At 37.2% G+C, this 144,179-nt stretch overlaps 5 protein-coding genes across 6 annotated transcripts in view; 3 read left to right on the forward strand and 2 right to left on the reverse strand.

Moving 5' to 3' along the window:
* The first annotated feature begins 7,525 nt into the window (after positions 1–7,525).
* On the forward strand, positions 7,526–34,099 carry LOC139734254 (retinol dehydrogenase 8-like). Of its 2 annotated transcripts, XM_071645049.1 has the most exons (7): positions 7,526–7,627; positions 10,320–10,502; positions 11,061–11,335; positions 16,217–16,396; positions 18,453–18,546; positions 19,615–19,740; positions 33,286–34,099. In XM_071645049.1, the coding sequence occupies exons 2-7, from the start codon at positions 10,420–10,422 to the stop codon at positions 33,581–33,583; spliced, it is 1,056 nt and encodes a 351-aa protein (XP_071501150.1). In that variant the 5' UTR covers positions 7,526–7,627; positions 10,320–10,419; the 3' UTR covers positions 33,584–34,099. The 2 variants fall into 2 exon arrangements, with proteins under 2 accessions (XP_071501150.1, XP_071501151.1); XM_071645050.1 differs by lacking the exon at positions 7,526–7,627 and having other exon boundaries at positions 10,404–10,502; positions 11,065–11,335.
* Positions 34,100–38,764: 4,665 nt separating this feature from the next.
* LOC139734256 (CD151 antigen-like) lies at positions 38,765–59,214 on the forward strand. Its single transcript, XM_071645051.1, has 9 exons — positions 38,765–38,835; positions 47,296–47,389; positions 49,871–50,062; positions 51,270–51,344; positions 52,034–52,132; positions 53,081–53,245; positions 54,109–54,192; positions 56,063–56,140; positions 57,348–59,214. Exons 2-8 carry the CDS (start codon positions 47,324–47,326, stop codon positions 56,123–56,125), a joined length of 744 nt encoding a protein of 247 aa, XP_071501152.1. The 5' UTR covers positions 38,765–38,835; positions 47,296–47,323; the 3' UTR covers positions 56,126–56,140; positions 57,348–59,214.
* Positions 59,215–64,231: 5,017 nt separating this feature from the next.
* Positions 64,232–83,862, forward strand: LOC139734257 (uncharacterized protein KIAA0930 homolog). The gene is made up of 9 exons (XM_071645052.1): positions 64,232–64,408; positions 67,187–67,335; positions 68,685–68,792; positions 70,110–70,286; positions 77,319–77,459; positions 79,979–80,188; positions 80,863–81,001; positions 82,115–82,261; positions 82,554–83,862. The coding sequence occupies exons 1-9, from the start codon at positions 64,291–64,293 to the stop codon at positions 82,589–82,591; spliced, it is 1,227 nt and encodes a 408-aa protein (XP_071501153.1). The 5' UTR covers positions 64,232–64,290; the 3' UTR covers positions 82,592–83,862.
* A 32,807-nt stretch (positions 83,863–116,669) lies between these two features.
* LOC139734258 (protein arginine N-methyltransferase 1-like) lies at positions 116,670–128,734 on the reverse strand. Its single transcript, XM_071645054.1, has 10 exons — positions 128,648–128,734; positions 126,461–126,598; positions 125,336–125,491; positions 124,286–124,349; positions 122,282–122,427; positions 121,734–121,821; positions 120,848–120,963; positions 119,674–119,824; positions 118,860–118,981; positions 116,670–117,099 (listed from the first exon to the last, which is right to left on the reverse strand). The coding sequence occupies exons 1-10, from the start codon at positions 128,663–128,665 to the stop codon at positions 117,016–117,018; spliced, it is 1,083 nt and encodes a 360-aa protein (XP_071501155.1). The 5' UTR covers positions 128,666–128,734; the 3' UTR covers positions 116,670–117,015.
* A 7,197-nt stretch (positions 128,735–135,931) lies between these two features.
* The window catches only part of LOC139734264 (uncharacterized), a 9,852-nt gene continuing 1,604 nt past the window's right edge, over positions 135,932–144,179 (reverse strand). The window contains exons 3-5 of the mRNA XM_071645061.1: positions 140,151–140,286; positions 136,664–136,836; positions 135,932–136,153 (exon numbers count right to left, since the gene is read on the reverse strand). Of these exons, the coding sequence (XP_071501162.1) occupies positions 135,932–136,153; positions 136,664–136,836; positions 140,151–140,286 (531 nt within the window). The remainder of the gene's footprint in view (positions 136,154–136,663; positions 136,837–140,150; positions 140,287–144,179) is intronic.

The following is a 144,179-nucleotide window of genomic DNA, read 5'->3' on the forward strand; positions in this document are numbered from 1 at the left end:
GATGATTTCACACCCATTCACTAAGTTGAAACATGCTCAGTCATGCATGAGAGTTACATAACCTACGTGGTATCATTGGACAGAAGACTTATTGGACTATCTAACCATTAACAAATAATGTGTAAATATGTTATAGTTTTCTGAAAATTTGCCGTTGAAGTTGGGGTTACTTTTTTAGAGACACACTGTATAGTGCAGGGAAAGGAATCTAAAGAATTGGAAGTCCTTTTTCTTCTCTCCTTCCTTTGATTGACTGATTGCTTTGATTGTTTTTCTTTTTCGTACAAGACTATAGCAGAAAGCCAATTGAGCAAAGGTCCTCAATGATATCAAAATTTTCAACAGTGAATTACATGGATCGGTTGAAGGTTAAGATAAACGAATGACACTGTTTATCTTCATGATACAAAATGATTTCATGCATGTGTCTTTACGCATTAAATGAAAATAAGACTTCACGTACCAGCTGTTCAAAAGACAAATTAAACAAATCTAGGAGTCACAGGAATGCAGGAGACCATTATCATAAGCACATGCTTGACGAGGACAACGGCCTCACATTACACACATAATTATCACACTGGCTGTGACAGTCTATCGGGAAACGTCGGTAGTTCGCTCTATGCTGATGATTGTAATATGAATGTCCGCAAAAATATCATATTATTATTATTATATTAATAGATCTTAACCATGTTTTCATGATTATTACTCACGTTGCATTCATACCCGAATTCTATGACGCTGAGTCTACTGAAAGCGAGGGAGAGAGAGAGAGAGAGAGAGAGGTGCTATTCAGGCGTTTGTTTATCAACGATTGTCGGGGAAGTTATGGGCTGAACTAAATTCATGTTTCAACAACGTAATACAATTTTTTTTTTCACGTTTATATCAAATACCTTGTCACTAAAGATTGTAATCGGCTCTGACTCATTGCCGTGACAAGGTAAAGGGAAACAAAGCCGAGAGGAAGACTGGCTGTTACCACGTTCTCATCCCCAAAATAATCACCGTTTGAAAAGATATTCAAGATGTCTTTAATTTCGTTGAAATTTTCTCATGCCGTTTGGACTATAAAATGCGTTAAAAAATACTTCCTCCGATAGCTTGTATACATGAACTTACAGATTATATCCGTACCCTCTGGACGTGTTTGGGGAAGAGTAAGCTGAAGACTTTCTTTCAAAGAAGGAAAGCAATCTGAATAAATGTACGTTGCATTTTTGAAACCGTCATTTCTCTATTTAAGAGAGTAAGCCCTCCCAAATCTGCCATATAGCGGCCATCTGCCGTACATGGCCACAGAAAAATTGGCTATTAAAGATAGGGGCCACTAGGGTTGACGGTACACTCTTCTTTTGTACAACTTCTTGTGCACACACACACACACACACACACATGTACACAACACATACACACACACACATAAGCGAACGGACGAACGGTTCCAAGCTCTTGTATTTTGCCTTATTATAGAGTAGGAATTAAGAAAGATTTGATATCACTTAAAGATTTAATGAAGACTTTATAGCATAAACAGAAAAAAAAAATGATTGTAAACTATACGGTGACGAAAACGAACAGATACTACGTGCAAGCGCGCAGACTTCAAAAAAAAAAAAAAAAAAAAAAAGGACGCATCAGCCCGACCAAAAAAAGTCAAAGATAAACCATCAAAAGAGAAGAAGCACTTTTGGAAATTTCAGATATAAAGAAAAAGCACTGTAACTAGACGGTGAACCCAAATAAAGCAATTGACGTGGTAATTTTTCTTTGCCTCTAAGACGGACTTTGGGGTATAGGCCTACAATAATTCATTGTGCAATGCTTAGAACGTTAGAGCACGCCAACAAAGTGAAGTTCAGACAATTTGATTAGTTCACACATGAAATGAAAGGTACACAAGCTGCAGACAACTCGGCAAATATTAGCATTGCACCTTACGAGGCAAAGTTTTAGACGTATCGAACTTTAATCAAGCGAATCAGAAGATGTTTTTATTTTACGTCGATATAGGGCAATTTGTCGATCAATTGCAGAAGATGTTTGCATACTACTCCTGATGCTTTGCTGGAGAACAAAACGTATCAATGTCACCGTTTGCTAAACACATAAGAATCAAACCTTAGGGGTAGTTATCACAGTGAATTTATTGTATAAAATTTTTGAATGCAATAAACAAGCCTTTCACAGAAGATTAATATTTGCTCAGCCTTTTGTTTTCATAATATGTTATTGAGTTGTAACTGTTCTGTTACACGACTATTCATTATATCCTTGTGTTATTTCTTTGTTGTTGTTGTTGTTAAAATACATATGCTGATACATGTATGTCTTTATTAACATTGTGTTTGTATAACGTCGAAGCTAAATATCTCATGCAGTGGGACGGGATAAAGTGAGAAACTTTTAATTTAATTGTACGTTTTACCCTCCTTTAACTTTATAGTGTACTTGACTTTTCATGCATTCATTTTTTTTCCATCTCCAGTAGAACTTGTAAATAATTTTTTTTCGCATAAAGTATAAAAACATAATTATATGTGTCAATATTACAAAATATGATAACTGATACATATGGATAAACAAATGATAAGGTAAATAAAAAAGCATCCCCCCCCCAAAAAAAAAAAAAAATGAAAATAAAAATAAAATAAAAATAACGTTCTGAAGTTTGAAAAAATGCAAGAGATGGGGAGGAATACTGAAGAAGCAATGCTTATAGGACTGGATTGTAAGAGAAGGGTCTATAGCTATTACCATTGTTCGCAAAAACTGATAAGTCCATATTTGCCACATGGAGATATTTGCGATTAAAGGTCAAGAAAAATAAAGAAAATAATAAGAAAAATGTTGCTTCTTTTTACTATAACTTCACAAAAATTCCTTTATATGTAGTGACCAATATATTGATTAAAAGGTATCATTTTCAAATTCTTCAAAATTCTTCAAATTCTTCAAATTCTTCAAATTCTTCAAAAATAGACTTATCAGTTTTTGCGAACAAACTCTTCATATACATGCATATATACATGCATATATATCTATATATATATATACATAGCAATAATAATGTCACAACAGAGGAATGCATTAAATGTGACATTATTATTGCTAGTGCTGCCAATACGCGGAGCAACTACAATATATATATATATATATATATATATATATATATATATATATATATATACATATAAACATAGACACATGTATATAAAGTTTGAGGGCGAAACTGGTTCAGCACCTTTTTCATACATCTTTAAAGAATGGTAAAGCTTCAGTTGAGACCTGGCTTCAGGTTTCTAACTACATTGTATCTTTTTTAAGACTCGATGAGAAACCTTTAATGAGATATAGAAGAGCATAATATAATATGAAATTCGAATAGGAATTCAACGTCTATTCCATGATAATTGGTTTTGAAATGACTGAGATATCCAGAACAAAGCGTTCCTATTAAAAAAGTAGGACCCACCTTTTATAAGGGTCGCTTGGGTTTACTCTCTTTTTTGATATCTCAGTCATTTCCAATTCGATTTTCATCAAATGAATTTTGAATTCCTCTTAGATTACAAATGTAGTATGCTCTGTATAATTTCATAACTTGTTTCGTATAGTACATGTATCTCGCAAAAGGTTGAGTTACCTCAATACATGTATTATAAGAAAGGCATCTTCTTGAAGTTGTGGCTTAAAATTCCTATATTTTCCCATTTTCTTGTCTTTTTTTTAACAACTTTAAACGTAAATACACGTATGTATCTCAAGCTGACAAGAATTGAGCTCACTCGCTTTTCGATCCAACTCTTCAAAATAATGATGATAATGATAGTGATAATCATGATGATAATAATAATAATGATAGATATACATATTTTTGGGGTAAATTACTAGATTGAGTTGTTTATTTTGATTTTGAGTTGAAATGGCGACAGGTTGGTGGCATTCCCTTCAGCTTTGAATGAAGATCGACCTATAAAGATAAGTGCTAAATTGACGCTGTACTTATGCTTCTTATGAATCTGATAAGAATTTACGGATAATGATCAATAATCATTTGTGGGTTGTTTTTTTTTTTTGGTAAGAAATTACGTGAAATGCTTATTTGGCATATGTGGCAGTTTATTTTTTACTTCTTGTATCAAACTTCCGCTGTGTCACCAGTCACGAAATCACCACAATCAAGAAAGTTATGCAAATGCTTCTCCAGTTGATATTGATGAGGTAAAATGCTATTTGCGAAACTCATTTTAAGGTATAATTATATTGGATATGTCCCATGTAAAACAGAACAAGACGATTAATTTACGAGACCTACAACGCAAATATCTCAATTGTCCGATGCGACCACTACTCACAAGACTACTTTGTAAACAACTTATATTCTGTATGACTTGCTCTATTCCTTCCTTCTCTTCTTGTCTGCTTTCAGTAATTCTTAAGCAAATGTTCACGATCATGTCAGGGTTCATGTGTTGTTCTTGTTTTAAGTATGGATAAAAGGAAAAATTTCAGCATATTACACGTTAATGCTCGCAGTCTTCAAAGAAATTATGAAAATATGCAAATATTGTTGTCTGCGATAAATATGAAGTTTTGAGTTATTAGTTTTACAGAAACATGGCTTAACAACAAATCTCCCCCTTTATATAACATTGATGGATATTCTGTTGTCCGTTCTGATAGAAAATGCGGACGAGGGGGCGGAGTTGCCCTGCTCTTATCACACTCGTGATCCTTTAAAGTAAGACCTGACTTGATGTATAACGGAAATGAGTTTGATTGCATGTGTGTTGAAATTGATATGTATAATAGAAGAAACATAATATTTTGTTTTGTATATACTGTAGGCCCCCTCATACAGGTAGTAATTCATTTTTTGGAAAATTTTGAAGTTTTATAAGAACTGATCAATCAAGAAAACAAAGATGTATACTTAAGGGGCGATTTCAATATTGATCTTTTGAATCAAGAAAATAATGTTAAGAATAAGTTTTGCAATATTTTGCAAGCAAATTTCTGTAATATCACTGTTGATAAGCCCTCGAGAATTACGGTTAACTCATCAACATTGACTGATAAGATTTTTACTAATATTGATACTGATCATTCGAAATCTGGTCTTTTGTATAGTGATATATCTAATCATTTACCTATATTTTTCATCTGTGACGACACACAACACGAGTAAGTCCAGTTGACTAGATTTAATGATATACTTCATGATTGTTTTTTTTTTTATTAAAACAAAGGTACTGTTTACCATTTGGAGCAGTGATTTAAAAAAATATATAAATGTTCACGTTATCATATTTGGTGCATATGTGTGGGTCAGTAGTATCACAAAACATCCTTCTATTGTAAAAAAAAAAATTGCAATACAGCCTGAAATATAATGAGATATCACTAAAAAAATATATAAATGTTCACGTTATCATATTTGGTGCATATGTGTGGGTCAGTAGTATCACAAAACATCCTTCTATTGTAAAAAAAAAAATTGCAATACAGCCTGAAATATAATGAGATATCACTATTTTTCTCACTAAACCATAACTGTACAGCTGGTTTAGTCTAGAAGCATTCTTTTTATAACTGTTGTTTCCATTTTGTATATTTAACAAATCTTAACATTGATTATACAAATTCAAATTTTTACATTGGTTATTTCTATCCCTATAACTCACATCTTAGAACTATTTCCAAGGAATGAAGCTGGATTTTTGTTTCATCTGCAAATAGTAAATAATGCCTTTAAGGTAATTCCTGAACCACTCCTTACCAAAGCCTTTATGAGGAAGCCCGGAAACGCAGATATGCCGTGAAACAGACCTTGGAGACAGTCCGGGAAAATGCCGCGTAAAAGTAGGAGTGATTATCTCTTGCATGCATGCGCCACTTTATCATAGTAATAAACTACCTAGGGTATAGCCTCGTGAAAAGCTTTAAAGACCGTGAATTGTGCTATGTTCCTGTAAAAACCCAAACTGCGAGTTTGTGAAAGCACAATTATTGGAAAGTATTGGAAACTGCGAGTTTGTGAAAGCACTTTTAGAAAATATTGGAAACTGCGAGTTTGTGAAAGCACTACTGGAATGTAATTGGAAAATTAATTGTTCTTTTGAAATTAATTTTACAATAATTGTAGGGAATGGAAAGTAAGGAAATCAGGCAGTAATTACTAGGATCAAATTTGTACTCTTTTTAAACAGAAAATGAAATCATCAATATTCATTTGCTCAGTAAAACTACCACTTAATATAAATTTATCACACACACACACACACACAAATGTTCTAGGAGATCGGCAGTATGCCATAAAATCATATCGTTTAAATGAAATTACTAACGTAATCATGACCCGCACTTTGCTCTTCATATCAGGGAATATAGCTGTTATCTCATATAGGCCCTAACTGTTCTTAGGAGAGAGAGAAAGAGATAAAGAGAGCTCTAATTAATGGATATGCCTGCGAACTTAGAAAAATGTTTATCAGTAAGCAGTGCAAGGGAAAGTTCTGTGCAAAATATATCGAAAAGTAAAGTTTAGAAACATGAGAAATATCGCCTATCTTCTCACAAGGAATTTCAAAATCCTGGTTTTTAAATCGCATTTCATTGATAGCTGATGTCTCTTTATATCATATTCATAGCTTCATCCAAATCCTTCTGTATTGTATCTTTAATATCGTGCTTTAAAAATTGTGCTTTGATTCATACTTCATCTACTATAGGCGTATTAAAGTCTAGGTTAAAGCATGGACCTACTTAACAGGAACATTGCTCGTTGATGAATTCGTACACCTGTGTGTGCCAAAGGTGTCATAATAAGATTTTGAATAATAAATGCTTTCCTGCTTTGATCTCATCAAAACGTCGGCAGTCAGCCTAAATGAAAACAAGACGGCGCTTTGAGAAATATAAAAACTACATGCGCAGAAAAGTAGATTAAAAAATGCATTGAAAGTACATTTGCAGGATATATTTGGAAATCATCGCTAAGGCATTTTCATTCGCGACATGTACGTACTTTACACTTTACTTTGATTGCGATTCATAATCTATCTGACGTGCTTTGCGTGATTCAAATTTGTCTTTTCTCTCTCTCTCTCTCTCTCTCTCTGTGTAAAATTTATGATGTCTTTGCTGTTGATTGAACGTGAGAAGGATTGAGAAATCCAGAGTAGTCTTGGGAATGTTTTATGATTAACACAATTATTTTTCTGTCGGGGAATATGAACATTTAAGTTCTCATTACAGGCATTCCAGAAGTTTTCCAATGACAGATTAACAAATTGCAATCATAATCCCAATACCTGTCAGCACTATATCTATCTGCCTATCTATCTTTATATCCATATCAGAGCTATATATAGGATCTTCAGCTAAAAATATGGCAGATAACAATAAGTACGTCTCGAAATGTTTACACTATCTCCAGACATCCCCAGCTCATGTATTATTAACGCGACCCGGCACGTCCTCATGTTTGCCGAGGGAACAGAACGCGAAGCGACGGCGACGATATTTAAACGGCGGTCATGCTCCTTGGTCACCATATTCAGCAAGACAGGTTGCTCTTTTGTCTCTATTCAGACGAGGAACAAACGTCACATTTTTTCAGGTATATGTTCTTTGATTGGGTACATGTCTCACTAAAGGAAAGGAGATATTAGATACTAATAAGTATTTATCGCCTTTTTCTTCGATGGCATCGGAGGGATGCGCTGTAAAAGTAACAGCCTATGCCTTTTTGTGTGTTTGTTTGTGTGTGCTTGAAAGTGTATTTGGCATGTGTAATGTAAATTGCACATACGGATTTAGTTAGATGCTTCCTTTCAGTATATAGACAATTTAGTTTATCCAGACGTTTGGTAATCTCATTTTGAAGTTTTATAAGAACTGATCAATCAAGAAAACAAAGATGTATACTTAAGGGGCGATTTCAATATTGATCTTCTGAATCAAGAAAATGATGTTAAGAATAAGTTTTGCAATATTTTGCAAGCAAATTTCTGTAATATCACTGTTGATAAGCCCTCGAGAATTACGGTTAACTCATCAACATTGACTGATAAGATTTTTACTAATATTGATACTGATCATTCGAAATCTGGTCTTTTGTATAGTGATATATCTAATCATTTACCTATATTTTTCATCTGTGACGACACACAACACGAGTAAGTCCAGTTGACTAGATTTAATGATATACTTCATGATTGTTTTTTTTTTAAATTAAAACAAAGGTACTGTTTACCATTTGGAGCAGTGATTTAAAAAAAAATATATAAATGTTCACGTTATCATATTTGGTGCATATGTGTGGGTCAGTAGTATCACAAAACATCCTTCTATTGTAAAAAAAAATTGCAATACAGCCTGAAATATAATGAGATATCACTATTTTTCTCACTAAACCATAACTGTACAGCTGGTTTAGTCTAGAAGCATTTTTTTTTTATAACTGTTGTTTCCATTTTGTATATTTAACAAATCTTAACATTGATTATACAAATTCAAATTTTTACATTGGTTATTTCTATCCCTATAACTCACATCTTAGAACTATTTCCAAGGACTGAAGCTGGATTTTTGTTTCATCTGCAAATAGTAAATAATGCCTTTAAGGTAATTCCTGAACCACTCCTTACCAAAGCCTTTATGAGGAAGCCCGGAAACGCAGATATGCCGTGAAACAGACCTTGGAGACAGTCCGGGAAAATGCCGCGTAAAAGTAGGAGTGATTATCTCTTGCATGCATGCGCCACTTTATCATAGTAATAAACTACCTAGGGTAGCCTCGTGAAAAGCTTTAAAGACCGTGAATTGTGCTATGTTCCTGTAAAAACCCAAACTGCGAGTTTGTGAAAGCACAATTATTGGAAAGTATTGGAAACTGCGAGTTTGTGAAAGCACTTTTAGAAAGTATTGGAAACTGCGAGTTTGTGAAAGCACTACTGGAATGTAATTGGAAAATTTATTGTTCTTTTGAAATTAATTTTACAATAATTGTAGGGAATGGAAAGTAAGGAAATCAGGCAGTAATTACTAGGATCAAATTTGTACTCTTTTTAAACAGAAAATGAAATCATCAATATTCATTTGCTCAGTAAAACTACCACTTAATATAAATTTATCACACACACACACACACACAAATGTTCTAGGAGATCGGCAGTATGCCATAAAATCATATCGTTTAAATGAAATTACTAACGTAATCATGACCCGCACTTTGCTCTTCATATCAGGGAATATAGCTGTTATCTCATATAGGCCCTAACTGTTCTTAGGAGAGAGAGAAAGAGATAAAGAGAGCTCTAATTAATGGATATGCCTGCGAACTTAGAAAAATGTTTATCAGTAAGCAGTGCAAGGGAAAGTTCTGTGCAAAATATATCGAAAAGTAAAGTTTAGAAACATGAGAAATATCGCCTATCTTCTCACAAGGAATTTCAAAATCCTGGTTTTTAAATCGCATTTCATTGATAGCTGATGTCTCTTTATATCATACTCATAGCTTCATCCAAATCCTTCTGTATTGTATCTTTAATATCGTGCTTTAAAAATTGTGCTTTGATTCATACTTCATCTACTATAGGCGTATTAAAGTCTAGGTTAAAGCATGGACCTACTTAACAGGAACATTGCTCGTTGATGAATTCGTACACCTGTGTGTGCCAAAGGTGTCATAATAAGATTTTGAATAATAAATGCTTTCCTGCTTTGATCTCATCAAAACGTCGGCAGTCAGCCTAAATGAAAACAAGACGGCGCTTTGAGAAATATAAAAACTACATGCGCAGAAAAGTAGATTAAAAAATGCATTGAAAGTACATTTGCAGGATATATTTGGAAATCATCGCTAAGGCATTTTCATTCGCGACATGTACGTACTTTACACTTTACTTTGATTGCGATTCATAATCTATCTGACGTGCTTTGCGTGATTCAAATTTGTCTTTTTTTTTCTCTCTCTCTCTCTCTCTCTCTCTCTGTAAAATTTATGATGTCTTTGCTGTTGATTGAACGTGAGAAGGATTGAGAAATCCAGAGTAGTCTTGGGAATGTTTTATGATTAACACAATTATTTTTCTGTCGGGGAATATGAACATTTAAGTTCTCATTACAGGCATTCCAGAAGTTTTCCAATGACAAATTAACAAATTGCAATCATAATTCCAATACCTGTCAGCACTATATCTATCTGCCTATCTATCTTTATATCCATATCAGAGCTATATATAGGATCTTCAGCTAAAAATATGGCAGATAACAATAAGTACGTCTCGAAATGTTTACACTATCTCCAGACATCCCCAGCTCATGTATTATTAACGCGACCCGGCACGTCCTCATGTTTGCCGAGGGAACAGAACGCGAAGCGACGGCGACGATATTTAAACGGCGGTCATGCTCCTTGGTCACCATATTCAGCAAGACAGGTTGCTCTTTTGTCTCTATTCAGACGAGGAACAAACGTCACATTTTTTCAGGTATATGTTCTTTGATTGGGTACATGTCTCACTAAAGGAAAGGAGATATTAGATACTAATAAGTATTTATCGCCTTTTTCTTCGATGGCATCGGAGGGATGCGCTGTAAAAGTAACAGCCTATGCCTTTTTGTGTGTTTGTTTGTGTGTGCTTGAAAGTGCATTTGGCATGTGTAATGTAAATTGCACATACGGATTTAGTTAGATGCTTCCTTTCAGTATATAGACAATTTAGTTTATCCAGACGTTTGGTAATCTCAGTGTAAATAGAGGATTCACTGTGAGCCCGATATCATATAAACTATAATGTGTCTTTCTCTCTATTCAAAAGAAATATTATATGAATCTCATTGCTCAGAATACCTCGGAATGTTTTGACAAAATTACAAGATTCGAAAAGTAGACTCCGCCTCTGGAGCATATTGAGAGAATACTCATTAGAACTACTCCTCAGACAGTAACTATAAGTCGAGGAGTCCTAAAGCCGTGAGAAAACACCATTTTTGTTTTTGTTTTTTTGTTTGTTTTTTAGTGTCATATAGTATTCACATTTATCCAGACAGGTTGAAATGGCGGCGAAGGTTACACTGGTCACCGGCTGCTCTACCGGCATTGGGCTGTCGATTGCCGCCAGACTTGCACGGGACCCTGCGAAAGGCTACCTCGTTTACGCCAGCATGCGGAACCTGAAAAAGAAGGACGAGTTGTTGGAGGCAGCTGGTGACAGCCTGAACAAGACGCTTTTCCTTCAAGAGCTCGATGTTAAGAACCTTGATTCTGTAAAAGGAGCAGTGAAGCGAGTCATTGCAGACCAGGGTCGAATAGACGCTTTGGGTAAATAAGCTAGTTTAAGGCATCCTCTCTTTTATGCATGTTGCAGAATGATATCGACTACCCAATATTCACGTTGATATTCGCTGCCAGTTTTGCAAAGGTCTGATACTCGTGTTGGGGACGTGAATTCGTAGAAAATATCCCTTTATGACGCCATTTCAATGCTTCTATGAGGTCGTTTTATGACACCGCAATTCAACAATCAAATCAAATTCAGTTCAATTCAAATATTTCGTTGTCATTTTTCTTCCAACAAAACATAACAGAAACTACAGATCAGGAATTCTTTCGTAAGCATATACATTACAAAGTACGAAAAATAAACGATAGTCAAAAAACTAATAAAGATACATTATGTATACATACCGGAAAATACAAATAAGTGTCGCATGGCCTATTTCTAAGTCGTAACGAAATAGGCCATGCAACACTTGGTGCCCCATATAAAACTACGGTCTTTGTCCATGGTTTAAACCATGGACAAGATTGTACCACCTTCGTGAATTCGGGCCATAGTTTACAGCAGTGAGAATGGCAACCTAAAAAGGGATGAGAGTAAACCATTTTAAGTGTAACACCCCATCGCGTTTATCATGACGCAAAATTCAAACACAAATCAGAAGAGGAGTCTGAAATCAGGGTATCAAAGTACCATTCAGTGTCTGGTCGACAACTAGGTCTGTCGGCTATTCTATATAACGGGAAAATGAATAAAATCTCAATATCCTATTTTCAACTGAAAATGGAACACAGGATAATGGATTTGCTCTGAAATTCTGTTTTCCGTGTTTCATTATGATGACATGTCGACAAATGACTCAAAATCCTATCTTCTTAACATTTCAAAAAATAGGAAATGGAAAACAGGATATTGGTTCGATATTCGTTTTTCCATTTTCCATTTGCAACGAGCGACGGGATATTGAAGACCGCCCCCAACGGCCATTTTATTTCGACACATAAATCAGTGGTAGCGGTTCGGTATTATTCGGCGTCTAGAAGAAGAAGACTATACCTTGGCTACGCTCATGCTATACGCACCTCATCAAACTATCCAGTAGGCACTGGGGTGTAGCTCTTTGTAGCGACGTGCTCTGCTACGAAACGACAAGTTTGTAGAGACTTCCGACCGTAATTGTGTGATATTTTCATGTACTGAAGACCTTTTTCTTTTCCGACCTAAACTGACATGAACTAAGAAAATAATTTCAGATGAAATCCTCAAATTTCAACAAATTCATCAACCACAATGTCGAGAAAACCGTGAGAAAGGAGTTGCGTTTCCCTTTTCAATGTGCTTGGACCAGGATTGTGACTTTGTTTTTGCTGTTACTCTTCATATGACTGCTCTTGGTTGCTATGACACACAGAATATTGAAGGGGGGGGGGGGGGCAGAGCACCATTCACCACAGTAATATTTTCAATTTGCATGTACAATTGAATGGAATTTTAGATTGTTTTATTGTTATTTCATGTCAGATAACCACATGTAGAATGCTCTGTATTCATTTATTACTATCTTTATTAGTCCATATTCGGTCATTACTACGGCAAAGGCAACTGAACAACTGAACGACTCATTATTATCATTACTATTATTGTAAAGTAGTTGGAGTGGTACACATACACTCTGTAATGTTCCCTTTCCCCCTACCCTTCCCTCTCTCTATCCCTCACTCTTATTTCTGCCGAGTCAAAATTTCAACTCTGAATCCGAGTCAAAAATGTTTCACTCCGATCCGTGTAAATTTAACACCAACCGTGTATTTCTGACTCAAATCCGAGTTATCATTTTGGTTAACGGACTTTTTACACCTGCGCAGAGTCACATCAGAAATACCCAGCGCGGTGTAAATGACATACGCGTGCTACAATTGGTCAAAACATGTCATGTGTCCTATGTGACGTAGTACCCCCGCGAAAAAAAAAAGCGTCATTTCTCGACGATCCACCGCGGCCGCGAGATGTCTTGCAATTTTTTGTCTTTAAGATGGACAGTTTTGTGTGCACTTTTCTAGAGGAATGCGGAATGGAGAATACATAGGAGTCTTCATCGGTTAGTACCCACCTCACTCATATAAATGATTGCCTAAAACATGGTCTAAACAGTCAGTTTTATTTAGGGCAAAATGAACTTTCGACACGGTCACATTGACTGAATGGCGTAGCCGTAGGCGGCCGTACTGTAGCTCGTATACCTTTTGTACGTAGCCCTGGGCTATATGCTATACGTTTGAACCAATCTACAACAGACGCGAAACTACCTAGCTATACCTCCACTGTATATGCATAGAATACAAATACGATCTTGATTGCTAATTCGAGCTACCGTACGGCCGCCTATACGTCTACGCCATTACCAGTCCATGTGTCCGTGTCGAAAGTTCAATTTGTCCCAAATAAGATTGACTGTTTAGACCGTTTCAGGCAATAATTTATGAGTGTTGTGAATGAGGTGGGTACTCACCGATGAAAACTCCTATGTATCCCTCCATTCCGCATTCCTCTAGAAAAATGCACACCAAATCCGAGTCATACTACACCAAAATGGGTTACTTACAATGCGGGAAACGACACCGTATCAGAGTGAAATTGTGATCTTTCCGAGTCTAATTTGACACTTTCCGAGTTAATTTGACGCCACAGAAATGACTCGGAAAGTGACTCGGAATCCGAGTGAAATCAATTGACTCGAAAGTCCGAGTAGCTTTCACTCGGAAGGAGTTGACTCCCAGCTGGCGCCATTTCCGAGTCACATTTCACACTTTCCGAGTTATTTTTGACGCCGCAGAAATAAGAGTGCTTATTCTATCCATAGCAGCTAGTTTGATGAGGTGCGTAGCATGAGCGTAGCCAAGGTATAGTCTTCTTCTTCTTCTAGACGCCGAATAATACCGAACCGCTATCACTGATTTATGTGTCGAAAAAAAAAATGGCCGTTGGGGGCGGTCTTCAATATCCCGTCGCTCGTTGCAAATGGAAAATGGAAAAACGAATATCGAACCAATATCCTGTTTTCCGTTTCCTATTTTTTGAAATGTTAAGAAAATAGGAGTCATATTTCGACATTTCATAATAATGAAACACGGAAAACAGAATTTCAGAGCAAATCCATTATCCTGTGTTCCATTTTCAGTTGAAAATAGGATAATGAGATTTTATTCATTTTCCCGTTAGAATAGCCGACGGGCGACGGGATTTCCACGCAATATTCGATTTTCCGTCACCAGTTGTCGACCGGTCACTGAATGGTATTTTAATACCCTGATTGTCTGCTGAAGTCTGCACCTCGCAACTCTGAAAACGTGTTCACTTTGCTACCGCGTCAGAAACAAAGATAATTATTGAGACTCCTGTATAGGCCTACAGGTCAAAGGAAACCTTGTGATGTGATGATATCATCTCCGACTCCATTGAGTATGTGTTTACTACAATACATGCTTGCATCACTGTTATGATACGATATGATATCATGATATGAGTATTGATTGTCTGCTCATTCATTGAGATAAGAATTTTGATTTTCACTGGTGACATAAAAAACAACAAAAATATATCTTATTAGAATACAATCATACAACATACAATTATACGTATAAACATAATATACATTATGTATTTGATGGTAACAATTATATTCATACATATAATTACAACTATCGTCATTATTATTATCAAATTTCAAAGACATACTATTCAGACCTATAAGTACTTATATTACACTGGTGATAATACTTATCACCAGTGTAATACTATAACACATAAATAACCACAATTTAATTGAAATATTATGATATACACACTTTATAGGCATATGTATGTTTTCTATTTCTTTAATCCAACATTCTAATCTCTCGACACACGCAAACACACACACACACACACACACATACACACACACAAATAAAATTCCCCCTCCAAAAAACCCGTTAATAATGTTCTACTAAACTTTTATTATATTAAACTAAACCTCAAAATCGAATACACTCCTAGCATTCTATTTAACAAATAACAGTTATTTTCTTATCATTATGAAAAAAAGGCAGACCTTAGAACAAATGAAGAGTGTGGTCGCAAAACAGACCAATTGTCATATTTAAACGTGTTTCATTTTAAGTCTATCATTCCAAAGAGCAAAGTAAATCCCTTCTGCTTGTTACATAATAAGGAATAATTATGCTTATGGTGAGGAACATTCTTATCTATTAAAGAAATATCCAATGTTTTCTTATCATTTCTTTATTTTCTGCAGCTTTAATTGCAAATATCTAGAATCCGCAAGAGTGGAAATAACTCGTTTTGCGCTCAATCTATTTAAATGCAAAATTCAATTGTCTTATTTGAGTCTTTCTTTTTTATTAAACCTCTATTCTTCTATTTCCTTTTCATTCTAAACTATAAAAGCCAAATTGAACATGGTTTGCTATAGCAATTTCATTTTAAATCCCAATTTTTGCAAATGCGCTTAGCGCTTATCAAAATGGCAACTTAGTATCGCTTAATGAGTTCCAGATTAAAGTAATTCCAGCATAGCTATATGTTTCTAATTTCACACCCCACCCCCTCTTTCTGAGTGCTGAAGATACAAATGTATGTCATGGCTTCTCATGGAATACATTTACAGAAATGAAGTCTTTGATCACAGTTTAGGACTGGGAATTTCGTAAAAACCTGCCAAGATAATGAATTAACGTTCTTGATCATTTTTCCCGAGAAGAGGAAACTAATGCTATATTTACAAAAAAGTGTTTGTGATAGTATACGATGGGATATAAAAACGTTAAAAATTAATGGAATGAAATTTACATATGTATGATAGGGAATATCAAATATTCAGGACTTGATTCTTTCTCTCCTTTTTGTGTTTTCTTCGAGCATAGTCAACAACGCCGGCATCGCCGGATTCAACGCCCTTGAGTACATGGAGTACGACGAGATCCAGGACATTATGGACACCAATTTCATGGGCAGCTTGCGGATGATGAAAGAGATAGTCCCCCATATGAAGAAGCGAAGGGCGGGTCGCATTATCAACGTGTCTTCAATTGTGGGTCTAATGGGTGAGACCTGCAATCCCTACTGGAAAGAACACAGTGTCACACAGTGTGTTCACAGTGTGATCACATAGTCGACCATGTGAAAACGCTCGAATATAACAGCGTGGAGGTGATTTCAGACTGTCGTTTGGTTTTCACAGATTGTTCACATGGTAACGTTCTGTGTCACACTGTGAATTGATGATTCACAATGTGTTCACACTTTTAAAACGCTCGAATTTAATAGTGTGAAGAGATTCACACTGTGCTCACAATGTGTTCATAATTATTGTGTTCGCATTGTGTTCACACTGTGTTTCTCACACTGTGGGACACTGTGTTCTTTCCAGCAGGAATTCTTGAGTATCTTGCCTGTTGTCGTTTCTTATATTTTGTTGAGGTAGAAGATCACTGTGTTTATGTCATGACTCTTATTAAGTCCAGCTTTCCTTTATATCACTGTACCTTTTTAACCCATCATTTCCTCCGTGAATTTTGTTGCAAACCATGTCATTTTTCGTCATTGACATTTATCAACGTCACTGCACATTTAGTAAATATTGGAGAAAATGAATAACATAAGTTTACCTTCACCAACCAATTACCAACCAGAAAGAAGTGTAACAATGCTCGTTTTATGGAATAGATGAATATTTGATTTTCGTTGATATGCTACCAATTAGAAATTGAGGCTTAAAAAAAAAGAAGAATGTATTACAGAAGCACATCGATGTAATGATACTTGGTTTAAAATACGACAAAGAATTTTGTTTTAGCTTAAAAAAACAGAATTGCAAAAATAAGCATAAACCCAGAGAACTGCTGTTTTTCTGGGACATGATGGCTTTCAAAGTCCTACGTATTGTATGTGTGTGTTTGTTTGTGTGTGAGCGTGTGTGCGTTGGTGTGTGTATTTGTACTGCCCAATAACCGTCTGTGTCATTGCAGGTTTTTCCCCTTATCTGCCTTTAAAATTCAAACTCAATTTTGGAGAAAAACATAAGTCTAGTTAATACTAATTCATTTGTGGGTCTCTCCATTTCTAGAGAAAATTGTGCTTCTTTTTGAAGAAATTGGGAAATTGTATTTAACATAGGTAATAAACTCATTTATATAACTTACCATGTGAAATTATGATTCAGTGTTGTAGTCTCATTAAATGAGAATCAATTTTATTTTGCGGAAAAATGAAGAAAGCGGTGAACTGCATTGGGCTGAATTACCATGCCAAAACACAATGTCATACTGTTTAATCTAACCAAGAACTTCTTAGTCATTCCTGAGAGGTCATATAAAGAATCCTTATATTAATAATTATTGAAGAAATTTAGGAAAAGAGCAGAGATATTTATTTTACTGTGGATTTCTTTTTGAATTATCCCTGAGCAAAAATGAGGTAACTATCAAAACATTGCAAAGACTAGATGATTTACACAGCATTACTCCCCAACTCCACAAATAAAGACGAAAAAAAAAAGATATTACGAGTGCTTTGTAGGATTCCTTATCATTGGTTTTGATTAGCTATGATAGTTTTAGTGTCCCGAAGAAATCGCGAACTACCAAAATGTATTAAACAAGGATGGGAATGGAAATGGAGGGTCCCACTAAAAGCAAAGCTTGGACGACATGGGACCCTCAGAAAATAATAATGAACAATGAATTAATGAATCTATAAACAGATATAAAACAAAATCAAACGAGCCAACGTCAAGTGACATGAGATGAAATTAGGAAGGAAAAAAAAGAGGAAAAAAAAAGGAAACTACAACACGTGACATCGTGAACACAAGCAAACTGGATTCCATGATCAATGATGTAAGAGTAATGATAAAATGCAACCTGGATTGAATATGTTTCAAGGAATTGTGTACATGATACTGGTAAGCATGTGGTAAGAATGCAATGTGGTAAGAATGGTCATAAAAGAAAGAGAGAATAGACACAATGCTATACAGTACAGTAACAGGAAAACCTGAAGAGGACTTGTGTATCTTTCTCTAATAAAAAAACCCAAACTTATAGTTGTTTAATGTTTAAACTTTATTTTTCCTAACTCTCTCTGTCTGTTTATATGCAGCATATCCATTTTACGAGATTTACACCGCCTCCAAACACGCCATAGAGGGCTTGAATGACGCACTAGCCAGCCGTTTGTATGAGTTTGATATCAGGTGCGAATAGCAGAATACCAGGTTGTACCTAAAAATCGGTTTTTCTGATTTACATGTATTTTTTACCTTTATCACGTAATCATTCAATGGGGATCGTCCACAGCATAGGGCAGTGCTCACCATCAGCCGTCTTATACACGTAAAACATGTAAAAAAAAAATAAAACTTGTTTTTCAAGTGCCCAATCCATGAGTTGGTAACTCCTTCTCAAAAAATGAATAAACTTCAAAAGAAAGAGAAAAATATCTCCTACAGAACGATATAAAAGTGACAAAAATGGGATAAGAAATAAGGAAGAAATGACATTTTGAAATTTCACATTTTTTTCGTAAAACATTTCTTTACCAGTCCTTATGAATATTCAAATCAGCAAGTTGAAGATATCATACTCCCACAAATTCTTGTTCATTTCATAATACAGAATGTAAAAAAAAAATCTCATATTTCAGCTGTATGAGTATGAAAATTGTCTTAAGCCACCAAAAAAAAAATATCAAACAACTCTGATATATCTTAGCATGGTAACATGAATTTTACTTGTAATAGCTAAAAATGATTTTGTTTTTCTGAAGTCCTATTGATTTTTTCTTTTAGGTCGATCACCTGGTATCACATGTACACAGTTTTCATTCTACCGGAAGACTTTCGAAAAAAAAAGAATTATTCTTTGTGATACTTCACATGCAATTGCATATATATATATATATATATATATATATATATATATATATATATATATATTTATTTTGAATATGCATTGCAACAATCTGAATCTTGCAATTTAAGGCTACAAAAGAATGAGGCTTTCTATACATTGATATTGTGTACTCACCGTCCCATAGACATCATTGTTCATAAATGCCTCGGATGCCATGACGAGTTGCTATCATTTCAACTTTTTGATGAAATGGGGCCCTGAACGTGTAATTTACAAAATGTCAATAGAACTTATTAGTGTTTGCTTTGGATTGCTTCAAAACATTATCATTCTAATGTTCTAACACAACGTTGTAAACGTAGTGAAATTTACATATCATGAACATCTTATCCACCATATAATCGTTACAGAACGACTTCGCTGATACTTGGTCCGGTGACAACAATGATAAACGAGAACATCAAAGATCTAGGTCGCCTACCCTCAAAGGAACATATCGACGACGTCACAAACCGACAACTAAAATTGCTGTCAAAGTAAGTACGGCGTGATGTGCTTTTTTATGCCCATTCCCTACTAACACTTTTGCGATCAGGTATTAAAGGTGATGCGGAAATACGAAAATAAAAGGAAACTGAGCAATCCATTTTCACTCTCAAGTGCCCAATCGGAACCCCATATATATACATATATACAGCATTGGGTACTTTTCGAAACCATAATATTCCCGACGGATATACGTATATATATATATATATTGAGATATATATATGTATATATATATATATATATATATATATATATATATATATACATGTATATAAAACGAAGAATCAAGAAATAAACGAGTAATGCATTATTTCGCCAACAAAGAATGAGTCTATTGTACTCAAATTTTCGGTGGTCTCCACCTTCTTCAGGAGTCTCGACGGGGAATGACGATACCAAAACACAAATTGAACATGAAGAGCGCGAACTCATTATACAGACTTGGTTGCTATGAGAGTGCGCACCCTTTACAATCAGCGTGTTTCTACAGAACCCCAAATTCCTGATCTATCGGATTGTATCCGATAGAGGAGCCTGTGGAAACATGCCAGTATCCATTTCTTTCCGATTCCGATTCCGATCCCGATTATCTTAACCGTCTCCTGAGGCAGTTCTTTCCAGGTCAGTTCCCCGTTTCAGCGCTATAGAAACAAGCCGGGTTCAATAACCCGATACAGCTAGCTGATGTGAGGTCGCGGTATGACCTGGATGTATTATATGAAGTCACCATTGGCGTCATAGTGCTTCATTAGACACAGTGCTAAACTAAACTGAAAAAAAAAAACCACCCTCCATCGGCATTCACACCAGCCGTCATGACGAATGGTTATTTACCCATTATGCACTAACAGCGTTTTTCTACAGAGAATCCGATAGACCTAAAATTTGCAAACGCATAGTGAAATACTGCGCTAACGCAGACCCGGGTTGTTTCTACAGAAAGCGTATAATCGGTTAGAATCCGATTCTACGCCTGTATGCAGTTGTGACCGGATGTCTGGAAAGTTGACTTAGTGCATTGTGGGTAAATAAACATTCACGATGACTGCTGGTACGATTGCCGAGCGAGGGTATTTTTGCAGTGTAGTTTAGCACTGTATCTGATGAAGTACAATGACGCCAATTAGTCTAGCAGCCAGGAAGGGTCCCCTTGCACCCCCCCCCAAAAAAAAAAAAAGAGAAAAATTCTACGATATGTTCGAAGATCGTCAGAACCTATATTTTCCGAATCCGGTTGTCGCCAGCGGAAAAAAAAAAAGGTTGCGCGCGCGTCTAATTTGCATATTTCTAAGATGGCCGCCGCCCGTTGTTAGGAGACGGATTATTTTTAATAACTTTAGTTAGGAATAACAAATTACCATAAAAATTGCGTAATTTTGAAGAAAATTAGATTTCCTACAGGTTGATACCCCATTTGATGGGATAAATAGTTGTTGTCATGAAATATTAAGGAAGAAGTTCTGTTTTTTAACATTTTTCTAAAAAAAATACGGAATTTGGTTATAATGTTCTTTTCCATACAATTAATATGCATTTACAAATAACATTTGAATTTTCCTAAAATTATCCCCCAAACATAGCCATTATCATGTGAAAACGGCTTTCCAGTACACCAATTCCTTTAAAAGTTACACGACATTAAAAGGGATATGGTTCAATAGGTTTTACAGCAATATTTAAGGGTTATAATGTCTCCGTGCGCAATTGCAAAGGTTCTGTATGTGGGGTTTGTTGTAGATCACTGCTATCTATTGATCGAATCTCATCGAAATCGGCGAAGAAAGAAAGACAAATTACACTTTGTATTCCTTATATGAAATAAAAATGTTTCTTCTATTCTGTGTTACCAAACTCAATCCATTCAGCTTCCCATATCAACAGTTTCTTGTCTTTCTGGATTCCTCCAAGAACGTGGAATTAATCACAACTTATCTGATATTGAAAAAGTATAAGAAAAAATTAGATATGACAGTTTCCTCATATTGGAAGATTAAAGTGAAAAAAGAAGAATCTTATGCTAAAATCGCTAAGAAATAAAGAACTTGTTGAATGGCCTTTCAGAGTTTAAAATGAAACATGGCTATCTTATTTTTTTCATAACGAAATGAAGGGAAGTATCTGTGTAGTTCATGTCGGCCCATACTGGATTACATCATAAATTCTTCAGAAATGGTCCCCGTGCACCCCCCCCCCCCAAAAAAAAAAAAAAAAAAATCTACGATATGTTCGAAGATCGTCAGAACCTGTATTGTGCGAATGTAGTTGTCGCCAGCGGAAAAAAAAAAAAGGTTGCGCGTGCGTCAATTTGCATTCCTCTAAGATGGCTGCCGCCCGTTGGTATATAGGAGACGGATCATTTTTGAATAACTTTTAATAGTTAAGAATATCAAATTACCATAAAATGGTATCACATTATAAAGAGAATTAAATTTCCTACAAGTTAGTACCCCGTTTTATGTAATAAATAGTTGTTGTCATGAAATACTAAGGAAGGATTTTTTTTTTACATTTCTCCCAAGAAATACGGATTTCAGTAATGTTTTTTCCATACATTTAATTTCTGTTTACAAATAACATTGGAATTTTCCTTAAGTTAAACCCCATAAATAAGTATTATTATGTGAAAGCGGCTATTCAATACACCAATTTCTTTAAACGTTACTCGACATTAAAGGGAAAAGGTTCAATACGGTTATACAGAAATCTAAGGGTAATGTCGACGGCCGCACTTGCGTAACGCGTGTAATACTATAATAATTATTGCAAGTATGAGACCCTATCACTTCTTACATCCAAATTATTGATCAAATATAATTAAATCTTGTGGAATATGAAAGAAAGTGAAATTTTCTATTCGCTATCACCTTTGATCTACTCAGCTTCTACTTTTAGTTTACGTCTTTTTTCATCAAATAAAGTGAAGGCCTTACGAGAGGTGTAATTATTCATAACGGCCGAAACGGGCTTACCTGGATAGGGGTTTTCAACATTGATATTATTCAAACTTCTCTTCATCAACTCTTATTCTTCTGATCATCTTCACACACATACTCACACCTCCAGTATCACACACAGGCATTCATGCAGGAGAAATGAGCTCAGTCTTTAATTTCGTGAAGTTATTGAATGCGCCATTAATGCATTCATGGAACATCAAACTCGAATGCTTTATTTAGATGTCGAAATAAGAGATACCGCACAAGCGAAATAATTCTCACCATGCTCTTGCATGAAATCAATTTATTTTTATATGATAAGATCGCACATACGTGTTCTCATTCTTTGGTGGTTCGCCTGATGGTTTGTAAACATATTGCTCATACGTTTATTATTGCCAAGAAACTAATAGACAGATTACAAATACCAAGGAATGGCATTGATAAAAACGAATATTTGCAAGTCAACTCCAGTCGCTTTCAAATTCTGGTGTTGTTTTTTTTTTAATAAAAATATGATTTCATGCACTTAACTTTATTACATGGGTTGATTTAAATGCAATACAATGTAAACTTGGTTGTTAAATCCGTTAGGAGTTGTTAAATCCGTTAGGAGTGACTAATAATCAATATTATACAAAAATGAGAGAGAGAGAGAAAAAAAAAATGTTCTGGTTAAGTAGACCTTAATGCATGGATCTTATACACTGCAAAAAGTCCGGTGTTAAATAAGAAACACCGAGCTGATGTTAAATTTCCGGTGCTCATTCATGGTGTTAGATTAACACCTCCGGGTGTCATTTCAAAATATAAAATTGTTTTTTTTTTAATACTAGTAGTTTCTTAGGGACTTATTTCCGATAAAGTACTTGATTTTTGAAAAAAAAAGTGTAAACACATTTACACTCCAGTAACACGAGTTGGTGTGGTCTCCTATTGAAGCTGGACGGGTGTTATACCATTGAAATCAACACCACCAATATCAAATCAACACCATTCGGTGTCATTAATGAATTAACTCTAGCGTTAACTCTAGGTTTAAGTGGAGATAAGGAGTGGATATAATAAGTGAGATAAGGAGAAACCTCTTATGAAATATGAAAGAGCATGTAATTTTAAGAAGGATTTGACGTTTATTTGATGAAAATTGGTTTTCAAATGGCTGAGATATCCAAAAAAAGTAATAATAATAAAAGACGACAGGCCACGCCTTTTGTTAGGATCTCTTTGTTTCACCTTGTTTTTTGGATATCTCGGCCATTTCAAAACCGATTTTCATCAAGTAAATTTTTGATACCCCTTAGAAATGCATGCTCTTTGACATCATTCTCATAGAGTGGTTTATGAATATCTCGCAAAACATGAAGAGCTAAATCCTCACCTCAACCAGAACTGCACACACCCTTTGAATGTATGGAAAAGAACATTATAAGCAAATTCCATATCTTTTTAGAAAAATGTTAAAACACATTATTCCTTCCTTAATATTTCATGACAACAACTATTTATCCCATCAAATGGGGTATCAACTTGTAGGAAATTTAATTTTCTTCAAAATGATACCATTTTTTTTTTTGGTAATTTGTTATTCCTAACTAAAGTTATTCAAAAATAATCCGTCTCCTAGCAACGGGCGGCGGCCATCTTAGAAATATCGACTTCAGATGATACAGCCAGGTCGAACTAGGTCATACCGCGACCTCATCACATCAGCTAGCTTTATCGGGTTATTGAATCCGGCTTGTCTCTACAGCGTTGTAAGTGAAACTGTTATCAATTAGAAAGATATTTTGAAAAATATCTTAGAATCCTCGTCATGACTTATTCCTCTCTTTAACGGAAGAATGAGTAACCGTTTAGAATGGATAAATCCCTGTTCAACCCTTCGCCATGAAAACTCTTACAATGTCTTACTCTTCACGATTACTCGTAACTCGGCGACTTTTCTTTCCTCTGCTGATTTGTAACCTCCCCGAAAATACACACTCTGACATCCGTCAGTGAGTGGCCGGGGAGGTTGAAGTGTTTTGGCAACGGGGAGGTCGTTCCGATTTTTCATGATGGACGATTTGTGATTATTATCATGACGAGGATTCTAAGGTGTTTTTTTTCCATAATATCTTTCTAATTGATAACAGTTTCACTTATACACTGGTGTTGAGAAAAATTAGTGGGTTATTCTATCTGAGATTATGACAGATTATAGCGAGTATTATGATTTAATGTCTCCATCTTTATAATCAATTTCTTTTGTTTTGTTTTATTTTCTACAGATGGATTCACACTGTGATCCTATTACTCATTTGTACTATACAATCAATTTTACACTTGCATGTTCAAATCTGTTTAGAGACACTGAATTGTGGCTTTGGTAATTGATGACTTTATATGTTTCTTAACAGGATTTATTATACCGACTTCATCCTACCGATGATTATTGTATTTTAAGTCACGAAACAACTCAATTGTTGGAGCGCTCTTTAAACCTATTCCTGAATTTGTCTATTATATTTGTAACGTATGGTACGTTGATGAGTACAGATGTCGGTATCATAGCATGTGATGATACAAAGTAATTGAACGCCATTGTTACAATTGTGTACGTAATAAACATGCCAATGCTCTCCTCATGTGTGCCTTGACTACAATGCGTCTACATGGCAACATCATTGTAAAGGCCCCGTCACACTACAGCGTATAAATCAGCGAATGCCTAGCGGATGGGCAAAATTTGACAAAGTCCAGATACGCTAAAACCCGCTCGAATTCGCAAGCAAAATGTGGTTTTCGAACGTTGGCCTAACGAATGATGAGCATATGCTAACCGTGTTAAGAGCGGATAAAGTAACGAATGAAAGCGAATGCGTACAGTCCTTCCTACGGATGCTGAGCGGACAAAGCGAATGAGCTGCGAATGCCCAACATATGCAGAACGATACTACGGCAATCACGTGACGGATCTCGGCTGACGCACACTTCGCCAAATCATTTTGAGCAGTGACAGTGTCAAGTAATGTTGTGACTGTGAAAATGGCCTCCAAAAGAAGGAAGCAGAAGTCACCACCAAGTACTCGTGATGTCAATACCCTCGACAGTCCTCAAGATTCCCCTATTAAAGTGCATTTCCTTCTAATGATCACGTTGACGCATGATGTTGATAGTCCAACATCCTCCATTGCGTCTGGTGCCTTCAACTGGTGTCGAACTTTCACAATTCCAAATTTCCATGCAGAGATTCCCATTTACTACATGCAGGTTGACTTTCATAGCAGCGATTTAGAATAATGTTCTCGATATAAGCACTGCAAGTGCGGTTATTACCTACCAATTATTGCTTAAAGGGTGTGTACAGTTCTGGTCGAGGTGAGGATTTAGCTTTTAACGTTTTGCGAGATATTCAGAAACCACTCTATGAGATCTAAAAGAGTATGTAATTCTAAGGGGTATCAAAAGTTTTTGATGAAAATCGGTTTGCAAATGGCTGAGATATCCACAAACAAGGTGAAACAAAGAGATCCTAATAAAAGGCGTGGCCTGTTGCCTTTTATCATTATCGCTTTTTTTGGGTATCTCAGCTATTTGAAAACCAATTTTCATCAAATAAACGTTGAATCCTTCTTAAAATTACATGCTCTTTCATATTTCATAAGAGGTTTCTCATTATATCACTGAGGAATGTTCAAAACATGAATCCCCACCACAACCAGTACTCTACAGTCCCTTTAATGCCAGAATACGTATAATAAAATGTCATGTAGGGGGCTGTGGCATAGTGGATAAGACTCCCGACTCCCGACTCCCGAACCGAGGACTCGGGTTCGAATACCGCCCAGTGCTTACATCCTTGGACAAGATTTTTTACCCACGATATCCTTCTCGACCAAGGTGTATAAATGGGTACCTGGCAACGCTATAGGGTAAAAATAATAGCAGGGCCCTCTGGTAGAGCAGTGGCAACACTGAAGAGGCTACCCTGGGTTATTAAGACCTTTTTCTTCTTATTATTGTTATCATTATCATTATCATTATGTGTGCTATGAATATCTATTTTTTCCCTTCTACGTTGAATCAACGGGTGTTGCTGTGTAGATTTGCTGGGCGAATTTGGACGAACGGAGGACGAACAAGAAACGAACGCAGAGCGATCAAAACTTTCGATCAGCGGATGCTAAGCGAACGCAGAGCGGATTGTCATTCCGTTCGTCATCCGCTCAAAATTTTGGACATGTCCAAAATCAAAATTTGGCTTCGCGGATCTCTGCGAATCTCTGCGAATAGCTAGCGGATACAGCGAACGTCAAGCGGGTGACGAACGACGAGCAACGGATGTGAGCGTATCTCCAAATTTTCAGATCCGCTGGGCATTCGTTGGCTCGATCCGCTCTAGTGTGACGGGGGCTTAAAGGGTGTGCACTCTCATAGCAACCAAGTCTGTATAATGAGTGCGCGCTCTTCATGTTCAATTTGTGTTTTGGTACCGTCATTCTCCGTCGAGACTCCTGAAGAAGATGAAGGCTGCCGAAAATTTTAGTACAATAAACTCATTCTTTATTGGCGAAATAATGCATTACTAGTTTATTTCTTGATTCTTCGTTATATTGGAGCCAATAAGTGAATTCGCAACATGTTTGGACCTCGACTTTATATGTATGTATATATACATATGCATATATATATATATACATATATATATATATATATATATATATATATATATATATAATGGTATTATTATCCGCGTGTTGGAATAAGAGCATGAAGACGATGAAGACAAACAAGTTGACATAATGCATTAGATTCCAACTTCATTTATTTGTAAACCAAATTTTCGACCCTTGCACGGATCTTCCTGTTACCCTGAGGAAGATCCGTGCAAGGGTCGAAAATTTGGTTTACTAATAAATGAAGTTGGAATCTAATGCATTATGTCAACTTGTTTGTCTTCATCGTCTATATATATATATATATATATATATATATATATATGTGACCGTGCACCTCAAAACGAACATAAAGTCGCACACACGGATTTTGCGTGACGACTGAAAATAAGTGAAATGGGTCAACCTAGCCGAATTTGACGTTTTCATATTTTCTTAAAGAGCGGGTCTTCTTTCACATTATGCTAAAATTTGGTATCATAAAATGGGCAGGAAAGTGTGGTTTTTTTTAGCAGTTTATCTTGAACATTTTTGATAGAAAAGTGTGATTAGGTGTGTCTTTAGAATCCCTCTTTCATTTCTGAAAAACCTTGTCCACACTCTTCACTTTCAACTTTAATAACTTTTGAAACGATAGTGCTACTGCTTTGAAAGTTGGCATTGATTATGGACAGAATGTGTTAATGAGGCATGCTTAATTTCAGTTTAATCTGATAATCCCTTCATTGTTGTTACTCTGGTGGTTTACTTCCTGTTTTTTGTCCCATTCATCACACAGCAAGCACGGTTTGGTAAAGATTAAGCGCTTGAATAGACACTGTACTTCAGAGCCTCTTTTCTCAGTTCACACTTTTCCTGAGTTTGTGCTTTCTTTCCAATATTTAGATAGGTTAGGAGAGTCCATTTGATTTGAGTTATATATCATTTTAAAGCTTAAAGTCTGCTCTTTCAGAATTTGGTCTTAACTAAAAATTCATGTCTGGCGACTTTTTGTTTGTTTTGAGGTGCAGGGTCACATATATATATATATATATATATATATATATATATAGAGAGAGAGAGAGAGAGAGAGAGAGAGATAGATAGATAGATAGATAGATAGATATATATCACATAGTTTTGGAAAGCAGGTGGCTCGATGTCAATCTTAGTGGATACAGCAGGCTACTGGGCCACCGCATGCAGAGGAAGTTATGTCGAGCCCTGCTTTTATGTTCATGTAATCGGAACCTACAAGATAATTATTCCTGTGTATATATTACACAACAGGGAGCACATGCAGAACGTGTGACTTAAAGGGGATGGCTAGTAACCGATCAGTGGGAATCAGTGGGAATGCTGAGGGATGATTGTTCCAATCCTTGTGGGATTCATTTAAGAGTACATTATATATCTACTGTTGTGTGAAAATTATTTGCGTCAGAATGGTCTTATATTCAAGTAATGTGCAGATTACTGCCCCGTCACTGACCAGGGACGCTAACCTGGAAACATTAAACTGCCCATTACTTGAATATGAGACCATTCTGGAGCAAATAATTTTCACACAACAATAGATATATGATGTACTCTTAAATGAATCCCACAGGGATTGGAACAATCATCCTCCGGCATTCCCACTGATTCCCACTGATCAGTTACTAGCCATCCCCTTTAAAACACCAAATGGATATCAAAACCACTCGTGCTTATCCCCCATTATTTAAAAAGAAAAGTCCACCCATAACATGAAGATAGAAAAAAAAACTTGCATAAGATAATAAAAATATCATGTGAAGCATGCTATGCTATTTTTCAGGTATCTTTATAATCAATAAATGTATTGAGATAATCACTCTTTGCTCGTAATGGCCTATTCGTGCGGGTTTTTTTCACTTTTTTTCCCCCAAATCATGTAGTCCTTCATGACAGGTGAACCAGGAGAAATTGAATAAAATCAATGTTGATTAGATTCCTCCTGTTGAGTGAAGTATTGCTGACACACTACTGTAGATCTACTGTATCGTGCTATTACGGTATATTGTAAAACCAGAAATGTTTTCGTATATATTAATTTCTCTAAATTCGAGAGAACCAAGATTTGCGAAATTAAAATGCACGCCAAATGTCTTGTCTTCACTATATGCATTGAATGCTAGTGACAATCGGCGGAAATTTCATGCCTCTCTCTACAGTATATTGTTGATTGTGTCTAAAATTTACTACTCTTCAAGCATGTCCGAAAGCATCATCCGCACAGACATCTTCATACGATTTGTCGTGGAAGCATACGAGTCCTGTTAACCCTATCAAGCCCAAAGGGGGAATATTAGAGTGTATGAAATGGGCATTTCTTGGCCGAAATTCGCTGAAGAAGCAAAATGTGAAGTAATCTTTTTTTTTTTTTTTGGTTTTAATGCGACAAAAACATAAAACGATAGATACATTGGTTGTATAATAGAGATGATTGAAAACAACAATATTTGCCAAAGATTGCCCTTCTATTTGTGTTATTTTGATTCCTTCACCAAATTTATGCTTATAATATCATTTGTTTATCATATTATCAATCTGCAAACTTCAAATTCTAATATTATGGAAGTATGAAATGTGATAATTATACATGTACCTATCCTAATCAATGCATCACAGGTCTCATAATGTATTTCTATGTGTTGTTATGAATAGCGCCCCCATGTGGTGACCTTAAGAAATTTCAACCATAACAAATAATAAGATCGATTTACATATCATTATATATGACATATCATTTATAATACGACATATTGTTTGGGATAAAGAAAATATACAGAAAAATCATGTTTTTAGCATATTTCCAATGTATTTCTTTATATTTTGGTAAATAGCACCCTCTTTGGGTGACCTTGAGAAAATCTAAATGTGTCGTCATGTAGAGTATGAGTTGCTCTACGCATGTGCCAAATATCACGATAGTACATCAAACAATAACAAAGTTATATATAGGCCTGGGAAGGGTCAAAATAGCTTGGGCTTTATAGGGTTAAGGTCGCCGCACGACTGACAGACTTTGGATCCGAAATAAATTTCATTATCGTCAGAATATAAATGCACGCTTGTTTTGGCCCGCTCCGCATGGTCCGAGCTAAATTAGCCCGCGCCAAGCAGTAAAAAATTGCGTTCAATAACTATAGCAGAGCCGCGCTACTTTTACAATGACCCATTCATAAACTCGGTAACGTAAGGGATAACTGCCATGGTAATTGAACACGTCATGGACAGAGCGGAAGTGCATTATCGCGCGATATTTGATGTGCGTGCCGCGCGCTTTATGAGCTGAGCAGCGGAAGCTGTGACCTTTGACCGTGAAAGGAGTTTTGGCCCGCGCCTGGCGCTGCTATCGTTCATAAACTCTTCGATCAGCGCCAGGCCCGCGCCTGGTCCGCACCTGGTGCTAGCTGCAGCAGCGCCAAAATAGTCCGCACCTGGCGCGGTCCACTTTGGCCCCCACCCATTCATAAACTCAAAATTTTTGACTTGGTCCGCTCCTGGTCTGAGCCAAGAGTGTTACTGAAAGGGGTATTAGTCGTGCGATCGAAAGTCGTATAAAAGTACTGTATAGTCAGTATAGTCCATGTTTTCTGATGGTTACAGGTTTGGTTTAGATGGGGCTGTATGTTTCCAATTTTGTGTGTGTGCGTGTTTGTGAGATAATGAGAAACCTCGTTTGTTTTATATGAAATATGAAAGGACATGTAATTCTTAGAGGAAGTCATATTTTATGTGATCAAAATTATTGGTCTTGAAATGGCTGAGAATTAAAAATAAAAACATCACTCATAATAAATTGCAGGTCATAACTTTTATTGGAGTCTCTTTGGTTTACCGTGTTTTTGGATATCTCAGTCATTTCAAAACTGATTGTCATCAAATAAACTTTCAACTCCCATTAAAATTATATGCTCCTTAACATTTCATAGGGTAGTTTCAAAATATCTCACAAAACGTTAAAGGAAAAATCCAGTCCAAATATAAGTTAGTTTGATAAGAAAGAGTAAAATATTACGAGTTCAACTGTAAAATTTTGATCGAAATCGGGTGGAAAAACAAGGAAGTTATGACATTTTGAAGTTTCCCTGATTTTTAAGGAAACAGTTCTAGAACGGTCAATATGAATATGCAAATGGAAAAGTAAGCACGTCATACCCTCACAACTTACCATATAGTTTGTACATAAATTTGTGAAATTTCCCGTTTTCCATTCAAACGCAATTATGCCTGAGGTTCAAATCCTGATATAATTATCTATAATTGATCACTATTCTGAGGTTATTCAGCCAGGAGTCACATCATGTTTCAGACTTCAATGACAGAAAGATTAATTTTTCGTCATTTTTCTTACATGATCACTGGAAAATTGTGAGGTTATGACATGGCCAGCTCACTCATTTTCATAACTTCCTTATTTTTTATCCGATTTCAGTCAAATTTTTACCATTGAACAACTGTTGAACTCGCAAGATTTTACTCTTTTTTTTATCAGACGAACTTATTTTCGGACTGGATATCCCCTCGTTAACAGCTGATTCCTCACCTGAACCAATACTATACCATCCCTTTGATTGAATATTATTCGCATTATTCAGGAAGTGTGAGAATTTTGATCAATTACTTATTACATTTCTGTACTGTTTGCAAAACTATGGAACGTCGTATAAAAATAGTTTTAACCACTTGGAAGTTTGACTTTGGAGATATATGGCCTACACATCACAAAATCTCTTATTGAAAATGGATGATTTGCTTATAATCTGTCCTTCCCATAGGGAGACAAAAGGAAACGAGTATTAAATACACTGTCTCAAGGGTTTTGTGTTGTCATGATATTATGATATAGTGTAACATAATTATATATGTTATATCAAGTATTAAGTATGAAGTATTTATTAAACTGTTAAAGTATTGCACATAACTTGTATGTTGTTAAAGGAATTAATGTAGACATTTCCTTTCTTCCAATCATGTAAATTGTAATATGTATATTGGTGTTTTCTGTAATAGTTGTTACTGAAAAGAATTTTGGTTTATGTGGGACATTATATTGACAAAAATGAAATGAACTGCATTCTACAAGCTTGGCTTTTTAGCAGTCCCCTCCATTTCCGACCTTTTCTTTCTTATGATTCAGTCACATTTTGACCATGTATTTTTTCAACTAGTATGTTTATTGAGTCATGTAAACTAATGACGTGTATCTAAATTTCATTTGGAAATGTAACAGTTACATTCTTATTACATACCAAGAATAGAAAGAAAGAAAATTATTCTCTGGAGAAAATGAAAAAAAAAAGGTACTTTTTGTGATCAAACGGACTGGAGAGCTGCTCAACCTCTTTATTTTACACAGAGTTGCCAATTTGTCTTGCTCTCTAAATTTCATCAGTTCGTAACTTTGTGTGTGTGTGTCTGTCTGTGGGTGTGTGTGTGTGTGTGTACAACTTATCAACATCAGGATGAAAACCCCCTTTAAAGGTCCTGTTTCCCTTTGGGAACGGTGATTTAAAACTCTTTCAAGATATGGCTTTTAATGCATTGTGTAGGTCTGTTGTGCCACAAAACATCCTACCATTAAAAAAAAAGAAATTCGCGATAAAGCCTGAAATATCAGGAGATATCTGTATTTTTCTAAATAAACAGCAACTGTAGACGATTTAATCTGCAAACATTTTTATTATAAATACTATTCACATTTTGTGTATTTAACAATGCTTAACATCGATTATATGGATTCAAATTTTTGCAGTGGTTGTTTCAATCCCTACCTCACATTTTAGAAGTATTTCAAAGCACTAATGCTGGGTTTTTGTTTCCTCTGCAAATGGTAAATTATGCCTGTAAGTATGATCTGATGAAAGACAAGTAAACAAACAAAGAAACTAATTTCCTGTCGAACCTCTCTTTGTCGCGTGCGGTGCAGGTACCAAAAGTATCAATTTGAAGATGGCGTCGCCCAAAGTCCGGAGGAAATGGCGCTCTACGTGCAAGAGTGTCTCGAGACGGACGACCCGCCGCTGTGGACCATGACTAGCAAATTCTCCAACGACAGAGTGGGCTATCGGTACGCCGACCCAACGGGGATGAAATGGGTCCACCGCCAGCGGCGGCTGGTGGAACCGCCCGGGTTTGATATCGATGAACTTAGGCGCCAAGCAGTAGCAGCGGCACTGGAACAGAAACGGCAGGAGAGACGTCGTAATAATGATGTTCCGAAATAAAGTTGATTTGGCATAATCACATACATAAACATCAAAAAGATATAAGATCCTGGAGGTTGATAGTATAAATAAGATCTCTACGATGCACATGCATGTCCCACAGAAAGGTCCACTGGCAATACACTCTGCGAATACTACATACCGCAATCGATCAAATAGTGAACAGAAGAATGTAAGTGGAGAAACTCGCGGTTGTAATTAACAATATGGTCTACATTTAAAATGAATTCCCATCGTGACATAATGCTGCTTTGTATGAAAGCTCTAAAAAATAGAGAGCAAGACAAAAAAAAAAATAGCAACTCTATGTGACATAAATCTTGATATGTTGAACAACTCTGTATTCCATTTCTACACAAAAAAGTCACAAATTCTGTCTTTCACGAGATTACTTTTCTTGAGATCAGATTTTGGAATACATGATTGATGTTCTTGCATGTCCTCCTTAGCGGATAAGTGCTGTCTGTGCCAGATTGTGAGAAAAATAAACATTGGGAATTTTGTGTGCAAAACAAATCGAAGCTTTATCGTGGTCTTCCTAGCTACATACCGCTGTCCTTCATTGCTATGTTTTGATTGGACGTTGCCTGTATATAATGTACAGCCATTCCTTAATAAATTTCCACACTTTGATTCGTTAGGAAGTGTATATAATTAAGTGGGATTATGAGCAAAAAAAAAAGTAATGATACATTGTGTAATGTAATAATAAATGAATGCAAAATGCGCCATTGGAATGTTGACCTGAAAAACATTCATTGCATTGTCAAATCATCATGCTGTCGCTTGACACCAAGATAATAATTTATCGTGGTATAAAGCTAGGAATAGGAAAGAAATAAAATAGAAGTATATGCGTGAGAAGAGTATTAATGTGTATACTTTTAGATCGACTTTGATTGCCTTCAACGTGGTAACTCGTGGTAACGATGAATTAAAAGACAAGTCTACTTTCACATACATGGGGATTGAGTGAATGCAACAATATTAGTAGAACACATCAGTGAAAGTTTGGGGAAAATCCGACAATCCATTCCAAAGTTATGAAATTTTAACGTATCTGCGCAGTCATTGCTGGAAAAGAAGACTACTTCGGTGTATGATGTCACATGCGTATAACGATGTAAGGAAAATAGAAGGAGAATTTCACAAAACTGTACTTTTTGGATAAAGTGCACATTTCTTCGACTTGTCACTGACGTACGTTAAAGGTAATCCCCCTGCCTTCTGGTAAGAGAAGTCAAATGTTCTCTTGTTATGAGAAAAGTGCAAATATGTTGAATTTTCTTTATTCTTTCTTTATATCGTTGTACACATGTGATATCACAAGCTATAGTAGTCTTCTCATCCAGCCGTGATTGAGCGGGAACTTCGAAAATTCATAACTTTTGAATGGATTGTCCGATTTTCCTCAAACTCTCACTGATGTGTTTTACTAATATTGCTGCATTCACTCAACCCACATGTCTATGAAGGTGTCCTTTAAGCAGCTGACCCTCAATCTCGAGCCTTGCGGTTCGAGTCCTTTTTCAAAAGTTATGCCTCTTGTCATGAATATGCATTTGTACAAAGTGGCACACGATGGGAAAAGATGGATCGAGACTGGGACGATGCCGTTTAAGGCGAGGGAAGAATAAAGTTTTTTGTTAATTTAAGTTTGATATCATTGATGGTGGTGATTTCTTTCGATGTCAGAATGTGTGACATGTTGTGCCACCATTACTTCCCTCCAATCCGTAATACTCTCTAGTGTCTGGTATCAAAATAAAATGACTGACAAACAAAACGGAAATGGTCTGCTTGATCACCGGATGAATTTTGCATCTAGTCCATAAATCGAGAAGGCGACCCTGAAAAACATACATTCTTTGTCTGTTGTATTGCCGGCAAGGTCAACTCCAGAGGCCTACTTGCAGAAGTCTTGAAATCGCACTGGCACCTTTGTACATTGTAGCTAGAGTATATGAGTCCTGATGTTCCAGGTGTGTTGCGGTCTGGATTTTTATAAAACACATAGCGCATAGTCATAACGGCAAGCATTATAAATCTACAAAAAGCGACAAAGATGCCTATCATAATACATTTCACTTTGATTTTATTCCTTTGGCAATTTCTTCACCATTTACATCGATAGACAATATCAATGCATTTGATTCCTTCACTAAAAATACAAACAAATTGAAGGTGAGAAACCGGACTTGTAACAATACGTGCGCTGGGACGTCGTTTCGATATTACCCCTCCCCCCCCCCCCCCCATTTAATCCAAGTGGATCTTGTAAGTTTAATTTTGAATTGTTTTATCGTTGCCTGGTGTGCTCACAAGTTTATCAATTTGCTATAATGCATGGTTTGAAATGTAGATAAGATCAATAGAAACCAATATATTTTAATGTTAGAAAGGAACAAATGCCCGCGTTGTTACATTTATTCACAAAAAGCTTGAAGTAATACAACCTATTGTTTCAAAGTTTTCTTATGTTTTTTCAATTTTTCAGCTTTATCCTGTCTTCAATATGTTTTCTTGTGGCTATATCTGTATATATTATGCGAATTAATTCCTAATTCTATTTAATTGCATTCCTTTCGCCGTGTTCGTGACTCGCACTTTACACGCAATGCTTTTTAGTTGGCCCCTCCATTTTCCCTGAACATGTCTTTAACTTAATACTTTGCATTGTTTGGGCTATACCGTATTTGCTTTATAAGAACGATATTGGACGATATTGACTACTTTGCATCGTTACCTCATCTATGTACTTGCAGTATTACATTGATTTGTGTTCTGTTGAAAAAATAATTAATTTTGAATTGGAATATATTGATTTCCAATCTCCGACGGATTTTTTTCTTTATTTGTGTGTGCGTGCGTGCGCGCGCGCGCGCGCGCGCGCGCGTGTGTGTGTGTGTGTGTGTGCATCAGCGTGACCCCTCCCAGCGGGGTATGGACTGGGAGGGGAATATTTTCAAATTGTTTAAAGGGTTCAAGAGTTTGGTTCGACGTCTGTATTATCAGCCATGAAAAAAGTCCCATCATGTGAATTCTTTTTATCCGCATAACCCTTTATAATGTGCTTTACTGAAATGAAATAAATCATTCTTAATAAAGCCCATCTCTAAAATTCTTTAACATTATATTCCATGTGATGCAATATTTCTCAATCTAGATAAATTCAAAGCATATGTTGTGTATTTCTGAGAAAAACCATTTTCGAACGATTTATATAAAGATATTTAGATAGTAATTCAACGTTGAAAGTGCAACAGTTTTAAGTAAACGCACTTTTCCATTTACACTTAAATCTCTCTGCAAACTGATACAAAGTGTGTGTGTGTGTATGTGTGTGTGTGTGTGTGTGTGTGTGTAACTATACTTATACGAGACTTTAGCTTACTGCAGGCTTTTGTGTAATGCTGTCATTGTGTTGTAGTCTTTAAAGACCTTAGCAAGGCATTTGATGCGATCCACCACCCCTTTTTGATCCATCAACTCATACACCGTCATACGGAGTATACGAGGCACATCTTTGGCATGGTTTGAAGAATACCTGACATATAATAAACAATACGGATTAGACCAATGTTTATATTCACATAAAGATATTGATGTTTTTACCACAACGATCAATTCTATACATTCAAAGCAAAAGTCGGTTATGGCTTGAATCTAATAAGCTTTCATTTAACATAAATGATTTCACGAATGTTCAACATTCTTATGCTTCAATCATAAATCGCAACATTATGAAAATGGTACATCCCTTAATCGGAAATTTTCATTTGAATTTTTCGGCTTGACTGTAAACGCCAATATGACTTAGCATGATCATGTCGACGATGTATCTAATTCAATAACTAAATTGGTATATAATTATAGTAGGCTTACAAATTGAAAGATTTGATATCGATGTCTCTCTTTTATGTTATGTAACACCTTTATTCCCCTTATCTGATCTAGTGCAAAATATTGATTGTGGGATCTGCTGCAAAACAAAGATCGAAGCACTCTTGTAACTATACTACGAAAGAAAGCAATTAAAAGCATTATTTACTATTTGCAGAAGAAAAAACTGCTTTGTTTCTTCAAAATAGTTTTAAAATGTGAGTTAGGGATAGTAACAACCAATGTCAAAAGTGAATCTGTAATGGTATCTACTTTAAGTATTGTTAGATATACAAAAAGTGAACAAAAGTTATAATGAAGATATTTCTGGACTAAACCATCTACAGTTATGATTTAGCGGAGAAAATATTGATATCTTTGACTTTAATACAAGATTATACATGTAGTAGGATGTTTTATGATACAACTGACCTTGGTATATGCAACATACCTCGAATATTTTAGATCACTGCTCCCAATAGTAAGCAGTACCTTTAAGAATGCTCACAGTCCAACAACTTAGATAACAACACTCCCATTTTCAAACTTAGAAAACACACAAACTTGAAGATGTTCACATACATGTGTATTTCAAACAACATTTTTTACATTCACTTCCATCTTTATCAGGAGCATGTTTTGACTTGAATGAAAGCATACATTCCTACACTCCACGCGACGATTATCCAACGTCCATCTGGTTGTTTTTCTTCACGTAAATAAGATTGCTTACCTTGATGTCTAAGCTTTATTTCATCAAATAGTTGATCATTCCTAAGATTAGGGAAGAGAAGGTGTGTGTGTGTGTGTGTGTGTGTGTGTGTGTTTGTTTGTTTAAATTGTTTTTTACCAATAGAATATGGTTATCATTGTATTCTGCTAAAGGACTTTAGGATTACATTCTCTGTGAACATATCTGATTCATTTTTTATGCTGGACAATACAAGTAGAAAAAAAAATCTCGTTTTCACAAATGCAAAGTATAAGAGCGATCAAGATTTTTATCCCCTGGTCAGATCTCTATGTCCTGTAAGGATACTCATTAGTCGGCTTACTCCTCCCATGGGCAAGAAATTTTTTCGACATTTATCATTATTACGTAAGTCTACATTGACAAACACCCACATCATACCTGCACGATGGAAAATACTTTAGTTCACACTGCGCATGCACCGATACCGTAACAGTGTTTTTGCGTATTTGGCGCTATTCTTACGAGCCAGCATTGTATCTCCATGGCGTTAATCGGTCGTATATAAGAAAACTCCGTTTCTATTTTGGCACCATTACCGACGCTGGAGGGTACACGCACCACACAGTTTGACTCAGTATCTTCTCCCTGAATCAACCGTCTTCCTATCCTATTCAAGGTAACATCATTGCCTTCTTTCTAGGGGTAGCATTCTCGCTCCGACAATTATTGTCCATTGTATATCGACGTTTTATAGGGAATTCAGATACGAATAATACTTTTTACGTTATACATGTAGGTATAAAGCTTTAGGTAGTGCTACTGCTTCATTGAAAGCTTTAGTTTAATCTCTGCATATTTTCATGCCGAATCGACTGCCCTAATAGACATTATTGATGACATTTATTAGTCATGATCGTATAATGAGTGTTGCTGTTGTTATGGTAGCTATTTATCCGATCTATACCTATCAAATCTGAGATTTTGAAACAAAATTTCCCGAGGTCAGCTGTTCTCTTTCAGTAGAATTTACCTTTTACCTTGTTGCGAATATTGACAGATCACATTTATTGCGACAGTCCAATGCCAACATAATTAGGAATGTTGGCACATAGTTTATTGGGATGGATTGTGCTCGAATGGTCACTATTCGGCTTCAATAGCATGCAGTATAGAGTCTAATGCGGCAATACAATTAAGAACGCACGATATTCCCGCAATCTTTAAAGAAAATCAACTTGATATTCTACTATCCAACAGAATAAGAAAACTGATATTATGGTCAGAAGAATTTGATAAATTCTCAACAATCAATTACTTCAAACTGAGTTGATATCTTTCGGGAAATGGAGAGACCATCACAAGTGATTTCTAATAATGTATTCCTCTAATAAGCCAGTGTGAATATGAATGTCAGATACTCTTACACAGAGTAACAAAATAAGGGACAATAAAAGGAAGAATTATTAGTATGTCCTACGACACAGACACGACGACAAGAAAAAATTAAATTTGGGTACATTAACGGATGCTCATGCATTGTCGGCTCAGTACACAACTATTGTTACATAAACAACTGTCGGTATCATAGAACACATTCATTTCTAATAATTTTATTGCTAGGAGTGGTTATCAGAGTCAGTTGGTGTGGTCATAGGGCGTTGTTTCTATGCCGTGCAAACAGTGTCCAAATTGACAAAGAGGGGCCGTTCCTAATCAAACTGTTTGGTTTCCACTATATAGGTTCCAGATGTACACCTTGGTTACTGCCAAATAAAATTTGAAATATTATCAAGAGCGTTTTCAAATCTACAGTGAATCATATTCATCATCGTCATCTGTACCATCGTTTTATATACGTATTCAAGACTATGTATGTACATAAAATGAATTTTATACCAAATCATTATATTACATACATTGTACATACAAACAAAAGGAGCCTACATACATTATTTTGTGTGGATATTTGAATATGATGCTGTCCGTATCAGCATAAACACTGTCGTCATGGCGACCAAATTGTACTGTCAACCGTGTACCATTATGTGATGACAGAGTGCAAATAGCGCGTGGCAAGTGTGATTGCATTATCAGATTACTTTAGGAAAACTCTCCCTCTACATGCTTTGCGCTGTAAGGGCGAGTATTGCTGTATATCGCGTTTCAGTGGCTACAGTTTGCGGGTAATACGGCAGTGCATCGTTGGCGCTGTCAGTGTATTAAACCTGTGCCATGACAGGCGTTGAAAAACCCTGCCATCATGACTGCGTTGCCGATTTGAGAGAAATACGAGTCCATTTTCAAAATTACTTAAATAAAGAGTGAGATGGAGCAGACGGCGAAAGGCCAAAACCTCATTTGACATTCGTAAAGAAAAATTGAATTGTCAAAGTATTTATATTTGCATGAGACAGTACATGTCATGAGTTGCAATACAATGTGCATATTTTTAAATGATAATGATCATGATAATATCCTTCACAAGACTCCAATTACCGTTTTTGCAAGTCTTGTTTTTGAAATAGGAATAAAACCCAACTGCCTTTATCAATAACGGAGTTGTATGTATGTATGGTATATATATGAACATATACATTAGATTATATAATTAGAGCCTAATACATATGCATTTTTAAAGAAACATTTCACCAGTATAGAATAAAAGAGGTGTGAAGGAGAAAACAATTATTAAAAGAACGTTTCATAACAGTGTAAGCCACAAGCACACACATCTGGATAAATCATAAAGCGCCGTCAGCATCATGGTCAGATCTTTACTTAATATTTCATTAGGTGCAATATTTTTTCCCCATGGAAGTTAGATAATCAAGTCTTCATATCCATCGCAGAGTTTTCCATATACTTTCCAAAACAAGCCTAGATAAGAACCTTATATTGTAAACTGTTTTCTGTAAGGATTCTTCACAACTTTCAATGGTATTATGTAGTAAGTTTTAGATCTATCTGTCACCAATGCAGCCGTGTTAAATATTAACCAGATGAAAGCAGCAAACAAATATTGACTGATGACTCAATATATATTTTTGTTGTATACGTCACAGGCCTGTTGATTCATCCATTTTGAAGCAAGAGTTCTTAAATTTTGCTACAGGATCAAGTTGGCGAATTAATACATTGCTCAGCAAACGTAACTTTGGTGTAAACGAAAAACTCCTACTTGATCTCTATTAGTTCCTATACTATATTTATGATTTGGACATTGTGTTGTTTGGATTTCAATAAACTCTACCAATTATGATCTTATTTAAACGAATCTTTGCCACTTCAGAAAGGGCAAAGGTACTACACACAAAAAGGCCCTGTCTCTAAATTTTAAGACTGTGATCTCATTTGGTGCTCATGCCGGGCTGAGGTAGGCCTACTTCATCAACGGTCATGGGGCAATCTAATCAATTACGTATGTAAATGACATATTGTCATGTGTATCATCCATCAAAATGTTACTCATAATTGCTGTAGGCATGATACTTTAACAAACGTATTGAAATGTAGTTTGTAACTAATCGACAACAGTAGGAAAAGTGCAGATCTACAGTACAAAGAGAAGAAATGTTGCAACTGATTGACAAATTGCCCTACATCGACGTAAATAAGCACTGAATTGATCAGTGTTTTAGTAGTGGCCATGATAAAAAATCATGGGCGTACATACTCGAGCAGGATTCGAACCTACGACCTCCTGACCACCGGACAGGCGTCATCTCCACTAGACCACCGAGCTTTCGCCCGAAAGCAAGTGTTGGTTCTAATCCTTATAGCATGCAGCGGGTACTGCTTTGTTATTCAAATTCAAGAATTTCTTCCGTCGAGATGTTTTCATTGCAACTGATTGACAAATTCAGTTGATTGATCAATTCAGTGCTTATTTACGTCGATGTAGGGCAATTTGTCAATCAGTTGCAATGAAAACATCTCGACGGAAGAAATTCTTGAATTTGAATAACAAAGCAGTACCCGCTGCATGCTATAAGGATTAGAACCAACACTTGCTTTCGGGCGAAAGCTCGGTGGTCTAGTGGAGATGACGCCTGTCCGGTGGTCAGGAGGTCGTAGGTTCGAATCCTGCTCGAGTATGTACGCCCATGATTTTTTATCATGGCCACTACTAAAACACTGATCAATTCAGTGTTTATTTACGTCGATGTAGGGCAATTTGTCAATCAGTTGCAATGAAAACATCTCGACGGAAGAAATTCTTGAATTTGAAGAAGAAATGTTGTTGTAAGGAAGGCGCACCCATATAAATATGTGCATATACATACATACATACATGCATATACATATTATATACATGTTTGTATTATACAGTATTTGAAATTTACAGTCACAGTGTTGTCTTTGTTAAAAACTCCATTTGTGGAGTTCTACTAAAAAAATAACAATATGAAGTTATCAAGTTTTGCGCGTATTGTCCCTGTACTTCACATTTAATAGTATATAGCATTGCATGCTCCTTGTTCCGATAGATTGCGTCGCTGTAGAGTAGTGCTGGAGATGCATCTTTGTATATCATTGCGTTGGACAGCAGTAAAGTTATGGTTGAACGTATCGATGTACATTCCGAAAAGCTGGTTATTAATTAACGTGCAATGTTAATTGGCCTACGTCGATAATCCATTAGGAAAACAGGATCCAGATGACTGCTATGATCGTTATCTCGCGATTACGTAATCACGAAGGGTGTGGACCTGTGATGATTACTACGAACGAAAATTTTAAGTTCATGGATCACTGCGCACTTTTGGCAACGAAATTGGGAAGGGCATCCATAGCGCTGTGTACATGTAGATCTCATATTATGTGGGTAACTTAACCCTTTAAACACAAAGTTTAGCACTGGTGTTGGTTCATTTAATAAACCTTTACCAACAGCAAATGAACAAACTAGCAACGTTAGCTGACTGAGCATGATAGAAATGCTCATAATCATTTTGGATAAATCAACATCCAAGCATTTAACATTTTGAATATGATCCTATAACACGTTTTGAAGATACCTCTGAACAAAATGTCTTCATATTGATGGTAAACCTTTTTTTACAAAATACATTGTAGTTCATGCTGATAATGCTGTCGCGATATGGGGAACATTGACTATGGTATACATTGATCAGATATTCAGTTGTTGTTTTTTCATTCAGTTCTAATCGCAAATCTAAGATCTTCATTAGCATACAATGCAGTATATGTTTTTGTTTCATTTTTAACCTTAAAGATGAAAAAAATCAAAACGAAGCCTGAAAACAATACTATCCAATCAGTATTTCAAGTTCCATTCATGATGCAGCATTTCTGCACAATGAATTGGTGAAATTGATGTAAACGAAGGGCTGCGTTCGCTTCATTTGTTGACAGAATTTAGTTACTAAAATATTATACTATTATATATATATATATATATATATATATATATATATATTATATATATACATACATGCTCAGCTAAAAAAAGAAAGTGAACACTTTTTCAAGTTTATATTTCTCATAGAATATTTGAGTAAGAATTGAAGCATTGATTACCATTTGAAAGGTAATTTAATTGGCTATTAACCTGGTAGGTCAATAAAAAGTGAAACTTTGAGTGAACACCATTTTTTCTATTCCAAGGCACAAAACTAAAAATTGCAAAAATTAACAAGTTGTCATTCATGCGTAAGTGCTCTTCCATTTAACAATAAGAACAAAAGACAAATTTAACACAACAAGGAACATGAATTAAGTTGCAAAAATAAATCAGTGATCTTTATCTTTGAAGCCCAAAAGACCAATAAAGGCTAAGAACAATGGAAGATAATGTAATAATAAAGTAATAGTAGGAAAAAGCAATATTAATAAATATAAAAAGGAAAATTGCAGATAATATTTCGTTCTTGAATTTGCCTCATGAATTCTTAAATTACTGTCAAAATCAAAAGAATCAAATAAAGATATTCTGTTTATTTAATCATCTTTGTGACATTACTCTCTATGTCATGTTTGAGTTGATATAAAATTTAGTTTCCCACTTTTGACAAAGAGAACGGAAACTTACTTTTGCTGTTTCACTCATGTCTCTCATTGTGTTAAATTGGTCTTTTGTTATCATTGCTATCTTGAAGGGCATTTTCAAACGTAAGAGAACATGTAAATTTTTGCAATTTTTACATTTGTGTCTTACAGGACAAAAATGAATGTGTTCACTCATGCGTGAAAATTTCCCTTGATATTGACAAACTAGGTTGATAGCCAATTAAATAATCTTCAATATGATATATGATACAGTTATTTTTGTTTTCAGAATTTGTTACAAAAAAAAATATGAACTCGAAAAAGTGTTTATTTTCTTTTTCTTTTTTGCTGAGTGTGTATGACATTTGCTGACAAAATAAGTATACAAATTTACATTAAATTGACTATACAGGACACACTGTTGATATCTTAAGGGCACATGGCAAGGTATTATCTTGAACCCAAATGTATTTCCTACTGATATGAGTACATGTTCATGAAAGAAAAAGGTTTGTGTACAAAACATATTACGTAATTTCGATTACTGAAATGTATTCACTTTGATTGCTTACTGACTAATTGTCTTTAAAACAATTAAGCATGAATACCATTAGGGTAGGTTTGAAAAATTATCTCGTTTTGATTTCTGTTTGTTGTCATTGTTGTTTCAAGTGAATTCTGGATGTTTAATATGTGGTAATTTGATATATCCGACGAACACGCGAATGTTTTCTCAGTGTTCAAAAGAGTTTCGTTTAGACAACTGCCTGTTTGAAATTTCGATCATATTAAGACAAATAATTCATTTTGTCAGAACATGACCACACGTTTTCGAAACTATGCTCTCTGCGCAGTCGATGTGAACAATAGAGTCTAAAGGCATAATTTACCATTTGCAGATGAAATTAAAAAAAAAAAATCCAACATTAATGCTTCAAAACAGTTCCGGAATGTGATTTAGGGACAGAAACAACCAATGAAAAAAACTGAACAGTATAATCAATGTTAAGCATTGTTGAATGTACAAAATGCGAATAATGGTTATAATAACAATGTTTCCAGATTAAACCGTCTACAGTTACGTTTATTGAGAGAAATAGGGATATCCCCTTATTTTTAGGTTCTATTGCAAAATTCTGAGATGGCAGGACGTTTTGAGATACAACTGACCTACTCATATGATTCAAACTTAATGTGATATCTTGAACATTTTTTTTTTTTAAATCACTGCTGCCAAAGGTAACAAGACCTTTAAATGCGCAACTGTATACCGAATAAAGATTGCAGAAAAGATCCCTACATTCAAATATGCAACATAATATACTACCATTATGTTCACCTTTTCTGATATAAAAAAGAGCATTTTGTATAATGATACGAGTTCGGGAAAGATATCAAAGAGAACATTGCTGAAAATGTGGAATGGATTACTATAGATTCTATAGACGGACTGAAAATATCCATCATGTTTATCGCCTGTTGGTATAAGATCAATATTATCTGATTATGATTACATATATCGATGTCACCCACTTAGATTTATTTTATTTTGTTATTTTGTTGTTGTTGTTGTTGTTGTTTTTTGCTATTTGAGGTGGATTTGCATGTACTGTACGACAATTCAAAATTTGCCGCTAAGAGGGCAGGCGTTGCCTGGGTGTATAGTGAGATAAAACTTGCGAAAAGTCCGAGCATTTTCCCCCTCCACCCAAGCTTATCTGATAGGTGATTAGTAATGTGCATCACTCTTGGAGTTAGAATCAAAGCCTTGAATCGCTGTTAATGATTAACAGTGCGATGACCCCAAAATTTAGGTTCTGGCAGAGCGTTTATTATGACGTAATGCGACAGAAATGTCCCTAACAGAGGGCAGGGCATCATTGGTCTCTTGTGTTACATAATATCGCCACGGACACACACACTGCTGTCCTATCTGCAAGAGGTAGTCAAGCATAGTTTTATCACGTGCGCATCATCATTAGAGTATAAATAGTTATATAATTATATATATATCATATATATATATATATATATATATATATATATCTACTGTATATATATATATATGACAGTGTGTGTGTGTGTGTGTGTGTGTGCATACAAACTTGATTTGCTAGATATACATACGTAGACCTACCTGAAGCACAGACAATTCGGCTCTCTTTGTTAGTTCTTGGATGATATTCTAATAACAATAATAATAGTAATAATAATTGCATTTATATGGCGCTTTACTGGTGTTTCTAAGCGCACTGGTGGTATTCATACAAAAAGACTAGAAAACGCAATAACATTAGGACAATGCAAAACCAAAATTACAGTCACAAAAGAAGAAGAAGATGAAGAAACAATGTGATACAGTGATACAGTAATTGATAACGGACTGTGTGCGCCTCCAGAAAAAAAAAAATTGTATGAAATTTGATGTAATTTCAGGAAGGCACTATACAATTATATAAATGTATATGTGAATGTATGTGTATATAATTCTTGTATATTTGTACATAATATATACTTATATGTATATATGTATACATGTATCTATATGTATATATATATATATATATATATATATACATATATACAGATTGTATAGATTTACTTATACTCTGTAAGTGGTAACCTTATACATCTTTATTAGTGCGTATCACTTATTTTCTGAAGTCATTCAAGTAACTATTGAGGGACAATAAACTTGCTGTTATATACTGATCCACATTCTTCAGTAATAAAAAGTATTCATTCAAAATGTTTGATGTGAGTTTCTTGGCAACATAAAAGTCAAGACAATATACTCAAATCAAATGCGTAAATCAAACGTCGTCTTCCTTGTGGCCAAATTCGTGAATGGCATACTAGTATCACATGACGGAAACTTCTCGTATGAGCGTAGTAATATGTCGATTAGAATTTACTTAGGAATGATGACGTAACAATTATGGAGGGTGCGGTTGTCATGATGATATTGACAACTATCTAAATATAAACATTGAAAGACTGTGTGATCGTAAGAGGATTAGACACTGTAGATAGCAGGTGTGACGTAAAGCTAGTAGCATTGCTCAAGATTCGTGAATGCTCTCTTGGCCCTACAAAATCATTATTATCTTCGTGGCTTCTTTTGCAGACCAGCACCTTGGAACAACAAAATCAAAATGGTAGCCGGCTGTGGACCAAAGATCGCCAAGCTCATTCTATTTATTCTAAACTTTTGTGTGTGGGTAAGTCTTATACTTTGCTTATCAAAGTCATTTTCGAGATATTAACTTTTCATGGGTTATTACGGTATTTCTGCAAGTAGATAATGACATCATAAAATACTGACAATGACAACTTACTGAGATGCAACTTGAACTAACACAATTAAAGGGGCCCTGAAATCCAAATGCATGTTGATTTGTGTTGATTTATGATACCGTCAACATTACTTTTGCGGAGAAACGAATATCTAGAAACATTCCATATATTTTTAACGATTTTGTCTTCCATTTTTCTTCAGATTACTTGAGAACGCCCACAAAAAAAAAAATAATAATCCTTCCAAACCAATGTTCTTGAGATTGCCTCATCTGTCAATCATTGCTAAAGTACTGAAATGTTTAACAAAAGACATTGGAATGCACCTTCCTCTCGACTCAGCATAACTTGCATGTTTTTGTGATATTAATGTGACTAACAAAAGACATGGCATGGGAACATGCTAGTTATCCTGAGTCGAGGGGAAGGTGCATTCAAATGTCTTTTGTTTCAGTATGTATATAAATATAGATATATTTCAGTATTTTAGCAACGATTGACAGATGAGGTCATCTCAAGAATATCGGTTTGAACAGATTTTTTGACGGCGTTCCCAAGTAATCTTAAGAGAAATAGAAGAAAAAAATCGTTAAAAATATATGAATTCTTTCTAGATTCGTTTCACCGCAAAAGTGATGCTGAGGTATCATAAATCAACACAAATCAACATGCATTTGGATTTCAGGGCCCCTTTAATGTTATATCGCGAGGTTAGATAGCTTGTCTGCATCGGTATACACCGACTCAAACCAATAAAAGAAAGAGTGAAAAACCCTGAAGATTATTTCAAAAACCTAATGGAAACACAAGGCAAAACAGAATCATATAACTGCATTTACAGGGATAGCTTTTTCAATTCTGCTATCAAAGGCAGAATGGAAATAGCACAAGCTTAGGTTCAAATTTATTGTTTACTGTTGAACAGGCACCATTAGCCCTAGAAGACTTAGAAAAGAAATAGTGTACAAATGATACTGCAACTGCTAACTTTTTCTAATCACCCCTATACAATTTGTCCTCGTACTGCCAAGTTTGATTTCGAACCACAAGTCTTATTTTACAAGTGTGTTCTTTGTTCTGCAGCTTGTCACATCCTGATAAGCAAACTTTTTTCATAACATTAAGGAAGAGCATTAGGGTGCAAAAAAAAAAACCTTAAAAAATGGATATGAAGAGATTTGAAAATCATGCATAAAGTGACAATGTGCCCAGTTTTCTCTCTGCTTTAAATACTGACGGCGTCCACAAACATTCCTTGTCAACAATTCGATGAATATGAATACGAGCTGGCTTTATGTGCTAACATGCTATACAGCCTGATTACAAACATAGTCCGGGACCATGTTTTATCAAGAGATATAATTGATTATAATATAGTTGATTTGTATGGTAAGTTTATGGCAGCCTGTGTGGTATAAGGGAATTTGTAATCGATTATATCTTTTGATGCAAATGGCCCAACTCGAGTCAATATACGACGAACGAAATGTTCATGTCCCGGCAATCACTGAGACTTTCATAGCTGTGCCATTGTAAATTAGGATTCCATGTCAATTCCTTTGTATCACAGTTGGTGTTTCCTAGGCCTACTTATACATCACAAAAGGAAATAATCATTATCATGCATAACAAAAAAAAAAAAAAAAAACCAACAACAACAACCGCAAACTAGACATAAGTGAACGTAAGGTGAACATGGTGAAAGGATAACACGTTCATGGAGCACTGAAATTAGGTATCTTGTTTTTACTCGATTTCTAATGATAAACAGAAATTACTTAAATTCGTCTTACTAGTGAGAAATCCCTTAATATATGCAACCGAAAGCACCGTTTAATATAAATCCAACTTGTCAAAGGCCAATCAAAAAAATAAATAAATTGGTCCAAGACCATAGTGACATTAGAAACCTATGGATAAGAAAGTATGGACTATTCTTGTTGTTATTGTTGTTATGTGTTCTTTTGAATATAAGTACCACCAACTGATCTTAATTTTTTGTTGTAGTGAATTTCCTTATCTTATCCAGGGCTCGGCATTAGCGGACTGAGGCCCGCTGGCCCAGGACCGCTAATACTGATGTTGGGCCACCACATTTCAAAAAAGTGGTGGCCTGATCTTGAAACTGAGATCCTAATGGATTGTTACGTTCCCATTTTTCAGGGACAATGTTTTGTTTGTTTGTTTGTTTGTTTGTTTTTTTTTTGCCGCCATCAAAATTTCAAATTTACATATTTTGGTGTCTCGAATGGGTCACCAGAGAAAAGTTACAGTGTGCAGCCTTGTCTTTTTCAGAAATTTTTATCGAGAATCTCCCTTCACATATCACCGAAAAAAGAAGAAAAAGTATCTATAATTTATGATATATCAAAAATTTTATCAACGCAACGACTTTATTATAACAGGCGGCGGGAATTATCCTGATCTCCATTGGGTCGTGGATCACCGCAAAGCAACAGGACTACACGGATCTCTTTTCGGAGGACACCATCCTTATAGTCACGGGTACGACGATAGGTGTAGGGTGCTTTATCTTCATCATCGGCTTCTGTGGCTGCTGCGGCGCCGTCAAAGAAGGAACATGTCTGCTGAAAACGGTACGTTGGCGCCGCGAATGCGGCATCGTTGTTGTTGTTGTTGTTGTTGTTGTGTGTGTGTGTGTGTGTGTGTGTGTTGTATGTGTGCGTACGTTTTATCAAACATTCAACACGTTATTATAAAACGTACACGAATTAAACGTGTGTGTGTGTGTGTGTGTGCGTGCTTGTGTGTGTGTGTGTTTCATTAAACATTAAGAAAAAAGTTAGATTTATAGATATTCTTTCAGGAATACACATTTCTGGTCAATAATATATTATGTTAAAATCCGTTAATTTTCCGATAAAACATGGCCAAAGCAGCTCCCATTAGCAATGAAGAAAACAGAAGTAGGTCTCTCATTAACACGAATAACTGTAAAACATCACACGGACGGAGTCATGTATACAAATCTACAACATCTACAACTTGATTCTAACAGGTATAATTCATGGTCCTTCTGCAAACAAGAACTAGACATATTCACACTTATTTTTGTATTGTAATTGAATAAAATATATATTGAAAATGCTTATGATAGTCATGTTAGAGTGTAATAGAAATCAAAAATAATAAGGATTGGATAGATAAGACACCCGAAATTCAGTTCGAATTAAGTTTTTTTGAATCTTTCATAATAATGATTAAATATAATGTAATCAGTTTAGAAATCACACCAGAATCGCTATTATTCACCCAGCAGACGGGATTGATCAGTCCATATCTACCGATGTGCCTGTTTGTGTGTGTATGTGTGTGTGTGTGTGTGTGTGTGTATGAATATGTAAGTATGCATTATGCGGGTCTCCTTTCTTTTCCGGCATGACAGCGACTTAGTGTAGGGATTCGTTCAGGGTTTTTGTTTCGGATAAGTTAGGTCATAGGTCTTTTTGTCTTAGTTTCTTTGTTTCATCCATTTTCAATGCTTATCAGTCTATCGATCATCTGATTTCTTGTATTACGTGTGGGGGGAATGCAGCCTACAAGCTCAGCTTTTTAGCATTCCTCCCCATTTCCAACATTTTCCTACACCTACAAGTTTTCTGTAAATTTATCCTTTACTTTGTATGATGAAATTTATGCACTGTATTCAATTTTTGTAATATATTTATATGTTTTTGTTGGAAATGAAAAATGAATGAATGAATGAATGAATGTTTGGACGCGTATTGTTTCTTTATTGAATGTTTGACTACAGTTTTTTTTTTCTTTTTGCTTTAATTACAGTATTTCTTCTTCATGATCCTGATCATCTGCATGGAAATCACCGCTGGAGTTCTCGCGTTTGTCTACGATGATGAGGTAAAATCCCCCATCCAGTCATTTTGTAAAGAATTGTCTACATCGGAACTGCTTTGGGCAAATATACATTATATGGCTAAAGGTGGTTCTTCATGACTAATATTCACTATCATACTTGATTCATTGCTGGTAGTGCATGGTATCGGGCAATATTCTGAAATAATCATGATATAGTTATTTCTCTCTGATTTCAGTATATGTATCAAAGGATTTTAAAGAAGTTAGATTATGGTTTTCAATAAACTTCATTCTGTATTTGTTTACCATCGCTTGATCCAATTATTTCAGAATAGTTACCATCAACATCAAAATGACTCTGAGCATTTAGATTGGACTTTGATACGTATGCTTGAATGACCATCTTTAAAACGAAATCGGGAAGAGCGAACATATCGTTGTGTACATGGTACCGTTGTTTTACAGGAAGTTCTAGTTTTCATTGCTAGCAAATTATTTGGATACATAATGATGACATATTATTTTAAAAAGAGAGAAAAGCAAATCAAGGCCTGCTTTAGCTATTGTGATGCAGTATCCATCGCTTAACTTCTTCTTTTTTTTTGCATTGTCTTTGTACCCACAAGATTGTGTTCACGTGATTATTTTCTTATGCTGAGTCATTTTGTTATGTCTTACGATGAAACAGAAAGCAATCAATAAAAGCAAATCAAATCAAATTTTTCTCCTAGTTGGAACAAAGCATGTTGGAAGGTATGACCTACACCATCAATAACACTTACGGCGAGACTGATGCTGCCACAGAGTCCGTGGATGGAGTGCAAGAACTGGTAAGCGAATGACGTCATAAAACGTTGCGCACTGCATGCTGGGACTGATAAACAGAGGGCTTACATCAAAGATTTTTCTCCTCCCCACTGGGGAAAATCTCTTTGGTTTACATTAACCCGTCATGCTGAATTCGAAGAGAAACTGTTGTTTACTACAGCAAACTACAAACACGACAAAGCCCTGCTGTTATTTCCATGAACCCCGAAGGAAATCTGTGGAAGTGGTTGAAGACATTTGTCTGATATGCTACTTGGTCAATATTAGTGAGTCAGCAAATGTAATATGTGATATATTATGATCTGATTGACTAACCAAAAATAGACTGAACCACACATTTTGACGAAAAACCATGCACTCTGAAAGTTGCTGGTACTGGTGACGTTATAGGCCAAGTGCACCGTCATTTACGACACTTTCAGTCATAATGACATTCTATTTTGGAATTAGTGAGTAATCGATACCTGTTGACCTTGTTTGCCGTCTCGAGTATAATCATGACAATTATGTTTAGAATAGGCCTATACCTTACACACCACTGAAATATAGGTGATTTGTGATGATGGTAGCCATTTTACCATTGTCTGGTCTGTTAATGAACAATATATATTGTTGAATAACTGTTATTTCCTTTACAGATCTTGCATGTGACTCATCAGAGGTATCAGTACGTGATGCCAACGTTTAGAAGATAAATGCGCTTAAAATATTGATAACTATCAATTGAAATATCAACTATATGTATTTATCTTAGGCAGCTGTGCCATTCTGTATTTATATGATTTCAACATTGTTGCATCTAACTGTTATTTTCAGAGTGAATGTAGAATTCACAGGCATGGTGCCCCACTCTTAAAAAAGAAGAAAAAAAAAGTACACAAAAATTATGCCATAAATCGTTGAGAATACCTCTTGCAATAGTTGATGCATAAACATTTCTCTTACGAAAGTTTGATTGCTGTGGAGCTACTAGCTACGAAGATTACAAGTACGCGACGAACTTCGCTTCGAACCTGGCCGTACCGACGTCGTGTTGCGTCGACCAAAACAACATAGCAGCCTGCCAAAGTGGCACCAAAGGTGTACCCGACAATCCATCTCAGGTCTATCAAGAGGTACGTAACCATTGTTAGGCAGCATCATGCAGACTGAAGAATTGAAAAAAGAGCATGTGATTAGGAGAGTGTGGAACTATTAATCATTATGGAAATGAGTCATACATAGATGTGCACACATTGAAGAAACATGGACACTTTAGAAAAAGAGTTGCAAAAGTCATTTTCTGTTTCTGGTGAATGTTGAACAGCCATTGTTTAATGATCTCATTGTTCACCCCCCCCCCCCCCCAAACCATAATTGAGCAGTACATTTTCGCACTTCTTGCTCCATCTTTAGGGAGCTTTCTCAACTACAACGACTCCCTCTATGTTCACACAACTTGTGGTGTTAAAATGTTGCGTGGAAACAAAATGTATATGATGCCATTTGTTCTTTCAATAAACTGTATAGGTTTTGAAGTAGCTGTTATCTGATGGTTGAACGGAGATAGTCATTTCACCCTGAAATTGTGCTTACTTACTTGTTAAAAAATGAAAAATGTCACGATAGGTTTAAGGGGGTCAAAAAGTGGATGACAAAACAACAGCAACATTCAAACATACACCAGACACAAAATGTCTCAGTTTTCCCAAAATGACTCTTGTGAATTTGGATTTGTTTTTCTTCCTTTTTTTTTCTTTTTTTTTTTGGGGGGGGGGGGGGGGTTATGCGTATATACCATGTACCATACAATGTTTATTATATTTAAACAGACATATAATGTATCTAGTGGATGAAACTAAAGCTTGTAGATAATACATGTACAAAATAAAGTGTATTCATATCGGCATGAATATGTCAAGTTAAATAATTACTTATTGCAATCTAATCTGATTTCTTCTTTTTCCTTGTCGTTGCTATCCTTACGATTCTCACTTAGGGTTGCGTCGCAGCCTCCGTAGACACTATCCAGGATAACTATCTGATCATTGGAGCGGTTTGTCTGGCTCTTCTTGTGTTTGAGGTAAGCATGATACCAGCCAAAGTGGTTTTAGTTACACCAGCTCAAGAGGAGGGGGAGGGGAAGGGGAAGGAGGGTGGGGAAGTGGAGGTGGAGATATTCAAGTTTTCAAACTTTTGACATGTAGAATGTCTGTTAACGCCGTCGCAGCTCATTGGCTACTTTACGTAAATCAACAGCATAACATGACGGCGCCATTCCTTTTTTTCAACACACAAATTGAACAAAGATGTGATTTCTATATAATTTGTATTGATATGTTTTCTTTGACATCAGATAGTGTGAAAGAATATGAAAAACGTTGACATTATCTTATCTTGTTATATTATTGTCATTTAACTTCTACCATTTTACCTATTGCTTTCAAGTATCTATATAGGGAAATCTTCCCTTCCGAGAATTACATACAAAGTTTCTGCAAAAAGGCACAAATCGAAAGCATTAGTAACATCACCCTGCTTCCGTGTTTCTGTACATTTCTTTAACTTTGATATCCAAAAATAGTCGATCGATTCCTGTGGGATTCTATTGATAGGAACTTTCTCACAATTTTGGTTGATTATTGTTGTTGCTTTTTTCTTCATCTGCAGGAGAAAACCATACATTTGAAGGGTTTGTTCGCAAAAACCGATGAGTCCATTTTTGAAGATTTTGAAGTACGGTCCCTGTCATAAAGTACAAAATAATACCTTTTAAATGATATATTGGTCACTACATATTATAAAGGTACATTTTTGAAGTTATCATGGTCAAAAGAAGCAAATTTTTTTTTATTATTCTCTTTATTTTTCTTGACCTTTAATCGCAAATATCTCCATTTGGCAAATATGGACTTATCGGCTTTTGCGAACAATTTCTTCATTTATTTCTGCATGACGCTTAATGTTAAACAGTACTCATATTGCTCCTCATTATCGATTCTCATTCTTAAACACATGACTTCCACGATAATTCAGGTTCTTTATGTTTACATGCAATATATATTTTGCAGTGTTACATTTCATGTGTATTTCTGAGGATACTCCTTTTAACTCCAGCACTTACCTGTATACACTGAGGCGCAATCCCCCACCCCCCCCTTGCTATTTAAGACATCGGACCCAAGTTTTTCCCCATAGCTGATTTTCATTATGATCATGTTTGCTTCACCTTTCTCACATGAACCCTGTCTTTATTATTATATCCAACTTCCCCCTATTTTCTCTAATTTGCATCGTTAATATGTTAATATTAAATTGTTCTGATCCTATTTCTGTGAATAACACCAATCATTTTAGAATATTACTTTTCCTATAACCAATATTATGGATGATGACTGTGACAATATATTGTGTCATTACTTTTTTGTTCTGTTGTTAGTCGTATACAGCACGTAACTTGAAATCATCAACTTTGTCATTTTTTCATTGTTATTATTTAAAAAAAAGAAACAATTGATATTAAGATATTTCTAATGTTAAAGGTTCAGTTAAACAAGATTGAAAAGCGTTTGTGCCGACAGACCTGAGCAATGTAAGTCTACAGTGACAGACAAAATTTGTAAAAATAAATGTATACTCTCACCAAAATCTAACACGAGCTTTGTTGAATTTATCAGTCAGCTGTAAGTCATCTTCTTTCAGTTTAAAGGCGTCTGTAGGTCTTGATGTGGATGGTGTATACGAAACACTGACATGATGGAAAGAAAAAGTAATAGAATCTTGAGAGTATAGAAAAATATTATAAATCTCTTATTTTCTTATTAACCCGTAGACAATACATTCCGCACCCTTGGCATTTTCTTGCACTGCAACATTTGGATTCATTTTAGTCCATTCTTTTCCATTTTCTTTCGCCTCGTCTTTCTCTCTCTCTCTCTCTTTCTCATACGCAGATTCTTACGATGGTGTTTACATGCTGTGTTATTAGTGGAATTGAGAAGGGCGAATACGCATAAACGTGGAGCAATAAGGCATGTTACACGTCGTGATTTTACCCGTGCATGTCCTTGATGTTTTGTAAACGTGTGATATGGAAAGCGCTCTCAGTGCTTTAAAGGCTTGTCATCGGTAAGCCTTGTGCGCCACTGCACGTGCACGGGACGTTCATATCTACTGTAGCTAAGCTGTTTTCGTTACCCTGAGCACTACAACTATTTGTCTTCTATAGATATATCTTTTTAAATCATTATTTGCTTCATCCTACAAGCCACTGCAAAAACCAAAATTTTTCATGTTTTCCCTTTTTTTTGAAAATGCAAAATTGTCTCAAAACGGTTATGAAGCCATTAATGTGACTGTTGGCAAGTAAATGCATACTCTCGTCAAATAAGAGGCAATTAAATGAGGATGAGGGATACTTCGAAGACAACAGAATTTTGGACAAGCATGCGTCAGTAACCTTTTGATTTCTTATTAAACTGTGAAGATTTCAACAAAAATAATTACTATTTATGTGCTCTATAACGAACATTACGTCTTAATAAAATGTTGGTTTTTTCAATGAATATATGTATGGGTATAGTATGTGTTCTGTATACAATAATGTAACATGTATAGCGTGTTTATACATATACGCATACTTACATAAAATGTGTATGTATACAAGTATACGTACATACATGCATATTGATAGCGCAGGATATTCATCTACTTTGTCCCCCTAAAAAAATTACAATCGGATTTTTGCTTTGGTAACACCCAATATGATTAAACCGTCTAAATTCAATTCAATTCAATTCAAATTAAATGCTACTTCAGGGTCTGAAAATATAACACCTTAGCTCTATTTTTGCAGAAAACCCCATTCAGTTTGGTTAAGCGGTCACAGAAAAATGTGGGTTGTTGTAAAGCATGTCATGAGTCTGATTCTTCCAAGTTTAGCACTGGGATGCTCTTGGAACTGCATATTAATGTGTGAACACAATGGACAGAACTTGGAGGGAAGGGATTCCTGACATGCTGTACAAAAATCCTCATTACTCTTTGACCACTGAAGCAAATTGAATGGGGTTTTCTGTAAGATGTGGGCAATGAGTTATAGTTTCATACCCTGAAATTGTGTTTGGATTGATTCACCTTTTTTTAAGTTATCGTTGCGGAGGGTACCGTTGTAATTTTTTGGGGGACATACGGTATCATTATAATTACATGAAAATCGGTTACTGCTTCTGTACACAGGTGTTGACTCTGTGGGCCACGTGTTGTGTGATCAGTGCAGTCGGCGATAAGGACTATTGAGGAGAACTTCCTGGGGTGTAAAACTCGCACGGCAATGCCACCCTCATCGCACTGCACGCCACGTATACAGAAATCCAGCTAAAAACCTCCTTTTTGACAGTGTGCTCACTCTTACGAGTCTGCGATTTAAAAAAACGATATATATTTTTAGAAAATTGTAAAAAGAAATACTGCCCTTCGACATTTTATCCAATATGACACCATATGCACTTAGATAATTTTGAACACATATTTTAGGCGTAGATTAACAGATAAATCAAGTGACATCGGTGAACTATAGGTGCACCTGACCAAGACCGTAACATCGCCACGGTGACGTCACTACCGTTGACCATATTATAGTAACAGGGGTTTTGTTGTTGTTTTTAACAATTCTTTATCGTTACATTTTTTAGCAATCATTATCCTCGCAAGAAGAAACAAAATATCCGAACAAATGAAGAATTTGATCGCAAAAAGACTTAACTCCATTCTTGTTGATTTAAGATATTTGCGATTAAAGCTCCTGAAAATAGTAGAAGATAATATGAACCTATTGTACATTCTTAATGTTAATTTTAAGAATACATCGTATCTTTGTTATGAAACATTTCAGTGAGGTATCACTGGAAAGGATTTATTTTGTTCTATCTGATGATGGGCTTATCATAAAATGTTCAAAAATGGCGTTTAACTCCTTTTGCGGTCAAGTCTTCAAATTTAATGGAGTCCACATGAAGAGTTCGTTCGCAAAAATCGATAAGTCCATATTTGCCAAATGGAGATATTTTCGATTAAAGGTCAAGAAAAATAAAGAGAACAATAAGAATTTTCTTGCTTCTTTTGACCATAACTTCAAAAATGTATACCTTTATGGGGTAGTGAGCAATATATCATTTAAAAGGTATTATTTTGTACTTTATGACAGAGACCGTACTTCAAAATCTTCAAAAATGGACTTATCGGTTTTTGCAAACAAACTCTTCACATGTTTCTTCTCTCATTATGCTCTTTGTGGCAAACGTTTAAAATTAATGAATAAAATCATGCCATACGTAGGGGAGTTATTAAAGTGTTTCCTGTTCATTACATATCTCAAACTGGGCGAGAAAAAACATGACCTCATGTTTGTGTCACTTTAATAACTCCCCAAATTCTTATCAAAATGTGTTTGTTTTGAATGTTCGCCTGCTTAAGATGTTCAATTTTGTGTGTTCTATATTCCATATGAGAATCTGATTTAGCATACAAGTTATACATTGCGTTTAATTCATCTTTTCTATTTCATTTCGTTTTAGTATCATGGAGTTTAAGGAAGGCATTCTATACAGGTTTTCACACTTAAGGACGCAGTCGTGTGCATAAATGTTTACCTAATAACTAAACGTATGAATCGTATGTAGGGCTACATCGCAACGTCATGGACATCATCTACACGAAAAAAAAAAAACTTATGCACAAGAGAAAACAAGATCAAATAACCAAATTAAAGAGCAGAAATAACTTTCTGCTCGATAAATGTGTGTACAAAGGCTCTGCTCTTCTTGTTCTTAAATTGCAATATATCTTCGTCTAATCACGTGTACATTCAAATTTTACGTTAACATTGCACATGTATTAGGTATGTAAGTATACAACACGTGATATTTACACTCAATTTTTTTTTCATTTCAATTATACCTTATGTATACAAGTATTTCTTTGAATAAAAGGAATCTGGCATATGTAATGAAACCACTTGATTTTGTCCCCATTTGAATGCAAAATATGATGACTGTAAATTATCCTTTTTTATTGATATCAACAAGAGAGAAAAAAAGGAATAAAGAATGGGTAATCAGACAAACTTTCATGTTTGCCCTCTGGTTGCTGTACCCCCATGTCTTCATTTAATGAGGTGACGATATTTAGATGAGTCATTGTTGTTGTTGTTGTTGGTGGTGGTGCTTTTTGTTTATTTCTTCCCTTTCCATCAAAATCAAAATTTCCTGGCAAAATGGCTCGATAGTCCATGTTTAGCTGCACAAATAGCAGGTGTAATGATAGGTTCCAGTTGTATGTACTTGAAGTGGACCACTTCATATCGTATATCATCCCGCTCTTTTACGGCGAATGAATAAATGAAACGGGATAATTTAAGTGCGTGGGTTGTGACTCTCTCACACAATATACGGACCTCCATCTAACCCTCTGTATACCACATTAACCCTGCCCACATCCAGGTAAGTGGGTGAAATTGAATTTTGTCACATTCTTGACTCATTGGGACATAAAGGGTTAAAGTGTTTTGCCTCTATGAGCAGTGGCGGATTCATGCGGGGGCCATCGGCCGCGTGCCCCCTTTATTTTCTGTTAAAACGAAAGAAATAAAAAGAAAAAAATGGGGGGGGGGCGGCGTGCGCTCCCTCCTCTTTACGGAATTTCTGGATCCGCCCTTGACAGGTGAGGACGGCAAGGTAACACACAGCATTGCTATAATAGACTCACTGTCATTTGATCCCGCGTCCGAAACTGAGCCATCCGATGACTGCGAGGCAGAAACGATACCGACTGAGCCACGTACAAAATGTATACCGCCCTGCTGTGAAATTCATTCATTCATCAAGATCACCCCCCCCCCCAAACACACACACACACAAATTGCATTCGCATAGGTAATAACATTGATAGAGACCAAACATTATTGAAAAGAAAAAAAAAATAGAAGAGAGAAACTGTCTAAACGTATAGAAGCCACCTAAAAATCTCTGAATTTAATGAAGTTAGAAAATGCACCGATAGCAGTCGACAGTATGTCTTTGTTGAAAATCAAAATAAGGTATTAGTGGTTCCCAAGAAAAGAGGTGCACACACACACACACACAAACACACACACACACAAACACACACACACACACACATACATCCCAGGCATGCAGGTAAACCTGATCCAACTCAACCAAAGAATGGGCTTTACAATATGTATTACTATCAAAGTCTTCTCGATCTGGACCATGCACACAACGAATCACAGAGAGAAGTGAAAGACACTGAATTTACAATTGGACCGAGAAGACCGTCATTAAAAAATAGAATAGAATAGATAATGTGGGTACCGGCACCTAGGAGAGAAAAAAAAAACCCACTAAAAACAAATGAGAAGAGATTATATGCTTTTATGGACCTGTTGAGCGGGTCACAAGACATTGAACTGCATGTTTCGCTTCCAGTCCCACACGGCTTAAGTTAGGACGTTTATAGTCCTTTGAATGGAATAATTACAGTCTATTTACCGATATTATCCATTTGGAAAGGGCGTTTGGAAAGAAAAGTAACGTGTCTTTTGTTCTTGGACAAATCATTATTCCTATAGTATACTCTCTAAAAACAATCGAGTGAAAATATTTACTCTTAAAAGAGTGAAGACAAAAAAGAGTGAATTTAGAGTGGAATTGGAGTGAATTTTGAGTGAAAATGTTCATTTTCACTCAGTTTGGAGTGACCTCAGGGATCACTCGAAGATTTTGGAGTGATCCCTGAGGTCACTCTAAAACGAGTGAAAATTAACATTTTCACTCAAAAATCAATCCAATTTCACTCTAAATTCACTCTTTTTTATATTCACTCTTTTAAGAGTGAATATTTTCCCTCGATTTTTTTTAGAGAGATACATAGTCATTCCATATATCCTAAAGGAATCAACTATAGACAAGAGGACACCTTTGAAGAAGGTGATGATGCTGGTGTCATGCATGCGTATGTTAACCTTAGACAGTAGGCCTAGTAAACAATAAACCTATAATGATCACAGGGGCGGATCCAGGAATTCTGTAAAGGGGGGGGGGGGGGGCGTAACTAATATTTTTGGTGCCACTTCCGGGTTTCATTTTATTTTTTCTTTTCATTTCTTTTGTTTTTTAACGATGAATAAAGGGGGGGGGGGGCGTGCGCCCCTTGCGCCCCTCTGGATCCGCCACTGGATCAATCTTAGAAAGTGGGTTATAGAAAATAGAGAAAACATTTATGCGAATATACGTTCTAGAGTATAAGCTGTGCATTTGCCTGTCAAAATCTATATTGTTTGGTGCCTATAAGCGATATTTGGAGGCTTCTCTGGAGACACGTGGCAAGTACATGATGAAAGTTATCAACAATTGGAAAAAAATAAAGATTCTGTTAAAACGCACAAACATGATTTGGACTGACACGATAAAGAAATTCCATTGTGACCCCTACAATGAAACATAACACGCTGTTCTAATATTCTATTAACTTATTTGAGTATGTGAGATAATGACTTGCAGGTCAGATTATCATTACAAAGTAATCTGAGATTTTTAGACAAGCCAACAGTTCGCACTATATCATAGTGACTGAGACAGAGATTCTTTTATAGTACAGTGAGGCCTATTCATCCATATTGTATCAAGTGTTATTGAGAGGTGTCCTTCTATTCCTTCTAAAGTGCATTAATCCAGGCATTCTGGTGGTATAATAAAAGCTTTCTTACATTTCATTTTACTCTGTCTGCGCCACTTTGACTCCCGCCCCCAACCTGAATAATAGTTTTGGATAATAACCCAATTACCTTTTTGTTTTTATCAATTTGTGCTGTACAAGGTATATATTTTAAGGTATTTTTGCATCCATTTAGAATGATGAATTTCAAAAGATAGATTTTTCTTTTTCAGGCTTCATACACCCATTCCTATAAGATATGATTACATTAGTTCTTTGGCACAGTAATTGTAAAATTACAGAGTGTGATATGTATGTTCGAATTAAAGTTTTACATTATTCTGTTTTAATTTTTCGGGTGCTATTCTAATTAGTTTCAAGATTCAAGATTCAGAATTATTTTCATTACCATCAAAGAGACAAAGAAATTATATACAATGTATAAGCAGAAGATATTTGTAATAATTGAAAAAAACCACGTGATTTAACAAAGTACATGTGAAAAATTACTAACAGAGGAAGAAAACACAATTGTATTTTTTGATAAGTAAATGAATATAATACATATTAATTAAGGATGGGGATGGAAATGGAGGGTGCCAATGAGAAGCAAAGCTTGTAAAATATGTGACTCTCAGAAAATACACAAGACAGCGAATAATGACTTAAGCTACAAACCGATTTAAAACAAAATCAAATAAAAGGAACAAAAACAATGTCAACTGACATGAAATCATATTGGGAAGGGACAAAAAGAGAAAAATGAAAATACAACACGTGCCATCGTGGATGCAAGCAAACTGGATTCCATGATGTAAGAGTAATGATAAAATACGATCCTATTATTGCATATATATATATGCATAATTATACCGTTAAGAATACGGAAGGAGAGAATAGAGACAATGGTATATACGGAACAATAAGAGGAACATCTGAGGAGAACTTGTGTTTAACAAATTATTTTTCTCTAATAAAAAACAAAACATAATTGTTCATTGACTGAGATGATAAAACGAAACTAATTCGGTAGTATGTTATAAGATATTCAATAGGAACGTTCTTGAAGGAGTTCAAAGTTTGAGCTGTTGTTATTATTGTTATGAAGTGAGTTCAATACTTTGGTCCATCGTAGATGAATGTGTTCTGAGCTATCAAAGTTCTCAAAAATGGCAAATGGAAATCATTCGATCCACTTCTTGGATAATTGTGAATAGATTGATTTCTTCGAAACATTGTTTCAAATGTATTTGGAATTTTACAAATCGTTAATTTGAAAAGAAAAACAACTGAAATATAGGAATATGATCCGACGTCCGCGCTGGGAGCCACGTACATGTCAGTGACATTTTGTATCATTATACTAGCTACAACACCAAAGTTCTGTGAATGCAGAGACTCCAACCCCAAGCACCTTCTGATCTGGGGATTCTCCCGCTCGAAACCCCTAGCAAACGGGAGACTCCAAGTTGATGTGTGTGAAGCGCGAAGTTCCTAGGGTTCTAGACGTTCTCTGGTGCTATCTAAGGCTTATTTTTTTTCAACATACGATAGCAATAAGTAAGAAATCCTTTCCACCGGGAGACACGGAGCCAGGGCGGGAGAAATCAAATCTCAAGCGGGAGAACGGGAGATTTTGCAAAAATAGGCTTTCGGCGGGAGATCTCCCGTCGAGAACGGGAGAGTTGGAGTCTCTGTGAATGCAGTACATGTATATTAGCGGTACTTTTACAATAATTGTTACAGATTTTCGTAAAAAGATAACAAAAAGAAACAAAACTCCAGCTATTTTTCCCACCCCCTCCCTCTCTTTATTCTTTCAATGCACATGTACCTAGTACACAATAATGTATTGCATATCATTGTACAAGCTTTCTAACTTTTGGTCCTTATATTATATTATATAAAATTATATATTTCAGCTTCCTCTTTTCTTTTCCCCCTGATGTGTTCACACATTTTGTTTCCAACACGAAAAAACAAACAAACGTGTATTCAATCCTAGATTTTGTCAATTTTCCTCCTAGTATTTTCGAAATCTTTCAATATTTAAAGTGAAAGAACCGCGAAGTCCACAACACAGCTGTTATCGATGACAAGAAATTTGCTGCTCCGAGGAAGTACGCACAATACGGTTCACGAAAACAGGAAAACCGCCAAAAATACGTTTTTAACAGCAAAACTGGCTTATACCTTGGTGATTGGGCGGCGCCAAGAATGTGAATGAACCATAGAGCTGCATGGAATGAACTATTTTTCGGAATATCATCTCAATTATGCCGCGGTTTTTAGCCAATAAATGGCTATACGACGGGTGGGAGCATCGTAACCTGGCGATACTACACTCCGAGATCGTACAATCAAGCTTCGACGACTGTGGGGTGAGAGACCGGTTGTGGATCGAGTCAAACCGGACATCTAAAAGTGCTGAAATGCACCCTGGTTTCGTCAACCGATAGCTAGCATAATGGCGACTGGTCCCGGCGGGCGACCCAGGGCGAAACAGAGCTCATTTCGGAAGATGATCAATGAGATTTTGGATGAAAGAGGCAGGGATAAGCTCTGTCGGTCATTACCAACACAAGGTGAGCTTGCCTTTTTGCCTTTCAGGACCGTAGCCTAAACGTATCATCAACAATATACCACAGCAGGTGCAGCGGTGTGATAACACTCAGCTCACAGTGTGACGTTAGGATCAGAATGGTAGTGTCTCGTTGGTTTGTCGCAGCAGGGATTGGGAGGCAGGCAGGTGAACATCCCAGGGGGGTGTTTCATAAAGCTGCTCGTAAAGTTACGAGTGACTTACGAGCGACTGGTGATCAGTTCTTGTGCTGAATTATGGAAATTCTGATAAGTATGGCACATCAGAACTGATCACCAGTCGCTCGTAAGTTGTTCGTAACTTTACGATCAGCTTTATGAAACAGGGCCCTGGCCTGGTTCATCATGTGTGTGGCCGATGTGGCTGGTTGCCGTCTGCTCTCTGCGAGTAGACCTAACGTGGCCTTGTTAGACATCTAACGTTACTTGTCTCAGCCTCTTTTGTTTTATTACATTCATTATATGGGCCCCACTTATTGTTATTCATGTTCAGTTCATTCATTACTGTGTCAGTGTGTAAAGAGGCGACACTAGCGGCGTAGCGCCCTGTAAGTTTAACTGTCTATGTCTGGTTTTCAATAAATTGAAATTGAAATCGAATATTACTGTACACCGCTAGTGTAGGGACAGTCTACCCGACCCGAGGCACTCCTTCACACAGTTATACTGTGGGAGCTTTGTGTTCGGGCTGGTCGCAGTTAGGTCTATTTATGGCAAACCGTATACGTATCGGTAATGTATGAAAGTACAGACATGACACGGTCTAGGACAAGTCTGAAGTAGTAGAACTATAGTCGTCAGTAACTAGCTGATTAGAATGGAATAAAAGCTGACAATGCACTGGTAGACGCTACTAAGATTGAGCAGAACTAGTAGTACTTGTAGGCCTAGTAAAAAAAAAAAAAAAGTTTAGTAGGCGCCCTAGACCCCATTTAGCCAACTTCAAGTTACAATTTGCAGACAGACATTGATCACTCCAGCTCCATATACACGTGTGTAGATCTACACGTACACATGTAATCACGCAGTACCGGTAACTCAAAATAACTGTTACCGGAAGGTCCTGCACTTCATCCAGATCCAGCTATACCGTAGTTTTCCAAGGGTAAACTCGGCCTGACGGGTAGACCCAGACACTAGTATCGCCCTCATTTCAAGTGCCCGAGTTTACCCGACTGCTAGGCCGAGTTTGCTGAGTTAACCCATAACTAGGGTACCGTACACTTATTTGGCCCATGGTTGTAGAGCGTACGGTAACTGAGAGTGTTATGTCCCATCACAAGTAAAACATGGTTGAAACTGGATTGTTCTTCCAAGATCTTTCTTGGGATAACTTAAACTGATTACCAGTTTGTGGTGGTTCATCATCATCATGTTTTCAAGGCCCTACTATACAGAGATCCATACATTTCACCTTGCTCAAGTTTTCTATTAAAAATCACAGTTATTCACAATTAGAACCATGTGGGTCAATCCATCCAATTTTCAGACAAGTTGTCACCCGACCACCTCCGATTTTCTTTAGAATCACACCAAATGTTCCCCAGAGTGTCTGACGGAAATTCCCAAAATATTTTCCCCCAAGGTCACGACCAATTTTTGGTGGGGTAAATTTGCCATTGAACATTTCGGGAGCAAAATTTTTTTGGTAACCCAAGATAATGTAGGTAAATGTCTATCAATACACAAAAATTGATGCCATTCCTAGGTGGGATGAAGGGTGATCCATGACCTTGAAGTTGGCACATTTTTCATTTTTGTCAACTTTGAGGGCGCTCTCCATAAAAACGGCTGGCACGAATGCGCTGATTTTTTCAAAATTACTGAGCAAGTCAAAGCCTTCAGCAGCACAATATTTTCGAACCTAAGGTATGAAATGTAGAAGATATTAGCCTACATGTAGCTAAAAATGCATTAAAATTTTTGAAATTGACATTTAATACCATTTGTGGTGACCTCGTACACGTTAACGAAAAGTCAATCTTGTGTCACAGTCAGTTTTTCTTGCAAAGAGTATAAAGTTCTCTCAATTTCCAGATAATGAACACTTTTGCATAAAAGTCCATGCTACACCAGTCAATCAAAAATGCCTAATTTTCTTTTAACCCATTTTTGGAACATGCATCGGTTGCTATGTGAGGCTGTATCTTAGCAACCAATTGAGCTTGGGTTAAAATATTTTGTGATTTTCCGTCAGACACTTTGGGGAACATTTGGTGCGATTTTAAAGAAAATCGGAGGGGGTCGGGTGACAAGCATGGGATGATTTGACGTGGATTGAACCAAGATGTATCTATTTAATCATTGTTGTATAATCATCATTGTAACATTTGTATACTATTACCAATATAAACAATTATGCATTACTATTTTGATATTATTTTTCCGTAATAATCATTGATCTAGTGCAATTGCAGCATTTAGTGGCATTCATTATTACCAGTCCAACAGGAAGGCCAGGGTGACAATAATGGGGATTTGATTTAAGTACTAGTATTCTCTCTTCGAAAGCAAAATTCCAAATTGCCAGTCTGCTACAAGTAAGAAAGCACTCCAATAATGGACTTGCCAAGTGGTGTATTAAAGGCACAATAAAACTTAATGTCTGTAGATCACATTCACACACATTGCAGTATGTACCAGCTACCCCAGTACAATGTTTCCCTCACAAGACTCATAAATTGACCCAAACCCTGTTTCTCCGTTCTGCATTCCTGCTTTTAATACTCACCATTGATTGTTCTGCACCTGTTTTATGATAGACGGCTTTGCCATGATTCCAATGGAGGTGAACTGTTTCTGGGCCCGCCTCTTCTCCCAGCACTTTGTGGCGGACGTTTCAGATGACCTGAGGGACGACATGCTCTTTTTCATACACCGCAAGCAGGCTACGTCAAGACAAGAGAAGCATGTGAGAATTAATCAGTCATTCTTTCTTTGTTGTTGATGTTGTTTTTTTTAATCCTTTAATCTAACTCATCTTCCTCTTAACTCTGTAACACCTTTGCAGTGTCAACCTTAATACTCACTTTTAATAGCTCGTTAGGTGCCATGGTGTATTAAAACCCTCTGTGTACCGTACCACATTATTCTGAGTCAGCATCTTAACATTCTGTTTTTCAATGTAGACGTAATTTTTTATAAATTTGTGTTACCCTGGGCATGTAATGAGCAAAGTTGTATTACAAGAAAATGCCAAGCTTTGCAATGATGTGAATTGTACGATAAATCTATGTACACTCTATTTCCCTTTCAAATAACCACTCAGCCAGTGCACATTATTGTAGAGGCATGACTTTTGCATGCAAAGCAGGCAGGGAGAAAACTTTGAATTTACTCACAAATCCAATAGCGAACGCTGAGTGATATATTAAATCACCACATAAAATACAACATGTGACCGGAATGGAATCACAAGAAACACAAATTGTTGCATATTTATCAATTGGTTTGGACGGGTTCGTGCCTTTGAGCAGATCGTATGCAAACTTTATAGCACGCCGTTGACTGAATCAGGTGTGTGAACATGGTACCCGTACATAAAGATGTATAAAAAGATAAATATAACATTGTCAAATTGGGACATTAAGTCATTATCACATACCCACTTATACAATGAGGTCTATGTATGCAGGGCAGGTGCATTATTACACACACACCTTTTTCGTCTTTGTTTTTGTAAAGTTTGATTTGATATCATCTGATTTCATAATTCTACAAAAGGGATTACAGGTAATATTCCTTTTTTTTTTCAATTAAAAAAAAATGCACAATGGAAAATAAATCAGACAAATCTAAGTAGTTATTTCAGAGTATATCAACTGAGTTATTCAAGGAAATTAATCAATATACAATGCTTCTAAGCAAACATCGAATGAAATATTTTGAATATGTTAATGAAAACAACGATGTGATAACACACTCGCATACAGTACACATGTATGGTACAATTTTTGTACATTTTACCCATGAAGATTACTACTGACAGTAAAATAGGAAGTGTTGCCAGAAATGTTACTCTCATTTCTCAAAGCATGTGTTAATTGCAAATTACTCCTCCATTTTTAAGTGATCACTTCTCTAGATTGGACCTGTTTCCTCCTTATTCCCAATTATTGCCTCGATTCTTCTATCAATGTGCAGTGTTTGTTAATCTGCCTTGTTTCAGTGTGAACCATTTCCTGTTTTAGTGTTATCATCACGCTGTACATTAATGATTTCCTATTTCGATCGCCCCCCCCCCCCCCCCCCCCTCAACAGCAAACAAGATTAGAAGTTTTCCGACGAGACTCCAAGAATCTTCCAAGCCTGGGCGAGCCAAGTATAGACTGGGAGGAGACAGTTTACCTCAATCTCATTTTACAACAGGTGAGAGATGCTCGTCTGTCTAGTTTCACTTCCTCATGATACTACACAAGGCAATATTCCTAAAGATTAACCTGTTGAAGACTAGTCCCATGTGTACTCAGGCCAGCGTCTGGGAAATGCATGTTATATAGCAAAGTCAATTTGTCTTTAATGGGTTATTAAACGTGATGACATCCCATTCAAGGGCAATTACTTGAGCTCGACTTAAATGACAAACTGAACCTGATGTAAAGAAAATGGTTGTTTCCGAACTGGATGGCAAGCTAATACCAAAACACTAACAATAGCTTTCCGGCAATGGAAAATAAGGATGTGTTGTACATAGTTACAACCAACTGCTACTTTCAGTGAAGTACAGTACATGTACTTTTCAAGGAGTAATACTTTTCAAGAAAGTAACTTCCTTGCTAACGTTTGCATCACAGTGTTAAAATACTCTGCCGCAATAAAGTGACAAATACTGGAACTTTTTAGTGATGTTAAGAAAATAAATCACATTTCCCACCTGCCATTCATATGATGTGTACCAAACGGACGGACTGCATTGTGCAAATTGAAGTGCACATGATCTGTTTGGAGTAGCCATACATGTACATTGTAGAAGCATTCCATTTTAACCATTAGAAAGGGGGCCAACATGATTTTCTCCCCAATTCATTTCCTCATTTTGGCAAGCTTTGTTGAGAAGATTCAATTCATCACCTGGTTCTGTGCTTTGGAATCTCTCGTCAATCCAGAGTTTTACAAGCTCATCCTTCTGGGTTGAAGCAGAGGTCTCGCAAATTGTTTGAGTCCATTCCTTCCACTTCTCAGTGGCGGTTTTGCATCACTACAATGGATTGTTGACCATTATGTCCAATTTGTGTTTAATGAATACCAGATATTTTTTTCCACCTTTCTGTCTATGTGAGTCAAAAAGAATGGAGTTCATCAGCAGCAGTTTTATGGTTCTCATTGAGAAGAGATAAAGTCGAGTAAAAGCTTGGCATCTTTGATGTCTACTGTAAAACAAGAATCATTTGCAGCATGAAACTTTTGCAAATTTGAGTCATTGAAACTTTCATGAATTGGAACTGCGACCTTTCGCGGAAAGAAACTTTCGCAAATTGGCAATTGGCATTCAATGCATTGTGTAGAAAAAAACTTTTGCGTGCATTTTATTTTCATGAATCTGGGCTCCGCGCAAAGTTCTTGAAAATTTAATGCTGACAGAAATGTCTGGTTTTACAGCATATGGAATGAAAGTGAGACTAGTAGTATCTATCATTGATCAGACGTAGTTGCTAGCGTCTTGTTTGTTTTGGTCCCCCCGCGCAGTATCAGTACATCTTGACATGTGCGGTGTGCATCAAGTCGGAGGGAACGCTTACGATCCTGCGGAAGCACACAGAGCAGGTCTTCGCTAGCCCCTCGCGGCGTCGCATGGATAGCAAAGGGGAGGAGTCGGAGGTGGCCTACCCAAACATTTTCTTCATCATCGACAACTTTGATGAGGTGAGCAGGGATGTCGGGTGATACGGTCGTCATGGTAACCATGACTGCTTTGGCATGCCTCCATTTTATGGTGTATGAAGATGCCAGGAAACCCCGTGACGAGACAAGCTCACTTACAATTAAATGAAGCAGAGGCCCATGTGTTGAAAAGAAGTAACTTCTACCAGTACTACAGACTCCACAAGAGCTGAACATATGGCTCAGTGGATGACTATCAGTCATGGGGCCCCTGGTTCAAGTCTCTTGGCAGCAGCAGGTGGGCAATTAGGGCAGTGCTCAATCCTTCAGAGGGAACTTGGCTCAGTACGGCCATGTTCCCATGCACAACTCAGTTGACGGCATGCCAAGTTCTCATATATTCTGCTCAAACACATGAACCTGCCAAAACCGATTGATAAATATCCAAATGAGTTTCTTGGGATTCCAGTCCTGTCACATGTAGCTTGCGTTTTATGTGGTGATTGACTGTCAAGCAGTGTTCCTTACTGGATTTGCGAGTAAATTCTAAATATTTCTGTCACTGTTTTGTTTGCAAAGGTCATGCCTCTTCTTGAGATGTAGCTACTGGCCTTTTGAAAGAAAAATAATCATAGATTTGTCATACAATTTACATTAAAGCAAAGCTTAGCATTTTCTCTACAACATTACTCGTAACATGTTCAAGGTATTTCAAAAATCTATAAAAGTTAACGTAGACTTGAAAAAACATAATGTTTTCCCGAAGCATGAAAATGTTGCTGTCTCAGAATAATGTGGCACTCAGGGGGTTTACACCATGGACACATACACTGTAAAGAGTATCTGGTTACTTGCTCACAAGTATGCATTACTTTCTTAGCGGCCACATGAAACAGATAGTGATTCAGTTCAAATCAACATGTTTTTCAAGTGTGGAAGTATAAAAGGACAAGTTCACCTTCATAGACATGTGGCTTGAGTGAATGCAACAACATTAATATGTAGAACATATCAGTGAGAGTTTGAAGAAAATTGAACAATCTGTTCAAAAGTTATGAATTTTTGAAGTTTCTGCTCAGTCATGGCTGGATGAAAAGACTACTATAGCTTGTGATGTCACATGTGTACAACGACGTATATAAAAGAAAAGAAAATACGACTTATTTCCATTTTTCTTGCTTAAAAGCGGGGGGGGGGGGGGGCTTTTTTGCCCCCCTTCAGATCTCGGTCGTGGATCACGTGATCCTCGCGAAAATTTGCACTAAAGTAGAGGCCAATGTAATCTACAAGACTGTATAGCTAGATTTTTCTAATTTTAACTTATGTATTTTATATTAATTTATGCTAATTTATGCAAAAATAAATTTTTTTGCCTATAAATCAAAAAATAAAGCTCCAAGACTTCTAATTTTTGGTGAACATATTCTTTTCAATATCTTCAACAATAATATTGAAGCAAATATTCGGCTTCATAATTATTTCTTATGTATTTTATTGTTTATTGAATTTGTTATATATTTCTCTGTTTTGTATTTTTGTTTTTGTTGGTTTTTTTCATCAAAATTTGTCGCAAAAACTTTTTAAAGCAAAGTCAGGCTAAGATAGATCATTATCAGCCATTGAAAATAAAAATATTTATTTTTATATGAACTAATTGCAAAAACACAATTTTCATTGGATTTGTACACAAAATCATGTTTTTGAGCAATTTTGGGGTCGACAGATTTTTTTCAAAGGGGCGTTGCTTCAAAACGGTATGCCCGGGAACGACAAATTTGGTCTTAAAAGTTGCGCGATACTTGAAAGAAAAAAAGTCTTCAAATGTCACGGCGAGAGCATCACGCGTTCAGAGACTCCAACCCGAAGCACCTTCTGATCTGGAGATTCTCCCGCCTGAAACCCCTAGCAAACGGGAGACTCCAAGTTAATGTGTGCGAAGCGCGAAGTTCCCAGGGCTATAGATGCCCTCTGGCGCTATCTAAGGCTTATTTTTGCAACATATGATAGCAATAAGTAAGAAATCCTCTCCAACGGGAGACATTGAGCCAGGGCGGGAGAAATTAAATCTCAAACGGGAGAACGGGAGATTTTGCAAAAATTGATTTTCGGCGGGAGATCTCCCGTCGAAAACGGGAGAGTTGGAGTCTCTGCGCGTTGTGGAATAATCGTGCGAAACGTTGAGAGGGGGGGGGGGGCCAAAATACCCCCCCCCCCCCCCCCCCCCCCCCCCCCCCCCCGGTTGGGATAGGGTTAACAAAAGAACACTTAAAAGGGGGGAATGATATTATCCTTAACATACGTCAGTAACAGGTTGAAGAAATGTGCACTTTATTCAAAAAGTAAAGTTTTGTGAAATTCTCCTTTTATTTTCCTTTTATCATTGTATGCATGTGACATCATACACTGTAGTAGTCTTCTTATTCAGCAGTGACTGCGCAGATACTTAAAAAATTCATAACTTTTGAACGGATTATCCGATTTTCCTCAAACTTTCACTGATGTGTTCTACTATTTAAAATGTTGCTTCATTCTCTCAATGCTTATGTACATATGAAGGTGGACTTGTCCTTTATGCTTCATGGCAGAGTGTTAAAACAGTATTCTGTGAGTGACCAGCCTTACCCACACTCAGTTTTTCCCATGTTGTAGTAGTAGTAGTGTTTGACTAGTAAATCGCTTTACTAGCATGATGAGTTTGTTTGTACTTAACCCAACGCTGCACATTGACACTGGTCCGACAGTCCCTGATCAGTCAAAATCACTGTCAGACCAGTAACTTTCTCAGGAATTCACTCTCAGTATAAAAATTGCAAAAACTGGGTACCTACAAAATTGTATTGGTCGAACAGACAAGTCAGATCAGTAGAAGAATGGGTTAGTGTGCAGCCTGGCTAACCTTATATTGGTGACACAATTATCAAATGAGTTGCAGGTCTTCGTGTGTATGAAAGAGGGTGTGTATAGTACTGTATGTACAGTGTACCCATTTCAAGATTAAATGCATGTTTTACTTACAAGTAGCTTAGCCAGCAAAGCTTGGCAGGAGTCTGAAATGAGCAGCCAAAATGTTTCACATACCTTAATATTGTTATAGAGTGCATAGATACTGTAAAGGTAGTAAAATGCAAAACAACTCCACCAAGCTTCAGTACAGAAAATATATCATGTGAAGAGCTGTTGTAAATCTCCCCATCAAATGAATGGTACTACGACATGTAGATACCTGATTACTGTAAAACAAGGAATGTTCGCGTGCATTTTAATTTCGCGAATTTCGCGAGCGCCGAAATTCGCGAAATTAAAATGCACGCGAAAGTTTTTGTCTACACTACATGCATTGAACGCCAGTGGCAATTCGCGAAAATTTCATGCCACGAAAAAGGCTGTCGGCTCCAATTCGCGATAATTTCATGCCGCGAATATATCATGTTTTACAGTAGTTGTTGCTAGAGTATTTGGGGCTTACTATGACTGTCCACTGAGCTCCCATAAACTGGAGTAACTGTGTCTATGCAATGTGCTGTTTTATGAGAATGGTAAATAAGTTCCCCATTACGTACATGTACAGTGCATATGATTCCCCCCCCCCCCCCCCCCATTAAGATTTACTGCCAAGGTACTACAAGGCTCCCAAAGACAAACACGATTGTCACCAACATCTTTAGCAGGAGTATGAACAAAGGCTCTCTGGTGGAAAAATACCCTCAAGGCTCTTCTTTGTTGCATTTTTAATTGGAAAGCACATGCCATTTTATATGCCATTGTGTGAGTAATTTGGTCCAACTTTGCATCCTAATTACAGTGTACATCATCAAATGCACAAAACATGATTGTGCAGGGAAGCATGCATAATCAGTCTATTAAAATTGCGCGTGGTTTGATGCATGGTACCAGTACACCTCACTAGTGCCATTAGTGCCCACAGTCATGGCATGCATCTCGTTTCGTTATTTTTTCCAGGGTGCGATACGAAATGGGGGTGTGTTGAATTACACCAGATTGATAAGAGGAATTGTGCAAACTATCGACAGTCCGTGTGTGTGTTGTCTGGCTGAGTGTTTATTGATACCAGTACTCAGCTAGCATGCACATACAATTTGTACAGTGTATCCTTGAAACTTGATCCCTATTCAGATTGCAACAATGTATTGTTTGATTTGAAATCATGTTTCTGAAATACATCTCCATTTTGGGATAAAGATGATAGGATACGGGTGTTTAAATTCTGTAATTAGTCGCAGTGCCAAACAAACTCAAAACTACCAATTTGGTATAAAGTGTCTTTTACAATATTTAGTATGTTTATTCCCCATCATACATTACAACTTAATTTTTTAATGCACATTTTCATTTTTTTTTACAGAATTTAAGTTACTAAATGATGCAGCTTTAAATGAGTCCAATCTTTGCTTGTTTACCAAACCAAAATGTGATTTTTGTTTTTACATTCATTTTTTCCTGTGCACAAGTATATTTTCAGGTCTATAAAGTTTGTAGCCCTGCAAACTGCAAACATTCCATAAATTGTACAACAGCTGTGTCACAAAGTCCATGGTGTGTGAATTAAACATGCAGCTGTCAATACAGTCACATGTCTGTATGAGCGTGTACATGTATAGACCGATTCTAAGCTCTGCGATTTGTGTATTATGGCCCCTCTATCGGCATGGGCAGTGGCACTACTGCGGTGTTCTCTCCTACCCCCCGCCCCCCTTCCCTACATTAGCAAATGATGCACGCGCACGGAATGAAAAACTGATGCGTGGTTGTTTTAGCCAATAGGCGTCTCGTACTGAGTGCGCGAACGCTTGCTGTAATAATGCGCGAACCTTTGTTACAAGTGCGCGTACTCCTGCCACAAGTGTGCGATAAACATGTTTACCACTGTGACTCAGCGTGCATAGCTCTCTGCTGCTGAGCTGTGTCTGTTGCCCGGGGGTTGGGGGGTACGTGTAGGCGGGGACACCGCAGCTTGAGCTAATGGCTGCGCCCTGTAACCGCAACTTGTCTACTGCACTCAACGAACCCGAATCGGTCTATAACATACAAACTCTCCTTTCATTCAAAATGCTCAAAGTTAAAACAGTTTCAAAAGTAATGCTTAAAGCTCATATGTACAATCGATCATATTCTTTTGATGTAGGCGTTATAGTCTTCTCTCCCAGCAAAGGCAACATTAAACTTTAAAAGATCTTTACTTTTCCAGTTGTCCAATTTTCCTCGAATTGTATGCTGATGTGATCTATCAACAATGCTGCATTCACTCGATCCACACATCTCCAGTATTTGGGCTTAATTCTCCCTTACAAAAAACAAACAAACAAACAACAAACAACAACAACAAACAAAAAACACAAAAACACAACAAACACAACAAACAAACCAAACAAAAATCTGGAGAACTTTGATGTGGATACACTTTTATGGAAAAGAATTTAAAAGATAAACTGGGTAGATAGAGTAAGACATTCTTTTATAGCAAAGTGGAAGGGTGGGAGTTAATCCTAATGTAAAAGTTAATTGAGCAAGAAATGGATAAATGGGCTGCAGACCTCCCCCCCCCCAAAAAAAAAAAAAAAAAAAAAAAAATCAATCAATCAATCAATCAATAAATAGATAAAAAATAAAATGAGGAAAGAATAAGCTCAGCACTCATGTAAATCTAATGATAAATACATTGTACATTGTAAGATTGAGAAATAAAAAGTGAACAAAATACAGTGTAGGTTCAAATTTGGCAGCAAAAAGAATTTTTTTTTAAAGTTAAAATCTGCACATTAGCAAAAAAAAAAAAAATAATAATAATAATATAAACCTGATGAAATCCAGCTACCCAACCAGGAGCAGTAGTAAACAAGATTTTTTTTTTTTGTCCTTGTCAAGTAATCAGAGTAGTATAAAGAGATAGCTGTGAAAATGATCCATAGAATTCAAGTCACTGAATTTGAAGTATGACATGCTACCATGAAGCAGCCATGTTAGTCATATTGTTGTTGTACACTGTATACGTACGTAGGGGCATACAATATGATACACTACCCAACCTTGGGCATTAAAAAACAGACCTCTGGCCCTTATCAAATAATCAGAGTAGTGTACAGTTGTAAAAGAGCCATGAAAATCATTTATAGTTCAAAAGTCTCCGAATTTGAAGTTTGGCATGTCTTCATGAAACAGCCATGGTGGTCACAGGGGAATAGTGTACATGTACTGTACATATGTACAGCTGTATGCAAAAGAAGTGTGATGGAAGTGTGATGTCATATCCATTCATTGCCATGGAAACTGGTTCTAAATAACCTCACATAACCCAAATATCTGTGAACACAACGGTTGCTAAAACATGCTGGAACAAGTAGACGTGCGTGACATTATCAATTCTGTTTGAATAGAATTGATAATGTCACTCATATCTATTGTTGCAACAATGCCAATTCCCCGCAACTCATTAAGGATTGCGCAGAATAAAAAGCAACAACAACAACAAAACAACAACTGCAATGTATCATCTACTTTTGGTTGATAAAATACATTGTACCAGAGTCTCTTGTCCTCTGTAGAATCTAGAAACAAAATCTAAAGAGATAGTGAGAGGTATAGAATTTCTTATCTGCGCATATTTTGAAATGAAATGAAATGAATTTCAAAAATGATTCATATTCCACATAGTGGACATTATATCATAAATGTACAGAGTTTATACAAAATATCAGGATATTTTGGGATATACAATGTACCACAAATTGTGGAGGGGACTACTTACTTGATACTGCACACTACTATTTTATTGATGCCGTGGCTGTTTTCTGTGTTCCCTTCATTATAATTGATCCATCAAATCCATGTAATGTGTGCATGCTGCATATTGATGTAACCTCTCAAATATACTTCCATGTAAACTTGTTGTTGTTGTTGTTGTTGCTGCTGCTGTTGTTGTTGTTGTTGTTGTTGTTGTTGTTGTTGCTGTTGTTGTTGCTGCTACCATGGAGCTAACAGAGCGCTTCTGTTGTTGTTGTTGCTGCTGCTGTTGCTGTTGTGGTTTAATAATACTCATATATTTCATTTCCTTGATAGATATTTGGAGATTTCACAGTCCAGGAGGGTCAGATGTTCTGCGTCGAGCTGGTGGCTAGTGAGAAGCAGGGACCTTTCCGGAGTGTCGTCTTCCTGGGCTCTGTACGATATGAAGCCCTCAAGACCGTCTATGACAACAGGGTAACTGTCAGGTGACCTGCGGATAGTGACATGTGACTTGATAGCCACACTATAGCAGGTGCTCTTCAGCCCACAGTCTTTTAGAGTGCAAATTTTTAAAGGGATGGTATAGTATTGGTTGAGATGAGGATTGAGCTTTTAACTTTTTGCAAGTTACTAGCACACTGCTTATGAAGTGTTACAAAGCATACAGTTCTGAGAGGAATTCAAAGTTTATGTGATAAAAATTGTTTTTGAAATGGCTGAGATATTAAAAAACAAAGTAAAACAAGGTGATTCTACGTAATCAAAGGTGGGTCCCACCTTTTGGATATATCTCAGCCATTTCAAAACCAGTTATCGTCAAATAGACGTTGAATCCCTCTCACAGCTACTTGCTTTTTCATATTTCATTACAGGTTTCTCATTATCTCGCAAAGAAGTTGGAGACCTGAAGCCCCATCTTAACAAAACTATACCATCCCTTTAAATCACTTTTTTCTTTTTCATCAAACTCTCAATTTGTACATCTTGCGCCAAGGTACAACAAGGGTAAAAGTGATTGGTACAACTGTATACACGTAACTCACATTTAGGCTGGTAGGCACCTATGTAGCAATCAGCACCTGTTCAAATACAGACTTGGCACGTCCATATAAAGACATGCCATGTGTTGACACAGTGGTTTACATACGTGTATGAATGTGAGCCACCATTAAAGGGACTGTACAGTACTGGTTGAGGTGGGGATTCATGTTTTGAACATTCCTAAGTGAGATGATGAGAAACTTCTTATGAAATATGAAAGAGCATGTAATTTTAAGAAGGATTCAACGTTTATTTGATGAAAATTGGTTTTCAAATGGCGGAGATATCCCAAAAAGTGATAATAATAAAAAGCGACAGGCCACGCCTTTTATTAGGATCTCTTTGTTTCACCTTGTTTTTGGATATCTCAGCCATTTCAAAACCGATTTTCATCAAATAAACTTTTGATACCCCTTAGAATTGCATGCTCTTTGGTATTTCACAGAGTGGTTTCTGATATCTCACAAAATGTTAAAAACTAAATCCTCACCTCAACCAGAACTGTACACACCCTTTAAATTCTTTCACTGGCATGCAATTGTCCATTTGTGACACTGCACCTCAAAACAAACAAAAAGTCGCCAGACATGAATTTTTAGTTAAGACCATATTCTGAAAGAGCAGACTTTAAGCTTTAAAATGATGTATAACTCAAATCAAATGGACTCTCCTAACCTATCTAAATATTGGAAAGAAAGCACAAATTCAGGAGAAGTGTGAGCTGAGAAAAGAAGCTCTGAAGTACAGTGTCTATTTAAGCACTTAATCTTTACCAAACCGTGCTGGCTGTGCGATGAATGGGACAAAAAACAGGAAGTAAACCACCAGAGTAACAACAATGAAGGGATTATTAGATTAAACTGAAATTAAGCATGCCTCATTAACACATTCTGTCCATAATTAATGCCAACTTTCAAAGAAGTAGCACTATCCTTTCAAAAGTTATTAGAGTTGAAAGTGAAGAGTGTGGACAAAGGTTTTCAGAAATGAAAAAGGGAATTCTAAAAACACACCTAATCACACTATTCTACCAAAAACGTTCGAGATAAACTGCTAAAAAAACACACTTTCCTGCCCGTTTTATGATACCAAATTTTAGTATAATGTAAAAGAAGATCCGCTCTTTCAGAAAATATGAAAAAGTCCAGTTCAGCTAGGTTGACCCATTTCACTTATTTTCAGTCCTCACGCAAAATCAATGTGTGCGACTTTATGTTCGTTTTGAGGTGCACGGTCACATTTTATATGTTAGAGAGTAGGCATTGACATATATTTTGAATTGATCAGTTTACTAGTATTTTCAAATTTATGAATATTTCTTCAATCCTGATGTAGTAGTATTGATCCATTCTATTGTAAACCTTTACCTCTAAATCACCTTTCAATAATTGGAATTCAGTTTGCATACAAGGGTACACTTTGTACACTAGTTGTTGTTATGCTGGGCGAAACCTTGGGCAAGCTTTTAGTTTGTCAAGAAGAACCATTAACGGAAAGGCATGCATAGAATTTGAATATGTTAAGCCCATCACACACTATACGATCAGACTGGTTGCACAGCTATGGGCCAAGCCAGGTCGTACATTCAGTTGCACGACTCGACACCGTACGCTATACGATGACACCACACAGCTAGGTTTATGACCGTTCTGGCTTCAGTACATCCATACCAAAGAGTATAGAAGCCCACGCATTGCGCACTGCATGCGCTTACATTTTATTCTGTATCACGATTGGCTGAAATCCCACGACCAATCGTGAAAATTCCACACGTCAAATCTCTATGACTGGCACTAAAACCCAATCGCCTGGCTGGAAACTGGCAAGGCTTGAGATGTCACACTTCCGGTCTCAAGGTACACGATGACCGGTCTGATTGTATAATACTGTGTGGCAGGCTTTAGCAAACTGGTCCATTGTATTAATGCAGTCATTGCATATTCATGAACCAGGCCAGCATGACGTCAAAGGTAGCAAGCAAAGTCTCACTTGGGTTCTACCAAGGCGGGCGGGGCCGGGTGGAGTTCATTCGGATGAGGGGACCGGAGGGCAAGGGCTTTGCGGAAGTCGCTGTCAGCCGCGCCAGTTGGTCTTCCTCTGTGGAGAGCAGCACGGAGGACGTTGCCTCGGCAACAGAGAGCTTTGATTCAACGAGTGATGGGGTAGGTCATGGTGTAATCTTTAAATTGGTTTAAGGTCCTTGTGGTAGGTGAGAAAAAGAGCAGTGCTTCTACATAAATTAGATTCCTTGAACATGTTATACACAATTTTATAACACTATTACAAATGGAACAGTTTGTTCCTTTGCCCTTTCAGGAGGGGACCCCGAAAGAATACCTGTGACAGAAAAAAAAAAACCAACCAAATAATTATTTTTTAGAAAGTCTTGAAGAAGCTTGTCTATTCCTGCTCCTACCTCAACTGGAACTAATAATAATTGAAGTTATAGTGATAATATTTAATGAAATTGTGATGGTAATGACAGTGCTCATGATGATTGAGAATGATTATGATAATATTAAAAATAGCTGCTTTTTAGCAACCCCTCAATGTTCATTTCCATTAAGTCCTTCATGAAACAAGATGTATTTAATGTTACAAGAATATGCTATCATTTTGATGTTTGTATTACCTTTGTATATCGTTTGAAAATGAGAATAAAACATGCATGAGTGAATGAATGATTGAAATTTTACGAATATGAAAGTAACAATACCCTCAAGCTCTTATAAATGGAAAATATCCAGATCAATGCAACTGTGTAATTTGTCACATGTGGTCTGTCTTTTGGATTGCATGTTGATACTACCTCACACTTGATACCCTCACCTCACAGCCATCCACCCCTGGGGTACCCAAGGAGATTGTGACGAGCTCCCCCATCCACAAAGGTCTGCGGAAGTCACAGTCTGACAGCGAGACGCTCTCCAAACTCTCCAACGGCAAAGAGGAGGAGGCGACATGTCAGTCTGAAGGTCAGAAAAAAAAATCCTCAAATTGGCAACTCGGCACTGCCAACAGCAGTGTGAAAAGTTTGCATGGTTCGATCCACTGAGTTCTATAGGAAGTAACTGGATATCTCACCGGCCAATGGCTTTGAAGCCTCTGTGCCGCCATCTTACTATGCACATCACCCATACACTTGTGTATATGGAGCTCATGACATCATGTGAGCTTGGTGACAGTCTCTACTGGAAAATAGGTGCAAATCCCCATAGAGTGTGCCTGGTAACATGGCGGCACTGGGGCTTCATTTGTTTGTACAGCATGAATGGGCCAGTGAGATATCCAGTTTTTATACATCCTATCACCTATCCTAGGTGAAAGCCATTAGCAGTTCAGACTGGGATGGGGTGAATGAATAGTGATTAAAGTTCTTGTGAGAAGAGAAACAAAATGAAATTGGAGAAAAACAACTTGAACAAAACATCAGTCAAAATATACTGAACCTGAGCAAGTTCAGCCACAGCCTGTCTGATACCCCTTTCAGTATAAACTCATGCATTTTTGGCCCGCTCCTGGTCTGAGCTAAATTAGCCCACGCCAAGCAGTAAAAATTGCGTACAGTAGCTATAGCAGAGCCACACTACTTTTTGTGATGACCCATTCATAAACTTGGTCACGTAAGGGATAACTGGCATGGTAACTGAACACGTAATGGACAGAGCGGAAGTGCATTTTCGCGCGATATTTGATGTGCGTGCCGCACGCTTCGAGCTGAGCAGCGTAAGCTGTGACCTTTGACCGTGAAAGGAATTTTGACCCGTGCCTGGCGCCGCTATCATTCATAAACTCTTCGATCAGCTGCTAGCTGCAGCAGCGCCAAAATAGTTCGCACCTGGCGCGGGCCACTTTGGCCCGACCCATTCATAAACTCAAAATTTTTGGACTTGGCCCGCTCCTGGTCCGAGCCAAGTGGGTTACTGAAAGGGGTATGAGAGTCCCACATTCTTGAATGAAGTGCACAGGCACTTCTGTGTGTCTGAGTGCTAATTTATAGTCTTGTGGTGTCAGTATTATCAGCCTGGTAATGTGCATTTTCACATTATACTATCGCTGACCCCCGTGGTTTGTTTCCATGGCAACAGATGAGGGTCCTCCCAGCAGCTGGAGCAGACGGTGGATGCGGAGAACGTCGGATGCCCTCCTCCGGCTGACCATGAGGGGTAGCCAGGTGCCCGCTCTCAACGTACATCTCACCTATGTCACCCTACCTTGGCACAGGATTATAGCAGGTGAGAGCTGTAAAAATGGAACAAGGGATGGATAAGCCAGAACCATTTTGGCTATATCTTCCTAAACGCCCACTGCAATATTTCTCAAAATCAGGACTTTACTGTTAAACCACTCCATGATTTGTATCTGATGGCTTTCAACTTTACTCAAAACATTGGATAATTGGTGTGTATTTACTTTGATAAAGGACAATTTGTCAATCAGTTGCAATACAGCACTCTTTCTCCTTTCACTTTTTTGTCTTCACATAGACTTTACTCTGTCTGTCATAAATGTTTTGTCTTCTCACAGACGTCCTTGAAGTCAAGAAGAAGCCCGTCCTAAGCTAGCATATGGTTGCCGTGGAAACCCGCATCAGCCATCCGTTCCATCTCAGGTGTTAGGTAGAGTAGTCCAGTAGGCCGGTGATAGGTTCAACAGGTTGATGAGACATGCTGCTCGAGTGCTACTTTGTTGTAGGAGATTCCAAGGCCAGGAGGGAAAGAGCGATGTTGGTTGAGTCACTTCGGAGCAACCAAGGGGTAACAGATCCACCAATGCAATAATGCTGTATGTTCTCTCTCTCTGTCTCTCTCTCTTTCAATTCACCCTCATACTCATGGAATAAGTAACCAAGTATCTTTCATAAAGCAGTGAGTGGCATTGTGCTGTTTTTAATGGAAGGGATTGCCATCAAGCATGGCATGAGCACATACTGTGCGGCAGCATCTGATATTTAACACACGAAAGATGCCAGCATAGTAGAGTGAACGGTAGCTTTCACACAAGGTGTCCGTGCAGCAAACTGCCAGTAAAGAGAGATTTAATACCGGTATGAAATCCCATCAAGCTTTATGGTGTCACACTGCCCCCAGTGTGCAGTGTGCGAGACGTCACGTCTTCTTTCAGTGGACTAGGTTCATCTGAGTTGCGTTATAGCCAACTTTGGAAGGAGAATTATTTTAAGGCTCCAAAACGAGCTAAGAATAAATCGTTCTAATATCAATTTCTCTTAATATGAGAGTGTGAAGCTAATTACAAGTACAAGGTAATGAAAAGAAGAGTGTTCCCACTTGCATCCAAAGTGTATACTTCTTGAATATAGACTAGTCGACAGGCAGTATCAATGGGCAAATTTGACACTGTTATCCAGGTAAATCATGTGAGGCTGGGTTAGCTGGATGCAGATGGAAATCCAGCGGGGCAAAATTTTTCTTCACAGATTAGACCCTAGTCATGCCACTGTAAAGTTGCTGTTCATCCAAATGAGTACAGGCAGCTGCATGTGCAGCCAGAAGCTTAGTAGATATCCGCTTTTTATTCACATTGGGAAGTGTATTTTTGATATGCAGTGTGATACTGAAAGTATTGATGTTCTGCACATCTGTGCAATGCACCCCAAGAGCATTTTCATACACGTTTACCACACGACTGTGAAACTTTGGAACATGGCTCAGGCGCACTCACTGTGCGATCAAATTTGTTTGCTATATACGTTGCCCACGTATGCTGTGCATGCTTATGGCATAATAACGATATGCTGTGTATCGCATGGGCATAGATACGGCATATCTACAATATGCACTTCATGAATATTGCCACTCTTGGTACTAGAGAAGAAGCTATGTACATCTACACTGCCATATGGTACATACATGTAGCATGGATTCAGTGTTCGATTTGCAAGTTTAGCTTCACTGGAAGGTTAGCCACCTGCACAGCTGTGATAATTTGGTGAAAGTTGCAATGATTGAATGCACACAAGGAAAACAGCCACACACACAAATAATGTGGCAGGAGTACAATGCACATTGTAATTTGCCCCACCTGAACAGAGTTGATTTAAAGCTTAACTCTGTAACTGCCGGATATAAAAGTAATTCCTGTGAATTATGGAGAATGTTCACAATGAAGAGCACATTTTGGTGGGTATGAATTGCTCTTCCATATCCCAAATTTATTTTTCAGGTGAATGAAACACTTTTGATCTTCTAAAGAAGTGTTGTCAAATTAATAGATCAGTTACATGTTTTGCATTGAAGAGGCTTGTGATAATCTTGCCTCTGAAAAAAGACAATCATATATCAACAATAAAGGACTTTGATGAGAGAGAATGTTTTACTATACCTCATGAAACACTATGAATGAATTACAACACCACATGCACCGAAGTGTTAATTCTGAGTATTGAGGGGTTGAATGAATGAGGACCTGCTCATTTCCGATGTAGCCAGGTACATTTCACCCAGTGTTAGGTAGCTATAATTAGGCTGAGTAAAAAGACATTTTGACAGCTATAATAGGCAGGTCTTCAACTTCGGAGTAGTCTCCTCATAGTGGTATAAACATACAATTGAACTTCACCTAGTGGCTAAAGTAATACTCTGGGTTGTTTTGAATGGATGTGATATGTGTAAGTTCATGTTTAGCCGTGGTGCAAGATGTCTTGTTTCCGTTTCATGTGTCGCCGGAGCTCAATGTCGCTGCTGTAAAATTGCTTTGGAGCGAGAACGCGCATTTGCAATGGATTAGGCTGAATGTGGTTGGAAAAAGAAAAACATTTCCTGATTGCAAAGAGGAAAATGAGGCAAAGAGGAGAAAAATGCAACTTTCTGCAATGTGTAATAAGAGCAATACTGCCCTCACACTTGCAGTTCTTTATCTTCAGAGAATAAGGTGCTCATTTCAGGCACTTTATTGTTCAAAATTTTGAGCTTTCAATACCAGTATTCATGATTGACAGTAAATAGGGCATTGAAAATAAGAAAGGAAAAATACAAGAGAAATCAATGATTTTTCCTATTGAAGCATTGTATGTTCCTTTTTTCAGCTCAACATTCCATATCAATGCAATGTTGATTCTGTAAACCATGTAGAGATCTCCTAGAAAAAAAAGAATGTTTCTTCATGCCAATACCAGATCAAATGAATTCATGTAGATAGATATGAGTATGTGAATTTGTATGTTTTTATTTGCATAGGAAATATTCATGCATTGTCCAGAATTCACAAATACTGAAAAGACTCATTTATAGTGATGCCAAGATGACCTTAAAGATTAGATGACTTTAAAAGCTAAAATTCCTACAGATTAAAAAAATATATATATAATTGTACCTAAAAAGGACATATGTTGCTTCACCATATCTAAGCCAAGAAAAAGGAGTTTAAGGTGATACTTCTGTGTGAATACATTCGTCTTCATGCAAGAATATTCTGTCACACTGTGGTGCTGAATTTGGAAAAAGGTCTCACCCAAAGATGGAAAATTATGTCATAATGCGTGGAAAACGATGTCATAAGGTATGGAAAATGATGTCATGAAGACATAGAAAATTATGTCATAAGGCATGGAAAATGGTGTCATAATGCATTGGAAATGATGTCATAAGGTACTTTTCTTTCAAGTCCTACGTTTCCATGCTTTTTGCAATGCATTATAGTCTCTCATGAATGCCTAGTATATCTTCTATTTACTATGTTTGTCTAATGTTTTTCTCTTTGAATACTGCTATAGGTGGAGTCCTTTGCATTATGTAGCTAGTAATGAAAATGGATGCACCGAGGAAGGCAGTATTTATAAAAGGAAAAGTGGAAAAAAATAATTCAAAAAATGCAGTACAGGTATATTATGTTGTATTATTCACATGAGGAAAGTGACTGCTTTGTCGTTTTCTGTCAAGGAACATTGACATCATGGTTGTTTTTCCACTGAGGAAGAACAATTCAAAACTGACAATGTCCAGTTTTCTTTGCAAGGTGTACGGAACAGACTTGACAAATTTCTGTAAATTATAACAAAATTTGCTGCTTTTAAATATATCTTCCACGTGCCTGCCCCCGACTCTTGTCAACATAGTATGAAGCTTCACACTATGTGTAAAACCTGTCAGTAATGAAAAGCAAAAAAGTAACCATGACTTACCACTACATTTGTACATTTCTCAGGTCAGTCCCAGTGGTGTATGATGCATGCAAGACTGTTATGCATGGGAATTGCAGTCTTAGGTGCAGATTTTTAAAGGGGATTGTCATTGCCACAGTCGTAATAAAGGCACCAAGAGTTAAAGGGACAAACTCTTGTTTCGGTTAGCTTTGATAATTTGAACACACCATCTGTGAATAGGACAGTCGATTGTCAGAGACTCCAACCCCAAGCACCTTCTGATTGGGAGATTCTCCCGCCTGAAACCCCTAGCAAACGGGAGACTCCAACTTGGCTCGCGCACATCACGAGCGCAAAACGCGAAGTTCCTTGCGGCCGGGGTTCTTAAGTGGAAGCTCTAGGGTTCTACATGCTCTCTCGTGCTATCTAAGGCTTATTTTTAACATACGATAGCACTAAGCAAGAAATCATTTCAAGCAGGATACACAGAGCCTGGACGGGAGAAATTAAATCTCAAGCGTTAGCGGGAGAACGGGAGAATTTGCAAAAATGGGCTTTCGGTGGGAGATCTCCTGTCGAAAGCGGGAGAGTTGGAGTCTCTGGATTGCATTATCTGCACATTCTACTGTAGTTAAAGACCTGTGGCATGGGAATACCATGCTGGAGTGGGAAGGCTGACTTGGCTCAGATATCAGAGAATATCCGTAATGAATTGTGTACACCTTTATCATGGATCTCCATGTATTAAGTACACACACAGCCAAAATATGTAGACTGGAGTTGACCTTCATCGATGAGCATCTGCTGCAATGCACTTATTCGCTGATAGACACTTTTCATGGCTTTTGAAAGTACCCTGGTTAGCAGTGAATAAAGATGCTACTTGGTCTTTAAAACTTGTATGTCACTTTGCTCATGCTGTGCTGAGAAGATAAACCACTGGCTGAACGATATTGTCCTCCATAATTGGTCTGAGTCAGATTGTATTATCAGAATAATACAGGGTAATGTTCTCATTCAGGAATGCCTATTCATTGGTAATCCGTTGATAAGGAGGCGCCCACCACTGTCGAAAACTCATTTCTACCAAGCTTGTTATGCAGTACAGAGGTCTAGATTAATATCATTGCTTGCTTTTAGATATAAATTTACATCAGTGGCATTCTGTACAAGTGCATGTATTTAATGTTACAAAGGTAGATATCTAGTAGCCCTGTATCAAGGGTCCTTTTTTGGATGTTAAGGCCTTTTTTTAGTATTATTTTTTTTTTTTTGGGGGGGGGGGGGGGGGAGGGGAGGAGGGCAAGGGAGGTGGGCCAAGATATATTACGCGCCAGTCATTGTTTGTAAACCTCCCATGTATTTAAATTTATGCAGGCCTCACTGCTACTGCCATTTGACAATTATTTCTGACAGGGGAATCTCTTGTTGTAGGTGCTTAGGCCTGATGGAATCACAGCACCAAAAATGTTCAGGTTTGTGGAAAAGAGACATGTAGAAATTCTAAGAATTCAGAGTATTCATCAGTTGAATGAGTGTGCTAAAGCCATGTTAGTCATCGTTCTTGTCAAAATGTAGATGTTAAGAAGTCTTTAGTTTTGATATAATGATCATGCATCACAAAACTCAACAAAAAGTTTCACTCAATTTACATGAGGACTGAAAATAGGTAAAATGGGTCGATGTGGTCAGTCTTTAGTTGTTGTTTTTTTCTATTTTCTGAAAGAGCATTTCATTTACTGTATTAACTTAACATTTGGGATCATAAAGAGATTGGGAAATTGTGAATTTTGCAGTTTTTCTACTACACTATTATTGTAGAGTAGTGTGATTACACACATTTTTACTGGCCCTTTTAGATTTCTTAAACGGCTACACATTCTTCAATATCAACTCTAATGTAACTTTTGAAAGGATACTAGTTGCTACTGCTTTGAAAGTTGGAAATATTTACAAATAAAGTGTACTTATACAGTGTGCATAATTTCAGCATAATCTGATTATCCCTTCATAGTGGTTACTGTGCAGTACTGTTTTACATACAGTTTTTCTCCCCATTCATTGCACAGAGTGCAGCTTGATGAGGATTAAACACTTGAATAAACCCTAAATTTGAAAAGCCTTTCTCAGTTAACCACTTTTCCCGAGTGTGTCCTCTCTTTCCATTATTTAGATTGGAAAGGAAACACAATTTTGTATTGAGTTATATGTCATTTTAAAGTGTAGAATCTGCTCTTTCAGAATCTGCCCTTAACTAAAAATCAGTGTGTGGCATCTTTTTAGTGGTTTTGTGATGCAGGGTCACTTACAGCCAACTATCTTGTGAACTAGTGGGGATGGCTCAAAGTCTACGACAGCTTCAGAATGTTGTGAGGAACAGGTTTCACCCTTTATTTACCAAGGCATTTAACTGTACAGAGCTTTTTCATCAACGTACAGTAAAAAAGAGATGCAGACTGTTCAAAGTCTATGTGGGGAGATCAATGTTGTGAAAGCACAGGCCCACATGCTCTGATGAAATTCTCGGTATCGCCAATACCTAGGTGCCATGCGCAGAGCAGTTTTAGATGCATTATGGGATAGCTCAGGGGACAAACTCGTCCCGGTTTTGGCTGCTCATGCACTCAGATCACACTCTGTCTCTATCCAGGGGTATTTTTTTTTTTGAAGATTTCTTCACTTTCCATCATGTGACCAGCACATTGAAGCCTTGCAGTAGTGAACCATGACTTTAGTGACTGCAAATCAGTAAATTTTAGAAACTTTCAACTCTTTTAAGCTGAATTATAGCCAAGAAAAAAAGGGGTAACAACGGAAAAGTAGACAAATAACTCCATTGAATCGCATGGGAACTGCGACTCGAGAGAGACAACTGGAAGCGAACAATGGCACCGAGGAATCCCACAGTGCATCTGTGACAGGACTCTTCAGCGTGCGCAGAAGACGCTTTCTGCGCATTGGCGATACTGAGAATTGGGACAAGGGGAGAGGTATGGGGGCATTTTTTAATGCTGTTTTTAGTAGTTACATCTTATTTTTCCACCGCTTTTTTGGGAGGGGGGGAGGAGGACAGGTGAAATCAGTTTCTTCTGTAGCTTTTGAGTGCTTAATTCTTTTTCTTATATGTAAATTAAAAAAAAAAAATGGTAAGAAAGAGAAAGCTTATAGAGTAGTGGGGTCTCATCGTATCTTCAAATTGTCGTACATGCATTTCATTATGCAAGCTGTAGGCGTTTCTGGATACGACGTGCTCAACCTGGCATTGCTCATGTGTACACAAGTTTTTAGAGGAAGAGGCATTTTTGGCCAGGAAAGGTTGAAGTCTATATCTTGTGCAATACAGTAGTTATTTGGGAGTTTATTGGGGAGTTATGCAATGCCTAGATTTATGTTTTATGATTATATTGTTGAGCCTTTCTTTTGATGAATTTGTTTTGTAGTCAATCTTGCCAAAGAAGAAAATTGCTATTTTATTTTATGTTGAATGCAGTAATGATTTGAATGCAATTGAATGAATTTATGTATGATTTATATGAGAGTGTCATATCAGGTGTGGGAACAATATTTACAGCATTGTAGTTATAATTGACCAGCATATGATTTGCACACTCTGGTGGCTAGATGACAATTCATATGAATGTGTTTCATGTGAGTTTTTAATTTTCTCAATATTCAGTGTATGTGGGATTGAAGCCAAAACTGCCGTTAAAAGTAAAAAAAAAAAAAAATTAAATTTTACCATTCTACTGCTTTATTTTATGTCGAAATGTAAAGAGAAACACCTATTAGTATACAATCATTCAGTTTGCTCTGTCATCACAAGTCAACTTTGAAAATGGAATGTCACTGGCAATATATTTCATAACTGGGGACTGACCATATAGGATGATTCAGTATTTATTATAAAATGGGCTTTAGAATCTCTGCAATCTGATTGGTCAATATTATTGTCATGCATTGATTTTGACTGATCCACACTGAGCCATGCGTCCAGTAAATCCGAATGCATGGCTCAAGTCTTGTATAGTGTAGTCGGTGTACCGGACGCATGATGGGGAAAATGGTTTATTTCATGAATTTACGGGCCCATTTTATAACACAAATGATGCACAGGCCTATTTCATGGATCAGTGAGAATTGGATGCTCTCGTTTAACTTTGGAACAGTCTAAAACCCACTCGCTGCACTGGTGGGTTTAAACAGTTCCAAAGTTAAACTCCGCATCCAATTCTCACTGATCCACTTTGTCCCGTGCTTCATTTGTATACTAACCATCTGACTTGAAACAAGACATGATTTTGTAAAAGAATTGTGAAAATTCTCATGGCAAACCAGTTCAAGTCTATCTCATCTTTTGCGTGTATGACATCATATCAATCGTCCTAACTTGTATGACAGAATGGCCATTTAGCATCAGAATTCTGCATGTGCAGGACCTTTTCAAAAAGCAGGTTTACCCCATTGGCCAAATCAAAATTGTAGGCAGGGCCCCAGTCTTTTTTTCTTTTCTTTTTTACTTTAAAATTCAAAATTGAAATGTTCTAATTGGAAGAAACGTCAAGTGCAAAGATGTCATAATTTGTTATTGGCTACTCCTTCATGAAGAAACTTAGAAAAAAAAAGAAGTTAATGTGTAGTTTGAAAAATTTGAATGCTGTATTTGTATGTTTCAGTGTGTCAGTTACACTTTGTACCAGTTACAATACAATTTGATGCCCAAAACATTCCAATACATGATATAACTCAGTGAGACTACTGTAAAAGATGTATGCATTTTATTTTTAGACATCTTAGCAAATATTCATATTGATTGATGGAAATTGGAAGTCATCATTTGTATTTCTGTTTCATAGCACAAACATCATACTGAGTATAGAATTCAAAACTTCAAGGCAATGCCATTATGTAGAGACCAAACCTTCAAGGCAATGTCGATGTATCAGTCTTGCCTATTCAAAACAAAGCTTGTAAGAGTGGAAATTTCATAAGCAAACCTTCTATGACAGTGTGTGACACATAACAGCTTTCTTTGGTTCCACTGGAACTTTTTATTTTGTATTATTATTGTTAATGTTTCGTCGTTATTCGTCATTCTTAATACTTTTACCATCATCGTCATTGAGAGGGGAATAAGAAAAATAATTTTAATATAAAAACTCTATAAAGGGAAATTGATTTCTCTGTATCCCACTAGCCTGAAATATAGTAGCCATATGATTGCATATTGGTTTGATTTAATAGTACACAATTCTTGTATGTGCATTCAAACTATGTATCCTTACTCTGAGAAATAGGTGTGATAAGGGACAGTACTTGTTCGTTATATTTGATATGAATTTGTGAATCGTGATCATTCCACTTTGCTATTAGAATAAAACAAGGTTGTATGACTGTAACAGCCACTGCTGTTATCAATTCCCAAACGTAATGGAATTGTTTAGAAGGGGGAAAAAAAGAAGAAATATATGATAAAGGCTACAGTAAAACATACCACTGCCATTAGAACAAAGTCCTCAGGTCCTGCGCTTTCTTTCTTTATGTCTAAATTTCCTCATATGGTTAAACCAGACAAATACATGTGTTGCACACACTACAGCTACATGTATAGTACAGTATACACTGGTATTATAAGTGAAGTTCTTCATGGAAACGGTATACATGTATGTGGAGGTGGCACAGGGAGCGACTTGAACAATTTTTACCTAAACACACTGAAATGTAAAATGTTTGCCCATGCAGAATTATAAATGTTTGATTTGCTATGTAATTTTGTAAAGCGATGCACATTTCATTGTAATGGAGCCTACGTACAATTCTGTACTTCTTGCATTTTTCTTTATGAATGGCGCACGGAAATACGTGTAACTTTCTTGTATAAAACAAGAATTCCTTTGTAACCGTGTTTTGCTGTTAGTACCTAAGGGAATTTTGCACCATTTACTTCAATGATTTTGATTATGGGTCCTGAATTTTCACTTGGCTTTCATAAAGTTTTGTTATTATCAGTCTTTTGTTGTAACAGGAGTGTCCTGTATAGTATCAATGGTTATATATTTGACATGCACAGATTTATGATGATTTCATGATTGCAGTAATGGTACAACACTTGTACATGTTTGTGCAGGGAAATATATTGATAGGGCACCTGAAGATTGATTAGGCAGCTATTATGGGCAGGTGGTCCTTAAAGGATAAGTTCACCTTCATAGACATGTGGGTTTAGTAAATGCAGCAATATTAGTAGACCACATCAATGAGAGTTTGAGGAAAATCGGACAATCCGTTCAAAAGTTACGAATTTTTGAAGTTTCTGCTGAGTCACCACTGGATGAGAAGACTACTATAGCTTGTGATGTCACATGAGTACATGTACGATATAAAGAAAGAATACAGAAAATTCAACATATTTCTATTTTTCTTGCATAACGGAAGAACACTCGACTTCTCTCTTTCAGAAGGCAGGGGGAATAATATTACCCTTAACCCTAAAAAGGCCGGGGGGGGGGGGGGGGGGGGGGGGGGGGGGGGGGGGGGGGGGGGGGGTTGAATCAACCCCCCCCCTCGACATTTTTCGCAACTTCTCCGCCGCGCGAAATTTTTTGACCGCGCTGTTCGCTGACTTTTTACTTTCAAGTCTCGCACATCTTTTGACACCATTTTCGCGAAAATCGTGCATACCGTTACGACGCTGCATAAAGTTTTATACATGCCTGTCAGATCGAAAATGGCTCAAAAACGTGATTTTGTGTATAAAGTCTATGCAAATGGAGTTTTCTTTTCATATTCATAAAGATCTGATTATTTTCACTTTCATAGGCTGAAACTAATTAATTTTAGCATAATTATGCTTGATATATGTTCTGTCATAAATTTTGCGGAAAAAAGATAAAACAAAAGGTCGAAAAAACAAAGAAATACATGAGAAATTCATAAAACAATAAAATACATAAGAAATTGATTTTGATACCAATTTTTTTTTAAAGTACAGGTGTAAATTGTTAGGAATGCTACAAAGAATGTTTTCACCAAAAATTAGGATTCTAGGAGCTTTAATTTCTGATTTAGAGCAAAATGTATGATTTTATGCATATATTAGCATAATTAATTATTTTGACGAAAATTTCCATTTCTTTTTGTATAGCTTGGTAGATTACGCCACAGGTAATGCACGTGCCAAATTTCATGGCGATTGCGCGATCGACGGCCGAGATCTCAGAGGGGGGTTTGAATCAACTCAACCCCTCCCCGGCCACAGAACACCCAAAAAAGCCCGGCCTGGTTAGGGTTAACATACGTCAGTAACAAGTTGAAGAAATGTGAACTTTATTCGAAAAGTAAAGTTTTGTGAAATTCTCTTTTTGTTTTCTTTATATCGTTGTACGCATGTGACATCATACACTGTAGTAGTCTTCTCATCCAGCCGTGACTGAGCAGATACTTCAAAAATTCATAACAGTTGAACGGATTGTCCCATTTTCCTCAAACTTTCACTGTGTTCTAGTAATATTGCTGCATTCTCTCAATCCTTATCTATATGAAGGTGGACTTGTCCTTTAATGCTCACATATTGTTGATAGCATCCTGATAGCATTTCATTCGTATACATGCGAGTATGGTAGTAGTATTCCTTACATTTGCAAGGGTGAACGTCAAGAAGTACTAATAACAATTAGTGACATATTGATTACATACTCATGCTTAAAAAGCCATGCATGTTAATTCGTACCCATCTGAAAAAAAAAAAATGAATGTAAGTGGTTCAGAATATGTACATGACCAATTAACTTCAGAATCGAGTGGATTGCCACGCGATTGAAATAAGGGATTCTATGATTTCCTTGCATTGTTTTAGAGCACTATTTTTGTACTTGTGTGTAGCTTGCTAAAAGCGACTGGAACTTCTGCCTAGGATCATGCCTTGTAAATAGTTTTAAGTCCAGGAGGTGGTTTATTGTGGATGTACATGTCATGTATTTGTAGCTTGTACCCATGGATCATGTGAATTGTATATATTGTTCACACATCGTCATGTTGACATAGAAATATTAAACAAAAAAAAATGTGATAGAAAATACAGAGAATAGTGTCAATCTTGTCATTTTACTAGTGATCTCGTTTATTTGCCACAAAGATATATAGATGATGATTTCAATCTTTACTTCGTTGTAACAAGAGTTTTGTTACAACCATGTCTGTTATAATCATGGGAGTTCACTGTACATTCATCATTTCCACAAACATTAAGCAATTTTGCAAACACATGAAACTGTTCTTTGAATAGGCTCGGAGACACTTCAGGCTTCAACATAGTTACATTTCCGCCTAAATGCTAGGGTGGTGTGCTAGAGTTTGGTCCATACACTCCAATACAGGAAACCCTAATTTGTACCTATATGTAGCTGGTAATGAGGTACTGCTTTGAACAAGGTGAATTTGACTAATAGCTGGTCTAGTTTTCTGTTCGTTTATAAAAAAGGTTAAAATTGACAGTTCCTGCAACCTCATTATAACAAGTTTTCCCGTATTCAGTTTCAGTAAACCAAATACTTCGATTTTTCTATTAACTTTTGCTAATTTCGAGAGTACAAAATGTACAAGGTGACCCAACTTTTAGAGTCTATGTATAATGTATTGTAGAAAATCAGTATAAACGTAGAAATATTGTTATTACAAAAGTTTCGTCTTAACAATGTTAAGGCCATCTATCTAAAGATTAGACGAACATCTACAAGTAGCAGCACACCAAATGCACTATAAACGTGAAAAATGGGGAAAAAAACTCATGTCAACAGTAACACTTGTACAATGTAAGCATGCACATGACTTATCAAATCCGATGCACACATATGTACAACAAATGAAAAAGAAAAATCTCCGTGCTCTTCACTGGACCGTCAGGAAGTTTTCCTGAAATGAGTACTCTCAAGCCCATATGACCGACACTGCACCATTTGGACATGAGTTTTGTACTTGCATATTGGGAGTTACTTTTTTTTTCCGTGTGTCCACCCACACGAGAATTAATAGTTTCACATCGCGCTGCAATAAATGGTTTTCAAAACACTGTCCATTTTGGTTGTGTGTGAGTAGGCCTCGTTTTGAGATGGGTTATGACCATTCTATCAGCCTTAACACCTTTCTACCTGGGGGCAACAAAGCCACCTCTCTGCTAAGCACCGAGCAACTAATACTCACTTCTGGGCAAGAAATACCAAATGGGCACTTGAGCCCCTGAGAAGTTCGGGGGCCCGAATGCTACTCGGGCAAGTGCGTAAAATGTCTTTGGCAGTGCCTCGGCTGCAAGGGAAAAGGACGCTGTTCCTGGGAGGATGTGAGTAGAGATGGGGTGGTAGGTTGGCATCAGGGTGTGGCCCCCATCTCTCTCTCTGCTGTCTAGTTAGTAGAAAAAAAGGAGCAGGTTGATTCTGTCTGTGGGAAGCCAAGAACGTCTTGCTCGTTGAGGGCTGCCTGGGTGAACTTCCAGATGTTCAGGTCATCTTCTTCCTGCTCGGTAGAGTTAACAGCTGAAACAAAGGGAAATGAGGACAACTTAAATATTTCTTTCAATAAAAAAATGAATACCAGCCAGATAAGAATGAGAAGGGTATAGATAAGCATTTGCTTTAATCAAGACCCTCTCCCCTTTTTCCTGTATGTTTTATCAAATTATATTGAAAACATTTAACACTTTGCACAGCAGGTAATCACAATAAATATGTACTGTCCATGGAATTTGCTTTCACTTGCCTAAATGGGTATTTCTGGAAGAGCCCCTAGCTAGCTCTTTGGAGACAAGAAGTGTGCATTCAATACACTCGCAGACTTCAGACTATAGAAACTAACTAGTTCAATAAATCCAACAATGGTCAAGGAGAGCCAAAAAATGGTGGATCGTTACTTTGTGTTTTGTGATTTCCTATTAAACAGAAAGTACATACTGTAAGATTCCAATAGGAATCAAATTTTAGTGTCATACAACTGAGAAAAAAGGTACTGTTAACCTGTTGAAGGACTGATTTTCCTGTAACACACATTTCCCATTTACCATAGCCCAACATAAGTCGGGACACGTCTTCAATAGGTTAAGACAATCCTTTAGCAGCACATAATCTTATTTTGCAAGTCCACACAATGCAATGATGTTGGGTAGGATCTCAGTCAATTACAGTGCTACTGCGACCTGGTATTCATCTGTGGCCAATGGATGAGGTAGGAATTTAACTATGAAGCTAACCTTGAGGAAGCTTGAGTCGGACACCAGCATGTCGACGACCAGCCCTGGTATCAGCTTGAGGCCCTTGTACCTGCAGAGCCAAAGTGGCAAATGAGGCCAGAGCAGGGGTGATGACTCCGCTTCCCGACAGGGGGTCACACTCCCATCCTTCCTCATCGAAGCTGCAAGCCCCGGACTGGATCTGATCGCATCCAACTCTGTCGCCAGGGGCGACAAGGCGGCGCTGGTCCTCCGGGCTGATTTTGCCTTCGGGACAGATGATGCACTCACTGCTGTCCAGGGAGGAGGATGGTGGCTGGAGGGCGGGGTCCAGGTGACGCACATCTCCCAGGTAGGCCTCGAAAAGATCCTCCATGGAATGTGGCTGATCCTCTCCCACTGTCTCATAGTCCTCACGGTAGTCATGGAAACTGTCTCCATCACTCCCACTGCCATTGGCTCCTCTGTAAATGGCATCTGTTTGATCAGAGAAACCAAGCGCTGAAATTACACGAGAGTGCGTACTTTCTTTCCATTATGTAGATAGGTTAAAAAACAACATTTGTACACAGTTATACATCATTTTAAAGCTCAGAGTCTGCTCTTTCAGAATCTGCTCTTTATAAAGAATCCATATCTGGTAACTTTTCGTAGGTTTTGTGATGCATGGTGACATATAGAACATGCATATTTTCACTGGGAAATTTGCATAATCCATTGACTAGATTAAATCCATCTTTGTAAAATTGGGCCTAATTATGAAGAAAGGCATCATGTGTGCTTACCCTTGTCATGAAGAGATGTGGCAGGGCTGCATACTCTAAAGGAGTGAACCGGGGTGAAGAGCTCTGGAGTGGGGTAACCCTCAGGGGCGTCGCCTTCCCTGAGGACAAACGGGGGAGAGATGGTACCCGTCGGGGGCGGCAGACTCACATCCCTCAGGCAGCGTGGGCTGGAGTCGGGTGAGCTGTCAAGGCCTGGGCAGCGGCTGGGCACGAGACTGGGTACGAGGCTTGGGACCAGGCTTGCCTCACAGTCCAGGTTCCTGGAGTTAAAGGAAACCATAGACCAAATTCTCATTGTGGATTGAGGGGGACAATTGATTCCAAAGTTTTTACAGTTTTGGTGGCGTCATTGCTGGAAAAGAAGACTACTACAATTTTTTTTTGGACATTCATTTTGGACAACAATATCATTAACCCTCTGCGTGCCACATCAAGAGCCTCTTTTTCTCAGTAAACATTTCTCCAGAGTGTTAACTTTCTATTATTTAGATAGGATAGGAAAGTCCGTTTGTATTGAGTTATACATCGTTTTGAAGCTTAGAGTCAGCTTATTGAGAATTTACTCTTAACCCATTGAGGACAAGTCCCGAGTATCCTTGGGCATGTGTTGTAGCGAAATCAGTCCATTCTCAAGAGGTTAACTAAAAATCCATGTGTTCATTGTTTCTGTAAAACAGTATTGACCACTGAAACAGTATGTTAGGTATTGGATACTTTTCACACAAGAAATCATGTGGGATGAACTTGAGTAAAATGCAAGCTTCACTTAAATAGAAAGTTTTCTATGTTCTACTAGAACAGAGCAATGCAACTGCTGTGCAGTCACCGGGGATGCCTCCACTTCTCACGCAATCACTATTTTGTGGCATGCATGTACATGGCTCTTCATTATACTTCTAGATGAAGTCTTTTGATCTTGACCACTACCCAAGGAAGCATTGATTGCTGAAAGCTACAATTGAGCATTGACATAGATGTCAAGTTCAAACAAATTTTATGAGTGAGATTTTCATGACTCAGCATCTCGGCGCGCGCGCATGTGTGTGAGCGAGGGAGCGAAGCGACTGTGAAAGGGGAGGGTGTGGGAGGGGGGTGTCCGCTCTCCCACAGTAGGGAGCTTTTTCAAGCTGGTGCATACTTACTAGTAAGTGACTGTTTCTTACTTATTTTGAAAGACAAAAGGGAAATATGCCTTCAATTGCAACTTTTACTTTAATCCTTTAAGCTATGCTCCCGATGCGTGAGAAAAATGGGTGCCATGCGTGAGATCGTGAGACAGACCCTAAATGCTTGAGTCTCACTCACAATGCGTGAGACTTGGTAGCTCTGCATTGACCCTTCGTATTTGACGTCCAAATGTCTCCCATGCAAGCTAGTTTACAACCCTGATCACATTATTTTGTGACTCGATAGACAAATCATCCCCCGCCCCCGTCATCTCTCATTGCCGTCATTGCGGACAAACTGACCCGATCTCCAAATCTGATGACCCCAGCAAGTCGACGGACTCCCCTTCCGAATCCTGGGCAGAGAGGTTCAAGTCCCAGAAGGACGAGTCGGGGACGACGGGTGGAGTTACGATAGGGCCGCTGGAGGGGGGCCGCTGTGTGGTGGCTAGCCGTAGAGGGCGCTCTAGGGTGTTGGCTGCCAGGCAGAGCGTCCTCCTGAGGTAGCTGGTCAGGTGGAAGTCGGGGTGTCTGGCGTGCAGACGAGATGCTATGGCAGCTTTCAGCTGCTGCTTGGTGTTGAATGCACCGCTGTATCTAATGGAGGTTAGGTAACATGTAAACTTTCCAAATACTTGTCTTGTTTGCCTACGGGAGTAAATTCAGCAGTTTGGCCAGCTCAGAGAATCAACACAGAGCATTCCGAGTATGAATGTGAGAAGAAAAAAAAGAAGAGGAAAATATACTGACAATATGTGACGGTGCATCAAAAAACTAACAAAGATTCTCACTGACTGATTTTGTGTGATGACTCAAAATAGGTGAAATGGGTCTAACTACCGGGTAGTCAATCTTGAGTTTTTCATATTTTCTGAAAGAGCGATTCTTCTACATTATTCTAAAGTTTTAGATCATAAAGTAACAAGAAATTGTGTATTTAGCAGTTTTTCTGGATAGAATACTTTTTTTGTAGAATAGTGTGATTAGGTGTGTCTTAGCATCCACTTTTCATTTCTTAAAAACTCTTTACACACTCTTCATTTTCATCTCCATTAACTCTTAAAAAGATTATGCTAGTGCTTTGAAAGTTGGTATTAGTCATGGATAGAATGCATTAGATAAGCATGATCAATTTCTGCTTAATCTAATAATCCCTTCATTGTTGTTACTATGAAGTTTAGCACCCTATTTTTTTGTCCCGTTCATGGCACAGAGCAATGCTCAAAAGATTAAGCACTGGAATAGATCCTATACTTCAGAACCTCTTTTCTCAGTAGAAACTTTCCCAGAATGCATGCTTTCTGTCCAATACTTAGGGTTTAATAGGAGAGCCATTTGAATTGAGTTGTAAATCATTTTAAAGTGTAAAGTCTACTCTTTCAGAATCTGCTCTTAACTAAAAAACAATGTCTGGTGACTCTTTGTTGGTTTTGTGATGCAGGGTCAACATGGCATTATTGCATCTGAACTGATCCAACTGAATTGATGAAGCTTGTTGATAATTTCATGGCAGAATGGAACCATGATACAATAGGTGCCTTTCTTATGTTTGGCTTTTACCCAGCTAGCATGCAGATATTTCACGGGAGCTATTGCCACAGGAGCAAATGTCATGGAACTGTTACTATGTACCCATGTGTTTCCATGTATTGTTTTTAATAGTTGATCACAACGGATTGTGCTTTCCATGGACTTTGAGTATGTACAGTACATGTATATACGTATATGCAGTATGTTTTCTGTGACTGCTTGTACAAGTGTCCCGATGTGTATGTTTTGTATTATTATGTCTGTTGATATGCCATGGATTTACATGTATATGTATGCACCCTGTATGTGGTTTATTGTCACTGTCTGTTTGGCTGAGTTAATCAGTGAAAGCTGCCATAGAATTATAACTCCAAATAAACAGTTTCATTTTTCTATTTTACTTCACATTCTTTGTGTGTTTATCTTCGCATTTTCTTCTATGTTGATGGTATTTCCCAGAATTAATATTTGCCAACTTTTCACAGAAAAGCAATATCACAAAGGTGTTTTTTTTTTTAATCATATAATTAAATTTTGCAAAAGGGTCAAATAAATATAGATCTGTTTTCAGGGGTCAAGGGCAAATACCCCCTGGGCAATTACCCCGGACCCTTCCCCTGACCCTAGCCTTAATCCTGAACCTAATCCTAACCGTAACCCAAACTCTAACTCTATACCTAAACGTAATCTTTTAATACTCTAATCTTACCACTAACCAGTATTTAGCCGGAGGGGGTCATTGCCCTGATACAGTTTCAAGGGTTCAATAAAACAGTGCAACATGGAAAAAAAAAATAGAGAAAGAACCAAAAGAGACCAACTTACGGCTGGACAGGACTCAGAACCTTGCCCGCAGTGGAGTCCCAGGCACGCACCCTGGCTGCCGTGCTGCACTTGCGATATTTTCTCCTTGGTGCTGGGCCCCCAGACTGTATCGATACAGGTCATAAAGATTTTATGTCAGTGCCATTAGGTTGATATAACAAGAATGTCATGCCATGTATTACTATGAAGGTTGGGCCTCACATCCTAAAGCTCTTGCCTGAGCCTCAAAGCCTCTTGACAAATGCAAGGTGCAATGATTGTAATATCTATAGCAGTTGCCATGGAGCAACCAATCAAATGCGAGTATTTGAGTCATCACCATGGTAACTGCAATTATAGCAACTTGCAGTCATTGCAAACCCCTTTATGAAGTGGGCCCTGGATGACAGCATATTCTATGTTGTTCAAGAACAGGATTACAAGTTTTTTATCTCACTGTAGCAGGTCACTTAGTATGTGTGCTACATTAATTATTTGTAAACCATAAATTAATGGATGATGTATACTGGAATACTTAAAAGGGAAGGCATAATGTTGTATCAACAAGATCGGCAAAAGGATTTAATAATTTCAGTTGAACATCTTCTATTGCATATATTCATGGTTTGTTTGTTTGTGTTTTTTGTGTGTTTGTTTTTTACAGCTAATTGTTGCTACAGACATATGGCCAACTCCTTGACAGGCATACAATAATTTCTCACTAACTTTATTAAAAGCACCACTACAAAAATCCAGGCAGCTGAGAAGTTATAGTTGCCTTTGGTAGCTTGCTGTTGTGCCCTATAAAAGTTTTATGTCAATCTGATATTGTTACAATTATAGATGTCAGAATGATGATTAAAGTAACTTAAGGAAAATAGATAAATCATCATGATGCTATTATTGTTGCCTTTACCATTATCATCATTATTATCACCATTTTTGTCATCGACATCAATTTCAATTGCCATTTCTTGGTATTGGCAGAATTTCACTTTTTGTCATAAAGCAGTTTCAATACGTTGCTTTCAGCACAGTTTTCTGCTCAACACTGCTCTCATATTCAAGCAGATGGGAAAAATGACCATTACTTAGTTTTGTTGTTCAGGAATTATATGTTTGCCATACAACCCAATCTATAGCACTGACTTCCTTCACAAACCTTTACTTTCTTTGAGGCATCATCCTCGGTGCCCGAATCGGTGCCAGGAAAGAGTCGTTTCCTCCGCCTGGCATTGATCCCCTTAGCCTCCTCCACAGGAGTTTCTCGGCAGACCGGCGGGCTGGGCCTGTGCTTTGCGGGGACGGCGGGCGGCTGGCTGCCCAGCAGGAGGCTGGTGGGTCTGACCGGGGTGGAGAACCAGGGGCAGGCATCCCCAGACGACATGGTGGAGGAGGTACTGGGCCGTGTCGGGTGCGGGAAGAGACAGTATGTGCGTTAGGGCGGTGCATGAAGTTTGACCACAAATCATTCTAATATGGAAGATTGGTCTGCCTTTGTACAGAGCAGCTCCTTAATCATTAAAAGCACATCTCACTGAATCTCTTTCAATTACTGATTCTCCACGATCTTATTGTCAGCTATGTAGCTTGATTTCCGCTTTCCTTTCATGCAACATCATTAGGCCTATCTACTTCCTCCTCAAGCTTGTCTATGTTGATGTTACATCCTCTAACTCTCACTTTTTCATCTTGTACATAGGCCTCCTTATGTAAATCACAGTGTATCTCCTCAATCCAGCAACTCTTCGTGTCATTCACGACAAAAACTGCATAATGCCCTCCTAATATTTCTATTGAACTCAACTCATATAATTTTGGTTGTCATACATTTTACTGCTGCCCATTGTTCATTCAAGTCCATTTCTGTCATTACACCACTGAAAACAAAGCATGTATCTTTTTGAAAAAAAAAAAAAAATATATATATATTGCAGTACTTGCTTACTTCAGTGCTTGTCTATAGTAGCACATTCTTTGTGGAAGCTTGTATATGTGTGTACATGTCTGCTTGCTCCTATCAAGAAAATACACTGTTTGTATATGACTGATAAAAACAGATTTCGAAAAGTAACACTAAACAAACTAAAACAAACTTCAGAATTTGAAATCATCATCTGGAAACAAAACTAGGTAGTGCTATACAAATCATGTATTTCAAGAGGTTTTTATTTTCAAAAATTTAGTGAATAGGATGTTATTCGCAAATCTTCCAAGACATTAAATATTAAATCAGATCCCGTCACAAACATTACATGTAAGGCTTAATGTACATTTCATCACTGCACTCAATGATTGCTAATTTAGCCCCTCAGAAAACTGTCAGGAAGTCCAGAACTGCAAAAAATGAGGCTCGCTAAATATAGGCCGCACACAGTATCTCAATATAAAACTGCAAAAGAATGCCTCTTACCAGTCGTCATCAGGCCAGGAGGTAGCCTCTTCCTCACACACCAAATCAGGGCTGGTCACTTCCCCTTGCTGCATGGTTGTGGCTTCAGAGTGAGTGGGCGGGGCCGTGGAGTGACTGGGCGTGACCTCCACATCTATGAATTGAAACTCTGGAAGGTCAAACGTGAGACTGAATGTACAGTATGCTGCCCTCCTACCTACAACATGTGTATATCGATCAACATGGCAATAAGAGCAAGGGGGGGGGGGTAGTTTCTGCTAACATATTAGCAAACATTATCCATATCATTGCACTGCATGGTCTGTATACTAATCATTTTATGATCACTGGCAGCATCAGTATTATTGTCATCACTGATTTTACTATGATGACCACAGTCATCGTTCCCAGCACTACTTTGCCCGAGTGACGTTATAGCACTTTGATTAGTTACCGGTAAGTAATCTACATAAGATGTTAACATGTTTATGCATCTCAAACACTCATATGCCATGTAACTATTAACACAAAATCACTAAATGAAACATTATACTCTCCTACTGTCCATTATAAAATACCATCATACAGTGCCTATTCACACAAATCCTACCAGATGATAGAAGTACAACACTGAAGTGATATAAAGCTATCTTACCATTCAAATCGGCATGGGGAAGTCTGATGATGCATTTTTGTGCAGTGGATCTACAATCTTATCCTATGCTTGTTGTGATGAATCTTAATATACTGAAGTACTTAATAAACAGATGAACTGTTCACTTACCGGTCTTGACTGGTGTGATAGAGCTTCCAATGATCTGGAAGGACTTCATGGGAGTGGTCCTCAGGGGTGTGGCATTTCCAGGTCTACTGGGAGTCACACACACATTGATGATTGGACTAAGAGGCACTGTAGGATAATAGAAAAGGAGTACAACTAAATAATGAGAAGTTAAGAACTAGAAAAGTCCAAACAGACCCTAAGTCAGGCTTTTGGCAGTACAGTTCTTTCATCAATGGCATGTTTAAGATGTTCTTCTACATCTTCATACCCATCAGACTATCTGACTCTGGTTAAGTTACCCTCCACCCACAGTTCCTTCGTCAGCTAAATTGGCCTCCCATCAGGTCCAGGATCCACTACAAGATACTTCTACTCACTTTCACATGCATACTCTGTGGTTTTACTCCTCTCCACTTTAATATCTGAACTCATAACCATACAGTGTCAACCATCCTGGTACGCCCTCCGCTTCTCACAAGGTACCCATGCTGATCTATCTCACTTCCAAGATGCTGGCCACACTTGGTGATAGAGCATTTTCATCTCCTGCTGTCAAACTGTGGAATCGACGATCCCAAACTCTCCACAAACAGCACTCTCTCAAGGTCTTCAAAAGACATCTAAAAACTCATTTGTTCCATTAATGATTTCATTGTAAAGTGTGTTTGAACATGTATATGGAAAATGTGCTACATAAATACAATATTATTATCATTATTATTGTTTCAACTCTGTTACAGTTTCAGAAAAAAACAGACACTTCTCACCTTCTGCACTAGCTGTTTTAGGACTTTCTGGAACTGTCTGGAGTGGGGGAAGACATTTGGGCAGTACCCGCCTTGAGACGGGCAAGGCGGCTCGCCCAAGAATTGGTGAAAAGGGCACGACCTGGTCCTGGCCCAGCTCTGTTGGGGCTAGCTTGATGAGCTTCTTGGCCCTCGCCTTGCCCAGGTTCGGGGGCAAGTGGATGATGGGAGACTGCTTCTTCCTCTGCAGCGAAGGCGACTTCTTCAAGAGCCGAGCTTTGCTTGATGGTCTCCTTCTCGAGGGTCTGTTAGCAGGCAGAACCAGAAGGAAAAAAAATAGCTCTTTATTTCTTTATCTTTTTCCTTTTTTTTAAAGCCGCTGAGGACGAGTCCCCGATTATACTTGGGCAGGTGTCTATGGGAAATATGTATTATAGCAAAATCAGCCCGTCCTCAACGGGTTAAAGAGAGTTACAGCTTTCTATGCGCCAATCCATTTACACCTGTCTTTTGTTGAGCCTTGTCTATGCATATATCATCCATTCATGTACTGATGATGCAGTAACTACATAGCCATAAAACTAATATGCTTTATAATTTTACACCCTGTTATGTTTCAATGCTTTGTTGTGGCATACCCAGTTACATGAATACATAGCAAACTTTTTGCTAATCGTGTCTCACAGTATTGAGAAAAGTGGGAAATAAGTGTTGCTGGCTTTACAGCCAAGCTTTTACTTGTGACATTTAATGACCTTTGACTCTACCATGTGACTGCAACATGAAGATTCCCTAAGTACACCTCTGTACGAAGTCATGCAAGTACACGATAAACCGTGACCTGAAGTAAACTGACATGAAGCTCCTGTTAGAACAAATCCTGGTTCAACAAAATTTCTTTACAACAAATAAATCACTCAGTTCTTAAAATTGTCATCACTTCTGTCTATGGTGCGAAATACCTTTAGGTTATAAGAAAATTTTGAGTCAATGAGAGAAAACTGCTGGTAACTAGGACTTCATTATAATGGCAGTCTCCGGTAAATGATTTGCACATAGAGCATATATATATATTTTAACACCTACCTCCTCTTTGCAGATGACGAGGGCACTTTGACTTTTGTGCTCTGGTCAGCTCCATTTTGGGATGGGGTAGGGCAGGCCAGGAAGTACGCACTGTTCCCTCTCCTCTGTCGGGCAGCCACGAACTGATGGTGGATGGCCCGCAGCCGCTGCAGTGGGGTAAGGTTCTCCACCAAATTCCCACGGCCACTGGTGATTTCTGTGTTGGGCATTAGTAGACCAGTCATATAGCATAATTCTATGCATGTCTTCCAAAGTTTGCACTGAGGCCAGCCAAACTAAAAACTAATGAGCACAAACTTGACCCCAATCAATGATCACATACACAAGTGGACAGATAAAAGTTCATACCTTTCTTATACAAATGTAAGTCCTCATCAAACAGAACACTATATTCGCTATCTTCATAAGATTGTGAGTTGTCACTATCTTCAGAAGATTGAAAATTGTAAACTCTATAAAGCAATACATCCACACACCCTCCACTCCATATAATGACACAAAATGTTCACATTTGAAAAAAAAAAGGGCAAGTGATATGGGAAATAAAACAAAATGTGATCTAAACAATGTCATCGAAAAAAAAAAAAAGAGGAGATGTACTGTAGGTTTGAACTATCATGCCTTATTGAAGGATTAAACAACAAAATCAATCAAAACAAAAACAAAAATGAAAACTTGTATTGACTTTCACGTTGCTTACAGAAAAATAGGCAAAAATCTCAGTTTACTACAGTATACATGTTTGTATCTGAGGTATATATGCCCAGTAATACATTTACCATCTGAAAAAAAAAGAGACTTTTTGTCCTTACGAACACCAGCAAAGGCAAAATGCATCCATAATAGTCACAGTTCTCCCCCAAAACAAAATTCTTAAGTTTCCCCCATTCCTATTTTGTGATAAGATTCATTAGGGAGCAACTGACTGGAAAACAAAGGAAAAACAAAAGACTAAACAATCAGATACCTTTGGTGTGCTCCAGTGCAATCAATACTCCTTCCAAATATTTGATCCTCAGAAATGACTGGTTGAGCACCATTTCCTAGTACAAGAAAATGGCAAAGTCAATAACGTTACTATCTTAGCATCAGCCTTCAATTTCAATGCTTCTGCTGCCTAAGAAAGTAATGAGTGAATAAAAAACAAAAGTCACCACTATCATACTACATCTGTCCATGAATTGCTCAGATGCGTTTTATGTGCAGTGGCTTGCTTTTTTATGCTGGTCCTTTAAGATTACACCTATGATATTGTCTTTTACTAGGACGCAAGATTCATTTGTGTGATGCAAATCTCTAACACACACATCCTACAGACACACAAGGGGTGGCTTGTAAAGACTAGATTATAAAGAAAGATGTTACAGTGATTAAGCATTGCTATATATATCACTCACTTGCATCCAAGAAACTTCAACCTTCGATATTCAGTCACAATGTAATTTGCTTCATTTGATTTTTTAAGGTGTATATTAAGGTGACTGACTGCTTTGTGAAGCATCCAATTTCATTTTACTTATGACTAAATTCATATGAGAAAATGAAGAGATATAGAATTTCTCACCTATTATCATAAGAATGACATACTTCTATGTTGTGTAATAGTTAAATGATACCCACCTTTGAAACCTTTTCTTGGGTTTCTGATGAGCCCACCTGCTTACGAAGTAGTTCGAAGCCAGCCGTGATGTTTGCCCGACACTTGGCATCAGACGCTCTCCGCTTTAGCTTCTTTGCCTCAAAAGTGGGGCTGCTTTTACTTTTGTTGCAGAGCTGGGCATGGCATTGTGGAGATGAACACAATTTCAGAGATATAAAATGAAATAACAAACGGCAAGTACAGTGATAAGAGCATTCACAATTAGACACAAGGATAAGGGCCAAAAATTTGACACAAAATGAATCCCCTACTAAATAAATATGATATCCAGTCATCACAATTGTTTTCTTTTTGTTATTGTTGTTGTTGTCGTTGCCATTATATCATTTTGTCATTGAGGACAGGAACATACATGTTGCACTCTCAAATCTAGTATTGTATTGCAGACTAAACATTGTATTGTCCATTTCACTTATGTCAAAAAGGAACAAGCTTCAGCCAGGGCTGTTCTCCAGCATGTCCATGCAGATAGAAAAAAACAAACAAACACACAAACAAAACAAAGTGGTATGTTTTTATGTATCATTGAGACTTTGGCTGGAATGGATATAAATAAATTATGATTTTTTTTCTCACAAAGTCAGTGCTGATATGTCCATCCTATTCAGGAAAAAAAAAGGAAGGGAAAGATCTACATTTTGAGCAAATCCCATTTACCTGGTCCATACAATTCTCTAATTTCCCCCAGTTTGTACCAAATCTCTTGGCTTCAGGAGGTTAAAGAGCACTATCAGTTAAAAACAAACAAACAAACAAGCAAACTTTTTCAGCCAGCATCATCTGTCATTGTCCAATATTAGATTAAACATGATAGCTATGCCTCTTGCTATGATTCAACAGATAACAGTAAAAGAAAAAAAAAGTGTCTTACCATTTTCCCTCACTTTCATAGAGCCACACCTAGACTCTTGGTATAGAAAGTTCTCACAAAGTGAAAGTATTGATGTGGCTTCTGTAAAGATCAATAAAGGATATAATCAATGCAGTCAGTCTGGCCACCAATGTCCCTGCATTCATTGACAGAGAAAGGGAAAAAAAAATCATGATGCCAAAGTCATTTCAAAAATCATTATGATATCAAGATCAGCATTCACTGAATTCATGCACATCTTCAAAGATCACTTTGAAATAAACTGGTGAAATATGACATCATGATGTTAATAAATGGGCATCTGTTTCTCTCTATTTAAATTTTGTCCATTTTATGTCTTTGATTTTGCATGTAGGATCAAGAGTAAGTGTCATCAATGCTTTAATTTTGCAAGAACCAATGCTTTGCTCATCTACTGAATTCATGAGATTGTCACACAAGTTACACTAGACTCCTATCCTCTCGTTTTCTCCTTATTACCTTGTATTAAATGTCATAAAATGGTTTATGTAGTGTTCGTTATTGATCTGTATGTAATTCTTGAATCAGTATTTTGGCCTTTACTAATCAAAGGAGACTTTAGTCTAACAAAGACTTGTCTAACTCTAACACTAATATTCTAACAAGATCATTTTGGTTGTCTTACATTAGCACACTAACGTTAGACTCAACTTGCTTTGGCCTACTGCGGTACTGGACTGCATCTATTTTATCTAGAATACAGCTAACAGATCACTTTCCAGACTTCTAACCTGTGTTACACATTGCCAATCATCGCATTCATTATTGACACAGAGTCTGACAGGTGTTTACAGTGGTCAGTGGCCCCCCGTTACTGGCGTTAGGGGCGTTATAAACGAAGTCCGGCTCGGCTCGGGACCAGCACGGCAGCAGTTTTCTTCCGTTAGCATTTCTAGACTAGATTCTATATATCGAAATTTCGTTATAACCGAACAAATAAACACTAAAAAGATGGAGAGGATAATGTTGTGGCCTTAATTTTTATTTCGTTGTAACCGGAATTTCGTTATAACACTACAGTGTTCGTTGTAACGGGAGTAGGCCGAGGTCTAGCCGTTAACGCATTTATCTAGACTGGTGTTTGATAGACAACTGCGCCATACTCGTAGGCGTTAAATGCGTTCTAACGTTACACTTACGAATGTAGATCTAGGCTACCGTTGGCATTAGTGGCTTGCCTAACTTTATTTAGATAGTTTGAACTTGATGATCACAGATCTAAACCATTTTCTAAAGATTCTTAGTGAAATCGGAGCAATCCGTAATTGTTTACGAACCTGATTGGAAAGAAGTTGAAGCCAAGGTCATCACGTTTCAGTAACTTGAACTGCCGTTTAGACTTAGTAGCGACTTGAAATCCCCAGCTAAAACAGGACGGCATCCAGCAATCTATGTACTACGTTACGTATCGTATGATGATTAATGGGATCCAGTGCCGTATATTAATATACGGCACTGATGGGATCTCCTCCCATGCGGATGCACGGCGCACGGAGACACTTAACGTCTGCGCATGCGTGAGCGTCGTATAAGCGTCCTTCCACACACTTTTGACCAATCACAGCTCAGTTTGGAAATGTAAACAACCATAATGGAAGGGGTCATCTGCGGTCACATGCCTATTTTTAGACTAGACGCGATCGACTTCGCGTGACACTAGAGACTGCGTGTATAAAACGTGTACACACTTTTGTTTTTGCTACTCTGCTGGCCGAGACAGAGGCCACGCATTTCAACGTATTTCGTATGGATCGAGATCAATATTTGCTATCAATGTTGTTTATACCCACGAAAGGGCATACAATTCAGCCCAAGAACTGCTACACATTATATTTTATAATCATGCTGATTTAATTGCAAGAGGGCCGATTATACATTTGGATGGGGAATTAATGCGTTTATACAGTACACTAACATAATCATCATCACAGTAGACTATCCATGGGGGAATGGGGAATGCATGTTGGAGCAAAATCAGCCTGCCTTAAACGGGTTAAGAACAGTGCATGTATCTTCAGGAATCAATCGTGATTTCGATGTGTTCTACAATGTCCTATCAAATAAATAGAAACATCTGCTAGTTAAAACAAAAATGAATAAATAGAAATTAATTTAATCTTTAAATAGGGCTGAGTGTTAAATTCACATCTTTATGAATAATTAGATATATGTAGGCTTTTTGATATTATCTGCTTTATTGGTTTTACTTTTTTTTTCATTGATTAATGCTGAGCTACATCTTAGTTAAGCACTGGATATCTTGTAAGTCATTGCCTTTATTTCACCCTCTTTACTCTTGTCCCTGTAACTGTGTGTCCAAGTCCAAGTTATTTTTTTTTCTTCCCATTATTCAAACCCGTATTGTTTTAAATACATTTTTTTTTCTTTTAACATCCGTTAGTGTGCTTTCTCCCCCCCCCCCCCCCACAATTATCATTTCATTTTCGCATATTGTATGTATTATATATTGTACATAGTTTTCAGGCTGAATTTTCCAGTCTTGTGTATCTGGTGTTTTTGTTTTGTTTTGTTTTGTTTTGGATCTGTAAATAGGAGTTTTTGCAATTTACAAGCTTTGCTTCTCAGCAGGACTCCTATCTTTTCCACCTCATGTACTAGTATATGTTAACTCTTTTTAGCTATCTGTCATGTTTGTGTAATCATTGATTTCTTGTCTTCACCCAATACCGAGATATTACAATTTCTGTACTTTGTTTTCTTGGTGGAATTGAACAAATAAATTGAATTGAATTGAATTGAATTGAATTGATCTTGATATCATATTGTATTAATTTATTCATTTATCAACAAACTTGCCATTTTTGTAAGATTTGGGATACAGGCACTGAATAGGAGCCCTACATGACTGTGCAGTTAGTTGAAGGTCCATTTTTTTTTTTTTTTTACCAAGGTTCATTGAACCCGAACAAGCAAAATTCACCTTGGAGTACGTTAATTTGTAACCACGACCAAAATCACTGTTCATCATATCAAATTTAATATAGTCTGTAACTTTAAGTCTGATTTCCATGGACTTTGTCAAGCCTTTGTTGCTTGACAGAATTAATATACTACAATGAAAAAAAAAGGTCAAACTCAAGTATACCCAGTCATTGGGTGTCCGGACAGGTAATGGGACCGGACGCGTACTGTAAAGTGCGTCTGGTTTGACAATGACGCGCCTACGTAAATATTTGTTTGTCGGTGAGGAGCTGTGCGTAAATGCGTATTCAAAGTAAAATAAGCAAGTCAGTAAGCGAGAGTCTTACGTGTCCGGACACCCAACTCCCCATCCTACAGTTGACTCCCATTACAACAAAGTCCTTGGGACCGACAGTTTTCTTTTGTTATACCGGTATCTAAATTTTGTTACACCCGAACAAAAACAATAAAAATGGTGGGTGGGTGACGTTGCGGCCCAAATTTTTACTTCGTTGTAACTGGACTTTAAATTTCCCTATAACTGTGTTCGTTATAACGGGAGTACACTGTATGGAGAGGACTTTTATTAATTTTTAATATCATTACTTTAAATATCATTTTTACCATCATCACCATCATGCATAGGCCAATGCCAAGCACTATTATCATTATCATCATTCTTACACATGGATTAGATAGCACATGCACACCCACACATCCATGACTGTTATCAAGCCAGGCATGTATTGCACGACTCACGACAACAAAAAAGAAAGGGGACACCAATGTTTCAAGTACAAATGACATTTAAATACCATCTATACAAGAACACTTTACAAAAAGACTAAAAAAAAAGTGATGATGTGCTGCAGCTAGCTTCCATTCATCAATACATAGAACAAACAAAATTGCTGTCTATGCAATCTAGCCAGCACTCCTACCGTATGAACACGCTCACACGTTGAGGGCGTGAGCATTATTGGTGAATATTCATAATGAGAAGTACAAGGAGCAGTTGTTTCTGATGAATATTCATTAGACAGAAGGGGGCATGAATCATTGACAATGAATATTCATATCAAATATCACAGTTAAAAAAGTTTAAGGATTGACAACATATCCATCAACTTGTCAAGACATATAACTGCAATTAATATTGAAATTTGATTTGGATGAAAACTGTTTTGATATATAGTACATGTATTACCTTATGAAATAAATAGTCAAAGAAGCCTACAGAGACATAAAGACATTGAAGAAAAGTTCCATAATTTTAAGGGCACTGCTGTATGACGGCTATCAAAAATAACATTATATATTGGGTTTTTCATTACCTCCACCAAGGAAGGAAGAGGTTATTTCTTAAAGTAATCATGAGCGTTGGTTTGTCTGTTTGCAAAATTACTCAAAAAGTTGTGTATGGATTTGAATGAAACTTGCAGGAAAAGTCAATAATGACACAAGGAACAGATGATATAATTTTGGTAGTAATCCAGGAATTTTCTACGGACTTTTGAAGGATTTCTGATTTGTCGGCATGTAAGGTCAATGAACTTAGGAGTTCTAGCTGCGCATTCTGGAGGTGTACATACACATAGTGCATGCTCAGCTGATGACGTATTTAAAACAAAAGGCTTCTATATTGGGAAATTTCATGCGGTTTTGTGGAAATGAGCTGCCGGCCCGAGGTCTGCGCTCTCCGAGTGCTTTTCTAGTTATCAAAGTTATTAGCTTGAAAGGTATGACAGAGGTTCAAGAAATTCATGTGCCATTCATTCAGCACTGTCTATCATACTCTTCCATGTAATGGCTGTTGGCAGGTCACGTTCACACTATTTCTCGTGCTCCTCTCTCTTCGGGATGAATTCGGCAAGTCATTATTTTTTCCCTTCTTTGGTGCAAGGATTAGTTACTTGATTCACAAATCTATCATCAGCCACTGATCTGCATGAACGGACAAAAGCTTCACAAATTTACCGGTGTTTCTGTAATGTGAGAAACATGACAATGGCACACACATCTCAAGAACAGATGACTTTCTCACAAAGTGAACCATTTCTTGATTCTCGATCCGATTCTGAACCCTCGATTTACATATCCATTGAGGGCTAGTCAAGAGTACATTCCGGCATGCATCTATGGGAAACGTGTGTTATAGCAAAATCAGTTTGTCCTCAACAAGTGAAAAAAAAAAGAAAGAAAAAAGAATGCTTTAGAACAGGATGACTATTAAGTGTACATACAACTTGTATCTGGTGATACAATTTGAATGCACCACAGTTTCATCAAGTCTATAAAGTCTACAAGTCTTTGGTTTCAAAATCAGTGCTTGTGCTGCTGCTTGTGTTATTTCTGCAATAACCGACTTCAAACCCATTCCAGTCAAATTAGAATAAGCAACATACGTCATGTACCATCCAGTCTTTTGGATCTCCCCTTCCCACCCACTTCTCAGGCATTAAAAAAAAAAAAAAAAAAAAATCTTGTTCAGATTGTCTGAGGCTAAAAAAAAGAAAAAATCCACATATGATGACAAATAAGTCTGCCATCCACACCTTTCTGTACAAACTTGGATCAAAGGGAAATGAAACCCAAATACATATGTGGATTGAGTGGATACAGAAACATCACTAGAACACATCAGTGAAGTGTTGAGGAAAATCGAGCAAACCATTGAAAAGTTATGCATATTCAAACTTTCTGTACCATGACTGCTAGATAAGACTACAAGTTGTGATGTCACAGTAGGGCAATGATACAAAGAAAATATAAAGAGAATTCCACACCAGACCATTTTCTATCAAACGTACACAGTCCTTAAACTTGTTACTGACATATTGATGTTTATATCATTTCCCCCTGCCTTCCTGAAAGAGGTAAGCCAAGTGCTCTTGCCTTATTCTGTGAAAATGAAATTATGCTGAACTCTCTATGATTTCAAGTTTTCACAAGTGGTACTATCAAGACATATCATTTCATTTATTTTCTAAAAGCAAAAAGAACATTTCATGACTTCATTAAGCCATTCAGCTAGCAGCAGCTACCTATGCATTCACAAAGGATCATTTATTCACAACTTTGCAGGAAATTGTTATTACAAATACAATCATATGGTCATGTGTGGTGGCAAAACAGTATTGAATACATGCACATTTTCTAATATCATTCATGATTTCAATTGTAAGCATTTCTACAAGGTTGAAAAAAAAAGGCATTTCTTCATTATCTGTTATTTTCGTGTACAGATATTTTTACATAGGAGGTCATGGGCTTTTCGCGAGATGTTGTTCTCGCAAATTAACACTGAGAATATCGTAAGTGCATGGTGACATTTTCGCATGTTCTTGAATTCGCACTCCAAAAGTGATTCCGGAAAATTAAACCCTTGCAAAAATAAGTTTATTTACAGTACATGTGTCCATAATAATGGCATGTCTTCAAACACTCAACATGGACATTTCTTGCCTAAAGTGAATCTTTCTACTAGAAAATGCTTCTAATTCCTTAGTCAAGAAACCCTCTACTCACAGCCAACATTCATACAATTTGCAAGGAATGGAGATAAGTGTATATATACTGGGGAATCCCATTATCATGAGTCATCAGGTCTGGCTAATTTACTTGTTGTGTCCATTCACCTGGAAGGTGCATGAATAATAAACACTGTAAGAACATGTGGTATGATAGTGTTTCATACATAGTATGACACAATATCAATAAACAGAAAAACAGGAAATGCAGCAGGAAAGTGGCTAGAGCATTTTCACCAAAAAAAAGGAACGAAAAAAGAAGCGGAAAAAGAATCCCTTTATCATTGATGCTCATTGTCAAAGACATGAGAATAAACATGTACTTTTGCTGCAAGCAAGCAGTGATAGAGCAGTACAGAGAGAAATCAATTGATGTAAGTTCTGATTCATCCAAGTAACATTCAATAAAGGTACAAAATTAATTCATTGTAACTGGGCTAATACTGTTTTAATTCATTATAGAATATAGAAAGTAGTACTACTCAAGAGTGGTTTGCTGGTTTTGACATGGTGCATGATTTTGACCCCCTTGTTTAAGACCAACATTTTCCACATGATGTCCACACAAATTTCTCTTTGCTGATAATTGTTAACTTGGCTTGGCATTTGTCACGCATTCAAAGAAATTGGCAATTTCAACAGGGAAGTATGTTAAGATTAGTTGGGAACCAATGTCTTATTACGCTACAGGACAATTATTGCTGTATCTGACCACACCACAATGGGATTCCCCTGTAACACTGGCCATTGTCTAGACGTTTGACCCGATGAGGAGAAGTCCCGGGTATACTCGAGAAGGTGTCTATGGGAAATGTGTGTTGTAGGAAAATCAGTCTGCATTAAACAGGTTAAACCTACTGGCTTTGAATGAAACATGCTTCAAGTAGTACTGGAAGAGCACCAAATGATCCGTAGTTCAAGTCATCATTGTCGCGGCCTACCATCGCCACCTCGCGCAATAATTTAGTCATGCAAAATTCCAGTAGGCAAAATCTGGACTGCTTCATGATTGTCGTTCCCCTGCGTACCTCAGTGAGTCGGTGTGTACACACATTGACAAAATGCGCAGTCACATTATTGTGTGGGGGGAAAAAAAACACAAGATCTGTGGGTCTTGTGCTCACCTGAATACTGCAAGTTCACCTTTCATAAATTCATGCATTCTTGCAGACTTTTATCTAGGAACAGGGAAAACTTGGAGGTGGGGGGGGGGGGGATTAGCTTTGAGGGCCTCCAAGACATGTGTCTATTTGTATAGTCTATCACACTCTGGCTTTTATATCTGCGAAGTATGACAGGTTTTTTTCTTTTCTGTTCTTTTTTCTCTCACTTTGTGTAGATTTTGTGAATTCTACCAGTTCATTTCCATTTTTCACCAATACAGAATACAATTATCATGCAGTAAAATTTAGAGACTATGTTAGTTTAACGATGACAAGCTCATACTTTCTCCTGCTGACTTGCCAAACGATTTGATGCATTAATGCATCATCCATTCCACGCCGAATACAGAAAATGCAAATTATGTTGCATCAAACGTAAGCAAATATGCCGGTAAATCACAAGGGTTTACATGACTACTGAAATAAGAACAATGTCACGGTGAATACTGTTATGACCATGAGACATAAGATAAGATTGTTAGGAGGTATACATACAATGTAGCCGATAAAACCGGACCAAGAAGCACCTAAATGAAAATTGTTCTGCTTTATAACAATTAAGCGATGCGTAGAATAACCTATAATGCTTTTGTTTCTTCACATGGAAATGTGTTGCAAGCTTTAGGAGAATATTACTAGTACAATTCAGACAAAAAAAAAAAAAATCTTTGTTAATAACTGCCCACTTGAACTTTTCAGACTAAACTAGCTCACTAAGAATTCAAGTATTATTATTTCACTAGCAAGAATATTGCTGTGTTATCATCCTCATTACTAATAACAATATTACATCCACAAATTAACACACAAGCCATGTTATCACTGAAACTTTTATGTTGAATCCAGAAAGGCACTAGTGCAAGCTGGTTTTAACTTTGATGGGGGGGGGGGGGGGGTACTAACAACTGGGTGGTCTGTTTCAAGACTATGACAGAGAATGGGCAAGCATCATTTTAGAGTCCATAAAAGGTGCTAACACTGTAACCATTTCAAACAGGTCGAATTTCGTACATAACTTGCACTATTAAAAGTCCAATCTGGCATCAGCCACCTTTGTGATGTTAAACTGCCCTGTTTTGGTTTTAGTTTCAAAGTCGGGATGTTTCTATTCCTTTTTTCTCTTGTGTTATTGTCTTTAAAAAAAAAAGAAAAAAAAAGTGTGTCCAAACTAGAATGCCGTATTTACACCACTCCTACTCTGCTGACAAAAGGTGCTTATCGCATGTGATAAGAAAACTTGGACTTGTAGCTCGACAGCTCGCCTACGAAGTCGACATCGATGACAAAGTCCAGATCCCTCTGTGATGAAAGACAGGAAGAAACAAACAAGTTTTTGTTATCAACTACAGTATATCCCCACCAAAAAAACTACCATTGGATTTTCATAATGGTAACTGCCAATAGAATTAAATCGTCTGAATGCTATTTCAGGGTCTTAAAATATAACATCTTAGCTATATTTGCAGAAAACCCCATTCAGTTTCGTTAAGTGGTCAAAGAGAAATATGGATCTTTGTTAAGCAGGTCATTGGTCTGATTCTTGCGAGGTTAGCACTTGGATGCTCTTGGAACTGCATGTTTATGAGTGACCGCAATGGACAGAACTTGGAGGGAAGGGATTCCTGACATGCTCTACAAAAATCCTCATGGGGTTTTCTGTAAGATGTGAGCAATAAGTTACAGTTTCATACCTTGAAATCGTATTTGGACTGATTCACTATTCTTAAAGTTATCATTACGGAGGGTCCCGTTGTATTTTTGGGGGAACATACGCTATTTCCTGTACTCCTGAATGTTACCTGATGCATATTTCTACACTGACAGGTAATGAAGCTTTAGCTTTGGAAAGTGTGTAGGAAGGAGAAAGTGTATTCATTTTCTTCACATAAAGAATGAATCATGATAAGTTAATAATAGCACAATTCATGTGTGAAAATGCATCACAAAAAACACACAGCAGAAACTGTGTGTTTTGGTTCAAGAAAGTGATTTTGGATTTGGACATTTTCCGAATGGAGAGTCCCGATGCTGTCTGGCCATTAGACTTTAATAGAAGCTATCATAATTTTTGTTCTACGCACAATAAGGAGTTAGTATTAGTAGTTCAATTCCATAGATGCAATATTGCAGAGCTTTTGTGTGTGTGTGTGTGTGTGTGTGTGTGTGTGTGTGTGTGTGTTTGTTTGTTTGTTTTTGTTTTTGTTTTTGTTTTCAAAGAGAAGATAACTCTAGCAGGTTGGATTTTTGTTTCCATCACACAAATTCATTGCCTGAGAAATGTTAAAATTTCTACAAAAGTTACATATCAACTTCAAGTTGTTGATCTTTCTCAAAATTTGAGCTTAATTGAAAATCTCATTTTAAACCTTTTTGTGGGCTATAGGATAAAAGGTAGCAAATATACAGGGAACGAACATTTAAGGTACTAACGCCAGATGCGCAGACATCTTTAGCAAAGGAGCATGTTTAAAGGGATGGTAACATTTTGGTTGAGATGGGAATTCAGGCTTTAACTTTTTGTGAGCTAACTAGAAACCACTTGGATGAAATATTAAAGAACATACAATTGAAATAGGAATTCAAAGTTTACTTGATGAATATTGGTTTTGAAATGGCCAAGATGTGCCAAAATAAAGTAAGGCTAATAAAAGGTGGGACCCATTAGGATCTCTTTGTTTTGCTTTGATTTTGGATGTCTCAGTTATTTTAGAACCGTTTTTTATCAAATACAAACTTTGAATTCCTCTTTGAATGTTGCTCTTTCATATTTCATTTAGGTGGTTTCAAGTTATCTCAGTAAAAGTTAAAACCTGAATCCCTACACGCATCTCAACCAGAACAATACCATCCCTTTAACTTTTCTCAGTTACTACAGCCCAAGAACTGTCAAATTAACCTTAGCATTTATATTGAAAACAATCCGGCAATGGTCGCTAACTTCTGTCAATCAGTACATGCTCATCAACTTGTCATAGATGAAGATGTAGCTTAAAGTGCTCCGAAGAGTACGGGCTGGGGGTCTGGTGCATGTGTGCCTGTGTGCGTTTGTGCGTACTTACATTGTTTTTGGCATTGGGTTTCATGGCAAACACGCCGTACATCTCCTCCCCCCGCTTGGCAGTGATGTAGTCGTCCAGGTAGAAGACCGTCTGTTTCCAGTGGGTGTAATGTGAATCCGGAGCTGGAGAAGGTTGGGAGTGATAAGAGCTAGAGTCATGTATCAAACCTATGACCTTTCCACCACACTGGGGTCCTGGGGGCACTCAAACATGCTATTTCATATAACATTCACTAATTGGCTTCTACTTGTAAAAGAGGATATTTTCGCGTGAGTAATTTTTCGCCCTCAGCGGTGTAAGATGAATTTCACTTGTTATCACTTTCGCGGAATCAAGACATTCATCAGTGGAACATGACATGCAAAAATATTCATGTTTTTATTTTCACGCTGGTTTTTGGTAGAGCAAAATGCTCAAAAATTTCCACACTGCAAAAAATTTCATTTTTACAGTGTTCTTTTTGTGCCCAGTTTGCACACTCCATTTGGGAGAAAGCTTGCCAACTTTGCATATTTTACTCAAACTCACAACCTCCCACAAACCAATCGATACATCGCAGTACGCCCCAGTACACTGAAAGTGTCAAAGTCATAGCTTTGTCATAAAATTTACATCACAGCAAAGCTTGGAATTTTCTGTTTATCATGTTTGTCATCAGTGGGCCATAGACTTTGAAAGGTGGCATACATAAATGTCCAAAACATCTCCAACTTTCCAGTCTAAACTTATTCACCACTTTGAAATATTCACTGAGGAGACACAAATGACAGTATGGCAAAGGCACAGCAATGGAACTGGGCAGATGGATACTCACATGTTGAGAAGCCAGTGCGTTTATGGCACATGGTGAAGTCAATGTTGAAGTACGTGACCAGCGCCTGGATGTAGTCGTTACGTGTTACCGTGAGCTGAAAGGGCGTCTCAAACGACAAGTCCTCCACCTTTACTGTGTACATGCTGATCTCCTGAGGAGGGGAAAAAAGGAGGGGGGAGGGGGTTGAGGGAGAAAGAGGATTCATGAATTACCAGGTACTGTAAAACGAGGACTGTTCGCGTGCATTTCAATTTCGTGAATTTCGCATACATTTCGCATATACTGTGTTTTACAGTTTATTTCAGTGTCACAGAAGTAAAATCCATGCTGTGTCAATGTGCCAATGAAATCAGCTTCACCAGATACACTTACAAAATGTAAATGGTCAGACATGGGGGGTAAACTCTTAATGTGCCAGCCCCAAAATGCCTAATGTGCCAGAGGTTTTTACCCAACACCAGAAAGATTTGAAACTAGATTAACATAAACTCACATTGCTTGTTTTGAAACAATATCTACACAGCAAAGGTAAAAAAAAGTTTTCTGGTTTTTTTTTTCTGTGTCATGAAGCCAGTTTGTAGTAATATTTATCTTTTTTTAAATATATCAGAAGCAATTCATATCATCAGTAAATAATTAGAAATGTTCTAAATGGTCTGAAAAGGAAGAGTTCATCATGATTTTTCTCCAATAGGACATTCTCATGACTCTGTGAGAATGTTTCAGAGCTACAGCTCAGGCATATCTGAAGTCAATAGCAAGTAAATACCGTATTAACACTCACTGAATCAACTACAACTTTTTTTCCCACTAAATTGAGACAAAATTTGCGGTACGGTTTATACACTGTTACAGCCAATATATCCACTGCACGTTTGCATATATTGTTTGCTAGTATGTACTATGCTACTGTACCAGTAAACAAACTACCAATATCAATTTTTTCCATGGATGCTTGGGATAATTGAATGTCTGGATGGGGACCCACACTGAATATATCTTAATCATTCAAAATTTGACTGCACAGCGTTGTCAGCAAAATTCAGAATGCCACGGAATTGCTGTAAGCTTTTCAAAAAAAGGTTGCAGTATCCATGGCAAGTCATTTTCCTAGAGCAGAGCTTTACGGGAGGGGCACAGGGCAGCAGCAGGGCTGACGACGGCCGGCTCTTACCTTAATCAGGCAGGAGTTTGTCACCATCTGCTTCGGGTCCACGACATCGACGAGGGGCTCTGAGATGGCCACCTCCCTGATACAGCTCATGTCGAAGCCGTACACATTGTCCCACCCTGAAGGAGAGAATCATGCGTGCAGCAAAGTGCACCAAGATCAATGAACGTCTCTTTGGAGTTTGTTCCCACGAAAGGACTTTGTGAGAAACTACGGTAATGGAAACTTTCTTTCATGGATGATGCAAGATGTAAAACTTGAAAAAAGAAAAATAATAAAAACAAAGTATGGGAAGGTTTACATAAGTCAAATGAAATGAAATTACATGAACTTCATGTTGATTTGACATCATATCAGCACCATTAAGTGAATTTTTATGTGATACAATGGGTTTGGACATTTTTACCTTTTCCCGGACTTGGAGAAGGGGCCTTGTTGTTCACGGATTTCAAAAAGTACACTGTTACAACTCATAACCCTCCTTCCTCTGTTTCGTTCTACATTGTTTAGAATGTCTATTTTCTGTCAGCGATGAAAAAATAAATAGCATTGTTTCACGATATACAGGGAAGCCCGGTCATGACAAGGTCAACAGAATTGCCAATTTTACCTCGTTATGACCAATACCTTGTTGTACATGTTATTAAACCAGAGACCAGCTAAATACAGTATGGAAAATTAGGGACCACCGAATTCATCTCATTACTAGTGATACTTCCTTGTTAAAAAAAAGAAAAGAAATTAAATAAATGAATATACAGATCTATATAAACATAATTTTTTTTTTTTTTCTGGTGGCTTTGGCACAAGTTGCTTTACACCATTAACCATATATCTTTATGTTTTCCAAAACTGACATTTCACTGTCAGTGAAAGTGGCCCCACTTACAATTTATCTTTTCATCCTTGTACTGCCTGTCTTCGATCGCCGTTACGTGAAGTGTCGCTCTGTCGGGGAAGATGAGACCATTTTCCTTCTGTGGAGACAAACGGAGTAATACGAACGTTCACATCAGTAAAGGCAGGACAACTGTATTACATTGTATCCTGATACTGCAAAGTGCTAACTTCATTTAAAACTGAAAATGACTACCAGACACACAGTGCACATACACACGAGTGCAATGTTATCAAGCTGTATTTGCCTCCTTGGAAAATTTCAACAATGTAAGGTATTTATCTTCAACTCGGAGCTTGTCAATGGTCTTCTACATGACTTGCCCCACATAGCAACAACCAGTACAAAAAGAAGAAGAAAGAATTGCCATTTGATCTACACACATGCATAAGTCACAGTCACCACACAATTCTCTCCTGTGCAAGCTGCAATGAGCATGCTCTGAATGGTTGAATACGAAACTGAACCGCATGTTGCCAGTTTGCTCGAGACACATGCCACTGGTGCTGGCAAGAAGGCACAAAGTTTGTTGACCTTACGTCTAACCACTTGTCGCGGGCGTAGAGGACGGTGTTGAGCATGGACTCGTAGAAGAGGCAGTATCCCATCCACTCGCTGATGATGATGTCCACCTTCTCGACGGGCAGTGTCACCTCCTCCACTTTACCCCTCACAATCTGAATGACTGAAAAATATAAAACGGGCAACAACAACAGAGTAAAATATTGGTGTGAATCACCTACATGTACAATTGTACTCTACCTCAATGGTAATTTTACAAGCACAGACATATACGTTTAACATTTTATCATTTCCAAATGTTACTGTATAAAAATGACAGTAATAAGCAAATTTAAATGATAATTGTAATAATAACAGTGATAACAGGGCTTGGAATTGGCCATGGCCCATTGGCCAGTGCCAAGTGGCCAAGGCCACTACAAATTGATGTCAGGCCACGAAATTTCACAAAGACTTTTGCTTGGTGGCCCCAACAGGCAGCTGAAATTCAAAATGAATATAATTTCCTTTTACTTCGGGCTATTTTCCGGCCACCAAAATTTCAAATTGAAGTATTTTAGTAGCCCTACTGGGCCATCAAAGGAAAGAAGTTACTGGTAGTGTCACGCCCTCCAGTTATGATAATAAAAACTAGAAATGTCACTATGGTGACTGGTATGCCTCCGCCACAATGCATGATTTTCCTAATAGGTCTATAGTACATGTGGACAATGTGTGATTACATTTTCACAAAATTGGCAAAATATTAAAATAACATGTTTATCACAAATGTGTTGAATGTTCATCTTCCTTGACCTAGGTTTAATTGGATGAATGGGAGAGCATGTATTAGGGGATTTTAGGACTTTTACTTGACTTTGACCCTTTTATGGGTTTATGCACTGAGTAATTTTCAAGGTACGGAGAAAAAGTGCAATTTCTGTATTGAATAGTAAATTGTTACCATTTTCATCTGGCCTTTGACCCTTGACCTTTGATCCTAAAATTCATAAGAGAATCACTGTGAGGCAGAACATGCATGAATATGTACTAAGTTTCAAGATAACTTGAGCCACTTCCGAGATATTGAGGAAGAGGTAAAGTTCAGAGCTTTCACTTGATCTTTGACCTTTTGACCTTTGACCTTTTTGGGGGAAAAAAAACAACAACTTCCCAGAGAGTCTCTATTTGGTTAAACATGCATACACCAAGTTAAAAAAAAAAAAAAAATCCTGCAGGCATTGCATAAATATGAGGGAAATAGTAAAATTTTGAAGTGTTGCCCTTGACCTTTGACCCCTGACCTCTGACCCCATGAACCCAAAATTCCCTAAATAATCACTGCCAGTCAGTACATGCATATATACTATGTTCCATGAGGACATCTTGGAACATTTCCAAGATATGGAGAAAAAAAGTGAAATTTTAAAATTTTTACTTGACCTTTTGTCCTTTGACCTCATGACACCAAACTTTCACCAGAGAATCTTAATTGGGTAATACATGTATACACTAGGTTTCAAGAAAACATCTTCAGGTATTGCATAGATATGGGTGAAATAGTGAAATTTTGAGCATTTGACCTTGACCTTTTGACCTTTGACCTTGAGCATGTGCACCCAAAAGTTGATAGGCACAACTTCACCCCCTAATACACATATATGCCGAGTTCCATCAGGATACCTCAAAAGGTTTTTTAGTTACGCTGTCCACAAAATTCATTACGGACGGACGGAAGGACAGACGGACGGACGGAAGGACAGACAGACGGATGGACGGACGGATGGACGGACGTACGGACAACCCGAAAACATAATGCCTCTGGCACCACTTCGTGGTGGAGGCATAACAACAACATCAACTGTCATCATCATCATCATGACAAAATCCGACTGATGATAAAGATGATAATTTGTATGATATTATGAATATTAATAACAGTCATTAAATTGTTTTTATGCTTGGTAACAATAGCTCCATGCAACAGTGAAGTTCCTTGATGAAAGACATCTAAAAGAAGATCTTGAAGAAATGGTACTTACCGTGGTCCAGTTTGTTAGACTTGATGATCTTTTCAGCGTGGTCTACAATACTTGAACACTCAATCTGAAAAAGTGAAGAGATTGTTGAAGATATCACAAGATTTGAACAATGCACCGATGTGAATGACCTGCATCTTCCATGAAGCCTCAAAAAAACAAATATTGATACACAGTATACTCCCTTTACACACTCATGTACCAAGCACTGATGTCTCTGATTGTTTTGTATCTTCTGATGTTATAGCAAACATTCGACACCAGTTACAGACAAGTTCATCACTGAGGATTTGAAATCCTCTCAGATTTTATCTGTATTTACGTCCCTACGGTTTTTCAAAATGAAAAACTAGATCAACCAATGCTACCCTTTGACATTTTCAGACAGAGAGTAATAGAATTCAATATTGTCTTTAATAAAAAACAGTTATAAGTAAATCAGTAAATTACTGGATACTAGCTACAAATGGAGCTTCACTTTGTGGTAGCGTGCTAAAAAAATGTCCAGATTTGCTGAGCTGTATAGCAATGTTCAGATACATGTACATGAAAGATATCCCCCCCCAAAAAAAAATAAACAACAACAACAACAACCAAAAAACAGTCCAGCTTTACATGTATTCTGGTTTGAAGATTACGCTGTCAATTTCAAGATAGCTATGACCAAACTCATCATCCTCTTAATCAAACAACTAATTCTAACACTTAATGTCCAAGGGAAATATCACTTGAGGTAAATCATGTCACTGAAAGACTTTCACTGTACATTGTTGGAGCGTGAATTGTTCACATTCAAGGGTATATTTTTATGTAACTCAATATTTACATACATGTTGCATGTAACAATGCATTTATCACATTATCAAGAGAGGAAACATCTATTCATCTTATCCTTAGCATTATTATTTCATCAAGGCTTAGACAATTCTCTTGGCCTATACTCCAGAGAGGGAAAAAGCAACAAAAAAGAAAAAAAGATAAATAAATCAAAGGAGAAGTAAATAAATTTGAGCAACAGGCTGGAAGGTAGACTAAGTGAAGGGTCATGCTTACCCCAATGACCTTTGCAGCGCCAGCCTTGGCAGCAAACATACATAGGATCCCAGTGCCACACCCAACATCCAAGACTATCTTCCCTTTGAACAGATGTCTGTTGTGGTACATAGCGTTGCGGTAGGTCAACGTTCTCACCTCGTCCTTCAGCATCTCCTGCAAGATGTACATGACATAGAATATACTGTAAAAGTGGATATTTTTGTGCGAGTAATTTTTTTGTGCTCGGCTGCGTGAGATGAATTTTGTGTTTTTTATTCCACAGAATCAGGACATTAACTACAGGAACATATGGCATGCAAAAATATTCATGTTTTTTTTTTTTTTTTTTTGCGCTAGCTTCTGACTACGTGAAATGAACAAAAATTTCCACACCATGAAAATTTACATCATCGTACAGTCAAAAATGTCTACAGCGGCCACCCAAGGGAGATGAAAAAAGTGGCCATTTTAGACAGGTGGCCGCTATAGACAGGTTCTCAACTATGCTTTTTTTTTCTCCCAGGGGATATTGTTTATAGTAGCCATACATGTAGGACAGGTAGGCGATATAGACAGGTGGTTGCTAAGACAGGTTTGACTGTATCTGGTTTTTTTTTTCTCTCTCTCTTTTTTTTAAATCTTCATTATATGCAAAGACATGCTGAAGAACAGCCCAGACTAAAGCTTGTACCATGCTGAAATGAAATGAATGAATGAATGAATGAATGAATGAATGAATGAATGAATGAATGAAAGAATGAATGAATGAATGAATGAATGCATGAAAGAATGTTTGAATGAACGAATGTATGACAGATCCCTCATGGCACAGAGGGAGAGATAGAGGGCGGAACAGAGAGAAAGAACGAGAGGACGAAACAGAGAGACAGCAAAAACATAAAAGTGAACAAACACATTGGATTTTGAAGAGAGAGGAAGCAAGGATAACTGTGAAAGAACAAGACAAATTGGAGAAACACAAGGAGACACTGCGAACACAGAAAGGAGGGGCAAAAATTAAGTTCTTCATAGCCTTTGACCTTACATAAATTGCATTGAGTGATACGCGCAAACTTTTTATTTAAATCACTTGTGGGCAGATTTACAAATTGTCGCAAAACACTTGCATGAACATGAGCTTACCTCATGGATTCCGAAGTGAGCGTATGAGTCGAAGTAGTAGTCCTTCGACGTCATCTCATCTGTCTTTGGTTTCTTATCCGTGTGTCCTTCTCCCTGCCCCATCTCCCCATTGACTGGCACAGCTACAGGTGCTTGAGTCTGCTGAGGGGAGGGTTCAGGGTTCAATTCATTAGCATCATATCATATGGACTGGTCTTGAAGGGGATACAACTTTTACTGCCTGAAGTCGAATCCTATTGCATGCAGGGAATAATTTTCCAACTCAAATTTGATTAGCAATTTCAGCAGATGACCAATATTTCAAATGATATCCTGTACACTTCTATGGAAAAAAAAAACTGCTACAAAAAGATAGTTTGATGTAATTTCATGTAATCACATCTCATTCTTAATCATAGTCCTTGATATACACATACATTGTAATTCAGCAGTCAAGTCATCTCTGCTGAATTAAGAGAGCACCAAGGGCTAGACTAGAGTAGAGGCTTGACAAGAACGAAAATTGGAAAACAAAAATCAAGTGATATAAGTAATCATTATTAAAGTTAGGTAGCTTTCGGGAGCTAGGGTTAGACTAGAGTTTATAGGGTTAGGGTTTAGGTTATCCAACTGGAATATGCTCAGAGACTCCAACCCAAAGCACCTTCTGATCTGGAGATTCTCCCGCCTGAAACCCCTAGCAAACGGGAGACTCCAACTTGATGTGTGCGAGGCGCGAAGTTCCTAGGGTTCTAGATGCTCTCTGGTGCTATCTAAGGCTTATTTTTTCAACATACGATAGAAATAAGTAAGAAATCCTCTCCAACGGGAGACAAAGAGCCAGGGCGGGAGAAATTAAATCTCAAGCGGGAGAATGGGAGATTTTGCAAAAATGGATTTTCGGCGGGAGATCTCCCGTCGAAAACGGGAGAGTTGGAGACTCTGTATGCTACCAAAGTCAGAGTCAGCTGTGGAAGCAACTACAATTACACATTTGCAGGGGTCGCACTTAACTTTTTTTTTAACTAGCCAGGCGGACTACTTAGAATCAATTTTGACACTGAAGCAATATTTTGGCTAGCCAGACGGACTAGTTACTTCAGAATTGTATGATTTTTGGCTAGTCCGACATGATTTTGGGTGGCCAATGGCCCACGGACCATCGCCAATTTCGAACCCTGCATTTGTACCAATAGATTCAAGTCAGAAGTTGATGCATTCCTGTCAAAGAAGTACATTTTACAACAGATCGACATACTCTACAGAGTATTTTCTCAAATAGTAGCAGTCAATACTGCAATAAAGAAGTAGATGTCTACATGTATTGGCACCAGCACCAAGGTTCGACCTCCCACGTGCCAAGGTTCGACCATGCGCAAAAGCATACATATTACATTGTAGCACTGGCTAAACCAAGGCCATGGCATGTGCGGCCTGCGGCTTGCATTTAGTCAGATCTACAACAGGCACAGATAGGGCAGCCAGGCCCTATTTATTTGGCCTATATACAACAACAGACTCAAATTTTAGGGGAAAATCCTGTAATTTTTGGCCTCTTCTGGTCCCAGTGATCCCAAGCCATATCCAAGAGATACATCAAGTGGGGTAGGGACGGGTCTGTGTGAGGCCAGTGCGGTTTTATTTTTAACTTTATCTAGGGCCTAACGTTAGATAAATAGCAATTAATAGAAGTCTTTGTACTCTTCATTTTGTGAGACATCAGTGTCATCAGGCGACATCCTGGAGAGATGCATGACTGAATAAGTACTTCAGAGTCTAATTTTTTACCGTGCGAAGTGAGCAGAGCTCAGACTAGAGCAGAGCATGGCACAAGTCCATAATTTCTAAAATTATGAAAGAGCTGTCAAGCAATGTCATGAGCACAAATAGTTTGAACTTCCAACACCCACATTCCAGTGCTTTCCAGCTTTAGTCGCGGAGCCGCAATAAACACTAACACAGTAACACTAACCAGTTCATTCGAGTTAGTAGGTGCCTACTGTAGAGGAGATACGCTAACACTGTAACAGCTGCGCGATGTGTGACAAAGGATTCCATTGATAACGTGAACCACGCATATGAAATCGTGTTGTGCCAAGAATCACACTCACTCAATTGGGCTAACAGCGTGGAATTTTCACGCAGACATTATTCATATAACTACGATATGCTACATGGGCAAGTCAGCAAGTTATCACTAATACATACCTCCATCTGTTCCGACATCTTAGGTGTTTTATCAATGACAAAAGACAATTTTTCAATGTACTGTCGAACCGGCTTTTTGACGGTGCAACTCGGCGATGACAGCTTGAAACATGTGCGATCAACGAGTTTCAGCTCACGCGCATGCGATCATGTATGCATGCATTGCATGCATGCAAAACAGAGCGCAGCGTGACTGAATTTTATTTCTTGATATGATTGCCATATTGTGTATAGCGCCCTCAACGTATTGAGTGTCCCAGTTGCTGCTGTCCAAGCCACCCCCTCGGCCGAGCGCCGAATGTCTTCAGTATTTTAGTTGACGTTTGAAAACTCTGTGTAACTGTAGAGATTACTAAATATACATGTGCATTACTCCTTATACAGGAATTTAAAGTGTATTCTTGAACTGCAGTAGCTTCCGTCACTGACACTCTGATGATAGTGTAGTCGTAAAAAACTTAAATATAATAATAATCCAACGATTTAAAGAGCGATATTTATTGGGCTATTATGTTTTCAGTTACAGTATTCTTCCTTCTCCGCTTCTTGCTCTAAGGACTTTGATGCTCGTTTTTCTTTTCTTATCTCCTTTTATTCCTCATAACAAATCTCAGCATTTTATCCCTTTCGATGCAAAAAAGTACAATAGACCTAAATGTGGATTCACTGAATGCAGAAAAATTATTATAGGAATACACATATTTGTTTTTAATTATCTCATAACATTTCAATACAAACATTACATGATAATTATTCTGATAGCATAGACATTTTGATAACATACCACATTAATGTATTATTCTATTAACATAATTCATGATAATAAGGTATTGAAGTATTGTTTCTCTCTTTTGGTCTTTAATGTAAGGCTGTGCCGTTCTGCTTGTTTCCAAACACCTTCCACTTGATTTGTTTTCTCATCATATTATTTCTCATAATGTTGTAAATTCAAATATTCTCATGCTTTATGTCATGTTGTTTGTAATACTACCTGTTCATGTTTGTCTGTTTTCATGGAAGTGTGTTAAATAAACATCAACCTCAACTAACTCCATTTCAATAAATGTTTGAAGAAGCTCGTTATCTCTGAAAGTTTCGTTAGAAATTTCATGCGCAGCCTTCCTCAAGATGAGAAATATCCTATGTACATTTGATAAAGCTGGGGCCGCAGAACTGCATGCATGGGCGTTGTTTTTTTTTTTTTTTTTGGGGGGGCAATATTTTTTTTTAAAGATAGTTGCTGATTTTACTGTGAAATAAGACACGTTTTCATTGATTCTGCATAACACGTCTGAGTGACCCTAATCTTTCAATCCCTTTTTCTCCCTTTTCTGTATGCGACATTGCAGTTTAATGTCAGTATATATATAGGAGCTACTTTCGCGAATTAGCCGAAGGCCTTTTTTTTTTCGCGGCATGAAAATTTCGCGTGCATTCTACTTACTTAATAGTCTCCTTGCGAAATACTCGAAAGTTTCAAGCACGCGAAAAATTCTGATTTTATAGTACGTAATATTCTATTGTAAGCTGAACTTATAGGACATGGTTATTGCTTTCGGCATCGCGCTCTTGCCAGCAGCGACCCATGTTCGTCCTTTCGCTGGTTTACATGATGAGGATCGATTCCAGGATCGCGATATGAGGTCGGTATTCCTTATTCTTAAATCAGTGGAATCATGTATTACTAGTATTGTTTGAATTGTGAACAAAGGCCCGTCTATTATGAAATTATTCCAAACTTGGGTGATTTTTTGGTGCATGGTCGAGATAAAGTGGTTCACTCCCACGTGAGAGCAGCATGTATCCAAAGTGGTATAATGAATATTATGCATTTGCATGCGTGATAGAAACCCCTTTCTATCCTGTGTATTTTCCCAATAGTTGTTGTATCTGATCATCATGAATCCGATTTCAACATTTTTTTTTCGTTTACTTGTATACAGTAACTACAAACTTATCGAAGTGCAATTTTATTCGACGTTTTATATCAGTCTGCCCTCTCACTCTCTTTCTTATTATTTCAATTCTTTTCCCCCGTCTGTCTGTCTGACTGTCTGTCTGACAGTCAGTCAGTTGTACAGTCTGTCTGTCTGTCTGTCTGTATGCATGTCCCACCTCCCCCCCCCCTCTCTCTCAAAATACAAACACATACACACAAACGTGCATTCTGTCTATAGTCACGTATGGAAAGTAGTTCTTGACTCTTATACACGCTCATTCATCGGTAATTCTACATTAATATAACAGACGTATATTTGGCAAACGGGATGATTTTAATGTCAACGACAAAAAATAAAAATAAAGAACAAAAAACTTACAGTAAGCACACAATTTAAAGGGTTGTGGAGCCCTGTATACATGACATAGCCTCCATTGATAGGCCCTACCTATAGCATTGGTTATGCTATAGCACATTGCAATACGCCCAAGCTTTTAAATCATTTCATCTGCAGATGAGTGTCTTATAGATGTGCTGTTGAAGTTGTTTCATTTTTATTATACCTATATGCCACGCATTATTATTTTGAAAACTGCTCATATCAACTTTACCGGTAAACCATTATCGCATTATGATAACAAAACACGGAAAATAAATAAATGTTGAGATATTTACAAAATGTGCCTGTTTGGAGAAAAACAGAAGAATTAATAATGTTGTGAAAAGAGTAGAAGAAAATTAATCAAACCAAATCCATATAAAGGAAATATGCCTTATCAAGAAGGCATCCATAAAGAATAAAAACGTAGTACATGTATAATTGAGACTAACATACAGTAATAATATCATTGCAGTTATTATGCGTTCTGAGTATTTTTATCATGAAAAAAAAAAGAAACGCATGCAAGTCATTAATTTTATTTTTAAAGGGGTGTGTAGTTTTGATGGAGGTGGGGGGATTCCGATTCTCACTTTGAGAAATTCACAGTTTATTTGAAGAAAAATCTACTTTGTAATGGCTAAGATATCAAAGAACAAAGTAAAACAAAGAGGTCCTGATGAAAGGTGGGACCAACCTTTTATTAGGACCACTTTGTTTTACTCAACCATTTCAAAACCACTTTTCATCAAATAAACGTCGCATTCCTCTTAGAATTGTCAGTTATGTTCTTTTTATATTTCATAGGAAGTTTCTTATTGTCTTACAAAAAAGTTGGAAACCTGAAGCCCCATCTCAACCAAAACTACACCATCCCTTTAAGAATATCATTCTGACACTGCCTGATAACGACTTCATAAAACGTAAACAAAAACGATTCCTTCTTAAAGTGATTACCATAACAAGAATCTCTATATTCCCCATGCAGTTATTACATTATCTCCCTCTTTGACGCATGCAGTACTAGCAGTCGCATCTGGACATTTATTTATCATTAGATATTAGCGCCACAGTGGCAGCTGTCAAATTTCTGAGTGATATTCATCATATGACGATATCATTATAATGACTGTCTCTACATATCAATCTCAAGCGTTACGATATTTATTTCCAGACGATCGTTGAATTTAACGCTAACCCCTTCTTACCACCATTCATGTATACTGACGACTGACAGTTTAGTTGCGACATTATACTATTTGACATGTAAGCATGTATTGACATCGGATGAAAGTAAATGTGTCGCTAGGCACTGAAACGTCACCTCATAAATGAAAATAACCATGGTTCGAATACTTGGCTTTGCTCTGTAATAAGCTTAATCCGACAATATAGGCCAACGTGTCCTCAAGCAATATTTCTGAAATTGGTCAAAATCGTCTTTTTGACGCAACAAGCTCATTCGAAACTCCCACTGAAACCAGGTGATCAAATCCCTACTATAAAAGGGCTGTACCAGAAAACATAAAATACATAATCTCTAACATGTCTAAAGAACGTACAAGGTATGGATATCTCATTCAGCCATTCATGATTTACAAACAAGTGAAGCCGCTGAGCTGCCATGTTACTAGACCCACTCTATGGGAATCTGCATGCATTTTTCACTGCAGAGACTCACCAGGATCACGTGATGCCGTGGATCCGTATGGGACACATGCGCGGTAAGATCAAGATGGCTGCGCGGTGGATTCAAAGCGATTGGAGTATGAGATATCCAGATACTTCCCAATAGAAATCAGTGGGCATGCACCATCGGAAAAAGTACCAACAGGTATATTTTTTACCAATGTAATCGGCAATCTCATTGATGTTAGTCATCTGAAGACCTACAACAAGGTATTCATAGGCCTATTAAATCTACCTGAACATGCAATGCATTTCAGTTGTAATTGTGAGTGAACTTCACAATAAATAATAGTTGTTTCTATGTCAGGCAAGCCTACGGCAAAACTTCTGATTGTCAGGAGCAGACTTTACTAGGCCTATACCAGGGGCAGATTCAGGAGTTTTGTAAAAAAAAAAAAAAAAAAAAAGAGGGGGCGCAACTAATAGTTTTGGTGCCACTTTGGGGTTTCATTTCACTTTTTTCTTTTTATTTCTTTTGTTTTTAACGACGTGCGCCGGTTGCGCCCTCCTCTGGATCCGCCACTGTAACATTATTATCCCGATATATAAAAAGGGCCGAGAGGACGAACTGGGAAATTATCGACCAATATCGTTATTAACCTCTTTTTCTAAATTACTTGAAAAGATTGTGTACACACGTGTATTCCGATTCTTAAATGACTGTAATGTAATAGATGAAAATCAATTTCGATTTCGTAAAAAGCATTCCACAATTCATGCTATTTTACTCATGATAGAGAAAATTATCAAAGCGATCGATGCCAAGTGTCATACAGTAGGTATCTTTCTTGACTACTCCAAGGCCTTTGACACAATCAACCATGAAATATTATTATACAAATTACAACACTATGGGATTCGTGGGAGGGCCTTGGAGTGGTTTAGAAGTTACCTTACTGGAAGAACTCAATTTGTTAGTTTGAATGGCCATGTGTCCAGTTCACAGCCTATAACTTGTGGGGTACCGCAAGGATCCCTTTTAGGTCCTTTATTGTTTATTCTTTATATGAATGACTTTCGCAGTTCGTCCTCTCTGCTCTATTTTCTACTTTTTGCCGATGACACCAGTATTTTATATTCAAATCGAAACCCTCATGTTTTACTGAATACCGTAAATACTGAATTAAAATCAGTATCTAAGTGGATTCAGGCTAATAAGTTGTCATTGAATTTGACCAAGACAAAATTTATGGTTTTTAGCAATATAATCAATATTTTACCGGGTAAGTTGGTTGTAAACGACGTAGAATTGAACCAGGTGGAATATATAAAATTCCTTGGTCTCTATATTGATTGTAAGTTGACATGGAAAGTTCATGTTGATTCTTTGCGTAAATTATTATCAAAAAATGTAGGTGTTATGTATAAGTTAAAACAGTTTTTTCCTAAACATGTTCTGCATTCATTGTATTCTACTCTATTTTTGCCTTTATAGGTTATGGAATCCTGGCATGGGGAAACTGCTGTACAACTAGACTTAATTTTTTATTATTGATACAGAAAAGAGCTATACGGATAATTAACTTCGCCACATTTTTCGAACACACTTATATCTTATTCTTTTCCAGTAGAACACTTAAGATCCAGGATTTATATCATTTTAATATCGGGTCATTTATGTATCAATTAAACTCAGGTGATCTCCCTGATGTGTTTTCTTCGATGTTTGTCAAAAATACTGAAGTTCATTCTTACCCTACTAGACAAAAAGATTCTTTTCATCTTTCTCCAGTACGAACCGTATCTGCTTTAAAAACAATTACCACTACAGGACCTAAATTTTGGAATGAGTTGGATAGAGTAATAATCCAATCTCAGTCTCTTTATTTATTTAAACATAAACTTAAACTAGTTTTTCTGAATTCATATCTATAGCTATTCTTCTATCCTCCTCGATATTCTCTGTTCATACTTCACATTACTGACATTATCGATTATGTAACATGTGCCTCGCTCGTGACTTCTGTATTATCTCCTGAACTTCCTTTGTACACATTTGGTATCTCTGCTATTGTACACTGCATCTGACTTGTACCTCGCTCGGGTGATCACGCAACACTCAAGAAGTCTGTGCCGCGGACATTGTTTTCATTGTTTTCTTTTTTCTTTTTCTTTTTACTTTTTGGCGTTTATATTTCTCCAATTCAGAAATTGTCATTCCTTTAATTACATACCCAAGTAAGAAATAATCTCACATCCGCATCTGGGAATCTACACCCTACAAGCAATGCTTCTATGTAGATTCCTCATATTTCACATGTTTTATTGTCTTATAAGCTGTACGTGACAATTCATCCAGGCTTTTGTATTGTGATGTTTATGTTTTATGTATTTGTTGAAATGTGGAATATGGAACAATAAAAAACAAAAAAACAAACTTAGCAAAGACATAACATCATGAATATATTAATATCATTTGGTGGTCAATAGTGGTTCTATCTTTTATCGAAGGTGGCGCACTTCGGTTCTTGTAGAATCACACCGACATTCTGAACGGTCCGACATTAAGGTGTCATAACAGGTAACGGCGAGCTTTAGATCTGCGACGCGAACGCTAAAGACGACGTCATTGGGCTGAAAATTGTGTTCTGCACATGCGCCAGGCAGCTGTTTCCATTGTTCAACCTGTGAGGTTGCGTCGTCGTAGCGTTCGCTTCCCAGATCTCAAACTCGCTAGCATCAAACATTAACAGAACTCTGTGCTACCTTATACAAGTGTGTATTATTATTGTGTGTGAGTTTTTTTATTGAAGGCGAGAGTACAGGAAATTATCTCAGTATTTTCTAAATGTGGTTGTACTATACGATCTGACAGCAAAAACAAACCGGACCCATGTTTAGTGCAATACATTATGGAATCAAATTTGTACAAACTTGTACAAGATTTTAACGAATTGCCCGGTTTCCTCACACTTTCACTGGGTGCTTCATCAATCGTTTTGTATTATTCGTGGATTCCTATGATATTTTTTAAAGCAAACTCCCCTCAATAAGGAATAAGCGGAGTGATGTGGCTTGAAGATGACTGGGGCATATCCACCGGAGAATGCAGAGTACGTAGACCCCTCGGGTGCAATATACTGTACGGGAAAGATATGAACGCAAAGGTGGAGGTTCCTGGACGAGTTAAAAGACGACTCGATGGCCTTTCATAGTCCAAGAAAAGGTTGCACATGGTAATTACATAATAGTGAAATGGGGGATAGAAAATCACTGGAAATGCGCAGCGCAGTAGTGGCAGTAGCAGTTACAGTAAGGCGATTGTGGAAGTCATCATCTACTTCGCTGGACCATCCGATGACGGCTGACAGAGCATGAACACGCCGAAGAAGGTGTCTTCGGGTGCCGTGCTGATGACGAGGTTCCCGTTCGGCACGTGCAACTCGATCTCGTCACCGACGTCGAGCCAGAAGATGCCGCCGTGGTACTTGGTGGCGTACTGCCCCACGGGAATGACGCTCCGCATCAGAGTCGCAGAGTTTCGACGAGTGCTGAAAACCTGTCATCGAAGAAACACAGCAGATTCTTACTCACAGGCTTCTTTTAATATTCCCTCTCTATTTAGCTTCTAATCCAAATGTATGTTGTACTCTCATGCCTTTTGGTCTATATAAATACCTTATAAAGATAATATGCATCATGTGTTTTGTCAACACTTTTGTCTTATATTTCTGTCTGAAAAATATTAAGCCCCATGTCTACAAAAAAGGAAGATCCTCCTGATCATCTTAAATCATAATTATTTCTGACGTAACATCCTTTTCTTGTAACAACATTGAACTGAATGCTAGAAACAGTAATATGCCTCACCATTCATTGTCAGACATTTCCATAAATAAAAGAACACGGTGATGGTGTTTGAATAAGTGCAGATACCAATAGCAAACATGGTAATTACTATACTATGAATTGTAACAACACCGGCAAGGGTGAAAGGCAAAGTCGCAAATAACAATCGCACATTATGCAAATGATTTTTTTTTTTTTTTAAAGAAAGCTATACACTCACCATTGGTTCTTCATCGTAGATTCGGTCACTACGTAAGAGCGTCTTTCCACTCTCCATGGGATATACTTGGCTATAAACGTAATAGAGACCAGGTACTCTGATTCTGATCACACCGCTCTCGGAGATAAAATCCACGTGACGAGTGATGTCATTTGTCAAGGACATTACACGACCTATCATGGTAAAATAGAAGGAGAGAAAATTAGAAATAAAGTAATTATGTTCATGTATGTAATACTATGTGTATGAATGCATGTACATTATGTATGTGTATTTAATCATATAATATCATCATTATGTTGTGTATGTGTGTATGTCTGTGTGTGCGTGTGTGAGTTTATGGGGTATATGTTTTGTGCGTAATCTCATTCTATCAATCATATGATTATTATGTGAAAAGTAAGAGTAGTTATTGAGCCCGGATGCACCACGATGATAGTTTATAGTCACGAAAAGTTTAAACTTCAAAAGTAGTCCCGCGTTGTGGATTTACCGGAGGGTGAAGTGAAACGAAATTACTACGAGGCCAATTCATTCTTATTGGAATGCGCACACTATAATTATTGAAGAGCGCATGCCATTGTTATTTACATATCATTTTCATGATATAACGCGAAAATCAAAAATAATGAATGTCATGTGATCACAATTACTTTTTTTTTTGTTTTTCAACGATGTTTATTCTGTTCCATTCAAAGTAATAGAAAAAAAAATAACAATTTTCATTTGCTACAATTGAAATGACGAAAATATACATTTGTGATCATAATAGCAAATTTGCTATAGCTGTACATAATGACATAACAAAAATTACATTTTCATGAACAATTATCAATTTACATACAGTCACTTCCCCTATGCTCTCAAAAAATTGCTTAAATTTAACAGTGATTATTCAATTCTTCTATCCTTAATCTTAATAATCATCCAAATGAATTATGCAGCAAAATTATACAGTAATAAGTAATGGAACCATATTATTTATCAACCAATACCCGCCCACCTACTAACTCATATCCCTTACTGAGTCCCTATGACCACCCCCACCAGTTCCCTCCCTTCCTGTTTCCTCCCCCACCCCTATCTGTACACATGCAACACACAAACACACACAAACACACCCATACACACACACACATACACATGCACCTAATTTGGTTAACTGCTCTTACCTACACATCACAATATAGTAAATATAGTTATATAATCAGCCCGCCAACAGGCTGACAGGAACGCATGGGAGAGGAGGGGGAGAAAATACAACACAACACAAGAGAAAAAAAGAGAAGAAGAAGAAGAAGAGGAGGAGGAATGAAGGAAAGGAAAAAAATGAAGAAAAGAAAGAGTGGAATACTATGGAAACATTACTATTTTCATAAAAGTCACAGACGTTGCACGTAGCTTCAGACTGGTTTATTCAACGAAGTCTCAAAATATTCCCATTTTTGTAAATGTACATGTAGCTTCCCAGCCTTGGTCGCAAGGATTTTTTCCTCATTTATCAATTCAACAATAATCTTTTGCATCTTTTCTCCAGTGGGTAACTTATTTCCCGTTCTAGATTTAAAAAATGATGTATTTTATTAAGATAATCAAAGCATTTACACATTTTGATCTACTTGAATAACCAGAGATTCCCCCAAATATATCTCTCCAATCCATATTCCTTAACTCATTTATATCAAAATAATTAATTATGAATTCCCATAACGGTTTCACTTTAACACAGTGTAGAAATAAGTGCAGATAAGTTTCAGGCTCATGTTGGCAGAAGGAACAAAGGCTGTCTGTTACAAAACCAAACTTCATTAAACGCTCCTTAGTGTAAACTACGCAATGTAACATCATAAATTGAAATTCTCTATATTTTCTTATCAATGTACACTTACTCGGTTTAATAAAAAGATCTTTTATTTCTTTGTTTGTATAATCATAGCTACTGTGGTCATCTTTAATTTGTAAAACATAAGATGACTGTAAATCTTCCACCATAGCCTCATATATTTTTCTCGATTTTAAAACTTGCAAATTTACTCTTTGACCAGAAAAAAATCAATTTTAAGTCAAAGTTTGTGGAATCAACTTGCTGAAGTGTACCTGCTCTCATAGAGTCCTTCCATTTCTGGGGTATAGCATTAAATATATCATTCAGTTTAAGCAATTCTTCTACCTTAAAACCAAGACCCAAGCTTTGAAAATGTGACTGAGATCTCAAATGACCGTTATCTAATATATCTTGTATTGTAATTATTCCTGCATCAAATAAATCTCTATGAAAAAACATCCTACCTGCTATGCGTACACTCCTATTATTAAATATCATTGGATTTACAACCTCATTTTCCAATTGTCTATATTTATAGATATCGAGCCAAACCTTCAATATTTCCGAATAAAAAGGTGGTACATTATCTGTCATAATAGATGAATCAAAGTCACACATAAACAGGAATCTACTTCCTACTGTACTAAAACAGAAGTCAAAAAATAATTTCCACCCAACTTCTTTTTCTCCATATAGAAGGCGTTTAAGCCACATAATACGTTGTGCCTTAACAAATAACCGAAAGTTCGTAATTCTTAAACCCCCAAACTCATAATCTTGATACATAATATTTCTCTTTATACGGTCTTTGCCATGCCACAAGAAATCAAAGGTAATTTTTTCGACTTCTGAAAATACCCACTGAGGAACAACAATAAGTGATGCTACATAATTTAATTTTGACAAGGCGAATGTTTTCATAAGATGTATTTTTCCCATAACACGTAAACACACACATACACACACACACACACACACAACACACAATACGTGTAATGTAATTGCATGCGTTTGTTTTTGTATATTGCATATTAAAGGAAACGAAAGCCAACGTAAAATTAATGTTGATTGAGTAAAAGGCAGCAATAATGGAGAACACATCAGTGAAAATTATTTTGAGGAAATCGGACAAATTTACGAATGTTACAAAGGTCAGTGCCGTTATTGCTGGATAGGAGGACTAATACATTTTATGACGTCATTTTGAATGACAATATGCAGAAAATATAAAGGGAATTCCATAAAATTACTGCATATACTTTCTTTATTTCTTTTATTCATTCTTGTATGTTTTTGGAAAGAGCTATATAAGTCAAGTTTTCTTTCATCATGCTATAGAAAAGTCCAATATGTTGAATTTTCTTCACACTCTTAGTATCTTTGTCCATTATTGATAATGATGTCATGAGTAAGTTTGTAGTATATACAATGTAGTCTCCTTATCCATCAATGACGGCAACAAAGGAAATTATATTAATGGATTGTCCGATTTTCCTCAAATTTTCACTGATGTTTTCAATCAATATTGCTATTTTTACGAAATCCACATTTTATTCGGGCTTTATAGTTTTCCTTTAATACAGGCATCAAGCTTACATTATAATATTATGTATAAGTTGATAAAAAGGTAATAAATGAAGGACGTAGACGGAGATATATTACCGGGGAATCGCTCATATTCGGTCCGCGTTTCTCCCTCGTTGGATCCTACCACGTGGGCGTAAACCTGGCAGTCCGTGTAATTAGATGCAAGTGCGCCGCGTGCGTCTGGCGTGACCACGTGATCGTTTGGCGCCACCTGTAAGAAAAGGTAATCGGTCAAGAGATGAGAATTAATTGTAATCTAGTGCCTATGTGCAAGGTTTACACAACACAAATTGTGAGATATTAAAATGCCGAGCTTGCAAGGGAGGAAATAAAAAAAAAAAACACTTCAAAATTCAGCAAGAGAATGCAACAATAATCATCAGATAATCGTCTCAGACACGGCGAGAGATATTACGAGTTCAAACTCTAGCACCCCCTCCCCCACTCTGTTTGGTGATGATCACGTATATTGATAGCTTCTATGTGCACGTGGAACCATGTTTTCTCTGTCGACCAGCCGAACTCGTTATTCATGCTAAGAATAGTGGTGGTACCAACGCGGATACGCATATTTATAAACTGAATATCCGTGATAATGGGGCCCGACATTACAAGATAACAACCATGTGAATACGTATAGAATTCACACAATGGATATGATATTGCGTGAAAATCCCCAGTCATACGAAACAAATGTAATAGCAAATTAATATAGAAAAGGCTATTCTCTTGATTTGACTATTCTAAAGATATAATACATGCGATCCAGCTATAAGAAGACACTGTAATCCATGCGATCGTATTCAATAACTAGTACACACGAACTTAAGGAGACTATTTGCGGCTCTTTAAACGTTTTCAATTATATTAAATTCCATTCAATATTATTTCATGTTTTAGTGCTACCGTTGCTCACACAATGTCCCCCGATAAAGCTTGATCCAGAGTTATCAGTGATTATACATATATAATCTACAAGGGTCTGTGTGATTGAGTTACATCTATTTAGTATTTTTTATTGTACAATTCAAAACCCACCCTATAAAAGACGAAGATAGAGGGGGGGGGGGGGAGGAGGGAAAGTGTACAATTTTCATATTAATAAATGATAACTATTTACAGCCATTTATACCAAAGTGCTGTTTTTACTTGTGTGTTTGTTTGCTTTGCTTTTATACCCAGCACAATAAATGAAAGTTGTGCTTTCAGTTGCGAGTTTACTCCTATAAGCTTTGGACTGTCACGTGTTGGAACTTGTTCCCCGTAGTCACAAGCAATAAAGTAATCAGAACCAAATTAATCCTAATTTAAGTATGTTGTTTATTCAAGAAGAGTTCTTTCACTCTCGTCCTCTTCGATTGTTCTAAAAGGGAAAATGGTTTTCAATCGTGCATTAGTGTCATTCAGTTCGTGTTGAAATTACCCCTTTGCACAAGAACATTTTCTTAAAGTGTTAACCTTTATCATCTAAAGTGCGTAATTAGAATTGATAAATGAATTGTTTAATGTGCATCCAAAATACTTTTCAGTAACGCTATCAAAATTGGGATATTATAGGAGGTATCGGGTTAATGCACTGAGTAAGGTGATGTCGGGGAAATATTAATATTAGATTATTGTATTTATAAAAGAAACATTCACATTTTCATTTACCCACACACACACACACACACACACACATACACACACACACACACACACAGATGCATAGTTTGTACAAAACCAATTGATGATGGATGTGCGAATCTACAAGGCAATAGCGTCTTCGTCTCACACTTTTCACACCGAATGGTGCTCGCAGCATCTCCCAAATCGCTTCTTCTTATTAGTCAGCAATCCAGAGGACATGGGGAATCCCACCCTTGAAAGGGATGGTATAGTTTCGCTTGAGATGGGACTTGAGGTTTCAAACGTTTTCTGATGATGACTTTTGGAGATAATGAGAAACCCCTCAGGAAATATGAAAGAGCATAATATATGATTCTAAGACATGTAAGAGAAATTCAAAGTTTATTTGATGAAAATAGGTTTTGAAATCTCTGAGCCAAAATAAAGCAATCCTAATAAAAGATGGGACCCACGTTTTATTAGGATCGCTTTACTTTACTTTGTTTTTGGATATCCCAGCTATTTCGATACCTATTGCAATCCAATAAACTTTGAATCCCTCTTAGAAATGCATGCTTTTTAACAATTCATAAAGCATTTTGTAAGTATCCCGCAAGAAGTGAAAAGCTGAAATTTCACCTCAACTAGACTATACCATCCCTTTAAAGTCAAATTTGCTGAGACATTTTCCAGTGATTTGGTGGGAAAAGGTGATCTTTTTAATCTTTTGCATTTCAGTTGAATGATTAGAATTTGTGAAATTTTATGCGCCTGCCAAAGGAAAATTTGTTTGTTATTAACACTATCAATTCATTTATTGTCTTGCGCATCATATTGCACATCACATTGTTAAACTAAGAAGGAAAAAAAAGAATAAAACGTGTACATGACGACACAATGACAAAATATATCATATATCTGCCTCTAACTTTAATGAACACGTTTCCTATTAGAATATACGATTATTATATATCAAAATATCCACCAATTTTCTATTAATAGATAACGGCTTTGACGTCTAATGAAGATGTATATTTCATCAAGTAAACTCTTTAATTTCTCTTAGAATTATGCTCTTTAATTTTTAACATAAATGGTTGTTAATCATTTCGCAAAAAAAGAAAAGAAAAAAAGTTAGAACCTGAATCCCCATCTCAACCAAAACTCTATCATCCCTTTAAGAGATGTTTGAGGTTGGAGTCTCTGAATTTGCTCTCCATGGATTCTCAAATTTTTGAAAAGGTATTCACCACATTCCTTGCCACAGACGATGTGTTACCGTCATAATGTACACCCTTTGCTCTTTCTCCATGCTTACAATATTTTCTGGGGAACTTTTTTTTTGCGTCTTCATGCTCTCTAGTTATGATTCAGTAAGAGCACATGAATCAATTTTCGCATGGATAATACTTCGTTTCATGATTGTATTTTTGTTTTTTTTTCTTTTTATAAAGCAATTTTTATGGACAGTTTTTCGTTAAGCATGAGTAAACACATAAATTATCTGCACTCATGCATTCTATCATTATGTTAATTCAATAGGATGACATCAACCAACTTTCTGTTTCAAAGGATGTCATAATATTTTGAGGTGAGGATTCAGCAGCTATACCTAGAATTCAAAGTCTATCTGATGAAATTCGGCTTTGAAGCGGCTGAGATATCCAAAAACACAGTAAAACAAAGCAATCCTGATGAAAGGTGGGCCCCTCCTTTTCATAGGATTGCTTTGTTTTGGATATCTCAGCCATATCAACACCAATTTTCATCAAATAAACTTTGAATTCCTCTTAGAATTATATGATAGGTCCTATAATTTTCATAATAAAGGTTTCGCATTATCTAAAAAAAAAAAGCTATCATCATAAAACGTTGGAACCTGAATTCCCATCTCAACCGAAACTGTACCATCCCTTCAAAGGGGATTGTGTACATCATGTAAATTCAGTGGATACAGATAATAATACATAAGAGTATGCATTTTGAGTAAAATCGAAAAAATCATTCAGCAGACATGAAAATGTGGAATTTTGTGTTGATGGAGAACTTTGATGATGCATTAATCAAAGAGTCAATTTCTTTTTTCAATTTGAGATGCTTTAGATTAAAGTTGCTATACTGTAGTAAACATGGAAAATAAAAAGAAAAGAAAGGATATTCTCAATCATAACTTCAAGAATATCAAATTACTTGTTATGTGACAAGAGAGGTCACAAGAAATGTTTTATTTTGATCTATCTGATGATTAACTTTATTAATTTTGAAATGTTTGAAAAAGGCGCTTAAGCTGTTTAAAACGGTTGTATAGCTTTGGTTGAGACATAATATAATGTCTTCAGGTTTCTAACTTTTTTTTGTGAGATGCAAGAAACCTCTAGTAATACGAAATATGAAAGAGCAATGTAATTCTAAGATGGATTCAATGTTTATTTGATGAAAATTGTCTTGGAAATAACTGACAATGACTGATATGTCCAAAAGAGAACAATTGTAATA

The sequence above is a fragment of the Diadema antillarum genome, unplaced genomic scaffold (assembly GCF_040938485.1).
Source record: "Diadema antillarum isolate AM-2024a unplaced genomic scaffold, OU_Dant_1.0 seq00000519_RagTag, whole genome shotgun sequence".
In the NCBI taxonomy this organism is placed as follows: domain Eukaryota; kingdom Metazoa; phylum Echinodermata; class Echinoidea; order Diadematoida; family Diadematidae; genus Diadema; species Diadema antillarum.

Bases quoted from the DNA above. Each gene is read 5' to 3' on its own strand.
- LOC139734254 (XM_071645049.1), top strand. From the start codon at position 10,420: ATGCTCCTTGGTCACCATATTCAGCAAGACAGGTTGCTCTTTTGTCTC. The intron at 11,336-16,216 runs GTAAATAAGCTA...CTTCGAGCATAG, and splicing joins GGGTCGAATAGACGCTTTGG to TCAACAACGCCGGCATCGCC. The intron at 18,547-19,614 runs GTGCGAATAGCA...TAATCGTTACAG, and splicing joins TTGTATGAGTTTGATATCAG to AACGACTTCGCTGATACTTG.
- LOC139734258 (XM_071645054.1), bottom strand. The intron at 125,492-126,460 runs GTAAGCTCATGT...TACATCTTGCAG, and splicing joins CTCACTTCGGAATCCATGAG to GAGATGCTGAAGGACGAGGT. The intron at 117,100-118,859 runs GTAAGTACGCAC...CTTTCATCACAG, and splicing joins AACCCAATGCCAAAAACAAT to AGGGATCTGGACTTTGTCAT.
- LOC139734257 (XM_071645052.1), top strand. From the start codon at position 64,291: ATGGCGACTGGTCCCGGCGGGCGACCCAGGGCGAAACAGAGCTCATTT. The intron at 64,409-67,186 runs GTGAGCTTGCCT...GTTTTATGATAG, and splicing joins TCGGTCATTACCAACACAAG to ACGGCTTTGCCATGATTCCA. The intron at 70,287-77,318 runs GTGAGCAGGGAT...TTTCCTTGATAG, and splicing joins TCATCGACAACTTTGATGAG to ATATTTGGAGATTTCACAGT.
- LOC139734256 (XM_071645051.1), top strand. From the start codon at position 47,324: ATGGTAGCCGGCTGTGGACCAAAGATCGCCAAGCTCATTCTATTTATT. The intron at 51,345-52,033 runs GTAAAATCCCCC...TTTTTCTCCTAG, and splicing joins CGTTTGTCTACGATGATGAG to TTGGAACAAAGCATGTTGGA. The intron at 52,133-53,080 runs GTAAGCGAATGA...CTCTTACGAAAG, and splicing joins TGGATGGAGTGCAAGAACTG to TTTGATTGCTGTGGAGCTAC.